Genomic DNA, 144,179 nt, shown 5'->3' on the forward strand with positions numbered 1-144,179 from the left:
CATACTGAAGAGCATTTGGGGATACAAATTAATCCTGAGGGGGTGGAGATATGACTCAGCAGTTAAGAGACTGGCTGTTCTTGCAGAGGACCTGAGTTTGAGTCCTAGCACCTACATAGTGGCTAACAACCATCTGTCACTCCAGTTACAGGGGATCCGACAGCCTCTTCTGTCCTCCACGGGCATTGCACAAAACCGTGCACTTACATGTAGGCATTGTAAAATTGAAACCACAAAAGACAAGTCGAGCCCTCGAGTTGCAAAAGCAAGAGGTTTTTATTTCACACAGGTACCTGGGGGCACAAGTCCTGACAAAGGGAGAAGGGCGCCCCAGGTCTGGGGTTTGGGGTCTTTATAGGGCAGAAGCAGTTTACAGAAGCAGAAGCGTGGTTATTGGTTAGTTTAAACTATTACAAAATGCTATAGGGAGAGCGGGGGGGCTTGTTTATCATTAAGCCAGATGTTTCAACCATAAAACTTACTTATCAGTGAGTTGGAGATGTCTCAGCCATGAAACTCACTAATTAGAGAGTTGGCCATGAAGCTTACTTATCGGCAAGTTGGAATTCTTGACCGGCACATGACCTGCCTGAGACGTGACTTGTCTGAGAGGCTTCATGGCTCCTGACTTTTATATTTTTCAAAGTCAGTTGCTTTTGGTCATAGTGTTTTATCACAGCAAGAAAAAGTAATTAATACATTATCCATCCATCATTTTTGAAGACTCAGCCAAAGGTATTTCACTAAAAATGTGTGAACATGTGACTATTTCTTCTGAGTTTCACTGAACAGAAATACCTCAGTTCACTACTCACCTCTCAGAAGCATCTAACACCACCCATTACTAATAATAGTCCAATTAGCGAAAGGATTGTAAGAATGATTTGCCCTTTAACCTCACAGTAACAGTTTCATTCTATCCTCAGATACTGCTTTAATTTAAAAATACAATTAAAGCCAGGCATGGTGGTGCACACCTTTAATCCCAGCACTAGGGAGGCAGAGGCAGGAGGATCTCTGTGAGTTCAAGGCCAGCCTGGTCTACATAATGAGCTCCAGGACAGCTGGGGCTACAGGGAGACCCTGTCTCAAAAAGACAAAAAAAAAAAAATACAATTAAGTAACAGTTATGTTTTTTTCTTGGGAAAATAATGAAGATATATGGTGGTAACTTTTCATCTAAATTATACTCATGTATTGCTTGATGATAGTCATTGTATGTGTAAAAAGTCATAAACAGTGCTATGTCATCCAAGTAGCTAGAGCAATCATCAAAAAGAAAAGCATGTTGATGAGATGTAGGCTGAGGGAGACCACCACGAGTTACTCAGACAACTGTTTTTAGTCATAACAAATCCATCTACTTTAAGTACTAATTTCTATGTATTCATGCACATGTTCCAAATATTCATTATGATTTCTTTATACAATTGTATTCAGTCTTGTATTCTTGCTTTGGCACTCTTAGACGTGCTTAGGAGTACATGGTAAAATTGGTTCCATGCCCAGTAAGTTTGGCAAATACACTGGATCTCTTTACCAGAGTCACACTATAGATTAGTATGTTGACAGTCGAAGAAGCCCCACCTCAGTCTGCTCAGACTGATATAAGCGAATTCCAGATTGGGAGGCCCACAAAAAGAAAAAATTTCAGTCTTGTTGACTGGGAAATCTAAGAAGGCATCATCAGGCTCTTTTCCTGGTTCAGAGACAGCTGTCTTCTTGTGTTAATCAGACGTTGTCACTATAGCCAAATACCTAACAATACAAGCATAAGGGGAAAAAAAATTTCTTTTAGCAGAGAATTTATTTTGGTTCAGTCTGAGTCTTGGTCTATGTTTGCTTGGCTCCACTAATTCTGGGCTTATGTTGAGGTAGGACATCGTAATGGAGAGTGTGTGGTGGAGCAGAGCTGCTCACCTCATGGCAGACAAGGAAGCAGAGACAAAGGGGCTGGGGGACCAGGTATGTCTTTCTAGAGCATGTCTACAGTGAGATAATAATCCAGTTGGACCCAGCTCCCAAATGCCATGTTAAGTGCCCATCAAGTGAATAATCCATTAATTAGATCACAGTTTGCATGAGCTAATCACTTCTCAATAGCACCAGCTGAGGACAAGCCTTCAACACATGAGCCTTTTGGGCTCTTCATATATACATTACTCTAACCCCACCTAAGAAGGTCCAGTGAAAGCTCTCTCTGGCTTCTTTTATAAGGGTGCCAATTACACTCAAGAGGGCTCTCCTCTGTAACTACCTCCAAAAGGCCATTCCTAATGTCATTATCTAGGAGATGAGGATCTCATCACATGAATTTTAGAAGGACATAAATATCCACATCACAGTATCACCTGTAAAGTACCATATTTAACAAGGTTTGAACATAGCAGATTTGTTTGAACAATCTCTTAAGCATCACTGTTTGCACAGCATGCTTAGTAACATCCTGTAGCACATCACTCTGAAGAGCAAGTGGCTCCTACAATGGTGGAATCACACAAAATGTTACTAAAATGCCCATGCTAAAATTGTTATCCAGAAATGGTCTCATTATAAACTTTCCCAAATAATTCTATTAAGAGCACTTAATTGTGCTATGTCATTGTTTTAAATCAGTTCCAATCAGGCACACCCCAACTTTGTGAGATCTTTGTGAACAGAAGCTACGGTTCTGGGTAAGCTGGGAAGACTTGGCCAGCAGGCACCCTTAGGTCTCTGCTTGGTATGCAAACTGTTCTTCCCTACACACACCAAAGGTGGCTGTACTGTGAGAATGAATGCTGTCTCTTCTCAACTCTACTCCTCTATCATGCTGCAGTATCTGCACTGAGATTTTTCTAGGCATAATCCCTTTTTTCCTGCAGTTGATTCCATGGTCTGAAGAAAAAGCTGCTTCTGTCAATTATTTACCCAGGAAAGAGCAAGGGTTTCCAAAGCAGTTCCTCCACAATTTGACATAATTAAACTTGGGCCCATTGCTCCTCCCATTTCCCCCTATCTCAGCTGGAAAATTTCTCCAAGACTCCTGGGCTGTGTTTTTTCCAATTCTCTCCCAACCAAATTTCTTCTGCTTTCTGCCAGTCTGTAATCTCTCAGAACTTCTGGCTTTTATTTCCAACATTTATGGCTTCATTCTTATATTTTCTGACATTTCATGAAGGTCAAGAAGAAAACCTTGACTATATTCACCTGACAACACAGAACTAAAGTACCTGCAGTAACACAATGAATATACAAATATGAGGGCTAGGAAGACAGCTCAGCGGGTAAAGGCATTTGCCACTAAGTCTGCTGACCCAAGCCTAACTCCCAGCACCCACATGGTGATAATAGAGCACCAACTCATACAAGTTGACTTCTGACCTACGCACATAAGCACATGCACACACAAAGCTTCTTACATAACCCCTTACATGTGTTTTGCCTGCATGTATATCAGTGTACCATAAGCATGCAAAGCCTGCAAAGAGGGCACTGGCTCCCCTGGAACAAGCTTCAAATGGCTGTTAGCTGTCATGTAGGTGCTGGGAACTGAACCTGGGTCCTCTGCAAGAATAGCCAGTGCTCTTAACTGCACTCTCCAGCTCCAGTGGTCCTCATTTTTTAGGAAAATATGAACATTTTAGGGGGGGAGCTTTTTGAGATGGTCTCCCTGTAGCCTTAGGTGGCCTGGCACTCGCTATGTAGACCAGGCTGGCCTGGATCTCACAGAGATCTGCCTGCCCCTGCCTCTGCCTCCCCAGGGCTGGGACTAAAGGCGTGCATCACCATGCTGGGCAGAAAATACAAATTCTTAATTAGCTGATTTGAATTCTGATAGAACTAATCTTATTATAGGTATATGCCTAGAGAATTAAATTCAAGAAATACTTAACCCAGTGCATAAGTTACTTTACCCAGAAGGAAAAAAAATTACTTTGCTAAGACTTTGTGTACAAAGTACAGATTAAGCTATTTTAGTGCTCATTTCTCTAAACACAGAATTTTCCCATTTTCTATCTTTATACATTCAATCTACACAAGCCATAAAATAATTTATTAGGGAAACAATGAGTCATCTAATTCCCAACTGCTTATATACCAAATGACTCTATACATAGTATATCTTAACTTCTCTATTCTGCCTGTCACAACCCCAATACTTTCTCTTCAACATGAATACACATAGAGGCCAATGAAATGGCTCAAGCAGATAGAGGTCTGCATGAAGGCTTGATAACCTGATTTTGATCCCTGTATCCCACAAGGTAGCAAGAGAGAACTCCTAAGAGTTGTCCTCTGATCTCCACACTTGCACAGTGGGAAATCATGTCCTGCACACACACACACACACACACACACACACACACACACACACTGGAAGTTGAGGCCAGGCTAAAAAGAAATTCACTTACATACCTTGAAATATTATCTAAGCATCCTTGATAATGTATACCAATTTTATATGATTCAATGTTCATTTCTCCTTGAAGAAGGTCTATCAAATAGTGAAGATTTTTTTAAAGAGGACCAAAATAAATACTCAGAATTCAGGATGGAGTCAAATGAACATAACCATGCCTTGGAAAAGGGAGGGAATGCATGCTAACAATAAAAAGTAATGCAACCGCCAGGTGTGGTGGCATATGCCTTTAGTCCCACCACTTGGGAGGCAGAGGCAGGCAAATCACTGTGAGCTCACGGCCAGCCTGGTCTACATAGTGAGTTCAGGTCTGCTGGGACTACAGGGAGACCCTGTCTCAAAAAGACAAAACAAAATAATACAACCTTTGTTAATGCTTATTTGAAAAATGAGGTACTGACTCATTTAAAAGGCTATGTATAGACCCGGGTGTGGTGGCACACGCCTTTAATACCAGTATTCAGGAGGCAGAGGCAGGCAGATCTCTGAGTTCAAGGCCAGCCTGGTCTACATGGTAAGATCCAGGCCAGCTGGAGCTACTGGGAGACTCTGTCTCAAAAAAAACCAAAAACAAAACAAACACAAAAAGGTTAAGTATGATTCTTGGCCCAACAATCAAGATGTGGCTATAAAGTACATGAATTCCATTTTAGCAAATATTCTTGAAATGGGACTGGGGAGATGGCACAGCAGGTAAAGCACTGGAACTTGAGTTCAGGTCCCCAGCACCTACTTTATAAAAAATCAGGCCGTGGCACTCACCTGGAAACTCAGCACTGGGGAGTGGGGGGTGGGGGCTGAGACAGGAGGATCCTGGGGGATTGCTGAACAGCCAGTCTAGGCGAAATAGCGAAACACCAGGTTCAGCTCAAATAAGGTGGAAGACATCCAGACATCCTCTGGCTTCCACATACACAGTCACAAACAAATGTACCTGTACACCCATGTGCATGTACGTAACACGATATTCTCAAAGGGTGGTCTAGGGATGTAGTTTAATGGTAGAATGCTGGCCTGACATACATGAGAAAGCAGATTCATCCCTAGCAGTGCAATAAAAAAAAGGGGGGCGGGGTGGAATAATGTGATTACAGCTTTATGCAAAAATCTTTTTTTCAACCAAGACCTAATTAGGAAAGACCTAGTGGCAGGACAATTGCTCTAAAGCAAGGTCCTGTCAGAGCTTTCAGGCTACACAACAAAACTTCAAGGAGAATATGGCCCATGATCACCATATGCCCCACTGCTTATACATCCTCTATCCCACAGAATTGCATAATAAAATGACAACAAAAACAATCAGGTTGTAAATATTTATATTTTTCTCACTCACACACAATATTGCATGAGACATTACTAGTTTTAATATGCATCCATAGGATTAATACTCATATGGAGTATGTGGAAAAGTGCAGAACTAAAGAAATAACTCTAACAACAAAAAAGCACACATTTCTCAGGATTTAAAAATATTGCACATAACAAGGTTGCACAGAAATTACTGGCTGCTTTTACAAAAAGAATGAGGTATTAGTCAATCTCTAGTTAAAGACAAGTGCAAACAGGAACTCCACACACAAACCACATAAATTCATAATAAGACTTAGAGAGTCAACAAGCTAAGAAAGAAATGTAAAAAGATGTTTAAATAGCTATGATTTTGGTCCTACAAAATCATTAGCCAGGGACTAAACACACAATCTCTTGGCAATATTTAAGTTTTCAACTTTTTTCAGCATAACTATGAGCAATACAATCATTTCTTTATACCAATTCTATCATAGAAAAGGCATCATTTGGTGGTAAATATCAAATATCAAACCACCACTTTCTAAAATTTTCAGTGGCAATTAACCAGGCACTGGTCTCCCTCACTGAATGACTCAACTAGTTTCATATACATTTAGCAACCCAAATCACAGATGCTACAGAGCATGCAATTTTAAATTAGCAAAGGTTTCACTGCAAAAATTATTCAAGATCACACAATTTACGTCTACAGTAACGTTCAAAGTTTAATCTTTAAATATTTAATCAGGCAAACTGACTCTTTTGCCTTTGGAGGTTTTGCTTGTTTTGTTGGCCAAATTAATGAGCCCAAGGACAAGTAAAGGGGGAGAAAAAGATTTTTTTTTTTTTTAAAGAAACTTTTCTAATCAGGAAAATTAATCGTTAGACTTGTGTACAAACTGAATGTGGTTGAATTTGTCAAAACAATTTAAATATATGTAATAGCACTATCAAACTGCTTAAAGTAAATGAAATCATGCATTTGTCAAAACAGTTAACAGAAAACTGTTTCTGTATCAAACATGTGGGCTTAGAGAAAAGAAAAAGAACCACTATTGTCCTGAACAGTCAGTGTATGTAGTAACCATATTTCCTCTTCGTTGAGTGACAGTCCTACAGTGCTTGCTAGATCCATGAAATCTATTTTCAGTCTGTACTGTGTGTTGATTAGTGCTATCAAAGCCACTAAAAGAAAACATTTTCTCCATATCTTCAAACATGTCATCAAACAATCCACCTCCAAAGGAAAACTCCTGGAAATGATGCCTTTGCCTACTGGAACCATCCTGGCGTGTCTGGAAGTGATTTTCAAAATGCTTCTTAGAACGAGTGTTTTGTTGGTTCTGGCCAAAAAAATTAAAGTCTTTAAATAAGTCATCAAAGTTGAAGTTAAATGACTGCTCAAAAGGACTTCCACCTCTCTGTCCTTTGCCATTAGTAAAAGCACTGTGTCCAACTGCATCATATTCTTTCCGCCTATTAGCATCTGAGAGCGTTTCATATGCTGAAAGAGAGGAAAACCTCTTAGTCACTGAAGGTAATATATTCAGCATTACATAGATTCAAACTTCTTCAAATATGATTTCAACTATTTCAGAGAATTTCACAGCACAAGAATTAAGCTAAAATGTCAGTTCTTAAACAACTCAGGGACTTAGTCTTATTCACTGCCATATTATCACTAGTTAGAACACTATCTCTACAAAACAACAGGTAATTATTTGGTAAATGAATATGCCGTATCTGATATCACCAGATGTAATACTTAGTAGTAAAGTAGTTTCCTAAGTCAGTTGTCAAGAATTTGGGCTAAAATTCCTTCTTATACATAGAAAGTGATTTCATAAATAAAAATAATACTGGGCTGGAGAGATGGCTCAGTGGTTAAGAACATTGACTGCTCTTGCAGAGGACCCGGGTTCAATTCCCAGCACCCACATGGCAGCTACAAACTGTCCTTAACTCCAGCTCCAGGGGAATCTGAAGCCCTCTTCTGACCCCCATGGCATTGCACAACACGGGTGCATTCACATACATGCAGGCAACACACTCATATGCAAAATAAATAAATATTTTTAAAAATTAAATAAGATATTTTCAATATTTTAAGACCTGTTCATCTATTCATCTAGGAACCAAGTATTCTAACAAACAATTACAGAATCTAAATCACACTTACCTTCCCATCTCCATACAATATTCAAAAGCATACAGAATTCTGAGTTGTCATTCTCACTATACCCAAAAGACCTCAGAAAGTCTTTACCTACCTTCTGCAATCTCTCTGAATTTTGCTTCAGCATCAGGACTCTTATTTTTGTCAGGGTGGTACTTCATGGCTAATTTATGAAAGGCCTTCTTGATTTGGCGCTCTGATGCAGATTTTGGCACACCTAAGATATCATAGTAGCTTTTTGAGGCTAGGATTAATTCTGTTATCATTAAAATGCAGATTGCAAAGACGAAAACTGACTGGGGTGTAGCCATCTCTAATATCCTAAAAAAGAAAGGAAAAAAAAATTTTTACCCAAGAACAAATCTTAAGACTTTCCTTTAAAAAAAAAAAAAATTGACATAACAGACAAACTTAAGGTAGTATCAAAATGTTCTTCATACAGTGTTTTATACTTGTTCTATTATGCTGCCAGCATTTGGAATATTAAAGTCTATTTGCAGTCTCTTGCTTATCTGCTACTTTCTTAGGAAGGGAAGAGCTCTACTGGTAATGAACTTTTTGCTTGCCTATAATATTAAAGATATTATTAACCCTTCAGATTTTTTTTTATAAGACAGCATCTCCATAAGAACCTGGCCTAGAGCTCTAGATCTTCCTCAGCTCTGTCTCTACTACATGTAACTTCAAAATATGAATTCTTTAAAGGAAAATTGTAAAATACTGGTATTTCTACTTTTCTTTCTTTTCCATGTTTGCATAAGTCTTCAATATTGGATAAAATCAATTATTGAAAAATTCTGTCCTGTGTTTGATCAGAATATTAGCAGAAAGGCAAAGGTGAAAATATTTCTCAATATGGCTGAATTCTATCTGCTCTTGAAAAGGTTAAAATATTTGAAAATTTCTTTTTTTAAAATAAATGTGGATTTCCAAATACTTAACAAATAGAGAGAAGCTGAGCATGGTGCTACACACCTTTTATCCCAGCACTTAGGAGGCAATGTTGAGTTCAAGGCCAGCCTGGTCTACAGTGAGTTCCAGGTCAGCTGGGGCTACAGGGAGACCCTGTCTCAAAAATAAAAAAATAAAAAATAAACCAAAGAGATAAATGATTTCTGCTTAAAGCTCACAATTAGTAGTTCAGATTTCTACTAAGGCTACCAGAGAAAGGAAGTAGTCTGACAGTTTATACTTAAGATTATCTAAAGTTAGTGTCTTAGATATTCCAAACCTCTCAGCAGTTAAACTGCTTCTCTTTAAAACACTAAAAAGTTTTAAATTAGCTTTTTTTCCCCCGTCTTATTGAGACAGAGTCTCCCTGCGGCCCCAGCTAGATCTGCCTGTCTCTGCCACCCTAAAGCTGGGTAAGGCTGCGCTACCACGCCCAGCCTAAATTTGAATTCTGGATTTGGAATTCGGCATGAAGTATTTACACCTTTATTTATTGGCTTTTCTGACTACTGTACCCCCAGGAGTCCTTAATAGCCCATGATGACATAACAAGGCTGACGAAAGGCACTAAGGTTTGTGGAAACTGCCTGCCTTCCTCTCCTGTGGCCTTTCTGGGTGTAATTAGCAGGTACATTACTTTTTTTCCTGGGCATTACTCATAGTCATGGTACCAACGATCAAGTACAACCTCTTGCTATAATACACAACGATCCGGTCGGTGGCCGCCACACCGGCTGCAAGTCACTCGCCAAAGGGCAGGTCTAGAACTGACTAGAAAGGCACCTTGCGAGCCGGACGGCCCCAGGATCGCGCTTCAAGGGGTACCTCTGACGTCCGAGGAGCTCGCTTCTCCCCGAGAGTGAGGAACGCCCTCCCGGCCCCCGCCGCGAGTTCAGCCTCCACCTAGAGCCCGGCCCGCGTGTCCCGGCCTGCCCTCGGGCCCAACCCACCCAGCGCGGTGGACGCTTCGGCCACCTCCTGACACCTTCCTTTCGCGGGCCAAAGCCGCCGCGTTGCCGGCGCAGACACAAAGCGGGACCCGACTCCGGGGACCGCCGAGCCCCACGCCGCGCGGCTCAGTCCTCACCCCGCGCCGGGGCTGCAGCTCCTCCTCACCCTCAGCGGCGCGGCTGACCACGGCTCCCTCACCCCGGCCTCGGCGGCTGCCGCTCGCTCTCCGGCCTCTCCTCCCGCGTCCACAAGGCCACCAACCTGCTCAGCCCGCTCCTGACTGGCGGGCGTCCGTTGCAGGCACCACCACCTGACGAGAAGACCTACACGAAACGCTTCCCCATTGGCTCCCGCCTGCCCACCTGACCTTGGCGCCCTAAGCGCACGTGGAAAACTGTTGTTGCCGTTCTGTCTGAGCGTCACTTCCGGCGCCAACCCTCCAGGAGGCGGTGCTGAGGCGGAAGTGAGTGGAAGAATCTGGCATCCGGCTGGCAGCAGGCTGTCGCGCAGGCGCAATAGCGCGCAGGGCTTAGGCTTGCGGCCCCGGCCTAAGGCGTACCCGCCTGCACCTCCTGCTGGCCTAGCTAAGACCTGGGTCTCGCACTGGCGATCCCTCGCTACTGCGCTGCAGTTTGCTGCAAGAACCGCAGGGGTTGTAACAATAAAAACCGAAAGTTGAGCTTTTATCCGTAAGTTACCCCTGAGCAGAAGCCTCAGTCTGTCCTTCAGGCCGTGCGTCTGCGCCCTGTGGAACCCGGGCCTGGATCTGTCACCTGTTGAATAAATATATTCAAAAAGTCCTCATAAGAACGAGTATGCCCTTAGTTACCGGGACGCGGCTGGTCACTGCGCAGAGGACTTGAGGAGGCTCAAAAGCACTGTAGTTTTGACCCCAGCTCACTGACACTGGCCTGTTTGATTTAAGATAAGGTTAAGTTTGCCGTGGTGCTCAGGCCCATGCAGAGCCCTTTCCTCATTTCCCCAGCCAGCATTAAGCACGTTTTAAGGTACACCAGTTTCCCCTAGTGGGAGGGTGAGGTTCCTGGGAGGTTGGTCGCACAAGTAAACTATACTCCCATTTTTCTTCTGAGAAAACTGAGGCAATGAAAAAAAAGATAGCAACCTTGAAGATTCTGCCAGAACTGGAATTGGAACCTGTGACCTCTTAGGGGTGTATATACTCTTCTACTAGTATAGATAAATTTATTCTGTATGACAGTACGGAATATTTCAGTGAAAATATGTCAGTACTTTTTTTATTCAGAAGACCAAGCAGTGTTGTGTCAGACTCCAAAGCAGGATTTACCAAGTTCAGCTCCTGGTTCCATAGCTTTGTTAACCTAATGACCTTTTGCAAATTATTTAAGCTTGGTGCCTCAGGTTCTCTTCTGTAAGACAGATTTACTGGGTAAGCAAAGCAGTACTGAGAAGGGGGTACATGCTTAAATATATACAAAAAACGTAAGTAGACTACTCCGTTACCTTTTTGTCCCCTCTTGTGTTTCAAAATGATAGATAGGAATGTTGGATAGGAATGTTGGTGAGAGCAGTTCGAGGAAGGCACCGAGGCACAGATGGAATTCTCAGAGGGATACAGCTTTATTTCGCATGGGGCACCTTTCCCTCGGGGAAGGGAAAGATGTCAGGGAAGGGAAGGGAAGGATGTCAGGGAAGGGCAGGGAAGGGAAAGATGTCAGCCCATGGGCTGTGAGCTGGGACTTTATATATGGGGGCTTTAGGGTGTAGAAGGGGGAATGTTTGAGGGAGAAATCAGGGAGGGGGAAGCAGGAAAAGCAGGTAGGATTAGGGTCTGGAAATGTTTACTTTTTCCCTCTTAAGAAAAGAGAAAAGCTGTTATGATAAACAACTTCTAAAATCTCTGGTTATCAGGTAGAATCTGCTTATCTTATCTTTGGAGATCAGAGGAAAGGCAGGCTTCTTCTCAGCAGAGTTTGTTTCCCTTGACTTCAAAGGTCAAGGTGAGGTCCCTGTTGGGGAGGGGGGAAACTGCTGCTAGTTGGAATCCTAACACAAAATAATTTCAAGTAGCGCTAACGTGATTGCTGTTAGCTGTTAGCTCAATTTTCACTGCTTTGTGGATACTCTAGTCCTGTTGTGATCATTCAAGAAAAAATGTTGATAAATACAAATAACTCACATGACATGGTAATAGTCCTATGATTATTTTCCTTGAGTACCTTCCACAGATACAGGATGATATTTAAGAGGAAAGGGAAAAAAATATAATTCATGGGCAGTTGAAAGACTGTCACCATATGAATGGTCCTAGCTCTGAGAAGATTTCTTGATCTTCTTGATCCAATATTTTCCAGACTTATTTGGCTGATTTGAAGGGCCAAATTCAGACTTAAAAAATTGTGGATATTAAATAAATCATTTTTAAAAATTAAAAAAAAATTGTGGACCACAAAGGTATTAATTTTTTTTTTTTTTTTTTTTTTTTTTTTTTTTTTTGAGACAGGGTCTCCCTGCAGCCCAAACTGGCCTGGAACTCACTATGTAGACCAGGCTGACCTCGAACTCACAGAGATCTGCTGGGATTACAGGTGTGTGCCTCCACACCCAGCCACAAAGGTACTAATTTTAAGGAGAAAAAAATATCAAAGGAGCTAGGCGTGGTGGTGCAAGCCTTTCATACCAGCACTTGGGAGCCAGAGGCAGGCAGATCTCTGATTTCAAGGTCAGCCTGGTCTACATATTGAGACTGCCTCAAAAAAGCAGTGTGAGAATGTGTGGGTGTGGGTATGGGTGTATGTATCAAAGGAATTATTTGCTTTTTTCCAGATCTAAATTTAAACTGATTTTTGTGGGTTTTTAAATTACATGTATAATCTACAGAATAAAAAACTGAATTAGATTTATTCTCTGGTAGCACCAAACTTGAAGGCTTGAATTTGTTCATTCTACCATCATGACAAGCTGCACTCTTCAATTTATTAGAATTTAGTAATTCATTTGTATGCATTCAGTATTCATTGTATGCTCCGGGCCAGGCATGGTGGTGCACATTTTTAATCTCAGCACTCGGGATAGTAAAGCAGAAGAATTGGGAGTTCAAGGCCTGGTTGGACCACATAAGAGAAATCCTGTCTCAAAAACATTTTTGTTTTAATACTGTGACTATCTTATGCATTTGGGGGAGTTATATAAGACAGTGAAACAAAATTACTGAAACAACTGAACCAATGTTAAGATGCTGTTATTCAGGAAACATTCTAGATTTCTTAAGGATCCTGGCTAGGTATGTCACAGGAGCAGTAGAATTAAGTTACCAATAAAGATATTCACAAAGTGCATTGTTGATGGTTTGATAACTTTGCATGTAGGTACAATGGGAAAAATTTACACAGTCTACATGAATTCATATAAAATATTATAAAAGACATTTTCTCATTTTAGATGTACCAAAAGCTTGAACTCTTCCTTTTTGCCTTTAAATGCCATTTCGGGTTATGCCTATCATACTTGAAATGCAAGTTATTTATATGCACAAGACTCTGTCAGTGTTAAAAACTATTTCTTATACAGTACCCAGACTCTTCCTCTAGGGTCTTAAAAATGTACCAAAGTATAACGGAAGAGAGAAAAATGCTGCTTTCTATATAACATAACTAAATTAAGTAGGATTGTAGGGAAAGTATAACAGCTATCTTTTGCATAAAAAACTTGATATTGTAATTATGTACAAGAACACAAAATTAATATATGCCTTAGACTATGTTCTTAGAAAGTCATCAAATGAAATATAAATTACTATGAAGAATTGTTTAATATAATTTAAACCTACTAAACTAATAAAAAAATTTTGTCAGATTCTTCCATCAGTACACTTTTACCCTTTAAAATACATTTCAATATATTAGAGCCAACCATCAACTCAGATTAGTGTCAATACAGGAACAAAACATCAATCCTGTTGCCTCAGCCTGCCAAGTGCTAGGTTTACAGGGTGTGCCACCACACCTGGCTGAGTCTAAGCAATTCAGCATAGTGCTATTCTTGCATTGTGTTATTCTTTCAAAACTTGAATATTAGAGTTCCTAATCAGTTGATATAGAAAAAAACATAAACAGAAGTAGAAATGAGGCAGATGCCAGTGATAAAGAACATGGAATATTAGTAGTTTTATTCAGCTAAAGCATTTGTTTCCATTGACATCTCAAAGAAATAGTCATACAAGCTGGACATAGTAGTACATACTTATAATCCCAGCACTTGGGAGACTGAGGCAGGAGGATCATAAAATTGAGGTCTGCCTGGGCTACAGAGTAAGATTCTCATCTCAAAAAAATTAAAAATAAATAAAATAATATGTTGATACAATTTAAGTTCAACATTGCAGTTGTAGACAACAAACCATTTGACTTGTCATATATAAAATACATTTGAGTAAGAATTTATAATTTATACACAGTTGTTGCTAAGCCTAGGCAAACTGGAAATTTGAATAGATTTTATCCTTTGTAGCAGCATGTTTTACTTGGAAGCATGCTGAAGTATGTTTTACAGAGCTCTCAGACAAAAATTTTGACTACAGAGCTTAGTCCCTTACTGCAGAGATGATAAGATGGCAGTAGTTGTGGGGTTTTTTTATTGGCAGGGATGGTCACCTCACCTCGCTTCTACAACGCTTCACAAGTAGATCACCCTAGGTAAGCATGCCAGGAATTTGGCAGATTTATAAAAAATACAGCATGTTTTTCTTGTCCTTTTTTTTTTTTTTCCAGGTTTCCTCTACATGACAAAGAAAGACTTGAAAAGTGGTTAAAGAATATGAAACGAGATTCTTGGGTTCCCAGTAAATACCAGTTCCTGTGTAGTGACCATTTTACTCCTGACTCTCTTGACATCAGATGGGGTATCCGTTACTTAAAGCAAACTGCAATTCCAACAATATTTTCTGAGCCTGAAGACTCTCAGGTATTGGAGTACTGGAGAGGGGGTAACGCTGAGCAGGGTGGTGCAGTGCAGGGCAATTTGAAAGGTGATCAAGTAGAGAAAGTGAGAAAGATTTCTGTTGGGAAAACAGTCCATGAGAAAAAAACAACACTAATTTGTACTAATACAAATCTAGTAATTTCTTTAAAATATAAACTATTCTTAAAAAGGTTTAAAAAGCAAAAAATAGCCTGTACATACATACATTATTAAAATTAACTAAACTTGTTAGTTAAGCCTTGCTTACTGGTTGTTTGAAAAACCTAAAATGTTTGTCATATATTGAAAGGGCTTAATGGTTTTAAAAACTTTTAATTGATTTTTTGAAAATCCATACAATATATTTTGATCCTATTTTGATCCCCTCCCATATCTGTATCCCCTTACTAATCCCCCACCAAATTTCTGTACTCTAGCTTAATGCATTTTAACACTTAAAGGTATGTTTAAGTAGAACTTTTTTTACTTGAATAAGTTTGTTTGGCTGGTATACTACTCAGAAGTTATAGTTAGATAACACAAACTGATGAGAATAAGTCTATTTTTTTTTTCAGAATTCGAAAATACTATTTTCTAGGGAAAAGACACATCTAAAAAAAAATCTCAGAAGAAAAAATTGGCAGTTGATAAAGAAGTATGCCTAAAAACTAACTCTGAAGAATCATTTGCATCAAATGAAACAAAGAAAAATACAGGTAGCTTAGATGTGCTCCAGGAGCATGGAGAATTGCTTGATTCATCTGCCCTGGAGAAGCCATCAGCTCCTAAAGCAGAAAGTATACAAAATAACATATTAACTCTGAAACAAGATACCTTGGAAACATCAATAAATCAAGATTTAAGTGTAATTGGGTTTTGTACATCTTCTGAGAATCTAAATTCTACAGCTATTACTTTGACAACTTCAAATTCAGAAGATATCATTACCAATCATCTTCCTAATCCAAATTTCATAAATAAGTCCATGGAAACCAGATCAAGACAGGGAAATCAATTTTTCTTCAGCACAGTTGAAGAAGTAAACACAAATATAGAATCTGTTATTGCTATTTTTATACCCACAGAAATTTCTAAACCTGCAGTTAATTCTTTCATATCAACCTCAAGGGAAACTAGAGAAATGGAATTCACAGACATCATCGAGGACTCATTATATAAGGAAGTAGATCACAGTGCAGAAGTTTTACAAATTGAACATTCTTATTGCAGACAAGATGTGAATAAGGAACATCTTTGGTAAAAAGTCTCTAACCTACATTCAGAGATAACTTTTTGAACTACAAGAACAAACTCTAAGAAGATTGAAGTCTTTGGAAGCTCTGATAAGCCAGCTAAAGCAGGAAAACTGGCTATCTGAAGAAAATCTTAAGATTATAGAAAACCATTTCACAACATACCAAGTCACTATGATATGAAGAAGTTTTTAAGACTGATTTTTTTTTTTTTTTTTTTTTTGGTCTTTTTGAGACAGGGTCTCCCTGTAGCCCCAGCTGTCCTGGAACTTACTTTGTAGACCAGACTGGCCTTGAACTCACAGAGATCCGCCTACCTCTGGCTCCCAGTGCTGGGATTAAAGGTGTGCGCTACCACGCCTGGCTAAGACTGATTTTTTTATAAGCTTTTTCCAGCTAAACCAAATCACATATTAAATGGACTTTTTCCTGTAGATAAAGTTCTTAATGAACCTATAGAACACTCTAATGTTGTGAACAGCATCCTATTCTAAGCTTATTATACTAGAAGACTTGCTGGGCTGCAAAAACAGTTTTATTACTTGATAATTTTCCTATTATCGTTAAAACAGTAAGGTTTAGTTATTAAATGATGGAACAAATAGTCTAAACTGCCCAGACTAGATCAGTCCTGGTTCTACCACTGACATATAACCTGAACAGTCTACTTATCTTGAACCCCAGAGAGCTGAGGATGTAGTTCAGTGATAAGCACTTGCCTAGTTTGTGCAAGGCCTTGGATTCAATCCCCAGTACTGGGGGCAGGAGGAGAGCCTCAATCTTTAATCTGTAAAATAAGGGCACTTACAGCCAGTTATGGTGGTGCACACCTTTAATCCCAGCACTTGGGAGGCAGAGACAGGTGGATCTTTGAGAGTTTGAGGCCAGCCTGGTCTACATAGCACGCTCCAGGCTATCTGGGGCTACAGGGAGACCCTGTCTCAAAAAGACAAAAAAATAAAAATAAGAGCACTTACTATAATTAATAATCTGTTTCTTTGTAATTTCTTCCCTTTCTATTAAGATACTTAGAACATATTTTCTATAAGATGATATATACCTACATAATAGAAAAAGTTGACTAGAATTTAATATTAGATTACCTTCAATACCTTTCTTGTGTTGTTTAACCACTTGGCTATAGTTATATATCTATAATATAAAGGAAAATGCCACTAGAATTTATTCAGTGGCATTAATATAAATATTCTAATTTATTCCATTAGAATTTTATTTCAGTAGAACTCAGCTGTTAAGAGAGATTCTTTAAATTTGAAAGAACATGTATTTCTGTAGTTTATATATATATAGCTGGCCATAATAATGCAATTATTAAGTTTCTTAGCATGCTATATTTATAAAATTCTATTTATAAACCAAAAACTTGACCCTAATGAGATTAATCTTAAATATAATATTTTAGAAATTATAGTTTGTATCTATTTCTTAATATGTATGAGTTTTTTTTAATGTGTGCCTGTCACTTTTATATCCAAAAGAATAGTGTATAATACTAAAAATTATACATTCCTTCCTATGTATATTTTAGTGAAGTTTATAGGGAAGAAATTATAGATAAGTAATGATGACTTCAGCCAAAGAGAATTGGTTGTGATATAAATTAAACTGTCATTTGTATCCATATTGAATTTCAGAGAAACAAATGTTAAGCAAAAACTGTGGTAAAGCAGGAATGTGAACAGATGACAGGGTCCCTGAAAATGGCGGTCAGTACAGCTGAATATGTTACTGCCTGTGGTATTGAGCAACTTCCTGTCATGTTCTTAGCTTCCTTCTTTGTTAAATGAAAAACAGTATTATTTCAAAGGATGGTTTACAAATTCTATAATGTAACAAACGTGTGGGGACCCAGTAAATAGGAGGTGCTCAATACATATTAGTTCCTTCTGAATCACAAACAATTGTTTTGTAAATGGATGGTGATTATCTTTAATAATATTTTACTTTGTTTCTTCAAGATAATTAATTTGTATTTTTGGGCTAATGTACAAATGCTAGAGTGTTTGGGAAAACACTTGAAGTTAAGTATCCCCATGTTACATTTTGCTAATACATAATTTAAAATTAGTACTGCAAATGAAAATAACCTTATTTGGAAGTGAAAAGTCATACTAAATTCCTATTCATTTGAACTTACAAAATTTTCAGGAATAACATATTATCTAACTGTGTTTCTTTAAGATTAATAGACTAAAATAACTAAGATATTTTCTTGGTTTTGTTCTAATCAACTGAGGATGTACTTAACTTAACCTAATTAATCTCTAAGTTATATTTGCAGATTCTGGCCTGCTTCTTTTCTTCCTTGGACTACTATAGGAACCTCTTAATTAATCTTGCCCATATTCTTAACCACCCTACAGTTATAAACCATAGACTAAATAACTCTCATTCACCCACCACTTAGTTTTCTAGCTTAAAAATCTCAAATTACTTTATATTGCTTACAAAATGAAGCCAAATGTGTTTTGTCTGTGATCTGTGATTACATTCAACCTGTATTCTACCCACTCTAGATTTCTTGGCACTTCCTAAACATACTAGACAGATGTCCATCTCTGTGTCTACTTTTTTTATTCCCTAACCTCAGTGAGTCTGTTCAAAAAATACTTGGTTTAAACCGGGCGTGGTGGTGCACGCTTTTACACTCGGGAGGCAAAGGCAGGTAGATTTCTGTGAGTTCAAGGCCAGCCTGGTCTACATAGTGAGTTCCAGGACAGCTGGGGCTACAGGGAGACCCTGTCTCAAAAAGACAAAAAACAAAACAAAACAAACAAACAAAAAAAACTTAGTTTGTTGAGATTTTATCACTGTTTTTCAGTCAGAATTGTCTCTTGTCTACTTGTACAGGTCTTTTGGTTTTGGGGCCCCAGATGTTTGTTTTTTTTGTTGAGACAGAGTCTTATTATGTAGCCCAGAATAGCCTCAAACTTGGCAGTCCTTCTGCCTCAACCTCCTCAGTGCTGGCATTAGAGATAGGCATGTACCACATCCTAGCCTAGGCTTTGTTTTGTAACAGTCTCAACAGAAATTTATCTTGTGTTCTTTTTACATCATCATTTCTTGTCGTAGCTCCCTCTTTCACTAGACTGTAGGCTTTTTGAGAATTTTTTTGTTTTGTTTTGTTGTTGTTTTCTCCTGTATGTTCTTCTGTAATGTGATTTTGCTGTACCTCTATCAAGAGATGGAGTTATTTCTTCTTGAATCTCGGTAGGTTCTGTGACTGATCTGACCTGTAGAATATTGACACTGACAGTTTAAAATTTGGCCTTTCATTGGCCTGGTATCTTACATAGGTTTTAGAACACTTCTTCTGAGATGGCCAGGTGCTGTGGAAAGTGATCCCCATGAGATCATGCTGGAAAACCCCATGTCACACAAGCTCTGAAGACTGAGACAACTCATCCATAAGTATCAGCTGCTCTGAATGACATCAGTGCAGCAGAGACAAATCATCTACCTGCGTACTCTCACATTCCTTTACAAAACTGAGCACAGCTTGTTTTAAACTGATAATTTTGAAATGAAGATAACCAAACTATTCCTTGTCTGTCACCTCCTTCCTGACTGTGCTACTGTTGACCGTTTCTCCTGTAAAATAACATTGCTCTTCTTTTGTTCTTATTTCCCTAAACTCCATTCCTACTTGAACTCAAATATCATTTTTGCTTTTCTATTCTTAACATCCAAACAACTAACTGCAGGAAATGATAGAAGTGAGCAGACGATTCTAAACCCCTCAGATGGCAGTGTTAACTTTCTCTCCATTAAATTCATAACTCTACTCCAATTCCTCATACTCTTCTTTCTGCCCCCATCTGCTATCCCAAAATCTTATCACATGCTTCATAGAGAAAACCATAAACATGGACCGAATTGTGGCCTCTCCAAATTCCTGTTTTGAAGCACTAATCTCCAGCTTGCCTGTATTTGAAGATGGGGCCTTTAAAGAAGTAAAGTCAAATGAGGATGTGGGTGGGGTCCTGATACATAGGATTAGTGTATTCATGAGCAGGACCAGATAGATGCTCTCTCTCCCATGTTGGGGACACAGCAAAAAAGCATTCTTATGGAAGCCGTGGAGACCTCCTGAGAACCCCATCATGTGAGCTTGTACTTCTAGCCTCCAAATAATGAGAAAGTAATTTCTGTTGAAGCCACTCAGTCTGGTATTTTGTTGTGGCAGCCCAAGCTTAAGATTTCCATTATTCTAACTAATACACAATAGTCTAAGCTAATTCAGCTATATAATTCAAAACAGCTTTTACACAGTATTTAAAATCTAGTGGCATTAACATGAATACCTAAACAGCATTTCAAAGATCAAAAATTCTTCCCTTGTAAAAAGTTTAACAAGGTACTGCTTAATTTTAAAATGCACAATAATCTGTTGCAGATACTACTATGTCCATAAAATGTGATGTATGTCTCATATATAGTTAAAAACATACTGATTTAGGATAACCCATTACCTATGAGGAGGCAAGAAGAGAGGTTATAGTTGAGTTTATGTTTATCTTTTAAATAATTACATTAATATATTTAATAGATATCTGTCTTACTGCTCTGTTTAAATCTTCAGATTTAAATCTTACATATTTTAATTAAAATGAAAAAGGGTATGTGAGCTTTTTAATTAACTATGATGGTCATCTATGCTTAAACTTCATCCTAATAGCTTTGTAATAACTATTCTCTTATTTAAGGAGAAGGGGGTGGAGAATATTACACTCAAGTGAAGTAAAGTATTGTGGTATTCAGAGTAATGATCTCCTCCCACCAAGAAGTCCACAGCCTGATCTCCAGGATCAATGAATGTCATATGGCTGAAGGTATTCTCCAGATGCAGTTAAGGCCACAGACCTTTAGGTGGGAATTATTATTCCAGATTATCTGGGTGGACCCAATCTGATATTTGAATTGCTATAAGTGGCATGATGACTAATATGGTCAGCTTCAGAGGTGCTAGAATGACCTTAGAGATAAGCCTTGGGGCATATCTATGAGGGAGTTTCTAGATTAGGTTAATTGAGGTGGGAAGTTGCCCCCTAGGTGTGGGGGTGGCACCATTTCACAAGCAAGGTCCAAACTGAATTAAAAGTGAGGGGGCTGAAGAGATGGCTCAGGAGTTAACACTGGCTGCTCTTGCAGAGGACATAGGTTCATGATCCCAGCACCCATATGGCAGCTAACAACCATCTCTAACTCCAGTACCCAGGTGATCCAACATCCTCTTCTGACCTCCATGGGCATTGCACGACATGGGTGCACTTACATACATGCAGGCAATACATTCATACACAAAAAAAATTGTTTTAAAAAAGTGAGCTGAGCACCAGCATGACGACATACTTTGCTTTACACTGTGGGTGCAATGTGGCCACTGTCTCATGCTTCTGCCACCATGCCTTCCCAGTCCTGATGGACTATACCCTCAAACTGTTGACCAAAATAAGACCGCCCTTAAGTTGCTTTTGTCACATCAATGAGAAAAGTAACAATCCAATTGGAGAACCTTTTCTTACTAGAGAAATGCAATATGAAGAGTTAGCTGACCTTGTTAGCTTTGAAGACAGGAAGAAGAAACCAGGGCACCCCCAGCCAAAAGCTGGAAGCAGCTCTCAATTTATGCCAGCAAGGAAGTGATCATCTCAGTCCTAAAACAATCTAAATAGAATGTATAGTCTTCCCCTGGAGCCTCTGGAATGAAGCACAGTCTACCAACACCTTCTAATTTAATGAAACCTATACCTGACTTCTAAAATACTATAAGAAAATATTTATGTTTTATGCCAATATGTTTTGGGCAATTATTAACAGCCATAATAAGAAAGTAGTGCAAGTACTTAATTTGTGAGATTTAACTTTCTTTTATTCAACTTAAGTCTGCCCCTCTATACCTTAAAAGAGTATAGAGCATATACCTTAGCCTATATTGCTTAATTCACTGAGACATCTTATTGAAATACAATTAATGCTTTCTTCAGAGATTGTATTTAGTAAAATAAATGTGAAATTTATTTGTAAACTAAAAGTCTACAGAAATGTCAGATATTAACATTGTTATTTAATTTTTCTTTGTAATAATCTTAGACTAAAACTCAAAAATTGTATTTTTATTGCTGTGTTTATCCACTGAGGCATAATGTTTATAGAATAAAAGATTTGTTGCTGCCCTTCCCTCAGCAGAATAAAGGGAACTGATAGTAATCTAATATTCTGATTGTGTGGAAACCCACAGCAATAATCCATGTAGAGCTGCCGGTAGAATTTAGTTATTGTTATATGAGACAGAATAAGGCACTGATTTGCTCCTAACAACGCATTCTAAAATAAAAATATTTTCTAGGATTTGGAAGTAGTCCTTAGAAATTTGTGAACCTATTTAAAAGTGTGAATATGCCTCAGATTCAGAGTGGAAAGAAACAGGATGAATGAGGTAGATAGATGGATGAAAATGAGAAAGACTGCATTGAAGAAGAGTGTGGATGGTGGATAGAGAGAACGTAAATAAAGGGAATTTAGACAACTGTGCTTTATTAGGAATTCCTGAGGGCTCAAGGTTGTAAAAAAGAAATAATCTTCTACAGTCTTCTGAATCTCTAGACCAGGAACTCCTCCCTGTGAGGTGAGTCTGGGTTTCTTACCCTTTTACCAATAAATAGAACTGTATTACAGAAGATCTTCATCTGTTATTATCAAGAACCAAGTTAGTGTTTTGATGTGCTCCTCATCAAATCCAGATTTGTTTATATACTAAAAAAAATACTGTAAAATGAAAGAGACTCCCTCATGGCTACTGCCTCCTAAATGATAACTGTTCCACTGAGAATGGAGCAGCCAAACCACAAATTCACAAACTGGACTCCTACATTATGAACATGTAGCTTCGTACCGATATTGACTACATTCAATTTTGGAACTCCAAATTCCCAAGAGATTCAATACATCCAGCTTACACTTGTTTAAGCTAATGAAAAAAGAAAACCTATGAATGGCATCCCTGGAGTCTCACAGGCCACAGTTGCACCCAATGATAGGGTAGGAAAGGGGCACATGATACAGAACAGAGACTAGCTACCTCATTAAAGTCTTGAGACTGGGAAATTCCCCTTGAAAAGGAGGCAATGTGGGGGTAGTCAGCAATAAAATGTGAGCCATATTGTAGAGACCAAGTTAGGGGGCTAGGAACACAGGGCTGTGAGGAGACAGGATTAAAGATGATTCAAGGAGCTGCTGGCAATTGAGGCATGCTTTATTTTCCCTGGGCAAGAGCACATAGACTGCAGGGCAGGGGACACTGGGCAAGGGCACATGCCTTTGGTCCCAAAGCCATTTTGTAAGAAATCACACAAAGATGGCTTCTTGCCGAAACTGGTTATTTAACAGATTACATCTTGTTTCCTTTTGGCATCCTGGGATATCTGGTGTCTGTCATTTTGTGCTCATGGTCCTCCAGATGTCTAATATTGGCCATTTTGACCCATTCTGGCAATCATCACCATGTTGTCTAAACATATACAGACCCTGAAGGCCTTGAATCCCTACATTCCACCCCTTTTAGACTTCAGGCACTTTATTGGAACAGGCCCATAGGGACAATATATGACCTGTAAATAGGCTATACCTCCTAAGATTAGAATAGTCCATTTTAGGCTAGAGAAGATGCTATCTCGTCATTGTTTAGGGGGGTCTCTAGTTAACTGCTGCTTGGGGAATGCCTGGGCACACACTGTGCCTCCACACATAGGAGATGACATTTTAATTGCATTCTTCCCCTTTGGAAGCAAGTTCCTCTATGCACATGCTGCTTCCTGAGCTTGTAAGGGCCCACTAGGTCACTTTATTCCCAGAGAAGTAAGACCCAGGCAGTACCGGACAGGATAACATCAAAGTGAAAGTAGACCCAAAGCCAACATAGATTTGTAAACTAAACAGGTTTAATGTAAGCTACTCTCATGCCTAAACAATTCTGAAATATATCTGAAGAAAAGAAACTCTAAAATATTAATCTGGCTTAACAGTTATCTCAGAGAAACCTTATAGACAAGGAACCATCATTAATCCTAGGTGGCACATAAGTGGTTCTGTTCAAGCTCCCCAAACTTGGGTTTTTGCATATGTCCTCAGCCCAAAGTCCAGGAAATGATAAACTTAGGTTTTTAATAGTGTCGCTGTATGTACACAACAAGTGTATAATGCCTACTTAAAGATGGTGACCTTGTTTTTATCCTACATTACTAGTGTGCTGATTAGTTTTTGTCAATTTGACGCAAAGCTCTGTGAGAATATGTGAGAAGAGGGGATCTCAGTTGAGAGATTTCCTCCATCAGATTGGCCTATGGACTAGTCTGTGGGGCATTTTCATGGTTGCTAATCGATGTAGGAGGACCCAACTACTGTAGGCAGTGCCATCCCTGGGCAGGTGGGCCTGGGCTATGTAAAAAAGGTAGCAAGCTACGGGAAGCAAGCTAGCAAGCAGCTTTCCTTCTGGTCTCTGCTTGAGATCCTGCCTCCAGGATCCTACTTGAGTTCCTGCCCTGGCTTCCTTCGATGATGAAATGTAACTTGTAAGCCAAATAAACCCTCCCCAAGGTGGTTTTGATCAGTGTTTTATTATAGCAACAGAGAGCAAACTAGAACAATTAGTGAATTTATTTACTCATTCTCCCCATAAATCCAGCATCTTCTGTCAATATGAAATAAGCATTTTCTTCTATTTTAATGTTAGAATTCATTCTCTAACACAGACATCATTTTGCAAGCTTCCATTCTCTGCGTTAGCTTCCCTTTGCTTCCCATACACTAAGTCCACAGCCTCCAGGCTGCCCTGGATCCCAGAGCTTTGGGCCATGGTGTTGAACTCTGCTATTAAGTGTGTTAAAGTTGGGCTGGAGTGATGGCTAAGCTGTTAAGAACACTGGCTCTTCTTGCAGAAGACCCGGGTTTGAATCTCAGCACCCACATGGCAGCTAACAACTATCCATAACTCCAGTTCCAGGGGCTCCAACAGCCTCTTCTGTCTTCCATGGGCATTGCACGACATGGGTGCACTTATGTATGTGCAGGCAATACACGCATACACATTAAAAAAAATTTTTTTTTAAAAAATTTGTTAGAGAAGTGATAGCTTTCCTGTGTTTGAGTGTGTGTGTGTGTGTGTGTGTGTGTGTGTGTGTGTGTGTGCCCATGGAGGTCAGAAGAGGGTGTTAGGTCCCCTGGATCTAGTTACAGGCACTTGTTAGCTGCCTGTCCTGGGTGCTGGGAATTGAACTCTGGTCTTTTGCAAGAGCAGCGTCCTCTTAACCACTAAGCTGAGCTGTGCCTCCAACCCATTTTTTGTTTTGTTTTGTCTGAAATAGAGTCTCATGTAGCCAAGGCCAGTCACAAACTAGCAATATAGCCAAGGAAGACCTTAAACTCTTGATCGTCTTGCTTCTGCCTCCAGAGTGCTACAATTACAAGCACACATCACCAAACCCTGATCAGAATGGTTCTATTAAGAAAAAAATCATTTACTCTTATTGCCAGTATAGAAGTTCTGAGTCAAATATCAAGTGATACATCTCTTGTCCTTATTTACAAATAGCTTCAGTAAGGTCAGACAAGAATCTAAGCCTAAGACTATGACCATTATGTATGTATGAGTCAGTGTGACCTCAAGAAAAAGGATCCCATGTTCAGCAAAATTTTGCAGGTACTTTCTTTTCACCTGCTTAGAATCTATTTCTCTTTTCTCTAGTAGCAGTTTGCCAAACCTCATCTTTTCAGGCATTATGATAAACGATTTTGGTCACTGATGTATACATTTCAAAAGGACTTGGTTGCATATACACAAGAAAAGGAAACAAAATACATGCTTTGTAAAATAGAACTGACAGATTCTAAAATGTATGAAATACATTTAAAGGCATATTTTGTTTTTTATTTATTTACTTTTTATTGTTAAGACAGGCTCTCATTATGTAGCCCCGGCTGGCCTGGAACTCTCTGTGTTCACCAGGTTGGCCTCAAACTCACTGAAATCCACCTGCTTCTCTAGGGCTGATATTAAAGGCATGTATTTTAAACACCTATATTTTAACTTAAATAATTTAATTGAAATGTGCATATAGACTATGGCAATGACCTAAATAAACAAATGGAAATTAGCAACTTTGAGGAAGCAGAGATTATATAGGCAGAAGAAAACTTAGAGAAAAGGAGCCAGCTATATTAATTAACTTAGCAGAGACTATGTTGCATTCCTAAGAACAAAAACAATATAGCTTTAGTGAAGAAATATAAAACAAGAGTCACAGTAATTTAAAATGTGGCATTAGAAACTAAAAGTTAATAGGAAAGTTAGAGGGTTAAAATTTAATAAATCTCCCAAAAAAAGTAGAGTCAAAATATCAAAAAGGGAAAAAAAGAAAATAAATAATTCAAATTAGACTAACCCGGGATTATGGACTGAATTACACCCTCCTGAAATTTATATATTGAACCTCTAATCCAAGCACCTTGGATTATTGCTGTATTTGAAGACAGGTATTTTTAAAAAGTGACTAAGTTAAAGTGATGCCATTAGGGTGGGACCTGTGCAGTCCAGTCCAGCTGGTTCAAAAATAAAGAGACCTGGAAGGGGGAAGCACAGAGGATATGTGCCGACACAAAGAGCAACCATCTGCAAGACAGAAGCCTCGAGGGAAACCAAACCTGCCAGCACCTTAATCTTAGATGTCTAGCCTTTAGAACTGTGAGAAAATAAATTCCTATTGTTTAAGCCACCGAGTCTGCAATATTTTCTTATGGAAACTAGAACACTAATATAGCCATACATTGATTAATGGCATACATATTAGTTACTCCTCTGTTGCTGTGATAAAATACCCTGACCAAAGCAACTTATAGAAGGAAGAGTTTATTTAGGCTTTTATTTCCAGATGAATGAGTCCATCATGGCAGAGAGGCATGGCAGCATGGCACAAGCATACCTGTAGAAGCCAAAAGTTGAGAGCTCACGTCTTGAATTGCAGACATGAGGCAGAGAGAACAAACTGGAAGTCAACCAATGCTATAAACTCCTAAAGCCCTCACCCAGTGAGGTGCTTTCTCCAGCAAGGCCACACGTCCCAAATCTCCCCAAACAGTACCACCACCTGGGGACCAAGTGTTCAAATATATGAGCCTATGGGAGATATATTTCTTTTTATATGTTTATGTGTTTGAGTGTTGTGCCTACATGTATGTAAGTGCACCCTTGTTGTGCAAAGCCTACAGAGGTAAAAAGAGGGTGTCAGATCCTGTGGAACTAGAGTTGCATATGGTTGTTAGCTGCCATATGGATGCTGGGAATTGAACTGGGGTCATCCACAAGAGCAGCCAGTGTTCTTAACCACTGAGCCATTGCTCTAGCCCCAGGAGATAGTTCTTAATCAAACCATCACAACATATATTCTGAAGACTACATCATTAGACAATTTCATCATTATGGAAACACCATATAGTATATTTAATGCAAACCTACATGGAGTTCAATTATTCAGTGAGGCCTCTGGAAGTTTGAAGAATCTCATGTGATACAGTAGACATGAATGCATTTAGCTACTACCAGTATAACACAGCAAACTGCTTTACAATGAAATACTTTTAGTAAATAAAGGCATACACTCTAAAATCACAAAAATATAGTATAAGCACGTAAACCAGGAACATACGCATTATCATTTTCAGGTATTATATACTATATACATATGTAGTAATTGTATGTGCTGTACTTTTCTAGGACTCGCAATGTAGTCAGTTTCCTCATACCAGTATCACCATTATTGAGCAATCATTGTGTAATAGTGTAGTCATGGCTTCATCACTAGTCAATAAGACTTTTTCAGCTCCATTATAGTTTTATGGGGCTACCATAATATGCAGTCTGTCATTATGCAGGACATAGCAGTATAATCAGGAGGCTCAATATCAAAATAATAGGCGTTTTTAGAAAAGTAGACCATGAAAAATAAGTTAAAATATTGAAAGAAATAATACAAGAAAAATTTTATAGACCAGACAAATGGAATGACCCACCATGTGCCTAGAACAATAAACAGAAATAGCTACTCACCAAAGCACATTATTTTAAAACAAAAAAATTTTAAACACAAAAGGAAGATTTTCCAACGAGAAGGGAAAGTCAGACAAGGTCAAAGACAGAATGTTTTGCACTGGGCATGGTGCTGTACACCTGTAGTTCTAGCTACTTGGGAGGCAAAAGCAGGAGAATCTCTTGCCTGGTCAAAAAATCGAGAGCCCCGCTTTAAAAAATGACTTTAAACATCTTAATGGCTACAATGTGAAAAAGAAGCAAAAATGATACAAAATTCTAAGTGGGGAGGATTTGTAAGGTAGAACATTTTTTTGGAATCAAGTTCTGAAAAAAGTACCTCCTCTATCCTTTCCAAGGAAGCTGTTATAAAATGGATTATAGAAAAGTAGGGCCATCAAAGGAAGTCAAGAATTTTTTTCTGGATGAAAATTTATCATTTACTTGACATATGAAAGAATTAGTAAGTAAAATTCAAGACAGAAAGTAAGCAAAAAGAATCTTCAGTAGTTGATAAGGAGTATCCAGCACAACACCTGCTCTACAGACTCGAGGGCCACCCGTCCCAAAACAGGACAGAATGTTCAGAAATAGAGTTCTTCAGGAAAGTAATAATTGATAGAATAGCAAATCTGTCCAACATCTTAAAAGAAAACTCACATCTACTGGGTAGAATTTAGGTATTACCACTGAATTAATGATATGCATAGAGAAAATTATGCAAGGAAATCAGTGAGTGTTTGTACAAAACTATAGGGCAGGCCAAATAATATTGGGGTAACTAAGTCCATTTACCCAGTCAAAGTAATATAAATACAATATAACCATTCATATAATACAATCTTGTTAAGAAGGTGGGGTTTAGCATGAGAGTAATTTGTGCATGCATGTGGGGGGGTTAGAGACAGTAAAAAGTTGTTATATAAGAGCAGAATCTATATCTACTATAGTGGGATGTCAAAGGTGGTACCTAAATGCAAAATTTAGGAATAGTTAATTAAACGTGATATATAATCTACATACATGTTTAAATGGGATTGAGTTTGTAGACTAAGTAGTGAAGGAGGATTGGTTTTTTTCATAAGAGGTTACAGTTTAGAATTGGAGTGTCCCCTAAGTTCTGTCTGCTAAGACTTGGCCTTGCTATTCATGCTGTTTGTGGGGGGTGGAAACTTGAGCAGGTAAGATGCTTTGGTACCTCAAACTCTCTCCCTCCTCCTCTTCCCCCTCCCTCCTCTTCCTCTTCCCCCTCCTGAACTCCTCCTCTTTCCCCCCTTCCCCCTCCTGAACTCCTCCCCTCCTTCCCCCTCCTTCTCCTCCTCTTCCCCCTCCTGAACTACTCCTCCTCTCCTTCTCCCTTTCCCCCTCCTGAACTCCTCCTCCTTCTCTCCATTGCCACAATATGAGCCACTTTGCTGCATAGTGTGGTATACTCTCTGCCATGACTATGGGCTCAAAGTGATGAGGACAAGCAACCATAGACTAGACCCTTGGAAATCATTAGTCAAAATAAATCTTTCCTCCTTTGAAATTGTGTGTCTCATGTATTTTGTGAGAGTGATGCAAAACTAACATACAAGACTTCAGAACACTGACTTCTAAGAGTTATGTAAGTGGTATCAGTTGAGCTCACTTTTATTCTTCTGTTGGGACTAATATGCACTATTTATCTGGAAGATCTTCATTTCTTTTTCAAAGTATCCTCTGTATGTGTGTGTGTGTGTGTGTGGTGTGTATATCCTTGTATGCACATTTGTATGTATGCAAGAGGTCGATGTTGGGTGTCTTCCTCTACTGCTCTCCACCTTATTTTTTGAGATAGGGTCTTATACAGAACCTGGCACTCACTGATTTGGCAACACTATCATGTCAGTGAGCTCCAGGGATCCTCTTGTCTCCATTCTCCAGTTTTAGGATTACAGGCATGTGCCACCATGTTTAGCTTTTTACATGGGTTCTGGGAATCCAAATGTTGGACTAAATTTCCCCCTCCCCACCTGAAAGACCCTCGTTCACTCAGGGTCTCACGGTTCTAATGCAGATTGACAAAACCAACATAATACCTTCTATTTGGATTTTGCTTAGTTTATGACATCTGGGAAAGGATGACTTACAAAGGCATGAATTCTCATAGGCTTTTTCTTCCCCATATTTGAAACACAAGCACCATTAGCTCAATCCCACTCCTGGTCTCTGCCAGCTTTTTGCTCATGGTTCACCCACGGTAAAGGTTCCATTTCCCAAAAAATGGCAATGGCACCTCCTCTTCATGCAGCTAAGGTCAACTGATTGGGTGGGAGAGGTGATGGGCTTCCACCTGCTTGACTCCTTCCTCAGAGCGTGGGAAGGAGGTGGGACTATAGCTTGCATCATAGTGTTCAGATGGAGGACCTTCAGGTTACACCAAACATAGGCTCTCATGTTTGCTGCACAGCAAACACTTTACCAACTAAACCACCTCCCAGATCCCAGTCTATTTAGTTTTTCACCTCCTTAATTCTATTACCCATTATTATTCTTACCCTTCTTTACCTGCTTCCATAAACCAAAGTATAAGCTTTTGTAAATTTTTTAGCTTCATTGCCTAGAACAATTCCTATTACAAACTCAGAATTCCATAAATATCTGTGAATGAACAATGATATCTACTACACCATATTTCAGAGCTCTTTTGCTGTGAGTAGCTCCACATTGATACAACAAACATATATAGTAGCCAATTTTCAGCTTCATGCACATATTATTACCCTATTATTCAGGAAGACTCTATTAACATATTGAATATAGTATAACTAATGCTACTTAAATCTCTCTTGGCACATTACTACTAATATCTAGTTAAAGTAGAATTATTTCTAGCCTAATTGAGTAACTTGAGGTCTGGACCACAGGAGACTTCCAGAAGGGTCATTAAAGGTCATTAAATCCCCTAAAATTTAAGTTGTACATAAAGCCATTTTCTGAAAAGAGCTTTTTTTTTTGTTTGTTTGTTTTTGAGACAGGGTGTCCTGTTGCCCAGGCTGGCTTCAGACTCACTATATAGCTAAGGATGACCTTGAACTCTTCCTGCCTCCTGCATATATACACATAAACTTCATTTAACAGCAGAGGGAGAAGAAACTATAGAATTAGATCAAATAAGGTGAGAACTTTAAAAAAAGGATTTAAATAGGGTGGGTCACCAACTTCAATAAAATTTGGAATTATCTTTCCTGAGTCATGTCTCCAGTTTCATCTTCCTAAATTTGTTTCACAGCATTTCAAAAGTAGGCTTCAAAGAGAATCTACTGAGAGTTTGTTTTGCCCACTTTTTATATGCCTCTTCTTTTTGTTTTTAAACATATTTTGTGACTCTGACTTCAGGAGATTCCTTATAGTGAGTCAGCACACAGAAGTCGATGCAGCTATGGCCCAAGGGGGCAGACTATACCAGTTTAGCTGGCAGCAAAACTTGGCAGCATTATCCATGTGTTTCTGGTTTTAAGCATGAAACATACAAGAATGAAAGGGTAATGGAGGTTTTCTCTATAGCTCCAGAGAGCCACTGGGGTCAGGGCAATGTGTTTCAGGGGTCAGAGTCCCTGCAAGGAGCCACTGAGAGATCATTGTGTGGAGCTGTGGAGGCAAAGCCTAAGTTGAAATGGGGACCCTAGGATTTTTGAGGTGACAGGACCATGAACAACCATCAAGGAAAGCTTCATGTATAGAGTGGATCTGGCCCAAGAGAGAGACTACCTGTGCTTCAGGTGGCAGAGATGCAGGGATGGTGTTACCCAAGCCCTTTGGAGCCCAGATGATTCTATCATGAGCCTGAAATGTAGGCATGAAGCTGCAGGATTTGGTGTTTTCCCTGCTATATTTTAGTCATGCTTTAGGCTGATAATTCTTTGCTATGACCCCACTCTTTCTTCTGGAATAGAAATGTTTATTCTGTGGCATTACACATTGGAAGTATGTAACTTGGTTTTTTAGAAAGATTTTTTACACATTTATTTGTATGTGTGTGCATGTACACATGAGTTTATGTGTACTATATGCATGCAGGAGCCCATGGAGGCCAGAAGAGGGTACAGGATTCCCTGGAACTCAAGTTAGAGGTGGTTTTGAGCTGCCATGTATGTGCTAGAAATGCAACCCCAGTCCTCTGCAAAATCTTAAACATGGAGCGATCTCTCCAGACCCTATAACCTTTTATTTTATTTATATTTATTTTATTTATTTATTTTTATGGGTATGAGTGTATTGCCTGCACTGCATGTATGTAAATGCACCCCTGTTGTACAGTGCCCAAGGAGATCAGAAGAGGGCTTCAGATTCCCCTGGAACTGGAGTTAAGGACAGTTTGGAGCAGCCATGTAGGGAGGACAGAAGAGGGCATTAGATTCCCTGGAACTGGAGTTACAGATGGTTGTTAGCAACCATGTCGGTGCTGGGATTCGAACCCAGGTCTTCTGCAAGAGCAGCCAGTACTCTTAACTACTGAGCCATCTCTCCAGTCCCTAACTTTTTATTTCATAGGAACTCACAATTAGAGAGTGCCTTGAGTCTCAGATGAGACTTAAACTTTGGGCTTTTAAACAGTTGGAATTGTTAAAGATTACGGGGAATTTTAAAGTTTAACTAAATGTAATTTTGCATTTTAAGATGTCCATGAGATCATAGGAATAAAAGATGGAAGATTATGTCTTAAATGTGATGGGTTTGGGTATGAGGTCAATAAGGGGTGAGACTGTGCTGGCTAGTGCTGACTATCAATTTGACAAAATCTAGAATCACCTGGAGACAAGCCTCTAGGCAAACCTGTAAGGGATTTAGATTAGGTTAGTTTCCTGTTGTATCTATGAGAGATAGTTGATTGGGTCAACTGAGGTGGGTAATATCCTTCTTTAGAAGGGCAGCACTAGTCCCTCAACTTGGGCTTGTGTGTGAATACACACACGCAAATAAATAAATAACAAATAATTTTAAAATAGCAAAATAAAAATCAAAAGGGCATGGACTAATGTATTTCAAATTCTGAAAGTCGACAGCTACCTACCCAAACTATTATATCCAGTAAAATTACCTGTCATAATTGAAAGATAAACCCAGGATTAAGCAATTCATAACCACTAAGCCAACACTACAGAGGATATTCCAAGGACTACTTCAGACCAAAGAGAGGTGTGAACACATTCAAAGGGCTACAGAAGAAAAAAAAAAAAGATGCTAGTATGGTTGTTAAGCAAATAAAGACTAAGACATTACCTTATACTGAAAGGAGAGGCAAAGGTATTCCAAACAAATAGAATAAGGAAATAAGCAGGTGCCACTATCTAGTATCTGACAAACAGAATTCAGAACCTGTCAGAAGAGATAAGGAAAGCTACTTCACACTGATTAAGGTAACAGTCCACAAAGAGATCATTACATTCTAAACAGCTACATGTCAAATCCAGGTGAAACCAATATCATAGAACAACACTGGATATAAAAACAGCAATAGGACATGACTTCAATATCCCACTCTCAACAACAGACAGGTCATGAAGACAGAAAGTAAATAAGAAACACTATGGTTAAATGACATGATAGACCAAATGGACTTAATAGATATCTATAGCACATTCCACCTAAACACTACAGAATGCACATTCTTCTCAGTATTCCATGAGAATTACTCTAAATCAGGCCACATATTAGAACACAAATTGTGTCTCAAAAAATATAGGAAAATTGAAATAACATATTTTATTCAATCCAATCATAATGAAATAAATCTAGAAATCAACAGCAAGAGAAACTACAGAAAATACACAAACTGATGGAGATTAAACAACACACTATTGAATAATGAATGGATTACTAGAGAAATCAAGAAGGAAATTAAGATGTTCCTAAAATTGAATGAAAACAAAAACAGAACCTGCCAAAACCTATGGGATACACTTACAGTTCTAAGTGCCCACATCAAAAAGAAAAAAAAAATCCAAGAAATCCCAAATACTGATGCATCTTAAAGGCTTGGAAAAACAATAACAAACCAAACCCAAAACTAGTAGTTGGTAAGGAATAATTAAAATCAGGGAAAAAAAAAAACAATGAAATAGAAACAAAAACCACTACAACCAACAAGAAAAATCCTAATGAAACAAGAGTTGAATCTGTGAAGAAATAAAAAGATTGAAATCCGTAAGCCAAATTAATCAAAGAATAAAAGACTCAATAAGATTAGAGGTTAAAAGGGAAACACTAAAAAGATAACAAAACCCAGAAAATCATAAGGACACACCTTAAAAACCTATAATCTACCAAATTGAAAACTGTTGAAGAAATTGATAAATTTAAGGTGCGAATGACCTACAATTATTAAACCAAATGAGACAAATAAATATATTAATAAGAAATCACAAGATTGATGCAGGCCTGGAACTCGCTATATAGACCAGGCTGGCCTCAAACTCACAGAGATCCGCTTGCCTCTGCCTCCTGAGTACTGGGATTAAAGGCATATACCACCACACTCAGCACTACCGGGGCTTTTAAGAACCAAAAATAATGCTCCTTAATTTGTCCATAAATAGAAGAGAAGGGAAGGCTTCCAAAATATTTTTATAAAGTAGGGATTACAATGATAGCAACACTAAACAGAGACAGAGGGGGAACAACATTATAGGCCAGTCTCTCTGATGAACATAGATACAAAAATTCTCAATAACATACTTACAAATAGAATTCAAGAAAACTTCAAAAAGATCGTTCATCATGATCCAATTGGCTTCATTCCAGAGAGGTAGGGATGGTTCAACATATGTAAATAAATGTAATTCATCACATAAATAGACAAAAACACATGATTAGGGGCTGGAGACATAGCTCAGTAGTTAAGCACACTGGCTATTCTTGCAAAGGACTCAGGTTTGGCGCCCTCTTCTGTCCTCTGTGGGCCTTGCACAACATGGGTACACTTACATACATGCAGGCATAACAGTTCATATCGATATTAGTAACTATGATGAAAAATGGTGTTCTTGCTGAATTTTTCAGTGGCAAAAAATCAAACATAGCAAGAATTATTATGAAGAAAATGGAAACGTTCTCGTTCTCAAGTATATACTAGTAAATAGGATGAGGGCAGAATGCATAAACAGTACATTTTCACTTATGAAAGACTTAGGGCTAGAGAGCTGGCTCAGCCATTAAGAGCATTGTCTGCTCTTGCAGAGGACCCAGGTTTGGTTCCTTGAACCCACATGGTGGCTAACAACTATCTGTAACTACAGTTCCAGGGGCTCTGATGCCCTCTTCAGGCCTCTGTGGACACTGCATGCACGTGGTACATTTATATGCTTGCAAGCAAAATATGTGTTTACATATAATAAAAAATTAATTGAAAAAGAAAAGATTTCTCATGGCACATTTTTTCCTTTATTTAAAGTAGTTTTGTTACATATGATGAGCATTAAGTTACATGTCTTCTGAGACTGAATATTGATGGCTTTGTTTAACATTTATTTCAGAACAATAAAGATTCAGATTTGTGGAAAAGGTTATTTATGAGAAACCTATAGTCAATATATTAACTGATGAAAAACATAAATCATTCCCTAAAATCAGGAACCAGAAAATGTGTTTATTCTCTCTATTCTTATTTAATACAGTGATAGCTAGAGCAATAAGAACAGTGAAGGAAATAAGCCAGTACAAAATAGAAAGAGAAGAAGTTAAGTACTCTTGAATGCAGGTAATATGATTCTATATATAAGATGCCACCAAAAAACTACAGATGATATGACTTCCAGCAAAATGTCAGGATGTCATATGAACATACAAAACTCAGTAGCTGTCTTGGTTACTTTCCCTGTTGCTGTGATAAAAAAAAAAACTGACCAAAGCAACTTAAGGAAGGATTTACTTTGGTTTACAGCTCAAGGGTGCAGTCTGACATGGCACTGAAGACCTGGTCACAGGTGCTTGAGTCAGCTGGTCACATTGCATCTGTGTTTGGGAAGCAGAGAATGATAGAAAGTTGTGCCCAGATCACTTTCTCCTTTTCATACAGCCCAGGATCCCATCCCAGGGCATGGTTCAACCCATAGTGGGTGGGTCTTCCCACATCTATTAACCTAATGAAGATAATCTTCCATGAGTATGCCCAGAGACCCATCTCCTATGTGATTCTAGATTTTATCAAATTGACAATTGATATTAGCCACCAAAGTATCCTTTCTATATACTGACAACCATACTGAGAAAGAATCTATATCAATAATCCCATTCACAGCAGCAGCAAAAAAGTTAAATAGGTTCTGGGGAGATGGTTCAGTGGGGAAAAGCACTCTTTGTATAAGCATAAAGATCTGAGTTCAAATCCCCAGCATCCCCAAAAAAGCCAGGCATGGCTGCACAGGCCCATAACCCTACCTTTGATGAAGACAATCAGGTCCCAGGAACTCACTGACTAGCCAGCATAACCAAAAGAAGTTTCTTGTTCAGTGAGAGACCCAGTCTCAAGGGAGTAAGGCAGTTAGTGGTAGAAGAAGACATCTGACATCTTCTTCTGGCCTCCATGTCTATGCACCCACACACTGGTGTGCATTAACCACACACACATACACAACACACACACAGAGTAAAAAGATAAAAATAAAGATAAAACACTTTGGGATAAACCTAATCAAGGAGTCAAAAAAAAAAAACCTGTACAATGAAAACTTTGAAACACTGAAGAAAGAAATTGAGAATTGAAGAAAGAAATTGAGAATTGAGGTACATATTAGATGGAAAGACCTCTCATACTCATAGATTGGAAGAATTAAGATTACAAAAATGGCCATCCTACCAAAAGCAATCTACAGATTCAATGCAATCCCCAGAAAATCCCAATGCTATTCTTCACAGATACATAAAAACAGTTTTAAAGTTCATGTGAAATCACCCAAGACCCCAGATAACCAAAGCAATCCTGAGCATAAAGAATACTGCTAGAAGTATCATGGTACCTCATTACAACTTATACTACATAACTTATACTATACAGCCACAGCAGAAACAGCATGGTACTGACATAAAAACAGATATGCACATCAATGAATGGAACAGAACACCCAGATAGCCCACATAACTATAGTCACCTGCCTTTTGACAAAGAGGCCAAAACTACAGACTGGAGAAAAGACAGCATCTTCAACAAATAGTTCTGGGAAAAGTGGATATGTTGAATATTAAAAAATAAAACTAGATTCTTATCTCTCACCTTACACAAAATCAAGTCCAAATGAACTAAAGATCTCAACTTTTAACCCCAAACTCTGGGACTACTAGACAAGTACACTACAAAATACAGGATGAGTCTGAGGGGATTTGTGCATGTGTCTGCTTTTTTAACTTATGCTTCTGTGTGAATGGTGGTGGCAAAACTCCCTTGAAGAACATTTGATGAGTGAAGATTTTGAGGCATTTACTCAATTTTGGATACTAGAACTTCAATCAGTTCCAGATCATTTGCAAAATGGTTTTGCCTAATAGTGGGTCAAAATATCTATGAGATACACAGTAGACTAAAGGGAGGGGAGTGAACAAAGAATCAGAAAATCTGAAAGCCTACTTCTGGTTACATCACCAAAATACAACCAGGTAAACCTTGTCATCTTTTAGGGCCTTAATTTCCCTTGTAAAACAAAGAACTATCTCTGTCTGGATAATCCAACTGAAGCATAACTGAGAACAAAACATTTTTTTCTTATAACACCTGTCCTCTTATAATATGGAAATAAAATTTAGCTGTGATTTGTCTAGTGCAGTGGAAAGGTCAAAGATGTCCAAGTAAGGCACCTCCTTCTCCCCAAAAAGGTTTGCACTGTTGGTAAGAAAAATGTATTCATGTACTTATGAAACTTAATAACTTAGAATAACACAAAAGAAGGTAAAGCAAGTAGTAAATGCTGGATGATAGCACAACCAATTAATTCTACAGAAAGACAAGAGAGGGACTATGAAGGACACTTCTGAAGTCTGAGTATTGAGAACACCTCAAAAGACTCATAGATGAGACAAATCGAAAAGAAAGCATGTATCCACTGGAGTGAACATTTGCTTATACATTGCTTTGTGAAGTTGTGGAAGTCAAGTGTAAGGCTCTTTAGTCTGACCTGATATGATAGTAACAGATAGGAGTCAGGGACCCAGAACACAATGCTGTAACCATAGTAACCCTAACAGGAAAAAAAGGGAATTTCCACACAGCCATCTTAAACATTATTTGGAAATTGGTGCTGGACTCACCCCAACATAATCTGTCTTCTGCAAAGCCACTTACTGAATTCTAATGTTCTTTCAATTGATGAAGGTAATGGAAATTTGTTCCAGAATACCAGTTTCTCTAAATCCATATTATAGATTGTTTCCAGCAACCTTTCTACATTTCTTAAGAGGAACATTAAAATGAGACTGAATATTAAGACTCATCCCTGAGGACACTGGTCCACCTGGCTTTAGAGAACATGATTCAGGACTGAAGGTTTGTTCTACTGTTTATGGCTACAGATATTCTGAATTTTTATTATGATTTCTGTTGGTCCTCCAACCCCCTATTCAAACTATCACATACCCCCATTTCAATTTCTTTCAACCCTGGAGATGCTAAAATGTTCTGTTAAAGTAGACTAGGATTTACTGTGGCTATTTCTGATAGATAAGGAGAGCTATTTCAAACAGCTCCTTCAAGAGCCTAAACTCATGCCTTTTATAAGATTATTTTCGAACCCTGGTTTTCTTCCTAAATTTAAAGTTCTGATAAGGTCAGGTGACAAGTGGAAATGTATAGATAAACTATTATCCTTGTGATTTGGGGATTTAACTTGATAATGTAACATTTGATAAGGAATAGGATTTTTCAAAGTTTCAAGAGAAATCCCTGGGGTTGTAGAGATGGCTTGATGGTTGAGAACACTTGCCTGTTCTTCCAGAGGACCCGGGTTTGAGTCCCAGCACCCAAATGGCAGCTAATAGCTGTCTATAACTCTAGTTCCAGGGGATCTTAACCCTCTTCTGGCTTCTGTGGGATAGTGTACGCATGTGGTGCACATGTAGGCAAAAATACTAATACACATGAAATAAAAATAATAAATAAAATATTAAAAATAACCACCTGAAAAATATGTATTAATTACAAAGAGAAAAGGAGGATCTTCAGGGGTGGAATATAAATTAGTAAATAATAACCTTAGTTACCAGAGTGACCATCAGCCACAGGTTAAGTCAAAAATCATGTATCATCTGATGGTCGTAAGATATGAGAAGACAGTATTGCTTCTGCAATGTTACTACCAAAGATATATCATCTGAATCAAATCATAAGTAGAAAATTGAACTTAAAGACAAACTACAGAATCACCAGTTTGCGCCAAATTCATCAAAAATAAAGACTGAAGAACTGCTCAAAAATGAAGAAGACTAAAGACCCATGACAATCAAAGGAGGTCTTAGGATTCCAACGATAGTCATGAAACACTGTAATTTACTCGGTTTTGATGGTTATATTATGATTATAATGGTTTGTAAGAAATTCACACTAAACTAGTAGAAGGTAATAGAGCACTACATCAGCACTTACCCTAAGTGGTTCAGGAAAAATAACTTGTTTATGTTCCACTTGCATTTTTTTTCTGTAACCTGAGATTACTTCAAAGTAAACAGCAACCGACTTTCTCAATTAATTCCAATTCATTATCCTTATGAATACATCTCTCTTCTTACCTAAGGGTTAGTAAGGTACTTTCCTGTATCCTTCTGAACAGAAGATAAAAACTTTGTATGTGATGCATCAGAGTCCCTGGAACTGGAGTTATAGGATGTGAACAGCCCAGCCAGGGAACTGAGAGCCAAACTCAGATCTTCTGCAAGAGCAGTATGTGCTCTTAACCACTGAGCCACCTCTGCAGCCCCTTGCTAACCTCTTATAAGCAATCCAAAATGAAGTGACAATGTCACAATTGTCAAATCACGATTAAAGGTTGAGAATAAAAGTGTAGAAGAAATCATCATTTTAGTTGTTCATTTTTACTTTTTAAACACATATGCAACTGGGTTTTCTTAGAGCTTTAATACTGGGAGAATTTAGGGCAGTGCTTTATGACAGAGAGTACGTGAAATCAAGGGGTGGGGGAGAATGCAACACAGGCTAGGCTGACCGCCTTCCTCCATAATATCTTCATACATTTTTTTGATCAGTAAATGGGCTCTATTAAAACAATCCTGTAAAGTCTTTCTGTACCATATGCCCAGGATATACAGGTCCTGATGCTCTAGATTTCTTGCCTAACTGCATAACCCATGGTGACAGCCCTCCTCTTTCCACCCCTGCTGTTTGGTCTCAGCAGTGTTACACCACCTCTGACCTCACAGTCATTTTATTTAACTTGATTGCTACCTTATTTTGGAATAAACTATACTAGATCAAGTAGGTGCTCATGCAAAAACACAGATCATGTCTCAAAAAAAAAATTGGTTATTCTGAAACCAAGCATCAGTGACCATGACCCAGAAACAAAGATTCAGGTTGCCTCAAATAATGGTTTCAATGTAGTCACAGTTTTGTAAAGCTTTTATAATTACAGAACAAAGAAAGTCATAAATCAAAGCCCTCTTCATAAATACTTTGGTGAAAACACTAAGTAAGCATGTTACAACAAAGTAGGAAACTCTTTGCTATAGATGTCATCTGCTAACATTCTCGGCTCTTTGGGTTGATGGAACCTAGTGGTCTGTTAATATATTCACAAGCATTTCACCTGATAGTCACAAGGATGTTAGGTCAGAAACAGATGGACAGTGAATGAAAGATAAAAGCAGCCTGAGATAATTTGGCTCTGGATCTATAGCATTTCAACTCTCCATAACCATGAAGCTCTCATCAATCAGCCTTGTAGAATCATTAACATAAATGTAGGCCTTTTTTCTTGAGACTTCATTTCAGATATGTTTGCAGTTGACATTCTTTTAAAATTTTTTAGAGCTCTGGCAATTTCCTGGATAAAGGTTCTAGAAGTGGTGAGTTAGTTTTATCATATAAGGACTAGCATAACCTAATTTGTCCAAATTTAACCTCTATCTATAAAGTCATACCTTCTTTCATTCACTTAAATTTATTTAATGAATATTAAGTGAGTGGGGCTGGAGAGATGGCTCAGCATTTAAGAGCACTGGTTGTTTTTGCAGAAGACCCAGGCTCGTATCCTAGTACCCACATGGAGGCTAACAGCCATCTGTAACTTCAGTTCCAGGAGATCTGACAACCTCTTCTGTCCTTCATGGGCACTATATGACACAGGCACACTTATACATGCAGGCAATACATTCATACACATAAAATAAAAATGAATAAATTTAAAAAATATTCATTGAGTACCTAGTAAGCAAAGGTCATAATGGCAAGCTTTATATACATATCAGTGAGCAAAACAATCACAGAACCATGACTCCATTTACTGATGAGGGCTCTCTACAACTCTGAAAACCTCTTCAACAACCCCTTGAAGCATTTTTGGGAATCCCAGAACTGGCTTCTAATATGTAGTATACTTCCATGGTTTATGTGTTATAGGAAACAAAAGGTCATAAAGGGTCAGTTTATACTTAGTATGGTATGAAAAGGCCACCCTATGGGGGGTCCTGCTCTGAGATAGTGGGGAATCTGAGATGCAGAGTGAAGAGATTCTGGGGACTTGTGGGTCTGGTTACAATCCCACTTTATTAAAAGTTCAACATGTTTTTATACAGAAAAAAAAACTGGCAGTTACATGTAGCTTTTGAAGTTGTATACAAAGCATTAGAATATTTTTAAACAAAGAAACAGGAACACTAACTTTTTGCTGGTGTAAACTAAGGCAATCACATAGCAGGATATTTATACCTTGCTCAGGGCTATTGTCTGATGATGTATTGATCAAAATGTTCACTCTCTCAGACAGGGAAGTTAAGATGACTTTCTTAGAATGAGGAACACAGTCAGCCTATCTGATCTGGCCAACTTCCTCTACTAAACATGCAGCTGTTCTGCATGTCAGGGTCCTGAGACTCCGGTGTTCAGGGTCTCATCCATAAGCAGAGGTCATGGTTTGATCTCCAGGACTCAGGTGCACTCATTCAAAGGCAGGTCATCCTAGTTTCCAACACCAGTGTTGATATGGCCATCTGGCATGGTCATTACAAAATAGCTGACACCAAATGTCTGGGACCCCAAAATTAAACAGTGATTTAATCTGCTTGCTATGTAACTATTTGGGACAGAGTATCGCTTTTGTGTGTTTCTGTGTAATATGGCCTGTGGTCAGAGGCCAGAGCTCTTTTCTTTTGCCAGCATGCCTACATACATTTGTTTGTAGGCCTGCATGCTAGTCTCTGTGTCTGCCCATGACTGCCTGTGTGCCAACGTGCACCTGGGTGCCTGCCTAGCGGCCTTTATGAGGATAAATAACGTATGTCTCATCTGCCTGTGGTTCCTCTCATTCTCTTCAACCTTCTGAATTCCAATGGCCTTCCTCCTTTCCTGGCACTGAAGCTTGAACCCCATGTGTGGCTGGTGGCCATGAAATGGTGTGTGGGCCCTCATGGAGAATGGGTACCTGCCTTACATATCACATACAGTAGTGCAACATGTGCTCCAGGAAATTACATGGTTTAATGGAACCATTCTTATTCATTTTAATGGTCTTTTCTCTCAAAGCATAGGATGGTGATAGACCTGACAACTATGGATATTTACAAGGCAGAGGGGCAGGTTGGAGTTCTTGGTAGGCTTTAGGCTTTATTGCAGTCTTGTGTTCACAGAACTTTGTTCTATCTTCACTAGGGTGGATTGTCTCCCAAGACATACTCAGCAGAAATGTAAATGGATGTCTCTCAGACTTCTCATTTTACCACCTTACCAGACACACTTCAGGCATAGAGTGACTTCTACTCAGGAGCTCCTGAGCCCCAAGCACATATAGTTTCAAGGGAGCTGCCACTCTCCTTCACCATGTATGCCAAAATGAACCTGAATCCCTAACAATAGACTCCAAGTCAAACTAAGCTATTCTAAGGAAGAATCCATTAGTTTTGCCAGATTACCAAAAAAGTCAACAGACTAAAAAGGCTATTAGTCATTTGTTTGATCACATGGTAATATTAAAATATGATTCCAAATCGCCACCACCTTTTGAATTACAATTTCAAGAGGCAGAGCCTGAAAATTCATATTTTTGGAAGGTACATGTGATTGTCCGCATCTGACAAACATTAAACCAACTCAAAGTCTACTACATTACACTGACTCTCTTGCTTGCTGCCTCTATTCTTAAGTTGAAGTAATTATATTGTTATTTTTGTTTTCTAACCTAATGTTGTTAACAGCTCAAAAAATTAATTTAAAGGGAGCCAGTAAGATAGCTCAGCAGGTGGGATTCCTTCCCAAACACTATTGCTCATTTACAGTGTACCAAGGACAGAGATGTAAATATAAGAATAATGTTATGAGCATGCCTGCCAATCCCATTTTCATCTTGCAGCCAATGAGTCAAAGAGAGAAATGGGAAAAGTGAGGGCACTTTAAATGGGGAAACCATGGTGGAACTGTTAGATACTGAGAGAGATAAATAATGCCTAGCTAGTTTTAAAAAACCAGAGGGAACCATATTAGTCCAACAACCTACTGACAAATTATACAAAAAACTAGTTCAAGGAACAAAATATATGTCTAATCAAGGTTTATCTGAGCATGTTTCATTTTTGCTCAAGCTTTATCTACATAGCATATGGCAATTAAAAGTACCAGACTGGTGTAACTAACCTTCTTGGATGCTTAACAGTCATACTTTGAGGCCTATACTAATCCAGTCAGAGGGACTTAAAGAACAGTTTTTTGATCCTTGCTCTCCAAGGTCAACTAAGTTCCAGGAGAGTATGGAACATCTCTCAAAATAGTCTGTAACTGTGGTAAGTCATCTGTCCTCTTATTCAGGGAGGTTATGGAGACCCAACCAGATGGATTTGAACCAGCATCCAGTCTACAAAGAGGAAGGTCAAAACAGAGAAAACATTTCCTCCATGCTTCGAAGTGAAGCCAGGCATAGTCAAGTAGGACCTTTGACTTATCTTCACATAGATGGGACTGGTAAAAGAAAGGAGCCGGGCTCTCCTCCCAAGCCCATGTGACCCCTAAGAACAGATCCTCAAATGACCTTAGTAGTAAAAATAAGTTGGTTTATTTGGGCCAACTGTATAATATTAAACACCCAAAAGGAAAGTGTAAGCAAAGATTAAAGTGATCAGTATATTTCTTTAAGAGTCCATGTGTATAGCTAAAGGCTACATAACAAGAAACAATGCCAGACAGGAGATATCTTCCTTTGAGTTGTTGGCCAGGGTGGCCCAAGAGACTCCCAGACAGTAACCCAGCATAGCACTGGGAAAATGAACAGCAGACCCCAATCTTATCTAAAGAAATGTTGGCAACTGATTGCTGCTAGATGAGGAAGAGCTGATCTTCCCTAAAATAAAGGACTCTAGATAGGCTGACTAGACTCAGCAGATGGACTTGCCTTGGGGAGTAACTGGGGGCACTGACAGCACAGTGGACAGTAACAGGGATGACAGAATATATGGGCTTCAAGTGAGGGGGTACTATGAGAGGGTGCCATTTGGGATGCAGGTATAAAGATGAATAAAATTGTTTGGGATGTTCTGTATTAAATACACACACACACGCACAAATCAATAAAAAAACACAAAAAACAAAATGCAATTTCAACTTTCAAGTCTTATTATGTAAGAAATACATTGTGCAAGGCTATGATCATCATAGTGATCCCGCCAATATAGACAAAGTAAACTGAAAACCTCTGGAAAGAATTTTCCATTCTAGATGCCATTAAGAAATTTGTGATCCACCTGAAGGACAACTGGGGGACACAAATTTGATTTGATAGGCCTTAATACATATGACAGAGTCCATGAAATCCAGTGGGGGGGACTACTAGGGGGATGCAGATAGGGAAGGGGATCTAAATATGATCAAAATATATTGAATGAAATTCACAAAAATCCAATAAATTTTTATTAATTTTATTATTTTATGTGTATGAGTGTATTGCCTGTATGCATGTAGGTGCACCTGTGTCTTGAAATGCCCACGGAGGTCAGAAGAGGGCATTGGGCCGCCTGGAAATGGAGTTTCAGACAGTTGTTAGTTGCCATGTGAGTGCTGGGAATTAGACCTGGGTCCTCTGCAAGAGCAGTCAGTGTTCTTAACTGCTGAGCCATCTCTCCAGCTCCCCAATAAATTTTTTTGTAATTGAAAAAAGAATATTTGTGACCCAGGCGAGAAGATTAAAATATCAACATTAACAGGAATTTTGAAGAAGCTGATTCCAGTGTTCATGAGTGACTTTGAAAGGCTCAAGGCTTCAGTAGAGGATTAACTGCAGATCTGATGTAAATGTCAAGAGAACTAAAATTATCCAAAATTATCTCAAGATAAGAATAACAGAGGAGGGATTTCTATTATAGATGAGAAAAAAGTGCTTGAAATGGGATCTTCTTTTGGTGAGGACATTTTAAAAAAATGAAAATGAAGGACTTCGAATATTGTATAAACTTAGTTGATCAGAGAGTGGCAAGATTTGAGAGGAATAATTCCAATCTTGAAAGAAGTTCTATTATCAAGGTGCTATAAATAGTATTGCATGCTACCTAGAAATTTTTCATGAAAGGAGGAATCAATTGATACAGAAAACTTGATTATTGTCTTAAGATACGTGTCATGGAGCAGGAGAATTGGCTCCAAGTTGTTAAGAGCATTTGCTGCTCTTTCAGAGGACTCAGGGTTCAGTTCCCAGCACCCACATAGCAGCTTACAAATATCTGCAACTCCAGTTCTAGGGAAATCTGACTCCATTATTCTGGCCTCCATGGGCATTGCATGCATGTGGTACACATACATAAATGAAGGTAAAAACATACACATAAAAGAAACTGACATTTCAACCTTTAGCAAGCACCACCCTGATCAGTCAGTAGTCATTAATATCTAGCAGGAACCTCCAGCAAAAAGATCATGACTTCCTGAAGGCTTAATGATTGCTAGCACTCTTTAGCAAAGTTGCATTGTTAGGTTAAAGTATACAGATTAATTTTATGTGCATACAATAAATATTTTGATAAATACTAGGCATTGTACATGTACTATGTCATTTAAGCTTCCATAAAACCTTGTAAGATGAGTATCACTATATTCACCTCCTTTTTCACCAAGAAAAGTTAGACACAGAGAAGTTATTCACTATCATTTTGGTAGTGAAAGAAAATCTACTTCATAGGGCACTGAAGACCATACTGTAATTATTTCATGGTAAAATATGAGCAAGTGTTAATATCATTTAAAAAAAGACATTCTATCTCAAACTAGATCCAAATGTCTTTGAAAACAGAATATATTTTTCAACTAGTCTAACCAACACTTAAAAGTTGGGTAATTTTCTCAAGTGGAAATGTTAGAATTCCAACCTAAGATTGCCCCACTTCAAAAACAAGCTCTTCATAAGCGTTATTGCACTCCCCAAATACTGCTATTTCCTGAAAAATCTGTAACATCTCAGAACTACCAAAAGCACTCAAGAATGGAATATGAAGGGTTAAATGGGGTGGGGAAATGGGAAGGCAGGGCAGAGGAAGGAGTATGGGGGGAATAACCAACACTGAAGGTATTTTGAAAATATCATATGGAAACCTACTACTAAATAAGTATATGAAAATATATACATACACAATATAAAAAGAGTTTAACTGTAATTACTCTACACTAGGGAGACAATGCCCCTACCAGACACCATAAGCTACTAATAAAAAGCCCAATGCCAGGAATGGACTTCCTCTTTTGGAGCTATTGATCAGAGGGTTCCCAGAGACCCTCAAACAATGCTGTCTATTGCCATTGTTCTTGGTTACTCACAAGAACTTGATGATTAGACCCTATTACTAAAGACACTACATACATGAATCATAGAACTAATAAGAAGAAATCAAGCTGGTACTGACTTCAAAGCTTCCTCTCTACTGGCTAGCTTTCATAGTGCTGGAAGGTACTATGCATAAACTAGAATAGTAATCAACATCTTGCCCAGCTGTGAACACAGCAAGCAAAATACCAACTGGCCTGGCAAGATAGGCCCACTGGTGCAATAGTGGCATGAATGTTATTGAAGTAACCAACCACTTTCTGCTTGGATTTAATGTCCACTCCACAAGATGGAGTCCATACCTGACACTGTTATCAGGCCTAGGAACCTGTTGCTAGACAGGTCAGAGACCAGACCATAAAGAAGAACATACTACTATTATTTTGCTAAATGGTCATACTATTAAACCAGAATATTAAACCTCGTGAGTTATCATTATACCCATAGATTGGTGACATTGGAACATGGAGAAGGTGAGGTAGGCAAGAAGCTCTAACCCTCCTGAGGAACTATTGACAACTGATTGCTTCTGGGTGAGAGAAAATCAGTTTTCTTTAAGGGTGTCATCCTGGGAAGGTTGACCAGGTCAGGGTATGGACCTATACTGAGGAACATCTGGAGACACAAATTAGACTCAGTAGGCCTTAAAAAATATTAATAATGCTGGATGTAGTGCATGCCTTTAATCCCAGCACTTGGGAGGGCCAGAAGCAGGCAGATCTCTGTGAGTTCAGGGCCAGCCTGGTCTACATAGTGAATTAAAGGACAGCTGGGGCTACAGGGAGACCCTGTCTCAAAAACCAAAAAATTATTAATAATAAAGGCCATGAAATTGGGCAAGTAGTCAGGTAGGGGTGGAGATGGAAAAGGAATCCAAATATATCAAAATACATTATATGACATTTCTCTTTTTTTTTGGTATTTATTGTTTGGTAAAAACTTTTGTTTCAAGATGGAGTCTGTGATCAGTATAAATTGCCAATTTCTTCAAAGACCTAACAAGTTATGAAGCTATTGAGGGGGTTGGTGTGCCCTAGTTATGTGGTCCAATCTTTGAACCTCATTCCCTGCCCACAGGTTATAATGCCTTTGAATGATTAAACTGAGTTTTTGAGAACTTTCACTCCTGAGAAAAGAGAGATTTGCAGAAATAATTATATACATAGTATTTTAACCAGTAAGGAGGGACCTACTTACTTAATCTCTGAAGTTAAGTAATACACATACTGATATTTATTTATAAGAAATTTAAAATAAAATTGAATATTGGGAGTGCTTTTAGAATGCTCTTCCTGAATTTTTAACTGGATGAAATATTTTATGAATAAAGCAAAGAATATTATTTAAAAAATAATATGCAACTCAATTTCAAAAGCAAGTTAAAGAAAATATAATTATGTGTGGCATTAAGAAATTTTATGGTAACTCCTATGCCAAAATCTGGTATATAATTAATCTTTCAATAAAGCTATTTTTTTCATTCAGAAAATTACTTTATATAACCCATTTATTTTCCACTGGTTAAGCTCCTCTGGGTAATGTCCCATCAGGAAATTAGATAATAACTGGTCTCAAGCCAGATTGAAAAATCTAGAGTGCCAATCTGTGGTCCAGTTGTAGCTCAGTAGCTCAATCCTCTAACATATAGAGTGCCAGTCTAGAGTACAGATGGGAGGCTCTTTAAAGTAAAGTTGGGGCCAGAGAATGATTTTATTGAGGTTAAATAGGAAGACAACATAACACCAGTGCTCATCAACTCCCAGTTCTGCCCTGTCATGGTACCAAAAGGAATCTACTTAACTTTAATTTTATTTTCTTTCCCTTTTGACTTTAAATCAGACAGTGACTCAGTTCACCTAGAATATAGTTCAGCCTTAGTTTTCACTCAACCCTTTAGTCACATTTCTAGTACTAGCAACATGGAACAAGCAGTCACTTTCACATATACTCATGACTCATGTCAGTAACTGGGTCCTTCCCTCACTGCCTTTGATCACGGTGCCCCTCTTGTAAACCTCTTCTTTTACCCTTTGCCTTTGCTACCTCCACTGTTGTCATCTGCCTTCCTTCTAACATCTTCATTTAAGACTTGGCTTAAAAGTTCTATCTCCCAGCCCTGTAAGTTCATACCTTGAGTTCCACAAAATCTCAGTTCTTGGGCTGGAGAGATGGCTTCAGTGGTTAAGAGCACTGGCTGCTCTTGCAGAGAACCCTGGTTAGGATCCCAGCACCTACATAATGGCTAGCAACCATCTGTAACTCCAGTTCCAGGGGATCTACCGCCTTCCTCTGACCACTGTGGGCATTGCACACACAAGTGTACTTGAATAGAGCCAAAACACTAATACACAAAGTGAATATATATATATACACACACACACACACATATATATGTATGTATATATTAACCATCACAAGTCTACCCTTGCCAACTTGACACCTGAACATTACTTTTTAAACTATAACCTTCCTCCTTTGTCTTTGTAGGCTCAAGGCCATCTCATAATTTAAAATGTATTCAGTTTGTCTCTAAAAGTTCCCATAGTCTTAGCCAGGGGTGGGGTGCCCGCCTTTAATCTCATAAAAATAGTTTTTTTTCTTTTATATCTTCAAATTATATACAGCTTAATTAGATTAGTTTTTCATTGCTACTGAACAAAATACTACACATTATGTGGCTTAAAACATGTTAAACTTATGTCACAGTTCTATAGATCAAAAGTCCAGGGAGAATTAGCTTGTTTTTTTGCCAAAGGTCTCAGAAGAAGGAAATCAAGGTATCAGCTGGCCAACGCTTATACTTGAAGGTTCTAAAAAAGAATGTGCTTTCAAATTTACTAGACTATGCTTATAAAATGACATACTTAAATTTTTACAGTAGGATGAAGGCAAATTCAGCTCCTGCTGCCTAAAGGCTAAGGCCTCCATCTCCTAACTGATTGTTAGCCAAGAGCCTCTCATGACAGAGTCAGGTAAATATGGGAACTGAAGTTTCCAGGTAAAAACTGCACTTGTGTTAAAGATTCCACAAAGTTGAATGACTAATCAGGACCTCCATGATTGTAGAGTGCTGGAATGTTGTAGGTCTGGAGCCAAATTTACTGGAGCTATCTTCTCATTTGACCTAGTATCTTTGTGACAATCAGGAAAATCCTTTTAGAGTATATTAACATAACACTAGCTTCCATCAATCCAAAAAGTAAGAATGTCATCAAATAACATCTGAAACCTATAAAAGAGATTGTCTTGCTTTGCTGTAAACTTCCTATGTGACTTTCCCAACAATATATTTGAAAAGTGCCTTGATTTTTTACTTTTTTATTCTGTAACTGTTAAAAACATGATGCAATACATTGGAACATGGTATTTGAGCTATACATTGGAACGTGGTATTTGAGGCATGATCCAAGTTCTCAGGCACTAATCACTACTCATATTTGACTCTAGAACAAATTATTTATTTCCACCCTTGTCCTTAGTACTTCTGGTTTGGAGCTCTGGGTCAGGAACTCAGTCCTGCTTACTCTTTAATAATTATTTAACAGTGCAACTTTTAGACCTGTGTGGCATCTACAAAGTCTAATAAAGAAAGAGGAAACCACACAAAAAAAAATCAGTGGCCTTAATCACATATGTAAAATTCCCTTGCCATGTAACAAAATTATTCACAGGTTCCAAGCACTGGTCATCCACATATTTTAGGAAGCAATTCCTTTGCCTACCATTCTTTTCAATTCTTCACCTCCAGTGAACCCCTTGGTGCTAAACATGTAGAAGGCACTCAGTAAAGGTTGAATCAATGATACTTAATTCATTCATATGCACTCACAAAATATTTACTGAGTGCTAACTAAATATAATGCCTCAGTGCTGAGTAAAAATAGTTTTTTTTCTTTTATATCTTCAAATTATATACAGCTTAATTAGATTAGTTTTTCATTGCTACTGAACAAAATACTACACATTATGTGGCTTAAAACATGTTAAACTTATGTCACAGTTCTATAGATCAAAAGTCCAGGGAGAATTAGCTTGTTTTTTTGCCAAAGGTCTCAGAAGAAGGAAATCAAGGTATCAGCTGGCCAACGCTTATACTTGAAGGTTCTAAAAAAGAATGTGCTTTCAAATTTACTAGACTATGCTTATAAAATGACATACTTAAATTTTTACAGTAGGATGAAGGCAAATTCAGCTCCTGCTGCCTAAAGGCTAAGGCCTCCATCTCCTAACTGATTGTTAGCCAAGAGCCTCTCATGACAGAGTCAGGTAAATATGGGAACTGAAGTTTCCAGGTAAAAACTGCACTTGTGTTAAAGATTCCACAAAGTTGAATGACTAATCAGGACCTCCATGATTGTAGAGTGCTGGAATGTTGTAGGTCTGGAGCCAAATTTACTGGAGCTATCTTCTCATTTGACCTAGTATCTTTGTGACAATCAGGAAAATCCTTTTAGAGTATATTAACATAACACTAGCTTCCATCAATCCAAAAAGTAAGAATGTCATCAAATAACATCTGAAACCTATAAAAGAGATTGTCTTGCTTTGCTGTAAACTTCCTATGTGACTTTCCCAACAATATATTTGAAAAGTGCCTTGATTTTTTACTTTTTTATTCTGTAACTGTTAAAAACATGATGCAATACATTGGAACATGGTATTTGAGCTATACATTGGAACGTGGTATTTGAGACATGATCCAAGTTCTCAGGCACTAATCACTACTCATATTTGACTCTAGAACAAATTATTTATTTCCACCCTTGTCCTTAGTACTTCTGGTTTGGAGCAACTTTTAGACCTGTGTGGCATCTACAAAGTCTAATAAAGAAAGAGGAAACCACACAAAAAAAATCAGTGGCCTTAATCACATATGTAAAATTCCCTTGCCATGTAACAAAATTATTCACAGGTTCCAAGCACTGGTCATCCACATATTTTAGGAAGCAATTCCTTTGCCTACCACAGTGACTATCCTAGAATTATTTCCTGAAATATCTCTTAAGTAATTTAGGAAAATATCTTACATCATATGTCTACATTATTAAGTTCTGTTTGAATAATGAAGAGACTAGAAGTTCTCTGAAGAGGCTAATATGAACCAGACCTTAACAGTTAATAGAAAAAGGGTCTGACTATGGATATAGAGGAAGGAAATAGCCAAACTAGATAAAGTAACCAATAAGCCTTTTAAATGGAGTGAACATAGCAAGCACACAACATGGCAGCCATGTGGATGTCTGTTTGACCTAGCTTCAGAAGACCATCAAGTTAAACAAGTACCATATTTATCTTTATTCCAAGTATGAACTATTTCCTAAAGGCATTAGTCTGTTGTTAATACACAAGATAATCTACTTTATTTACTACTGAATTTATTTTGGGTGGAATTAAATAAAATTTTCTTCTTTTCTCAAAACTTTCTCCAGTGGCCAAAAATCATAAGTTGATTTTATTTCCAAACTAGTGATCTGAATAAGAATTAAAAGTCAAGGCAAAGATGGCATCAAAAGCTCCTGCCCCTCCAAAAGCTGAAGCCAAAGCAAAGGGACTGAAAGCTCAAGAAAGCAGTGTTGAAAGATGCCCACAGCAACAAAAAGAAGATCCATGTCCCTCACCTTCAGCAGCCCAAGACCCTATGGCTCCAGAGGCAGCCTAAATGCTCTCAGAAGAGCACCCCCAGGAGAAACAAGCTTGACCATTATGCCATCATCGAGTTCCCCCTGACCACAGAGCCAGACATGAAGAAGACAGAGGACAACAGCACACTTGTGTTCACTGTGGATATCAAGGCCAATAAGCACCAGATCAAACAGGCTTTGAAGAAGCTCTATGACATTGATGTGGCCAAGATCAATACCCTGATCAGGCCTGATAAACAGAAGAAGGCCAATGTTTGACTGGATCCTGATTACGATGCTTTGGATGCTGCCAGCAAAATTGAGATCACCTAAATATCCCAGCTGGCTAATTCTAAATACACATTTTTTTTTCACCAAAGAAAAATTAAAAGCCAATGCTACACTACAGGATGAGTCTATTGTTTGTTGGGTAATATGTCCAATTGACACGACATCAGTAAAGGATCATTAAGGGAAAACTAGTTCCTTATGGTCAAGAAGATGAAATCTCTGGCATAGGTGGAGACCTAACATTCTAGTTAGGCTAGCCAATGACCTGCCAAGAGAACACCCCTCTGGAAGGTGATACTATCTCTAGGAAAGGGGGCTTACCTCCAGCCATGCTAAAGAGATAGAAATAATAATGATTCCTTTAATTAGAGACTGTCCTTTTCCTTCCCAGGATTCCCACCCCCTAGCACAGTCCCTATCATGAGGTTCTGTTGGGTCTGTCTACCTTTCTGGCTCAGAAAGTTGCAATTTTTCCTTTATCTTTTTCCTGTCTCTTTCTTTCAGATGCTGGAACCTAAGTATGCTTTTTCTGGTACTCTGGGCTTCTTTACTCTTTCTCTAAAGCCTCTCTCCACAGCATGTGGCTGACCTCCATGCTGGATTAACTCAAACATATAAGCGTCCTCCCCACTCCTCTGCTAGACAGGAGGAGACTTACAGCTTGCCTATCCTGGAGTATTTTTCTTTTGAACTCTAATAAAAATGGTCCTCAAACTTCCATTTGAAATCATTCTTAAATTCTTTATTAATGAGACTAAGAAACCCCAAGAGGGAACACCGACTTCCCTGCCATCATCTGGAAACCCATATGGAACTCCCTAAAATTTCCAGTATACAGAATCAGAAGATACAAATATAATTGCTTCATACTACTTGCCTATGGAGAAACTGGTCAGCACACAAATGAACAAATTACAGTGCTGTGAAGTGAGGGCAATAGGTGAAGCATGCACAACTATGGAGCAAGAAAAGATTTTCCTAGTTGAAGGACAAATCTGTATGAGGACAGGGCAGGAGGGAATCTGAGCCAAGATCATGAACAGAGACACTAATTATGAAAAGGCTTAGGGCTTGGGGAAGTACATGTGTAGCTGGAGGGTAAAGAGTGATAGGCAAGGGGTGGGAAAGTATGGGGTCAGAGCTTATCATGCCTATACGGTTTGTTGGAGATTCAGTGTTGGCAAAAGCTTTCTAATCTGGATTTGCAGTTTTGACTTTAGCTGCACAAGAGACAGGGTTAGAGGTTAGTTAAAACTGTAGAACCTGTTTAGGTGAGATTAACAAACAAGGAGAATCTAAACTAAGGCAGTGAAAATGAGAATGCAGAGCTGAAGAAAGTTGCAAGAGATTCTACAGTAATATGCATCAGGGTTTGTGACTGATTAAAGGTATGGTAATGGGCAAGGGAGGGGGAAAGGAGGAGCAGGGGGATTGGGAGTCACTTGGAAATGTCTGACATGGGAAGAAATATTATCTAACTTGAGAAATGAACACAAAAGGAAAGTGTATGGTGTCAGACTCACTCCTTGACCAAAGTTGAGTTAGATTCCTCCTTTGCTGTTTCTCAAATAGCCTCTGTCATGGCCTACCTAAGTACAGTTTTACCAAGGATCCTCTAAGTTGATACCAAAGGAATCCCAGACCCTTGAAAACTGGCCACCTTCACAAGCCCACAGTAAGGATCTTGTTAAATCGTTTATCAAGAATGTTTTTTTACCCTTGATGTGATATCGCCTCTTTGTAATTGCCAGCCATTGACCACTACTTTTGTCCACTGGTTCTAAACCCCACCTCTCTTTGTTGTATTAGAACTTGAACCTGATCTCTCACTATGGAAATAGTTGTGAACAATCCTTTCATCGTTTCAAATGTCAGGATACTTTATTTAACAATAGAACATCAAGACCCAAAGTTAGTTCCAAGCCTTTCTTTCAGTTTGTGGTGTTCACCTTTAACTATGTGAAGCTAAATAACAGCTGTGGCTAATACACTGCTGGGGCCAACCAAATAGGATGTACAAACCAACCACTCCCCCACCCCCTAAAACTAACTTAGCATGCTCCTATTATATTTTTAAGAGGAGGGAGATGTCAAGGTCTCCCTATGTAACCCAGGTTGACCTCGAACTTACAATCCTACTGCTACTGCCATAACCTCTCTAATAATGCTGGTCCTCCTTAACTGAAAATTTCTTTCAGTGAGTTTGACAGCTCCTCTAAGTCCTTTTCTAAAGGACTACAATATTCTTCATCTTACCAGCCTACAGCACTGACACCTTCGAAGGTGAAGCCTGAGAACGTAATCCGACATTCTTGGTAACTAGTTAGCATTAGACTTGTGGTGGGTTCTAGTTCACCTCCCCGGTATGCATAAAATACCAGAATTCCGACGTGTTGACCAGGGGACCATTGGTGAGACAGTATATGCTAACAGTACAATATATGCAAAAGCGTTTCCAGTGACACTTAGACCTGGTGGTTATGCCTAGGAACAGATAAAGGGGATGTGCCACTACGGTTGCATGGCAGGGGCCCAGCCTGGCAACCCACACCCAGGCTGCTGTCACGGCAGCCCTCAGGAACAGGGACGACACAGAGCATGCGCAGGGCTTTCAGGGACCTGGAGGCTCAGCCCTGCTGAAAGGGGATGGTGGTGACGAGCAAGCAAGCAAGTGGGGACTCTGCTCCGAGGTCCAGCCCTGAGGTGAAAAGCAACACCTCTCGGTGCCAGCGCTCTAACAGACCGTAAAAGGATAGCCCGTCACCTCTCCAGCCGCGCCTCTCCACACGCACGCGCACATTCGTCCTCCACGGCCTCCCGTTCCCACCTCCCAGGTCAAACTTTACTGCGCAAGCGTAGAAGGGCCCAGAGGCCTGACTGAGTGGGAGGCCCCCGGCTGGAGACTGGTGGAAAAGCGCTCCCCGGCGGCCTGGTAGAGAGAGGCGCCGAGCGTCACTTCCTCTGGGGGCGGGGCAGGGCGCGGCGGAGGGGCGATGCCGCGCCAGTGTCTGTTTGGGTTGGGGCTTGGCAGGTGCGGGGAGGCCTGCCAGCTGATGCGGACGTCAGAGCCTGCGGGAGGCAACTGGGGGCGGCTGCTCGACTGCGGTTTGCATCCCGGTGAGTGGCGAGGGCCGGGTGGGCGAGGCCGGTGCCGCTCTCTCGCAGAGGCCGGCCTGGGGGACGGGGCGTGCAGGCCGCGGTGCTGGCAGGTGCTGCGGGTCCAGTCGTCCCGGTACTGAAGGCTGAGTCGTCCCCGTGCCGCCGGCCCGGCCCAGCCGCAAGCTGTCCTGGTTTCTCTAGTCCCGCCTGCCCGGCCGTCCCACCCCCACCACTCTGCCCAGTTGCGCTCAGACTCTGGACTGGGTGTTCTCCAGCGGTTCGCGGGTGACTTGACGGTTTCTCCGTTTTACATCGTCCTTGACTGGCCAGCGTGCACCTTTTGCTTTAGTTGCTGGATATTTTTACTTAGTGATTACTTTTCTCCCTATTCGCCTATGATCCCATCCGGGACCGCTGTTGCTTAAGCAGATTTATATGAAGAAACTGAATCATCGTGTTGCGGGGCCTCCTGTCCCTGTCATTTCTGTGACGATGCTGGTGGTGGGGAACCCTCTTTTCCACGCCCAGTAAAATGATAACTTTAAAGAAAAGTGTGACTCTCCAAGAACGTCTTAGAAATGTGACATAAGCGACTATCACACAGTGCGTTTAAAAATATCGTTTTCATTTCCAAGAACAGTTGTATTCTGAAGCTGAGGTCCCAATTGCTGGGAGTTCGAAAATGTCAAAAGTATATTTCAGGATGTCAAGAAAATGCCATTGCAACAATGAAATACGAAAAATGTTCAAATCCGAGGGTTTGTATGAGTACATTAGACTGAAAGTTCGTGCTTCATTCAGTCAAATCCCTTGTTGCTGTTTTGTGAAATTGTGTGTGAAAATTAGTTGTGCCTTCAATATAGTTTTGCTAGTCAAACTTTTATTTTTGATCTTGTTCTTTTTTTTACATCAAATCTAAGTTTGGAATCTTGTGAGTAATGGTCCTTCTCCTTAATAGATCAGTTTTGCTAGTTTATATTAGTATATTCACTTGTTTCACATGCAAAATTGATACAAGAACAGCTTGTACTAGGAGTTGTTTTTCTCACCTAGTTAAGGCAGGGACTTTGCTCAACCATGGCCTGTGTTGCTTCACTTGGGGAATGTACATCTGCAAAAAGGTCAGAGTTAGAACTCTTGGCCCATCTCAGCTTTAATCTTATACTCCATCTCCTATTCCTTACTCTGTGTATTTTCAATCACTTTTACAAACTCGTTGATGAATTCTATAGACATCTTTCCTTCTGTGCTTTCTTGTTTGCCTGGAGTGCTTTTCTTCCTCTAACTCACTCTGGATGCCACTCAGGGCTCTGCCCACATTGTTCTCTTCAAATCAAGAGTTTTAACTTTTGAAACCAAAGGAACACTACACTAATGGGCTTGTAGATACCTTGAAATGCCAGTGAAAATTTAGCATGTATTTGCAGCTCCAGCATTTTAAAGCTCCAGCTTTTTTAGGTTCTGTGATCTGCAAGCTAGCCCCTGGTAAGTGCATCAGGCCTTAAGCCTGTCTGTCACTTTGCTGTGCATTTCTGTTTCACTTCCTAATCATTATTTCATTCTGTAAATCCATAAGAAAATCCTGTTTTCTTTTATATTAAATTGCCCTTTTTCCAGGTTTCTCATACAAATGGCATTCTTTCTATGTCTCTGATTTAAAAATCTTACCTCTTGACACCTCCTCCTCCTCATCCCATTCTTGATGGTCCCCATGGCGGGTTTTTGTTTTCTTTCTCTCTGCTTCTCAATATAATCCACTTCTGCATTCTGATACTTCTTTCAGACCCTTGTTGCTTTTTGGTTGCATTACTACAACCATTAAGTGACATCCTCTGTACATTCATTCATTTCATCCACAATTGGGTCTGTACCTGGCATTTCCCTTAGTCCCGCATGTCTTTAGTTAAAATTCCCCTTCCTCTCCCTTGTGGTAGGTCCACATCTCCATTGTGCATTCACAATCAGAGGATTGTATCTTAAAATTTAAAAAAACAAAAGTTTTTCAGTATGTGGTGACATACTGAAGGGCAAAGGTGTTGAATATGGGTGTATAAATGCCTTGGGAATGGGTTATCTCCTTCCACTGTAGGCTAAAGGGATTGAGCTCAGGTCTTCAGGATTTCACAGCAAGTGCTTTTACCTGCTAAGTCATATCCCTGGCCCCAGGTACCTGTATCTTTTTTGAAAGAATGCCTATCTGTAACTGTAGTCTGGGTCTGCATTGTACTGTCTGTGCCTCAGTCTTGGACTGATCTTAGTGTGTCTTCTTTCTCTTCAAACACCTATCCTTGCTATCCCTCAATAGAAAAAAGCTCGTTTCTGTCACTAAAACATTTTTCTTTTGCTTAGGTTTTTTGAGATTCTCAACAATTTTTTTCCTCACTTCATTCAGATCTCCACCAAAATGTCAGCATATCAGTTCATCTGCGTCTTCTTAAATAGTATGTTTGTGTCCTTCTTCCCCTTCCTTCTGCTTTAAATCATGGCATTTCTAATTCTGATAGTACACTCTAGTGAATAGATATTTGTTCATTCTTTTTCATTCTATTCTTGTTACTCTTTTTGTTTCTAATGTTATGTCTGAGTAATAGACTGACTTTATTTTTTCCTATTTCTAAAGGTCATTTGCGCATTTTCCTGTTGACTGGTGTGCTGATCCACTCTATAGGCGATGGTTCATTCCTTGGCATGTTTCATAATCCTCTGAGTTAATGTTCAGTGGTGCTCGCCCAGCATTTTGGCAATCACTTTATATGGTAGTTTTAGTTGTCGCTGCTGAAATTCCATGTAGTTAACCAGCTCTGATGAGTTTTCATTAGCATAGGCTCTCAGCACCATGACTCTGTAAGACCATAGGTCCAGGCCTATAACTCTAAATCAATCTGTAGATTACCTTGTACTGTTTTTTGTTTTGTTTTGGTTTGGTTTGGTTTGGTTTTTTTTGTTGTTGTTGTTATTGTTGTTGTTTTTGTCTTTTTCAGACAGGGTCTCCCTGTTGCCCCAGCTGGCCTGGAACTCACAAAGATCCTCCTGCCTCTGCCTCCTGAGTGCTGGGATTAAAGGTGTGTGCCACACGCCCAGCAGTTTGTTTTGTTTTTCAAAGACAGGTCTCAAGTATTCCAGACTGATCTCTAACTCACTCACTATGTAGCTGAGGATGACTTTGAACTTCTGATCCTCCTGCCCCCACTTCCTCAGTGCCAAGAGACCAAGCATATACCATCATGCCAAGTTTATGAAGTGTTGTAGATGGAACCAGGGTTTCTTGCATGTTAGGCAAGCCCTCTACCACCTGAGCTACATCCCCATCTCCTGAACATGACTTCTTATCCACAAGTACTTTATCAGGTGGAAGTTGCAGGTTTTTAATGTTAATTGAGCTTATCATATTCATTCCAAGTCCCTGGAAGCTCGAAAGACAGACTCTGGAAGGCAAGAAAGGCTTGTAAGGTTTCTCTCCTCCCCCAAAAGTTGAATGCTTTAAAGTAACAGGTGCTCCTGCAATGTAGAAGGGGGTTTTCACATTTTTCTCATGGATCATTGCAGTCCATTCTTGATTTTGACTTTCTCAGTATAACACTCTGCTCTCCCTCATATATGTCCAAAAGGAAGACAGCACCATTGAACTTCTGGAATGTATTCTTTGTGCTTTTGTTTTAAATGCTTTTTTTCTGTTTTCTTGTTTGCTTTTTTTTAAAACATTAAGAATGATCTTCCCTTCTGATCTTTTTGAAATGAATTTCTTTTTAATTTGCAGCTTTTAATCTACTTTTATTTATTTTACTGATTTATATAATTATTTGCTTTGGATATATGGGGTCTTGCTCTGTAGCCCAGGCTGGTCTCAAATTTGTGATCTTCTTGCCTCAGCTTCCTGAGTGTTGGGTAACAGGCATGTATTACTATGCCCAGCACTTTTATGTTTTTGACTGAGCATTTTATATGATTCCATTTTTCTTCTTTCCTAGCATATCAATCATTCCTTTAAAAAATGCATACATTTATTTTGTGGGTGATTGGGGGCCTGCATGTATGGCAGCATGCATGTGGAGGCCAGAGGACAACTTTTGGGAATCAGTTCTTGTCTTCTACCATGTGAGTCCTAGGTATTGAACTAGGTCATCAGGCTTGGTGAAAAGTGCTTTTATGTCTGAGCCATGTCACCAGCCCTCAGTCATATCTTTAAAAACATTTAATTATTCTAAAATTTGAAATATATCATTATAATCTAAATGTAGTCTTAGATAACATTCCCAAATAGTATGAGTAATTTCTGATAGCAAGTAACCCTGATTCTTTCCTCCTATCCCTTATGTCATACAGGAATAGGACATTTTATCACAGGTCGTCTCCTGTGACTTTGACAGCAACACCCACTCTTCTACCTTTGATACTGGGGCTTATATTGTCCTCAGTGACCACTTTATCAAGCTCATTTCCTGGCATTACAGTGAATTTGCTATAGCAACAAGGTGGTGGACCTCATGGTCCAGATGGCCTCCAAAGAATATGAAGCCCTGGACCACCCACTCCAGCAAGAGCACAGGAGGAAAAGAGAGGTCCTCAGGGGGATGCCACTGACTCAACTCAACGCCCCCCCCAACACACTGAGCATTTCCCTCACAGTTTCCATCCCAGACCCCCAGAAGAAGGGGAAGGGCTTAGGGAGCCATACTTTCTTGAGTAACAGCAGTAAAGTTCACTGTACCCCAAAACACATTTTTATCATCCCCCCATACACATTGCTCTTCTCTTTACCTTCTTCCCTACTTGGTCTGAGTCCCCCTTCCTTTTCCCCTAATAGTTTCCCTTTTACTTTCATGCCGTGCCCCACTCCCCATAATATGTGAAAACTCATAATCAGCTTATCTTTGAGACTGGTTTATTTTGCTTAACATAATGATCACCAATTCCATCTGCTTCCCAGCAAATAACATTGACTTCGTTTTTCTTTATGGTTGAGTAATATGCCATTGTGCATTTATATTATGTTGTATCTGAACTGATTCAGTAACTTGGATATTGTGAATAAATACAGAGGGAAGAGAAGAAGACATAGGAAGAAAAAGGAGCTCTTCACTCTGGAGACTGGTTGAAACCTCTTTCCAGCCGAGAAGCAAGAATTCCAGTGCAATTGATGTTTGCTGTGAAGGTTGCCAACACAGAGATAACTATATATATATATATATATGGAGAGAGAGACTTTGTAAAATGTTCAAGTAGCAATGAATCAGGCTTAAGGCCTGGTTTTATGTGATCTTGGGCAGGGCTTCATTCTTTTTTCTAGGACATCTCCTAGGAATCACAAACAAGACTGGTAACTTTGTTTACAATAATGATATCCTACCTTCCTGCATCCCTCTGAACCAGACTTTTACCTTATCCATTGTAATCCTGTTAGGTACCCCTCAAGAACCACCCAATGATCTCATTTAGGTTCCTTAGCAACCTTTTGAAGATAATAGCTTCAAAACCCTCTAAGATCCTATGTATGACTGTTATAAAGACAGTGAAGTATGACTCCCTTGAGAAGCCCACACCCACACTTGGTATGTCTTATTCCTTCTCTGAGCATCTTTCTTGCTCTTAACCCCCGTGCTTAAAATCTGTTACAGATGTCTTTTAATAAACCTACTCTTTTCTGAGAAGTCTGCACTGTGCTCTGGGATGTATCTTTCTTTCTGAATATCTCTCTGTCTCTTAACCCTCATGCTAAAATAGCTCTAATAAAACCACAACTCTGCTTCACACTGGCTACTTCTGAAAATCTTTTCTGTGTCAAACCAACAAATCTTGATTTGGTCCCAGTTGAGGTCTCTAAAAGATTAGAGGAACTCCTCAGTCTGCTGTTTGTAACAGAGTGGATCTGTGCTCTCTTCCCTGTCCCTCATGACAAATAGTACTATGTGGGTCTGGAAATACCTGCATTGCATACTGACTTCGTTCCCTCAGGTATGTACTCAGTAGTGTTGTAGCTAGCTAATGGGAGTTATATTTTTAGTTCTTAAGGAACCTACATACTGATTTCTACAGTGACTGTTTTAATTTATATTTTAAATATTTTGTTTTTATTTTATGTGTATGTGTGTATTGCCTGCATGTAGGTAAGTGCACTAGTGTCATGCAATGCCCACGGAGGACAGAAGAGTCTGTTGGATCCCCTGGAACTGGAGTTACGGACAATTGTTAGCTGCCATGTGGGTGCTGGGATTCCAACCCTGGTCTTCTGCAAGAACAACCAGCATTCTTAACCACTGAGCCATCTCTCCAGCCCCTTAATTTACATTTTAACCAACCCTGAATCCTTGCCAACTTTTAAATTTTTTGGTTTTCTTGGGTGAGATAGTATCTCAGTAGCCTCTGGATTTGCATTTCCCATATTCTCCCATCTTGTAGGATGTCTCTTCTCTCTCTAGCTTTCTTTGTGGTGCAGGAGTTTTTTAAGTGGATAAAATCACACTTCTCAATTCTTGTTATTATTTCCTGAGCTGTTGGAGTTCTGTTCAGGAAGTTGTTGCTTGTGTCTGTATTTTGAATGGATTTTTTTTTTTAATGTTTTCTTCAAGTAGATTTACATTTTCAGTTCTTATGTTAAGGTCTTTGATCCCATATTGAGTTGATTTCTTTTGGTATAAGAATCCAATTTGAAGTTTCTCCATATGCATATCCAGTTTTATAAATTACATTTATTTGTGTGGTGTTCGTGCATGTGTGCATGTGTGGCATGTGTGGAAGTCAGAGGACAATTTGCTGGAGTTGGTTCTCCCCTTCTATCATTTGGGTTCAGAGGATTAAACTCAGGTCATCAGGCTTGTCAGCAAGCATCTTTATCCACTGAGCCAGCTCACCAACCCACATACCCAGTTTTCTTAGCACCATTTGTTCAAGAGGTTTTTTTTCCCTCCAATATGTGTTTTTGGTCCCTTAATCAAGAATCAGATTACTGTAGATGTTTGGGTTTATCAACCATGTTTATCTTTTCAGTGAACCAACTCTTTGTTTTGTTGATCCTTTGTGTACTTTTTATTGCCATTTTATTATTTTCAGCTTTAACCTTTATTATAATTTTTAAAGTATTTAGTATTCTTATTTTATGCGTATGAGTATTTGCACATGTGTGTATGTATGTGCACCATGTGTGTAGTGACCAGAGAGGCCAGAAGAGGTCATCAGATCCCTTGAAACTAGAGTTAACAGATAGTTGTTAGCTACCATGTGGGTGCTGGGAAGCAAACTTAGATCCTCTACAAGAGCAGCAAGTGCTCTTAACCACTGAGCCATCTCTCCAACCCCTTTATTCTAATTTATCCTATTAATTTTGAGTTTTATTTCTTGTTTTTCTAAGCTCTTGAGGTATATTATTAAGTTATCTAATTAATATTGTCTATATTTCTTAAATATAGACATTTATGGCTATAACCTTCCCTCTTGAAAACTGTGCTATGTCCTATATGTTCTGGTAAGTTAAGTTTTCATTTTCATTTCATTCTAGGAATTTAAAAACTTTTCCTCTTCATTTCTACAATAAGCCATTAATAATTGAAAAGCATATTTTCCAATATCTATGTATTTTCTATTGTTCTGCTGTTTATTTCTAATTTTATTCCATTATGATCTGATAAATTATAAGAAATTATTTCTTTTTTCAAATATATTTGTTACGACTTGTTTTGTGGCCTAAAATATGATTTGTTTTAGAGAATGTTCCTTGAGTCACCGAGAAGAATGTATATTCTGCAGTTGTACATGGACTATTCTCCAAGTGTCTGTTAAGCCCATTTGATCTATGGTACAATTTAACTGTGAAGCTCTTTGTAGTTTTTTGTTTGTTTGTTTGTTTGTTTGGTCTTGATGATGTATCTGTTGATGAAGGTAGGGTACTGAAGTCATCTGGTGTTATTGAATCAGGATCTGTCTTTCATGTTCATTAATGTCTTTTCATAAAGTTGGGTACACCAAGATTTGGTCCATAAATATTTATAATCATATGCTCTTGATGGATTGTTCCCTTCATATGGAGTAACTTCTTTATAGCTTCTGACTAATTTTGGCATGAAGCCACCTTTTTCAGTTATGTACATACTACTCCTGTGTGTTTCAGATACCAATTGCTTGAATATCATTTTCCATCATCTTTCCCTCTGTGTTTGTTCTCATGAAGAGAGCAAACAGTTGGGGCTTGTTTTGTTTAAATTTGATCAGCTGATCTTGTTTTGTTTTTGTTTTGTTTCTATTTTTGAGACAAGTCCTCATGTAGCAGAAGCAATCCTGGAACTCCTTACATAGCCTAGGCTTATCTAGAACTTCTGATCCTCATGCCTCCACCTCCTGAGAGCTGGGATTATAGGCATGCACCATGATGTCTGGTTTATGTAGTGCTTGGGATTGAACTCAGGACTTTGGCAAGCTAGGCAAGTGTTTTACCATCTGAGCTACTTTCCCAGCTCCATAATATGTGCGTTTAAATTTTTTTATTATTATTTTTTTGTTTTACATGTATGAGTGTTTTGCCTGTATGTATGTAAATACACATGCTTGTAGTGCCCATGCTGGCCAGAGGGCATAAGTTCCCCTGGAACTAGAGTTATACTTGGTTAGCCACCATATGGGTGCTGGGAGTCAAACCTGGGTCCTCTGCAGGAGCAACCAGTGCTCTTTACTGCTGAGTCATCTCCAGCCCCAGGTGTATTTTTAATGAGAGAGTTAAGATCATTAACATTTAGGTTTTTGTTTTTTTTTTTTTTAGTGACTTTTACTGAATTTGTTCCTTGTCAGTTTATCCATGTTAACCAGGATCATCTGTGTGTTCATGAGTTCCAAACTATTCAGTGGACTCCTCAGTGGGTACACAATTAAAGACAACGACTACTCCTCCCCCAGAATGCATCAATAGTCAATAGGTCTGCAGGTTTGTATGGCCTCTTGAGTCCCTCCCTGATCTATAATTGACTGTTAATAGACTTAGTCTTGTGCAGGCCCATTGCAGGCAGCCACAGCTGCTGTGAGGTCATGACTGCATTGGCTGGGCCAGGCCCAGAAGATAGTATTTTACAACTCTTCTCCCTGTCTTTTAGCATTTACATTCTTTCTGTCCCCTCTTCTGTAATGATTGCTGAGCCTAAGAGGGGATAAATGTCCTGTTTACACCTTAGCACTTGACTGCCACTTATTCTTAGCATCTTAAACAGCCATGCACCTCTACATTCACAGGTGTTCATTGCAAAGAAAAGCCTATCTGATTAGACTGAAAATAGCATTTGTCTATGGGTATAAACATGAATACTTTATTTTTTTTCTAATGAATATACAAATGATCTGGGTTCAGCCTGCCATCACTGGTTCCAACAGTAAGTCTCCTGTCCAGCTTATACCACTTGACACTCATTCTCTTCTTCAGGAAAAAGTAACCATTTCCTAGTTCTCTCCGTTATTCAAGGGAACAAATACGTTTTGCATGCAAAACCACAAATACAGGATTAACATTGGAAAATGTTTGTTTCCCTTTGTGTTCTTTTTATCTTGCTTGAACATAACATTCTGTAACTCTTGGATTATTGTGAGACAAAGCAAAGAAAGGGTGTAAAACAGCTTAAAAAATAATCTGAGCAGGGCTGGAGAGCTGGTGCAGCCATTAAAGGCTCAGGCTCACAACCAAAAGACAAAAAATAATCTGAGCAGCAGTAAAGTTTATCTGAGACCTGCACATCAAAACTTTATAGTTTAACAGTATGTAGACAGGTGATCTTAGGTTGTTAAGTTGTGAGTGTAAATTGGAATCAACTATCTTTTATAAACTGGTAAATTTGATTATTATGTTGTTTGGATTCATAAGGGAGGATTTTTTTGTGGTGAAATAAGATTTTCATCCTAAAGTAAAGGATTTTTTCAAAACAGGAAAAATGATGAAGATAAAACTAAAGACTAAAATATGTCACAAAAGGGTTTGTAAAATCAAAAATTTAAAGATTTTATGTATTCATTAAAATTAAAAGTAATTAAAAATTCTTTAGATAAAAATTAAATATAGTAGTATAAAAATTGAAACAGTTTTTGAGCTGACAAGTGACTTGATAAAGGCATTTGCCACCAAGCCTACTGACCTGAGTTTGATCCCTTGGAACCTACATATTGGAAGGACAGAACCATTTCCTGCAAGTTGAGTTCCACACATAAATCATAAATTTAAAAATTAATTAATTAAAAATTTAACTCTAACTTTCTAATTACAAAAGCAAAGGAAAGCCTCTCATTTCCAAAAACTGGAAAAAGTTTTACGTTTCCAAGAACTGGCTTAGAAAACAAGGATTTCATGTTTTATTCCTTTAGCAAATAGGGCATTTAAAATTGAACATTTAGGGGTTGGGGATTTAGCTCAGTGGTAGAGTGCTTGCCTAGCAAGTGCAAGGCCCTGGGTTCAGTCCTCAGCTCCAGAAAAAAAAAAATTGAACATTTAGATTTTCAAAAAAAATTTTTTATTATTTTTATTTTATGTGTACAAGCATATTGCCTGCATGTATAGAAGTGCATATGTATTGTGCATTGCCCATGGAGGTCAGAAGAGGGTGTTGGAGCCCCTGGAACTGGAGTTCTGGGAACTGAACTCAGGTCCTCTGCAAGAACAGCCAGTGCTCTTAACCACTGATCCCTGAACAGTTAAATTTAATCCAAGTGCCTCTGACACAAAGGATATAAATATGTCTTGGTGCTAGTTTGTGTTTTCCCATTAGATTAAATCTTTCCCTTGCTGGAAAACCATATCCTTAGCCCACAGGTCAGTCTGATGGAGGAAATACCTCAGTTGAGGTTCCTTTTCCCAGGTGATTCTAGTTTGTGTCAATTTGACAAAAACTACCCAGCACAGATACTATATTGTTTTCTGATTCATTCTGTAATGTGACTATCCATTTATGTTCCCAAATTGAAGTATATTACAATGCTAAAATAATAGGGCAAATGAAATTATTAGTTACAAAGAAAAGTTAATAGTAAATTAGATATTGAATATCAGTTTTTCCTAAAATTAGAGCTAGTCACTCCATAGAAGGTATAGTTATGGAATTTGATTGCCCCCCCCACTCCAAAAAATAAACTAAAATTGAATGTTAATAACATGTCAAATACTCCAAACACCAAATAAAATATTTCATAGCGTACAGACAGCTGTAGACCCAGGGAAAACATGGAATCAGTCTAGTTAATGTGTATGCTTTTGGTTGGAAACAGGTTAAAATACGTTATCAGCTACCTTTACTTCTTTAGGCCATATTATGTTCTTCATTATTTTAACTTTAGATATAATCCCCTATTATGTTACATATAACATGCATATACATATGTGTGTATATAATTTTATGTCAGATTCAAAGAATGAAAAAAAAATCAGATCCTAATCATTATGGCTGATAAGTTTGGTATGATGGAAGGATTCATTCCTTCATGGATTTACCAACCCTTTCTCCTGAAGACTGCCTTTCTTCCTACCCAGTCTCCTCTCTATCAGATGCTAGGTATGAGCCTTCCTGATACCCACAGGGGACATAAATAACATTTTGCCTCTGCATGCATGAAAATGTGATTATGGGCCAAATGGAGGAACTATGAACTGAAGATTCCAGAAATAAACCTCTTCCTTAAAGATTCTACAAGGCTGAATGACTGAATAGAACTTTCTGAAGGTAAAAAGTTAGAATGTTGCAGATCCAGGACCAAATTATCTTGGGCTATTTTTACTCCTTTTAAAAAGGATTTAGCTCAATGGTAGAGCGATTGCCTACCAAGCACAAGGCCCTGGGTTCGGTCCTCAGCTCCAGGGGTAAAAAAAAAAGACAAAAATAAAAGCCATTTATTTCCCACCCCTGAGTCTGATCTAACATCTCTTTAACTGTCAGAATATTTTAAAATGCACTTTTAACAGATCACTAGCCTCCACCAGTCCAAAAGCTAAGAATGCTACCAGATAGGACATCTGAAACCTTTTAACAGTTTAATCTACTTTGCTTTAATGCTCCCTCCCCCCGTTGTATGATGAAATCTTATATAGCAATATCCATAGTGGAACTTGTCTTTCAAGTCACCTATGTCCATGTTCTCAGAGCACAGTCATTCATATTTGGCTCAAGAACTATCTCTTATTCCTTTAAGGTAAAAGTTGTGTTTTGCATTGGCACACCATTTTATCACTTCCCCGAATTCTCACCTTCACTTCACAGGAAATAGTTTCTCCTTTTTTGGTCTGACTTTTCTCTGTATTAGTTGAATAAAGGCTACTTTTTATGTAGGGGAAGGTGTGTGCATATATGTGTCTGTGCATGTGTGAGTAGAGGCCAGAGGTCACCCTTGGCATTGCTTAAGAGCTGTCCACTTTCTTTTTTGAGATAGGGTCTCTCAGTCCTAGGGCTAAGCTAGGTTGGCTGACTAAGGAGCCCCAGGGATCCTGCTGACCTTGTCTCCAGCACTGATATTACATGCACACACCACCATGCCCAGCTTTTTATATGGGTGCTGGGGATTGAACTTGGATATGAACAGCAAACACTACACCCACTGAGCTGTCTCTGCAAACTCCAAAGCCACTTACTTTACAGTCTTAGCTCCCCTTCTCAGTCCCTTTTCTGACTGAGGTATTTTAGTATAATAACCCAAAGTGGACCATTAACATGTTCATATGGCTTCTGGGAAGTTGGATGCAATTCTTATCTTGATCTTTTATAAGGAAGGTGTTTTATGATTTTTTTAAGCTTCTCTCAGAAGATTATCTCTATCTTTGTAGTCTGAAAGGGACATGCATATGTCTTTTTGGCATTTATGTTGCTTGGCGTTTTTAGCTTCTGGATCTATGGTTTGGTGTCTGATGGTAATTGGCAAAGACTTCACTTTTCATTGGTTTAAATACTTATGCCTCATTCTCTCTTCAGTATGTTACAGTTTTTGTGGATGTCCTTTAATTTTTTTGGATATTATGGGGTTTTTTTCCAGTTTCTGTTCTATGTGCTTTTAAATTTAGAGATTTCTGTTGATACAGCCTTAAGTTCAAAAATTGTCATGTCTCGTAGGCTCATCAGACCTTGTTCACTTCTATTATAGTGCTTCTTATAACCTAACATTTCTGCTTTTTTCTTAGGATTTCCACCCTATGCATGCAGTCTACTTCATCTATTGGCCCCTTTAGCATGTTAGTCACCTCTATGCATGTCTGGTTCTTACCTCTTTTCTCTTTGCTTGTGTTTTTCACCTTTTAGCATGCCTTGTAACTATTTCTTGATAGTTAGATATAATGTCCTGGGTAAAAGGAGCATCTGTAAGTAGATCCATAATAATGTAGTGATATCCAGAAACCCCAGCTTGCCCTTTCACCGAAATGTGTATGAAGAATACATCAATATACAAAAGCTAGTGTTGAGTAGCTACTTTTAAAAATATTTTATTTATTATTATTTTTATTTTGTGTGTATGCATGTATCGCCTGCATGTAGGTAAGTGCACCTGTGTTGTGCAGTGCCCACAGAGGACAGGGGAGGCAGGCTGGCGGATCCCTAGGAACTGGAGTTACGGACAGTTGTTAGCTGCCATGTGGGTGCTGGGATTCAAACCCGGGTCTTCTTCAAGAACAGCCAGTGTTCTTAACTGCTGAGCCATCTCTCCAGCCCCAGAATAGCTACATTTTATACAGTAACTCATTCTTGGACTTATGGATCACTGTCTGCCTAACCTTCTCTTGCTTAAAGACTTTCAATTGTTTTTCATTGCTCTCTCGCATTCACAGACTGTACTGCCTTTGTACTCATACACTACTACTTCTATAGAACAGGTCCTCAATAGTGGGAATATTGATTTAATGATATGTGTTTTTAAAATTCAAGCATCATTTAAAAATTCATCAGAAGCTGTTAAGTAGCTTCTGTATCCCATTTTTCTACCATTATCAGTAATAGACACCACTTACCTACATTTTTCCCAATTGTTTCCTCCTTCCTTCGCTCAATATTGGAGACTGAACCCAGGGCTTTGTACATCCCAGGTGAGGGCTATGCCACTGAGGTATATTTGCAGCCCACATTTTTACTAATGAAAAGATCTATGTGGGGTTTCTGCTGTTGTTTGTTTTCTTTTTATTCAGGGTCTTACTGTGTAGCCTAGGCTGCCCTGGAACCCACTGTGAAGACTTGACTGCCCTTAAACTCATAACCATGACTCAGCCTTCAGAGTACTGCGATTATAGATATATGCCACCACACCTGGCCAAAATACATGTTTTAATCAGTATTTTTTGTTATGAAATATTTGTCTAATTTTACAGTTTAATTTTACTTTTCTGTGGATGATCTATTTACGTAAAGTCTTTATACTGTGAACCTCTTGTTAAGTTAGCTGCCTCGTGTATTATCTAGTCCGTGTGTGTGTGTGTGTGTGTGTGTGTGTGTGTGTGTGTGTGTGGGCCAGAGGTCAACATAGGTGTCTTCTTTTGTTCTCCACCTTATTCTTTGAGATGAGGCCTTTCACTGAACCTGGAGCTCACCAACTTGCTAGACTAGCTGACAGTGAGATCCCAGCATCCTTGTCTGTGCTCTCCTTCCTTGGCATTACAGGCAAGCACTGCCACACCCCAATTTTTTTTGTTGTTAGTGCTAAGGATCTAAACTCTCACATGACCATTTCCTACTCTAGGCTAGAAGTTCCTCAGTAACCAGTTTGTGACCTCAGCATTTAGATTAAACATTCTATGAATGGTTCACAATAAATGAGATAAAGACCTGATCATTATCTTCTGAGTATATAAAGTCTGGTGTCTTATAAGCTAGTTCAGGAATTTAGCAATAATAAAGAGAAAGCAGTATAATTAGAAAAACCTAGGAAACTTCTGAGTCAGCTGTTTTATACATCCTACTCCCCAACTTTTCTTTGACATCTGTACTGAAAGATGAATTGTTTGCTCTTAGCTTAAAAATTAAATCTAACCAGCCATACTGGGAATTGATCATTCCATCTTTTTTGAGATAGTTTGTTAATATAGTACAAACTCATGTGTTACACTCAATTTTGATTTTTAACTTGAGTCCTAATTTTTTTTTTTTTTTTTTTTTACTATTTCAGGTAAGACCATGAATTATGGAATTTCTTAAATGAAGCATTCAGGAATGAAATGAAAGAATGTCATATAGAAAATAAATGATTTTTAAGTTATGTCTATTAATTTGACTCTAGATATATATATTTACCTCCTTAGTAATGCAAGAAGTCTTTGTGGGAAGCAAAGAAGCAAGCAGCTGCATTTTGTGTGCTCGCCTAAACATTACTGGAGGATAAGCCATACCAGTGTACACAGAGATTTTCATACAAGCAAGATAAGATGTAAATGGACCCAAAGTGAAGCACATGGCAGTAAGCACTGGCACTCTCCAGGCAACCATGGTTTACATATTGGAATTTTGAAACTTAGCACTTCTGCTCCCAAGGGACTTACGAAAGTGAGCATTCATATGTCCCGTATTAAAAGTACTTTGAATTCTGTTTCAAAGGCTATTTTTGGTAGTCAAAATGAAATGATTTCACGGTTAGCTCAATTTAAGTCAAATTCTCGAATATTAAGAAAAGTATCAGATAGTGGCTGGTTAAAACAAAAGTATGTTAAACAAGCCATCAAATCTCTGAAAAACTATAGTGATAAATCAGCGGAAAAGAATCCTTTTGCAGAAGAGAAAAACCACATTGTAGATAAAGAAAATACAGGTAAACAGAGCCTTTTTCATTACACATCCAGTATAACCACAAAATTTGGAGAATCATTCCACTTTTTAGCAAATCATATTAATTTATACTTCAAGTGTAAGGAAAAAATGTCACAAATAAAGGAAAATAAACATCTTCAGGACAAACCAGAACTTGAAGAAGGGAAATCCCGTTCTCTTGGCACTAGCATCCAGACTGAAAGGCCAGACTCAGAGCCTTCCATGGATACCAGGGACAAACCTTCCAGTCCAAGCGGGGCGCCTGAGGTTCTTCCAATTTCTGCAAAGCACAGTATTGCCAGCTTTCTGTCTCGCCCCACTGAAGGTGTGCAAGCTTTAGTAGGTGGTTATATTGGTGGACTTGTGCCCAAATTAAAGTATGACTCAAAAAGTCAGCCAGAACAGGAAGAGCCTGCCAAAACTGAACAGACTGTCAGCAAAGACAAAAAGGCAGAGGAGAAAAAGCGTGTGTCTCTTCAGCGAGAAAAGGCAAGTTGTCTCTCAGTGTACTTTTAAGTCCTAGTGAAACTTAAGAAACATAACCATTTGGAGCTTAGTTTCACATTCTAATCATTTGTATTTTATGCATACTTGTAGATTATTGCAAGAGTAAGTATTGATAACAGAACTCGAGCCTTGGTCCAGGCATTAAGAAGAACAACCGACCCAAAGCTCTGTATTACTAGAGTTGAAGAGCTGACTTTCCATCTTCTAGAATTTCCTGAAGGAAAAGGAGTGGCTATCAAGGTAATTTTTCACTTAATTTATATGGAAATGCTAATAAACGTATTTAGATGGAGAGAGCAAACCCTTTTATTGAAAATTTCTATTTTTTAATCATACATACGTATTCGGTAATTGCCCCATTTGTTTTATGTTACACACTATGCTAATGAATTCCTTTTATTTTTATTTTTATTTTTTTTTTTGGTCTTTTTGAGACAAGGTCTCCCTGTAGCCCTAGCTGGCCTGGATTCCCTGTGGAGACCAGGCTGGCCTCGAACTCACAGAGATCTGCCTTCCCTCTTGCCTCCTGAGTGCTGGGATTAAAGGCATGCGCCACCATGACCGGCATGAATTCCTTTTATTCTGTGATATAGATTATGATGTTATAGTATCTATACTTTGAGATTGAGCATGTGTAAAATTGGGCATAAATATCAGTATATTATTGCATTACCTAATAGTTGTCAAATGTTTCTTAGTGCAATGTAGACTTTCTTTTTTTACTATGCAGTTATTCTTTTTCGGTTTTTGGTTTTTTTGAGATAGGGTTTCCCTGTAATCCCGGTTGACCTGGAACTTGCTGTGTAGACCAAGCTGGCCTTAATCTCACAGATCTGTCTGCTTCCACCTCCCAAGTGTCGGGTTAAAGGCCTACACCACCACACCTGACACTATGCAATTACTCTTTCAAGCTAGGAGACAGCCAGGTGTGATGGCACATGTCTGTTAATCCCAGCTTTAAGGACACTGAAGCAAGAGGATCACAAGTTTGAGACTAGCCTGAACTACATAGCAAAAATTTTGTCTCAAATAAATAAATGAATGAATAAATAGATAACTAGTAAACATAATATATAAAGCCATTGCTAATTTTTATTTCATTGTTACATTTGAAATCCCAAAATTTTAACCAATTTATTTCAACTGGTAAACCAATTAGTATTTCTTGCCTCAGTATTTACATATAAAATAGTGAACAAAGTTTAAACATCTTTAAATAGACTATGTTTAAGACAAGTGCTAAGTGACTAAGGTGGTTGAGGCTCTGGATCTGTACTGTTTCCTTATAATACTTAATTTGGAAATATCATAATGATATTGTTATATTTTCGTTATGGTGCTATCAGTACTTATTTTTAACCTACTATGCAGAAAATTCTTAATTCAGTTTACACTTATTCTACCTTTTGATAATTGTCTTGCTGAAAAAGTATTTAATTATTTGAATAATGTACCCTTCAATAGTTTTATATTGCATAATACATACAAGCATACCTTTAATATTTCATGTTCCTAAAATTTGAGATTTATCTTCCACATCTTCTGTGTATGTGTGTGTATCTTTTAAGAGACAAATTTTCCAAATACATATACTTTTTAGTTCACATGTCACTGATAGCCAGAAAGTAGAAATCTAAAGTAGAATTACTGCTGTAGTCCACTCAACTGCTGTAACAAAATACCTTATACTGGGTATTTTATATATAATGGAGGTTTATTTCTCACAATCTGGATGCTAAGAACCCAGGATAAAGTATCGGCAGATCTGGTGTCTGATGAGGGTTTGTTCCTCATATGCTTCATATTAAGGCAAATTCACATGGCAGACAGAACAAGGCAACATCTCTTTTCGGCTCCTTTTACAAGGTCACTAATCCTGTACATGAAGCAAGAAGCCTCATGTCTTAAGCATGTCCCAAAAGGCCCTACCTCTTAATATTAATGCACTGGGAACTAAGTTCCAACATACAAATTTCATGAAGGACCTAACATTCAGAATACAGCATATGCTTTAAGTAATCATTTAAAAGCATTTTATTCAAGAATAGCATATATACCTTTGTAAGTATAAAGTGAAGTTCACACACTCAACACATCTACATCACAGTGCCCAAAGGAGGAACAGGACAAGTCTTTCTTCTAACCCCTTTCAGTCAGTCTCAATCACAGATTAGCTTTGCTTCCATTGCACGATTGTTTTTTTTATACTCAACATGTTGATTGGCTTCTGATGTGGTGGATAGTTGTGAATTATTCTCATTGCTTTAATATCATGGTGTTCACAGTTTATTCTTTGTACTCTTGATGAATTTCTGGGTTTTTTGGCTTTAGTCTATTAGGAAGTTGTCTTGGTTGGTAGTTGAACTGATCTCAAATCTAAGGACCCTTGAATACCAAGAAGAAATGTGATAGAGGAATGTATATTCATATTAGTCATGAATGAAAATCTAGATAGTTGGAAGAAAGTTGTCACCTTTCCTCTAAATAATTAGTCTAAAAACAGTGAACTGAAAAAAATGCTTACGCCGTGTATGCTCTACTGCAAACTTTCATGACTAAACTTTTTTCCTTTTGTCAATTTTTTCCATTGGGTTAAGCAGCTCTTCTTCTTTTTATTCTTGAGATAGGTTTGCTTTGTAGCTCACACAGACCTTAAGCACACTGTGTAGCCCATGCTTGCCTAATATTCTCCATCCTCCTGACTCTTGACTACCAAGTACTACTGTGATTATAGGTGTGCACCATTGTTGCTCGGATGGTTAACCAGCTCTCACAGGCCTTCAGTTTTGTCTCTCCAACCTCCATGAGACTAAATGCTCAGCTGGTTTCTCTGTCCCTTAGTGGACCTCTTTAGGTCCAGCTTTTTCATCCTTTGTATCATCCCAGAATCAGCAAAAGCTTAAAAGGAAGAAAAGCTAGTTTATCAGCTCCCTTGCCAGCATTTATCCCTCTCTAGTTGGTAAGCCTCTCCCGTCCCTGTTGCTTTAGCAGCTCTTGTGATCCCTTTAAACAGTGATCTTCTTGTGTTTCAGCAAGTTTTCTGGTTGTTCTTGGCCTAAGCTCTGACCTCTAACAGATTGTTCCATCATAACCAGAAATAGAAATTTGCCTGTGTAGCCTCCACAATTGTTCAGATTCTTCCAGTACTTTGAAGCTCAACACTAGCTAGGGCAAAAAGCAGAACAACAAAAATAGTATTTCAGATTTGATTGATTATAAAAAGAAGCAAAATGAGTGATGCACTAGAAAATCACTTGATTTATTGAATATTAGACAACAGAAGTATAGCTACCACTCAGCCTTAAATTTATGTTAACTTTTTGTTGTCACAGTTAATGCTTTGTAAATTTGTGTTATGCAGGCTATATTTTCTCTATTAAGTATTGTACATTTTTTAAAAGACAGGATCTTGCTATGTAGACCAAGCTGGCCTCAGGCTCACAAACCTCCTGCCTTAGACTTCTGAGGACCGGGATTACAAGTATATATTACACCAGTTAATAATCATTTCATATTTAAAGAAAATATTTGGCCAGAGGTTTTTTTGGCCTTCAGTATTAGGATAATTATATGCTAAATGCTTATTAATATGTCAGAAACTAATCCTTTTTTGAAATTGCTGAGAAAAATAGTAAATATTAACACTGATTTTTATGATCTACTCATGTTAGTTAAAAATACTCATTCTCACCGGGCGTGGTGGCACACGCCTTTAATCCTAGTACTTGGGAGGCAGAGGCAGGCGGATCTTTGTGAATTCAAGGCCAGCCTGGTCTACATAGTGAGTTCCAGGACAACTGGGGCTACAGGGAGACCCTGTCTCAAAAAGATAAAAAAAAAACCTCATTCTCTTCTCTCTTTCCTTTCCTTCCCATCCCTTCCTTTTTCTTTTGTTTTCTTTACAGGGTCTTACAATGTAGCCCAGACTGTTCTTTAACTCCATAGTCTCCTGCCTCAACCTGTTGAGTGCTGGGATTATATACATGTTCTGCGGTGCCAGCTACCTTTTCCTTCTTGGTTTGTCATAAGTAATAAAATATCTTTTTTTCTCAATATAGGAAAAAATTATTCCATATTTATTGCGACTGAGACAAATTAAGGATGAAACTCTTCAGGCTGCAGTTAGAGAAATTTTGGCCTTAATTGGTTATGTGGATCCAGTGAAAGGGAGAGGAATCCGAATTCTCACAATTGATGGTGGAGGAACAAGGTAAAGCTAGAAAAATGGCTCTTAAAACTACAGGTTCAGAGGGCTGGAGAGATGGTTCAGTGGTTAAGAGCACTGACTGCTCTTGCAGAGGACCCGGGTTTGATTCCCAGCACCCACATGGCGGCTACGAACCATCTTTAACTCCAGTTCCAGGAGAATCCGAAGCCCTCGTCTGACCTCCGTGGCATTGCACAACATGGGTGCACTCACATACATGCAATACATTCATACACATAAAATAAAAATAATAAATAAAATACTTAAAACAACAACAACAACAAAACCCTACAGGTTCAGGTGCTGGAGAGGTGGTTCAGTGGGTGAGAGCACTGGCTGGGTTCTATCCCCAGCATCCACGTGTAACTCCAGTTCCAGGGGATCTGATGCCCTCTTCTGGCTTCCATAGGCACTGTACAACACTGTGCTGGGACTAAAGGCGTGAACCACCACCACCCGGCCCTATTCCCTCAAAATTTTGACAGTGTTTTTTAACTTTACTTTCTTTTATTCCGTTTACCTTATCCATAATATATGCGTAAGTCAGCTAGTCACATAATAAAGTGATGGTTAGAAAGTAACTTTCTGGGCGCTGGAGAGATGGCTCAGTGGTTAAGAAAACTAGCTGCTCTTTCAGAGGACCTGTGTTCACATCCCAATACCCCCACATGGTGGCGAACACTTGTCCTTAACTCTAGTTCCAGGAGATCTGCTACCCTCTTCTGGCCTCCGTGGGTATTGCATGACATGGTGCACTTAAATACATATAGGCAAAACACTCATACACATAAAATAAAATAAATAAATAAATTGTTTTAAGATTTTATGATAGCATATAAGCTATAAAAGCAGTTTAAAAATTTTTTTAGGGGCTAGAGAGAAGGCTCAGCGGTTAAGAACACTGTTCTTGCAGAAGACCCGGGTTTGAATCCCAGCACCCACATGTCAGCTAACAACTGTCCATAACTCCAGTTCCAGGGGATCCAACAACCTCTTCTGTCCTCTGCAGGCATTGCATGACATGGGTGCACTTACCTACATGCAGGCAATACATGCATACACATAAAATAAAAATAATAAATAAAATATTTTTTTAAAGATTTTTATTCCAGTTGTTTCTCAGCCTTTTGGCTAAGATCAAGTATAAAAATTTTTATTACATAACTTGAATTTCCCTTGAAAGAGAAATTCCCATTTTTGCACTTTTATTTTTTTCTACAGAGGTGTGGTTGCTCTTCAGACACTGCGGAAATTGGTTGAACTTACTCAGAAACCAGTTCATCAGCTCTTTGATTACATTTGTGGTGTAAGCACAGGTAATTATCATGTAGACATGGTATGTTCCATCAGCCATTATGGGGAAAGAACATGAAACAGCCTTGACAGCATAGGCCTTCTCTGAGATGATGGATGTTATTTCATGATGATGATGATGATGATGATGATGATGATGATGATGTTGAATAATCAGTCCTTTGATTTGTTTCATAAACTTTTTAAAATGTTTATTGTAAATAAGTTTACATTTAAGAGTGATTTTTTAATGTGGGTTTTTATTGCATTTTCAACAAGTCATATTAACCAGAACTCATTATTAATTATTGATCTGCGGCATATTCACTGTGAAGAAAGTGATGAAGTAGAAGGGTGAACGGCAGGTCTTCATTTGGATGTTACTAGTAGGAAATTGAAGATGGTTAAGATTGTACTTTTCTGTAAAGCATCTCTCTCAATGAGTAATTTGTTTCCTGCATCATTTTATATGATTGTTTGAGGCTAGAACATAAAGTCATAAATGTGTGTTTTTAAAAAGCTACTTTTTAAAATATTGATAGTTGGTATATGTATGAAATTATAGGTTTACATTGAAGAAATTGGCAATTTAAGATGATTTATTTCACTGTTTGACTCAATTTCTCATTTACATTAGTGTATATTCTTCACCAACTTTCTATCTGTGCTTCAGTCATCATAATTATAATAGTAATTTTAAATATCAGCACAAACATAACCAGAGATTTCTCTACATTATTAGTGTTGGGTATGACATATTCCCAAAGGGCATGTTAATTGATGCCAGATTGCCAAGACTAAATGATGAGAACTGTTGCAAAGATGATTCAAAGCATAAGAAATACATTGAACCTCTGGGGGTTAGCAAGTTTGGAAAATGGTGGATTGGAGGAAGAAAAGCACATTTTTTAGTATGTTGAAGGTGTTTATAAATTTCTTTTAGAATGTTAAAAATGTATTTTGACTCCAAAAATAGGAAAATAACTCATATATCCCAAGTTCATTTGACTCTAGAAAGAAACTTCTTAAAGAGATGTTTCCCATGACTAGTGTTGTTTGTGGTTTTGTTTCTTTTGAAATAATACCCCAACCATTTCTGTTAAATTTGTAATGGTCCTTGCAACTGAAACATTTAAACATTAAGAAGCTTACTTCTTGCTTTGGCTCGTTGTTGTCAGGTGACCACTACAGTAAAGAGACTGTCAAATAAGTGGTCTAGTCCTGGAGTGGCGTATGTTACATGTATGTCTCAGTGCTTAAGACATTCATCTCCCACTGCACCTTCTAACTTGCATTTGTTTTTGTGTTCTTAAGTTTGTCTGTACCTGTGATTTTTTTTTTTTTTTGTCTTTTTTGAGACAGGGTCTCCCTGTAGCCCCAGCTGTCCTGGAACTCGCTATGTAGACCAGGCTGGCCTTGAAATCACAGAGATCTGCCTGCCTCTGCCTCCCGAGTGCTGTGTACCTGTGATTTTTATGAAGTTAGTAAGTACGTATTTAGTTTAAGGGTAATGTTTTAACTAGCTTAGTGTTTAAATATCTAGCTCAGTTTTTAAACATCTGATCATTATTATAGTAATTCTGTTTAAAAAGAAAGGCACATTGCCAGGCGTGGTGGCACACGCCTTTAATCTCAGCACTTGGGAGGCAGAAGCAGGTGGATGTTTGTGAGTTTGAGGCCAGCCTGGTCTACATAGTGAGTCCCAGGACAGCTGGGGCTACAAGGAGACCCTGTCACAAAAAGACCAAAAAAAAAGAAAGGCACTTAATTTTTTTTTTTACAAAGTATTTATTGTATTTATTAGGAATATTCTGCAAAGTAAAAAGTACTTTTATAATACAGGTTGGCTGTAACAATATTAAGTCATAAAAGTCGTAAGTTCTCTGATCTACTAGAATGGTATTTAGACTAAATATTTACTAAATTTAAACTACATTATAATAGGACTTTTTGTTCTGCCTTTGCATTTTAATGCCATCTCAGGTCAAATGATTAAGCAGGTCTTTACCTGTTCTGCCCACTCGCCACACTCCAGTACTCTCTTTTTTCTTTAGTTGAAAGTTAGGCAACTTAGGCACACTAGGTGGCAGTGTATCTTAACAACTACAACCAGTACACGAGCTCATCTACTTAAAAGGACCTCCTAGAATAACAGATATCTTCAGTCACATTGGTTCTCAGACCAACCTGAAGGAATAATTGCTTAATAAATTGGTGAGTCTTCAAATATATAGTGTTCTTTTAATAAAACTAATCTTTTGACATTAGGCTTCTATTTGCCACAATATCTTATATATAATATAGTATACGGGGAATAAAACAACAGATTTTATGTATTTTTAAATTACTTTCATTGTTATCTTGAGGTGACATTTGTTTAATTCTTTTGGGGACCTGGAAAGGTTTTTTACATGTGTTAAATCCAGTATAAGTGACTTATAAATTGTAGTCATTATTTATACCCATTCCACAGTTGGAAAAATTGGGTCTCTGAGAAGTAATTTGTCCCAGGCAACATGGTTAGAAAATATCAGAGCTGGAATTTAAGGAGGTCTGTAGCTCATGACAGTTGGTAATCATAAGTGCAGTTATGTCACTGCTGACAGAGACTAAGAGTTCTTCTTTCCAGGTGCCATATTGGCCTTTATGCTGGGACTGTTTCATATGCCACTGGATGAGTGTGAGGAACTTTATCGAAAGTTAGGATCAGACATATTTTCACAAAATGTCATTGTTGGGACCGTCAAAATGAGTTGGAGCCATGCATTTTATGACAGCCAAACCTGGGAAAAGATCCTTAAGTAAGTTATAATCATTTTTTTAATTCTATGATTATATAGTTTCTAAGTTTTAAAAGTTGAAAAGTACAGGAAATAAAAGAAGAAAAATTATTAATCCCACTAGCTGGAGATAACTGCTGTTACTGTTTTTGGTGAATCATGTTCTAGTCATAGATGTTTGGATTCATGTATGTAAGATTTGCATGTAGAAATTATAATTGCCTTTGGGGAGTGAGAGTCTGTGTATACATATGTTTTTCTGTCTGAATGTTTGTAGGTCCAAGTGCATGTGTGTTCACATGCAGGTGTTTGTGTGTACGCTTCAAATGGAAGCCAGCGATTGATGTTAGATGTCCTCCTTGATCACTCTCCACTTTATTTTATTTATTTATTTGTTTATTACTGTATGCATGGTGTGTAGGCATGTATGTGCTACAGCCTACATGTGGAGATCAGAGGACAACTTTTGCAGTCATTTCTCTCCTTCCACATTTACATGGGTTCTTAGGATTGAACTCAGGTTGCCAGGCTTACAAGGATTGGGCACTTAAGAGTACTTTAACTGCTGAGTTATCTTGCCAGCCCCACTTTATTTTTGGAGACAGGGTTTCTCACTGAACCTCAAATTGGCTAGATCAGCAAACCCCAGGAATCTTCCTGTCCTCACCTCCCCAGTGCTGGGATTACAGTTGCATACTACCTAACACCTGCCTTTTACATGGGTCCTGGGGACCTGAACTCAAATCCTCTTGCTTGTGTGGCAGGCATTTTACTGATGGAGCCATCTCCCCAGCCCCAGTCATTGCCTTTTACAAAAATATGAGACCATATTGTATGTGGACCGTGTTTATATACTGCTATTTTTACTTGACCTCTTTTTTCAAGTATTATTGTAAAACAGCAAGTAATTTATAAATTTCTTTCCAAATGCCACAGTCAAAAGTATAAGTGGAAGCTGGATGTGGTGGTTCACACCTTTGATTTCAGTAATCAGGAGGCAGAGGCAGGCAGATCTCTGTGAGATCAAGGCCCACCTAGTCTACATAGTGAATTCCAGGCCAGCTGGGGCTACAGGGAGACCCTTTCCAAAACAAACAAAATGTAAGTGCAAAGAAGAAATTTAAAATCACCCCAAACTTATTATAGAAAGCTGTAGAACTTATAACGTACTTCTTTTTATTATTTCTGGGTTAGATTTTGTATGTGTGTATGTGTTCACATATGCACATATGTGTGTGCATATATGCAGATGGAGGACAAAGAATAACCTCAGGTGTCATTCTTCAGGACACTTTCCACCATTTACTTGAGACAAGTCTCTCATCATTTGGTTGAAACTTCAAGTAGGTTGAGCTTGCTGGCCAGTGTGCTCTAGGGAGCCATCTGTATCCACGTCCCATTTCCCATTGCTAGGATTGCAAGCATGTGCACCACCCCACTGTGCTCTGCATTTTACGTGCGTTCTGAGGGTCCAAACTCAGGTCCTCATGCTTTACAAACTGAGCTTTCTCAGCTCAATGTTTGTTTGGGTTTGTTTGTTTTTCATGTATTTTGTATTGCTGAAGTTATTTTATAGTTGTATATTTGTATCCTTTCCCTTTCTTCCAATTTTATTAAAACTAATACCACCTTTCAAAAGACTACACTGTATTCCAGACTGATGATATATTTTCTTAACCATTTCCACTTAGGATATTTATGAACATTTAGAACATTTATATTTTTCTTAATTTTGTGATTGGGAACAGTGCTGTGGTAAGAAACTTTAGATTTCTGCCCATATTTCAGATTATATCCATCCTATCAGTTTATAAGAAGCATACTCATTTGCTCAAATGTTGATTTTTTTTTAATAATGGAACTTTATATAAAGAAAAAAGTTTTTAAAAACCTACAATCCCACTAAAAACAAAAACACTTAACATTTCTTTTTAGAACTTCTTACAGCCAAACAAGTGTGTGTGTGTGTGTGTGTGTGTGTGTGTGTGTGTGTGTATGTGCACACACGCATGCTCGTTCTACACCACAATTGGGACCAAACTGCACATGTCCTGCACTTCCATTTGGCATATGTTACAAGTCATCTCTTATGTCAGTAATATATTTTGAAACATCTTTTAATGGTTGTTCACTGTCCCATTTTATGAATGTGCTATTTTTCATTTAACATATTTACTATTGGAAAAGAAGGATACTTACAATATCTTATTTTTTGTAGTTTAAATTTTAGATGGACATCTTATATCTCAACTTAAATCTGATTATATCTTTAAAGGAAAAACCTAGAAATAAAATTGTGTCAGAGATGTTACATATGTCTTAAAAGTCTTGAGATGTATGTGTGTATGTAGCTGAATTCTTCTTAAAAATAGGATCCTAGTCTGCTCATCTACCCACATCAGTTCTTCACTTCTAATATTAGACAATTTAATGTTTAAAAATATATGAGTTTGAGAGTTTTTGAAGCTAGTGTTTCAGTTTACATCACTTTATTAGCAATCATGAACCTTCTTCATGCTTTGTTATTGTATTCTTTTTGAAAACTTTGGATATAATCTTTGCTCATTTTCCTATCAGGTAGTGCCCATTATTTTCTTAATATATAAACTATATATTGAAAAAATACATTCTTTTTTTAAATATTTTATTTATTATTTTTAATTTATGTGTATGAGTGTTTTCTTCCATGGAGGTAGGTACAGTTGTGTCATGCAGTGTCCGTGAAGGTCAGAAGAGGGCGTTGAAACCCTTGGTACTGTAGTCACAGACCATTGTTAGCTGCCAGGTGGGTGCTGGGAACTGAACCTGGGTCTTCCGCAAGAGCAGCCAGTGCTCTTAACTACTGATTCATCTCTCCAGTTCCTCAAAATACATTTTTTTTTTTTGGTCTTTTTGAGACAGGGTCTCCCTGTAGTGGCCTGGAACTTGCTATGTAGACCAGGCTGACCTTGATCTCACAGAGCTCAGCCTGCCTCTGAGTGCTGGGATTAAAGGTGTGCACCACCACGCCTAGCTATTCTTTAAGAGAATTCTTACCTTCATTTATTTGTGGGGAGGGATGGCACACACACCAGGGCACACTTGTAGAGGTCAGAGAACAATTTGTGGGAGTTAGTTCTCTTCTACCACGTGAGTTTCTTGCCTTGAACTCAAGTCATCGGCCTTGGCTGCTTAAGCACCAAGCACCCTTATCTCCTGAGCCATCTCAATAGCTCAAAATACTTTTTCTAAAAAGAACATGTTTCATTTATTCCTATTTTCTTTTTTAATTTGATTTTATTTGTTTGGGAGATATGTGTGCACATATGTGTATACAGGTGTGTGTATCCTTGTGTGTACATGCAGAAGCCAGAGGAGGACATCAGGTTGCTTCCTCTATTACTCTCTACCATATTTTTTAACACAGTCTCTCACTGAACCTAAAGTTTAGCATTTTGTCTAGACTGGGATCTGCCTCTCTCTATCCCCCAATCTGAGGTGATAGGCAAGCAGCCGTGTCTGGCTTTTATATTGGTGTTGAGAATTTGAACTCAGGTCCTTTTGCTTTCACAGTAAGCACCCTGCTCTTACCCACTGAGATATCTTCTCAACCCCCCAAAATACTTAGAGTGAATGATATTTTTAATGTAGTGGATTTGTTAATGTTCATTTAACTACATTTATCTTTTTTAAAAATAAATTTTTATGTATATGAGTGTTTTGCCTGCACATATGTATTGCCTGCATATTCATGTGTGCCTGGTGCCTGTAGAGTCCAAAAGGCATTGGATACCCTGGAACAAGAATTAAGGATGGTTTTTAACTGCCATGTGGGTGCAAGGAACAGAACCTGGGTCCTCTAGAAGAACAGTAAATGCTCTTAACTGCTGAGCCATCTCTCCAGCCCCCACGTTTTTCTTTAATGATTTTTAACTTTACTTCCTTATTTATAGTTAATAGTAAATATTATTTTTCAGTTTGGTATTAAGCTTTTAGTTAATTCTTAAGTCATCTGAAAATTATATTGATGTATAAAGGGTTGTCAAGCTTTGTTTTTCTCTCAATTCAAATGTCTCAGTTTACCGATTATTTTGTCTTTTTTCACTGAGTGAAACATCTTATTTGTTGTGTCTGTCTACATGACAGTCTCTGTTCCAGGGTTTGGGTTTGGTTTTTTTTTTCTTATTTTTTGTTCAAGATCGTGAGTTTGTTTGGCCTTTGTATATTATGGTTTTTAATGGAATAAAAAATCATTTCCCAACCAGTCCTGGTGGTGCATGCCTTTAGTCCCAGCACTCGGGAGGCAGAGGCAGGCAGATCTTTGTGAGTTCAAGGCCAGCCTGGTCTACATAGTGAGTTCCAGACCAGCTGGGGCTACAGGGAGACCATCTCAGAAAGACAAAAAAAAAGAAAAAAGTCATTTCCCTTTCCCCTTCTTTCTCCAAATTCTGTTAGCTCTTTTCACTTAATCTCCAGAACCAATCTTTAGTTACTTCTGTCACATTAGAAGTTCCCGTGGGCCAGGCATGGTGGTACACACCTTTAATCTCAGCACTCAGGAGGCAGAGGCAGATGGATCTCTGAGATCAAGGCCAGCCTGGTCTACATAGTGAGTTCCAGGCCAGCTGGGGCTACAGGGAGACTCTGTCTCAAAAAAACCAAAACAAAACAAAAAAACCCAATAAATAAATAATAAATAAATAAATAAATTCCCCTGGAAGTTATGTAGAAAGTACCTGGAATATTGATGTTTTTCACATTGTCAAATCACCTCCATCCATTATTACAAATTTAAAACATTATTTCCTGGTTTTTGAGTTCACTTGGAAAAAGTAATTCATATCAGTTCTCTTGAAATCATAATACTGGCTTAAGATTTTAAATAAGAGTTTGAAATTTATTGTAAGACCAATGTATGTGAAAGTTCTATTTTGTAACTCCTGAGAGTGTCTTCACTCTATTTCTTAATTGTTAAGAGATAAAATTATTTTGACATAATTCATTTATTCTTGTTTAATAAAGGGATAGAATGGGATCTGCACTAATGATTGAAACAGCAAGAAACCCTATGTGTCCTAAGGTAAGCCTAGAGTCTCTTAAATAGAACATCACAGGGTCTACTGAAAGCAGTTATTGTGAGTAAATTATTAGAAATTTCTTCTAATAGATTTCATTAATTTCTTATCTATTGGGTCATTCTATTAATATATAGGATGTGATCATTAGATCATTTCTATATACAGGAAAAGTATAATAAAATTTAAAAACATGAGATTGGGACTGAAAACATGGAAGAATTATTTTATTATAATTATATGACTTTAATAAAACCTAGTATTTTGGGGCTAGGGAAATGGTTCATTGTTTAAGAGCACTTGCCACTCTTGCAGAGGACCTGAGTTTGGTTCCCAGCACCCACATAGAGGCTAACAGTTATCCCCAACTCCAGTTCTAGGGGATCTGACACCCCCTTCTGGCCTCTGTGGGCGTTGCATGACACGGGTGCATTTATATACATTCAGGCAAAACAATCAAACACATAAAAAAAAATTTTAAATGATTTAAGGAAAATACAGCATTTTTATACCCAAGATTTTTTAAGAGAAATTTGTATGCCATATATACATAATGATAGGATATTAACATACAAATGAATACCAGTTTAAAAAAATGTAGTGTCATTTAGATAGGTCTCTGTATAGCTTCTCGTTTATTTATTTATTTATTTATTTATTTATTTATTTGAAACCCAATAATCTGAGGCTGCTCTAGCTGATTTTCTTTAATAATAATTACTTGGTAAAGAAATATAAGTACCTAAAAACCCCATGTGGCTTGCATTTATTCTTAGATGGCAAGTAAGGATGAACAATCGCATATACCTACCTCTGTTGCTCTTAATTTCATTCATTCTGCAAATACTGTATGCCTTTGTGCTAGACACTTTGGATACATTAGTGAGCAAATGAAGACATGGAGTTTACAGCTCTATAGGGCAGTGTGGCTGTTAAATAAGTAATCACACAAATGAAATGGTTTCCTGAAGTAAGTGCTGTGAAACCCACTAGCAGTTCTCTGAAAGCATATATTTCAAGGGTTGTAAGGAAGGCTATTCTATGAGATCTCATTGTGTAGGCTAGTAAGTAGGAGCATTCCTGGCAAAAGGACAAAGAGTGTGGTCTGTACAGGACTCAGAGAATTCCAGGAACTGCGTTTCTGGAGGCCAGAGCCCAAGATCCCAGGGCAGTATGTAGGATGAGGCTGGAACAGTAGGCGAATTAGATCAAGCACGGGCTTTGGAGGCCATGGTAAAGAGATGACTTCATTCTTTTGGAGAGGGCCCTAGTATGTGCTCTGCCCCCCTTGCTTGTTCTTCTGTATTGATAGGACACTGTTTTTATTATAATACTTGCTTCCAAATTGTAGAAGTCAAATTAAGTAAAAAAATAGATGTGAGCATGGGGAAATGTAAGCCAAATCAAAAGGCACTTCATCATGATAAAAAGCAGCCACCCACAGCTTTCTTCATCCAGTTTTTTCAGCATAGCACTTGTAGAAAGACTTTATGGACTTTAGAGGATGACCAACTCTCATCCATAGTGGCCCAGAGTCACAAATTACTTATAAATATTTAGGATAGAACCTTTGTTTATTAAACAACAAAGCATTCAGGGCCCTGGCAAGGTTTAACATAGGACAACATAAACTTTGGCTTAGGATCTGAAAGCTTTGAGAATTTGTGCAGGACTGTGCTGTGGTTTTGCTAAAGTCATAACGCTTTCAAAGTGATAGAAAAAAAAAAACAATTTGTAAATGAAACTGCGAAATGATGTATTAATCTTTAAGAAAGTTTTATTGTTGATACTGTTACATCAGCTGTTACTTGAGAATCCAGAAATGTGTACCTTTTTGAGTGACTTTTAAAATCAAATCATGTAGTCAAATGCATCTTTATTATTGTTCTCGTCTAATAAATTTTTCACAATTGTCTGAGTGCTTATCTCTGTTATCCCATTAAAACACAACGTTTCCTTTGCTCAGTATTTTGTGTTATACATTGATCTTGTTGGGCTTGCAGATTTATACAACTAAATAGTATTCAGCTGGGTGTGGTGGCTCATACCTGTAATCCTGGCACTGGAGAGGTTCTGGCAGGAAAATCACTACAATTTGAGGCCAATCTAGCCTTTATAGTGAGTTTTAGGGCAAGCAGGGCTACAGAATGAGGCTCTGTCTTAAAAAACCAAAATAATTAATAAATCATATTAATTATATTAATGTTTGTTGACTAATTATAAATAGTATTCCAGCTTTACAGATCTTAGACACTGATGTTAATAGTCATCTTGTTTCCCTTTTAATTCTCTAGGTAGCTGCTGTAAGTACCATAGTAAACAGAGGGATAACACCCAAAGCTTTTGTCTTCAGAAACTATGGTCATTTTCCTGGAACCAACTCTCATTATTTAGGAGGCTGTCAGTACAAAATGTGGCAAGCCATTAGAGCCTCATCGGCTGCTCCAGGTTACTTTGCAGAATATGCACTGGGAAATGACCTTCATCAGGTAAGTACTTTTACAGGATTTAAAGGGTCAGCATATACTAATTGTCACTAAATTTCACAAGGATCAAAAAAAAAGAAATGCCTTCACGTTTTCAAATATGTCAAAAGATATATAACGCAAGGAAATTTATTGTTTGTTTTCTTAAATTACTTGAGAGTATGGCCCAGGGAGTTTTTGTTATATTTTTCATAGTGTCATTCATAAGCACAGTAATTTTACTGATGATACATGAGATGATATGGATTAGCCTCATATACATGATGAAAATTAAGAACATAGTGCATTCCCTAAACGTGTAGGTGCAGTCTGTATGACAGTTGGAGGGGGAGTACTCTGGAGGCGAGGGTGTAGTAAGAGCATAGTAAACACTCATGGTCAGCTATATGCCAAACACCCACTGCTTCCCATGTATTGGCTTGTTCAGTCTTTGCTACTGGGAGACAGAGCCATTTCCATTCTACGGATATCTTCAGAAAGGTTAAGTAATTAGGACATCTACAGCTGCAGGTTACAGGATGCTATCTGTAATTATACTGTTTCAAATTTAGGCTAAATTATCTGTAAAGTTAATATAATTTCTGGCAATTTATTCATTTTCTTTATGTAGAGTCATTTACTTACATTTTTCTCTGTCAGCTTTTCCCCACTATTTATGCATTCTTTATTTGATATCTACTGTTGACAAGATCTTCTGCATAAATTTTGTCAGCTATATAAACTTCAAATTTTCCTCATTAATAATTTTAATGTAAATGAGTCCTGGTTACAACAGTTAACACATTTTTATCAATTTTAAATTTTGACAGAATAACATATTCTAAGATGATGGTCCACTATCCCACTTTCTCTTAGTTTTCTAGAAGTAGTGTAATCTTTAAAGTGAATTTAACAGGGCTCTTTTAATCTTTAGGGTCGTTTTCAGTCAAGTTGGTTGGTTTTGTAAAGCACTTCCCCTCTTGCCTTTCTTTTTGCCTTCTCACCCCTCAAGGCAGAATGTGCTCACTGTTGAGTTTCTTTCTGAAATTGATTTCAAGATTAATCAGATGCAATTTTTATTTTACTATTTAGCCTTCTGTTCTTATCAATGACTTCCCCCATTCTACTTTTTTTTTGTAAAATTTTTATTGAATTTTTTCATATACAACATCTTAATCATCTTTATATCCCTTTCCCCATTGGCACCCTCTCATAGCCCCCCCCAATGGAATTCATGCAGTCTATCATTTGTGTTAAGGCCTATTGTGTCAAGTTAGTGCCCCTAGACATCCCTCAGTGCAAGTTTATTCACTGAGGTCTAGTCAGCCTGTCTAGAATCCTCCCTTTAAGAAGATCAGCTCTTCCTCACTGTGGTGGTTTGAATGAGAATGTCCTCCATAGGCTCCAAGTATTTGGACATTTTGTCCCCAGTTGGTGGAGCTGTTTTGGAAGTTCTTAGAAGGTTAGCCACGCTGGGAAGAAGACCACTGGGGGCGGGCTTTGAGAGTTAAGCCTTGGGGGATCTCCAGTCGCTCTCTTGCTTTCTGTGTCCACTTGATGATATAGAGCTTAGCTTTCACTCCTCCTCCACTCCACCTCTGCCGCTATGCCTCCCCACCAAGACAGACTATAATTCCCCTGGAATCATAAGCTCAAATAAATTCTTCCTTTCATAAGTTGCTTTGGTCAGTGTTCCTATCGCACCAACAGAAAAGTGACTCATACACTCACCCAGCACTAATCAGCTGCCAGTAATTCTTTGAGTAAGATTGGGGCCTCTTGTCGATTTCCACAGTCCTGTGCTGGCTTTTTGTCTGCTTGAATTTGCATAGGTCTTGTGTTTGTTGACAGCATTGCTATAGGTTCATATGAGCAAGGTCCCAGGAGCTTGTAGGATTCTATTTCCATATAATCAGGCACCTCCTCCCTGGCTCTTACAGTATTTCTACCCCCTTTTCCATCATGGTCCCTGAGCCCTGGGTGGGTATAATATAGCCCTGGGTGAGTTTAATATAGGCATACTGTCCAAGGACCCACACTCTGCAGACTCTTATTCTCTACGCTTTGGCCATTTGTGACCCTTTGTGACAGCCTTGAGGTTTTCTCTTAAGATCTATGACCTCTCCAGTCATGTGTATTTGGCTAGGTTTACAATACCACACATGAGTTTTCTCCCACTGAGTGGGCTTTAAATCTAATTAAATAGTTGTTGATTACCCCCAAGATAAAAGTGTCACTACTGCACCCAATGTCATTTGCTGTGCCAGTCATTGATGTGGTTATTAGGCCTTAAAGCTGGAGTTGGACCATCAATTGATGTTCTCTCTTAGCAGCTTGTGTAGTGCTCTCCAAAGCAATGAGAGCTAGCTTTCAGGGGAGGAGGCTTCCAGGTCAGTTCCAGCTCCATTGCTCCAAATCCTGTGTTCGAAGTATGTCCTGTCCAGCAATAGGGTCTTTCCTTCAAGTTCTAGGAGGCAATCAAGGACTGTGGCAATAGCCTGTGTAATTTTGGGAGTCTCTTGGATTACCCTGGCCAGCAACTCAAAGGGAGGTTTCTCCTGTCTGGCACTCTTTCTTGTTATGTAGCCTTCAGCTATACACATGGACTCATGTAGTGATATTATATGTATAGTTTTTTAGTAGATCTTTGGAATAATATGATTCCCTCTGGGTTTTTACACTAGCTAGGCATTATTTACCTCTCTCTCTCTCTCTCTCTCTCTCTCTCTCTCTCTCTCTCTCTCTCTGTCTCTCTCTCTCTCTCTGACCCTCACTCTACACCCTCCTCATTTAAAGTGTCCCCATTTTCCCCATTTCTCTCTTGATAATACCTGTCTCCTATAGTTCCCCCTCTCTTGAGCTCCTTCTTTCCCTTTATCCCAATAGTTCCTTGTATAACCCTTCCTCTCCCCCTCCCGTTTAAATACCCCCATTTTACTCATTTCTCACTTAGTAACACCTGTCTCTGTCTCCTACTGTTCTTCCCTCTCAGGTTCCTTCTTTCCCTTTACCTCCCTGGTTCCTTTCCATTCTCCAGGTTACTACAGTTACACCAGGAGAGAGAGGGCGGGGGAGGGAGAGAGAGAGAAAGACAAAGATGGAGAGAGAGAGAGAGAGAGAGAGAGAGAGTCAGAAGAGAAAAAAATAATGTATTTAGAATATAATAATTGAAGTTTATAAATGAGAACATTCCATGTGATTGTCATGCTGAAGCCTACCAGGGGCAGTCTCATTAAGTACCTGTGTTTTAGGATCTTGTGTTTGAGACTTCAGCAGAAGAGTTTCATTATTACTCTCTCCCCTCCTTCCCTCCTTCCCTCCCTCCCTCCCGTGATCTTCCTAGGTAGCCAGGGCAAGCTTAGAACTCACTATGTAGTCCAGGCTGGCCTTGAACTCATAATCCTCTTGCCTCAGTTCATTATTTTTATCTAAGAGGTAGTAAGTCTTAAGTTTAATTCAATCCCTCTGGTGTGTGTCGGGGGGGTAATTCATTAATTCCTTTTGTATTTTAGATAGACTAGTAGTATTTCATTCTTGGCCATTTTTATTCTGATGACCCTTATAATCTCAATGTATTTTGAACTACACATTTCAAGAACTTCTTGTATAAATGTTATGTGAAGCATATAACCAATGCCCTCCAGAAAAAAGTGTCACATGTGGTTTAAAAAGAATATTTACTATCTGCTCTTCTAAAGGACCCAGGTTTGATTCCCAGCACCCACATGGCAACTAGCAGTTGTCCATAACTCCAGTTCCAGGGAATCCAACGCCCTCTTCTGACCTCTGAGGGCATTGTATAACATGACATGAGTACACTTACATATATGCAGGTGAAACAGTCACATGGATAAAATAAATAAATTTTAATATTTATTTTTATTTTATGTGTATGAGTGTATGGCCTGCATGTATGTGAATGCACTCATGTTGTGCAATGCCATAGAGTTCAGAAGAGGGCTTCAGATTTTTCTGGAACTAGAGTTAAGGATGGTTCGTAGTTGCCAAGTGGGTGCTGGGAATTGAACCCTGGTCCTCTGCAAGAGCAGTCAGTGCTTTTCACCACCAAGCCATCTCTCCGGCCCCTAAAATTAATAAATTTTAAAAGAGAATAAAAAAGAATATTTTATTCTAAAACGTGAATGATCTTGATTTCTTAAACAAAAGAAAACTTGAAAGTTCCTACCTTATTCTTACTCTTTAGAAGTTACCATGGTTACCATTAAAATACAGTACTACAGTCTTCTCTTACTAAATTCATTAATTTCTATTCAGTTATTTCCAGTCTCTCTTAACTGTCATGTCTGACATATATCTCATTTTAGCTTACTTCATATCCTTTTTAGAGGCAAGTAGAGCATAAATTATAGGTTAATATTCTATTGCAGCTGTGGAAAGTGCTGCTGTACTTGAGGTGTTACTAGATGGATGACATTTCATTTGCCTTTGACTATAAAAAGAACTACAGTACTTACAAGGTGTGCTACTGCTTCTAGAAAAGTGTAAAGCAGGAGGAATTCTTTCTGAGTAGCTTTAGTCACTTCATTGCCAAGTAGCGTAGTGTCTCTCTTGACAAAAGTAGTACTTGATAAAAGTAGTACTTTTCACACGAAATTTTGCTGTGCTGTCCCTTACCTTTTTCTATCTTCACCTCCAAAATCAAATTGTTAATTTTCTACCTTTGGCAGAAGAATCTGATCCATTAGCTTAGACTAAGGTTTTTTGGTTTTTGTTTTGTTTTTGTGTGTGTGTGTGTTGGGGCGGGTGTGGCTGGTGATTGAAATTAGAGCCTTATGCTTACTAAGCCTATGCTGTAGCTCCCCAGCTCCTGCACTAGACATGTTGATGACAGGTTGTAATATGTTACTCTTTCAGGCTTTATCTACTTTTTAAAAGATTATGTTCCGAACTCCTAAGACTGAACATCAATCTAAGAAAATGATGGAAAGTTTATATAACTCTTACAGGTAAAAAGTATTTTATCAGGAAGAACCTCCCTAGTTCCTACCATCTGATGTCTGTGTCTGACCACAGCCTGTTGTCATATTTAGACAAAAATGTAGTGTGTGCTGATTCAGCTTTAGGCACTGTGCTGGCCAGGAAGAATATGCACATTTCTAGTGAGAGCTAGCATGCTGCTGGTGATTCCTGGATCCTGCTGAGAGGCATGGCTGAATGCAGTCCGGTAGCTCAGACTAGAATGCACATATTACAGAATGAGGTGACAAATTCACTAGTAAGGTTAACTGGCATAAAGAAGGTTTCATCTGAGTTGATGTATATAGTGTCAGTACTTGATTAGGGACAGAAAAGAGATAGAGAAATGGGGAATGATTTCACAGATTTGAATGATAAAAATGTTTTTTTTAAACACTGCAAATAAAAATTCCAAAATACTTTAAATGTAACTAGTGCCGCACAGTTATATCCTTAAAAATGAATTATAACCTTTAAAATTTTTGTTATATTTAAATTACTACAATAAAAAATAAGTTTAAAAAAAAAAACTACAGTGCTGGAGAGATGGCTCAGCAGTTCAGAACACATAGGAAATACCATAGACATTGTCCTAATGAACTGTCTGTTCGCAAAAGAGATAAGCTGACCAGAGTGAACTGTCTATAAACCAAGGGGAAAGGGTAGTATGCCTCACACTAGAATAAGAACATTTTATAGGACACTAGAATGAGAACTCTTCACTGCTGTACCTTTTTGATAAAGATAGGTAAAGTTTAAGAAACAAATTTACTTTGAAAAAAATGGCTACTGAAACTACTAGAAGCCTCCCTTCCTCCCTCCTTCCTTCCCTCTCTCCCTCCTTCTTTTCCTCCCTCCCTGCCTTCCTTCCCTTCTTCTTTTTTGTTTTTTTGTTTTTTTTGTGTTTTGTTTTTGAGAAAAGGTCTCCCTGTAACCCTAGCTGGCCTAGAACTCACTACACCAGACTGGCCTCAATCTCAGGGTTCCTCTTGCCTTTGCCTCCTGAGAGCTGGGATTAAAGGCGTGCTCCAGCACACCTGGGCAAAACCTGATGTTTTTCAGTTTGGGTTTGATTTTGCTATTGTCAGTTCTTGGCGAACCTCATTTGTTCCTTCCATCTTTTCTGCCCTTTTTGTATTTATTGATCCATCTTTATAGATTTTATAATGAAAAATTGTCTCATCTTAAGTACCCAGTTGTTTAGAAGTTATATAAAGTATAACTATAAAGTTTAAGATAAAAATAGCTTGACAAGAAAGATAATATTTAAAATTTATTTTTATTTTATGTGTATTTGTGTATTTCCTGCATGTATGTAAGTGCACCCATGTTGTGCAATGCCCATGGAGGACAGAAGAGGCTGTTGGATCCCCTGGAATTGGAGTTATTGACAGCTGTTAGCTGCCATGTGGGTGCTGGGATTCAAACCCATGTCCTCTGCAAGACTAGCCAGTGTTCTTAACCACTGAGCCATCTCTCCAGTCCAAGAAAGATAATTAAAAAAATATTTTATTGGGGCTAGAGAGATGGCTCAGCAGTTAAGAGCACTAACTGCTCTTGCAGAGGACCTGGGTTCAATTCCCAGCACTCACATGGTAGCTACGAAAGAGACTGGTAGACAGGACTCACTGAGGAGTGACTAGAGACAGGAATGTAACCATGGGAATGAGAAGACAATGGCATAGCAGAAGAGCAGAATCTTTAGAAAGCAAATTTCCAAGTGAAACAGTAAGAACAAATCAGAGCTATCACCTAACCCAAGCCCTAAGGCCTGTGAGACAAGAGAAAATCAGTGCTTGGAAAAGGATGTCAAGGAAAAGTCACACTAATGTGAGAAAGATTGCATTTTTAGAAGAATGTGAGATTAAACTGAGAATTCAAACTGTGGAAAAGCTCAGAGCACATTGGAAGCGTCTTAGGGTATGTGGAAGAGTAGAAGGCTTTATCAGTGACAGGGAAGTACAGAGAATCCAGTGTTTATGGAAAGGGAGGCACAGCGAGGTGACAAGGACATAAGAACCTACTTGTTCTTTGAGGAAAATGGGCCTGGTAACCAAAACACTTATTCCACTTATAGGTACAGCAGGTGCATGCCAGCTTCAGACTGTGCATACCTAAGTATAGCAGTCCCTAAAAGTATCATCATTATAAGCTTTTGGATCTGCCACAAGAGTATTTAGATGTTGTTTAGGCTTCTATGAATGAACTGAAATTTGGTGGTAGAGAATCAATCTCTCCCTTTCTACCCCGAACCCCCTCTCTAGTCTCTCACATCTTTAACTTGTACTTGTGTAGTTTAGTATTTTACTGTGTGCTGTATATTCTGTGCCATGCTATTTTGAGTTTAGGAATGATAAGCATTTAACTGCATCACTAAGCTATACACTGAACATTCAATCTGTTGACTCAGTAACCAAAATAAGTATAATACCTCTGTGAGTGCTGGCTAGGTTCACAATTCAAATTGCCCTCTTCCTGGACTCGGCCATCAGTCAGGTAGCAAACAAGGGGAAGTGTTTTTCCCTTTATCCCAGATTTAAGCCTTTTGTAAACCAGTTTTCTGTAGTTTAGTCTCAGAGACTGTCACTACTCAGGCACACCTCAGCCACAAAGAGATATTCTTCAGCCACCAAGAGATACTAATGGAAAGGCTGTGCCTTGGGATGTTAAGAGTTTATGAACAAATGTTTACCTATTGTTTTAGTTTGCTTCTCTGTTGCTGTGATAACACACTGACCAAAAAGCAACTTGGAGAGAATAGGGTTTATTTCAGCTCACAGTACAGTCTTCCATCTCTGGAAGCCAAAACAGGAGCTCAAGCAGGAACCTGGAGGTAGGAAGCACAGACTATTGAGAATGCTGCTTGCTGGTTTGCTCTCTGAACTACGTGCAACCTGCTTTCTTATATAACCCCAGCCCACCTGCTGGTGGTAGCACCTCCCACAATGGGCTGGGCCCCCACATCAATTAGCAATTAAGAAAATCCTCAGAGATGTGGTCACAGGCCAGTGTAATGGAGGAAATGCCTCAGTTTATCTCCCCCCTTCTCAGGTGTATCAGGTTGTCCAGTACATCTATTGATATGAAAGCTTCTTTTGCAACAGATGAAGACTATTACAGAGTTCCACAACTGGTCACACACAGAGATTAAGTATCTGTGAAATGCCCAGCCTTGAGTAACACATCTACAATGGAACCTCTACACCTAAGGCTCACGGAACATAGTAGAACAAGGGGTAGAGAGAATACTGATGAGTCTCTGAACTGTCATCAACGAAGCTTCCTGATGCAACAGAGGGCAATGAACAGAGGGCCACAAATGGCCAAAGTATAGAGAATAAGAGTCTTCAGAGTATGGGTCCTTAGACAGGACTCCTATATTAAACTTCACACACCCAGGGCTCAGAGACCATTGTAGAAGAGGGGTCAGAAGAGGGGAGGAGGTGCAGGACCATATGGAAATACTTACAGGCTTCTAGGAACTTGCTCATATGGACCTATAGCAATGGTGTCAGCATGCACAAGACCCATGCAAACTTAAGCAGACAAGAACCCAGCACAGGACTGTGTGGAAATGGGCAGCAGGCCCCAGTCTTGACTGAAGAACCACATTGGGCAGCTGATTACTCCTGGGTAAGGAAGAGCTGATCTTTAAGGGAGGGACTCTAGATAGGCTGACTAGACCCCAGTAGATGAACTTGCATTGAGGGGTATCAGGGGCACTAACTTGACTCAATAGGCCTTAACACAAATGACAGAATGTATGAAATCCAGTTGTGGGGGGCTATGGGGGGGTATGGATGGAGAAGGGCATATAAAGATAATTAAGATGTTGTGTATGAAGTACACAAAAATTCAGTTAAAAACACACAAAAAGAAATGTCTTGTTTTTAAATATTTTTATTGATTCTTTGAAAATTTTATACAGTATAATTTGATCATACTCAGGCCCCATCCCCTATTTCCGCCCCACCTTACTATCTCATTGTTTATTTTTTTTAATAGAGGGTCTTACTATGTAGCCCAGGCTGGCCTTGAACTCATAGTCCTCCTTCCTCAGCCTCCAGAATGCTGGAATAACAGATGTATACCTCCATGCCCAACAGGAGATGCCCTTTAAAAGAATATCCTTTTGTTATGAATCTCACATCATGGAAACATGAACATGTTCTTTTGAAGACATGTAGTAAAGAGTAGTGATTGGCAATTCAGAGAGATGGAAATTGGAAGTGACAGCTAACAACTCACCCTAGAAGGTAGAATGGAGTTAGGAATGGAAAGATGAACCAAACTGCTGTTCTCAGAATCCAGTGGCCCTGTCTTTCTCTATAATCTCAAAAATATTACAAGGTTCTCCATAAATGACAACTGAAGTGTGCCATAATAAACCCTACAGCCTAAAGAACCAGTTATCTTTCTCTGGGAAATGTGGATAGTATTTGCATATTTTACTATGGCTGCCTTCTAGTGTGATCTCATGCTAGAGTATTAAGATATGCATTTGAAAACATTAGGTTAGAATGCACAAAACAGACTTTATCATTATCTGTGATTTACAAAACTACCACTCCTCCTAAAATAACTGAGGCATAGTGATTCATGATGAGGTAAGGGAGGTAAGGGGTGTTTCTTTTCAAACTCTACAAGAAATTTTGTTAACAATAGCATACTTGTTTTTAATGGGGCCTTCAAGCTGAACACTAATACTGATAGTAGAAGGGGTAGGGGGAGATGCTTTTCTACCAAGTAAGGAAACTGCTAGGAGAATGACCTCTGTTCCTGTGTGTAAGTGATGAATAGCTGGAAGCAAAAATTTTTATCATAAAGCAATATTATATAATAGTTTCACAACTAAATATTAGATGCACATATAAGAAGCATGTATGAAATCTATATGTTGAAAACAACAGAAGACTGACAAAAATTATAGAAAATTCATATAATGGAAAATGTGTAGAGAATGAAAGACCAGCAGAGTAAAAATGTCAGTTGTCCCAAGTCATCTGTAGATACTATGTGAGATCAGTAAAAACACCAGTAGGATGCTTGTTTATTTAGTTACCAGGTTTAAAATTTTATATAGAAAGAAAAGAGAATTAAAATAGCTAAAATGATCATGTTCAAAAAAAAAAGAATAAAGTTAAAAGAATCCCAGTACACATTTAAAAATTTTGCTATACAAGTTCAGTAATCATGAATATGTCATATGTGTATATTACATGTATATATGTGTCTGTATGTGTACGTGTGTGTGTAAGCCCATAGAACAGAGTCTAGAAACAGACCTAAATACATATGGCCATTTTATCTCTGACACAGATACAAAAGCAATTCAAAAAAGAGACACTGTATGTGTGCATGTGTGTGAAAACCAGAGGTTAACAGCAGGTATCTTTGTTCTTCTTCTTGTTTTTTGAGATAAGGTCTCTCACTGAACCCAGAGCTTACCAATTGACTGACTGGCTGGCCAGTGAGCTCCAGGAGGCTGCCTTGTTTACTTTCCCCTCTCCCCCAGGAGTTACAGACACCACATCTGCTGCCTTGCCTGGCTTTCACCTGGGTGTTTGGGATCTGAACTCAGGTCCTCGTGTTTGCACAGCAGGCACTGTCTGCCCAGCACCAAGTATAATCTTTTCAACAAATTGTATTAAGAATAGCCACTGCTCTGTTACTCCCTCACCTTCTCTTTTTCTCTCCCACATAGACACACACCAAAAACTCTGTCTTAAACTTCACAACTTATATCAAGATTATTCAATGGAATGTAGTTCTAAATGCAAAACAAAACTATGAAACTTTTAGAAGAGACAGGAGCAAAACTTTACCTGGTGTTAAGACTTCTACCAATTAGGGGCTGGAGAGATGGTTCAGTGGTTAAGGACACTGGTTGTTCTTGCAGAAGACCCAGGTTCAAATCCCAGCACCCACATGGCAGCTAACAACTGTCCATAATTCCAGTTCCAAGGGATCTCACAGCCTCTTTCCTCCGTGGGCATTGCACAACACGGGTGCACTTACATACATGCAGGCAATACATGCATACACATAAAATAAAAATATTGAAAAAAAAAGACTTCTACCAAAAATACACTGTAAAAGAAAATAACTTGATAAATTAGACTTCATCAAAATTAGAAACTTTGCAGAAGTAGTCTCGGAAAAATCAAACTATAATGGCATACGGGAAGAAAGTACAATCATAAAGTTATAAAACATATATCCTCAAGAGACTATATCCCATATATATATGGAAGCTATGCATGAAAAGGCCTAAGTAGTCACTTAAACTGTCTTCAGTTGGATGTATTTCCCTAGATTTTAAATGCAGTATATATGCCAGTAATGAAATACATTTAAATATATTTCTCTGATTCATTCTGCTACAGTTTGACCGTAGATTTAAATACTTTTATTTTGGCACATTTTATAGAACTTTATCAGCATACTTTTTGCTTTTGAATTCTTCAGAATCATATTAATATTGATAAATACATAGAAGTGCAAAATGTCAGCACTTCATTTAGGTCATATCTGCACTGTGAATATGGTACCTTAAAATTACATTGTTAAAATTTTAATCAATTTAAAGTTAATTTGGTTATGCTGAATTTGTGAGAGAAAAACAAGTTTTATTTGGTAGGAACACCATTCTTGTCTGCTAGATTTTTATGTTACTAGACCATACGCTGTATTGACCACCAATTATCCTAGTGTGTCTTACAAGGTTGTTTGGCTTAGGGACCAACAAGATAAAATAAAATAAATAAATGTAAAAATATTTTTAAAGTATTTTGGTTCATTTCAGGATTTGTTTTTGTTGTTGTTGTTTTGGTTTTTTGAAACAGGGTCTCCAAGTAGCCCCAAGCTGGCCTGGAACTTGTTATGTAGATCAGGCTGGCCTGAATTTCACGGAGGTCCTCCTCCTCTGCCTCCTGAATGCTGGAACTAAAGGTGTGGGCCACCACACCTGGCCTGTTCAGTATTTTTGAGCAGCATATACAAAGCAATCCAAACAATTGTTCAAAATAGGAAAGGAAAGCTTAATATAAAATATCCTTTCAGCTAGTGTGTTATGTAGTTGTAGTACATACAGTGAATTCATTTTAGGGAACACTGTTTTAATCACTTGTTTGGTTTACTACATTGTTAGATTTTTCCCTATAGTAAATATTGAATTGTGTTCTCTTTTTGTATTTTTCAGGATGGAGGTTTGCTTCTGAATAACCCTTCAGCACTGGCCATGCATGAGTGTAAATGTCTCTGGCCAGATGCCCCATTAGAGTGCATAGTATCCCTGGGCACTGGACGTTATGATAGTGACGTCAGAAACTCGGCAACATACACAAGCTTGAAGACCAAACTTTCTAATGTGATCAATAGTGCTACAGATACAGAAGGTTGGTCCATTTCTGTGCTGCCTTAAGATACTTCAACTCACAGTATTTCATTTTTGGTAAAATATGATCTTAACTATGAAAAGGTATGTTGTACCTGTATTGTGGCCTTGGGAAGCACATGGGGGCTCCTCACCTTTTGCTCGTTCAGTGACCCTAAGAGAGTACTCTCCTGGAAGGTAGTCCACCTTTGCCTTAGCATTGGAGATGTATCTGAAGCAGATATGGCACAAAAACTTAGGTGGAGATTTGCCAGTTAAGAAAGGGAAAAACAACAAAAGGATTCCTATTGGTTCAAATGGTCATACTTGACTTAGTGGTGCACGCTTTTAATACCAGCACTTGAGAGGCAGAGGTAGGTGGATCTCTGTGAGATTGAAGCTAGCCTAGTCTACATACTGAGTTCCAGGCCAGCTGGGGCTACAGGGAGACCCTGTTTCAAAAACAAACAATGACAACAAAAAACACAGATGTTCAAATAATAACAGTGAGAGGGTTAAAGGACTTAAAGAATGGGATTATGTACTGATGTGGAAGTAAACTGGCATTAGAATACATTCTTGTTTCTACTCTTGCTGCCACTCTGGTATAGTCTTCTTAGAAAGGCCAAAGTGGGCTACTTAAAATATAAATAATCTTTCCCTTTCCCAAAACCCTGTAGACCTTCATTCAGTCCTTGTAAAACAAAGTCCAGAACCCGTCTTCCACTATGACCTACCAGACCTTACAAAACCCAGCCCCTGAATCCATCTCTTTCTCTCAAAGTGTATCTTACCACATTAATTCTTACTGTTCTCCATACTTGCTAAGAACTCACCTGCCTCAGGGCTTCTGCAGTTGCTGTACTGTCTCTTTAAGGCTCTCTGCCCCATACTTGTTTGGTCTTTCCTTCATTCAGGTCTCTGCTCCAATGCCTGTTCCTCAGGAGACCTTTCCTGACTGTTTCTCCATCTTTCTCACCATCTCACTGCAGCCACTTCTACTTACCCAGCCTGTTCTCTCTTCCCCTCTGCCTTTCAAAGCATTTGTCTCCTTATGAGTATAGATGTATGATTTGTTTATTGCTCATCTCTCTGTGCCATAGAATGCAAGGGAAAGGGCTAGAGGTTTAGTTCAGTGTTAGAGTGGTGGCCTACCATGTGTGAGGCCCTGAGATTGACCCTCAGCACCTTAAAAAAAATGCAAACTAGAGCATAGCCTGTTTATCTTGCCTTGTCCAGTTTACTATTTGATTCCAGTTCTTAGCACATAGTGAGCCTTTGGTGAATGTGTGTTGAATTTCTAGCTTTGGGATTTAGTTTTAGACCTCCTTTATTACTGTTTTATTTTTAAGTCCTGAAATGTATAATTAATTTTTTTCAATTAGAATTTAAAAGTTTTATTTTTCTTTTTTATAATTTTAGTTATTTTTATTTTATGTGTATGTGTGTATTGCCTGCATGAAGGTAAGTGCATCCATGTCATGCAATGCCCATGGAGGTCAGAAGAGGCTGTTGGATCCCCTGGGACTGGAGTTACAGACAGTTGTTAGCTGCCGTGTGGGTGCTGGGATTCAAACCTGGGTCTTCTGCAAGAACAGCCAGTGTTCTTAACCACTTAGCCATCTCTCCAGCCCCCAAAGTTTTTTCTACGTCATTCTCTATATATATCAGCATGCTATTGGTTAAATCATTAACCTAAGTGAAGTTCTTCAACTCTCTATTAAGGACTTTTATCCTTTAAAGAGTAACCTACAAAAACCTGATAAATGAATTTTTTTTTGCTATCTGGAATTTTGCCAAATTAGTAAGATATTCTTTTTCCTTCACTTTATTGAGTTATGACTGACAAAAATGTTTATAGTTAATGTGTACAATTTGGTTCACTATTATTTTTATTTTATGTTTGCGAGTGTCTTGCCTGTATGTAAGTGCACCTGTGTTGTACAGTGCTTGAAGAGATCAGAAGAGGGCATCAGATCCCCTGGAACTGGAGTTCCAAACAGTTGTTAGCTGCCATGTGGGTGCTGACAACTGAACCTGGGTCCTCTGCAAGAGCAGCCAGTGCTCTTAACTGCTGAGCCATCTCTCCAGTCCCCAATTTGGTGTTTTAATATAAGAACATTTTGTGTGGTGATTGCCACACTCAAGCTAATTAATATTACTATTTCTTGACATGGTTACCATTGTGTGTATATATATTGAAAACATTTAACAAATTTCAAATATATTTTATGCTATTATTTAACTATAGTTACTAAGCTTATATTTGAACTTTACTATTTATTCAGCTGTAATAATTGAAAATTTATACACTTTGACCAATGCCTTGCCCATCCCCAAACTCCAGGGCAACCACCATTCTACCCTCTGTTTCTGTAAACTTGATTATTTTAGATTCTACATACAAATAGCATGCAGTATTTGCCTGTTGGTATCTGGCTCGTTTCAATTAGTATAATGTCCTTCAGATTGATCTGTGTTGTTGCAGGTGACAGGATTATGTCTTAAAGCTGAATAATATCCCACTCTATGTGAGATACACACTGGAATACATATCTCAGTATTGGGAATAATGCTGCAGTGAGCATGAGAGGACAAATATCTCAAGATTCTAACTTCATTTCTTCAAAATATGTGCTCAGAGTGGGTTCTGGCTCTGGTGATGGTTCTATTTCTAGTTCTTCAAGGTGCCTTCGTAGTGTTTTGCGTAATGGTTGTGCCAGCCTGCATTCCTACCAGTGATGCACTATGGTCTCTTCTCCACATCCTCACCTCACTTCTTATCTCTTGTTTTTTTTTTTTTTAATACTAGTCAGTCTTACAGTGTGATTTGGTTTCTCCTTTTGGTTTTAATTGTATTTCTGTAATGATTCACTGCACTTTTCTTACTTGCTCAGACACAGCAGGCTTTAATCAACCAGTCTCCACTGCTTAAATCTGTACTTCAAGTAGACATGATGGACTCTAGGAGTTTTCAAAAGGCATAAAATGCAGCCTCATTGAACTTAATCTCTAGTTTAGATGCAAACAGTTAACTATGAAAAGAAATGTGAGAATTACATTGAAGCATATGTAATTGCCAATCATGAACTGTTTATGGAATACAAAAATCGCAATTCCATATGATCCAGTCTAATATATAAACATTTACTGATTAAATGATAAATATACATAAGGCTGAATCAAGAGGGGAAGTAAGACAGCTAACATGATTCTGTTGTATGGAATTCTCAAAATGACAAAGGGTGAGAAGGAGAGAGCTCGCTGTGAAAAGATGCAGGAACCTTTTAGGGTGATGGGAATGCTCATGATTTGCTTATCTGTTATCAAAGTGTGTCAAGTGGCTGGAGAGATGTCTCAGTAATTAAAAACACTGGCTACTCTTGCAGAGGACCCAGGTTCAGTTCTCAGCACCCACATGGCAGCTAACAACTGTCTGTAACTCCAGTTCCAGGGGATCTCTTGCCCTCTTCTGGCCTCCGTGAGCATTGCATGAACGTGGTGCATTTATATCACATGCAGGCCAAACACTGTACACATAAAATAAAAATAACAAAATAATTTTAATTGCTAAATAACACAATTGAAAATGGTGAATATTGTTGTGTATAAATTATAGCTCACTAAAGATGATCCCCCAAACTGAAAAACAAAAGTTAAGTTGGAAAGCACTTCATCGGGGAAAATAATGTAGTTAAGCAAGTTTTGGAATTTGGTAGACTGTGAAGTGTTTGGGAGGAGAATCTCAGTTTTCAGTTTGAATCTTACTGTGGATTTCTTGCTCGTACTGTTAGTTTGATGGTAAAACAAACAAATCTTTGTAATGTGCCTAAAATGATTTTAAGTGAAGAGAAACTTAATGAATCATTCCAGAACACTTGACCTTGTATCCTCTTTTCTTACCTACTTTTTCTCCATTTTTGTTTTAACAGAAGTTCATATAATGCTTGATGGTCTGTTGCCTCCTGACACATATTTCAGATTCAATCCTGTCATGTGTGAAAACATACCTCTAGATGAAAGTCGAAATGAAAAGCTGGACCAGCTGCAACTGGAAGGATTGAAGTACATAGAAAGAAACGAACAAAAGATGAAAAAGGTTGCAAAAATATTAAGTCAAGAAAAAACAACTCTGCAGAAAATCAATGATTGGATAAAGTTAAAAACAGACATGTATGAAGGCCTTCCATTCTTTTCAAAGTTGTGATGAGTGTATGTCTGTGTTCTCATAAATGGAGGCCTGCTCAGAAGAACCACCAAACTCAGTAGGGAACTGTGGCATTCAAAATGAGTGAATTTTGGAATACTTAACGAATTCTGGGGAATCCTGAAAGATGGTGCTTAGACCAGCTCTCACAGCATAGATGATGTGTTTGGTTATGGAATTCATATGGGAATTGGGCTTTTAAGATGGTCATAAGCTTTAGGCATTTTATTATTGTGATAGTTTTAGTATATATTGATCTTAAATCGTTTGATGTTTGAAAGTTTGTTAATATATGTGCCAAACAAGAAGTGGAAAATAAACTTTGTGCTTTTGCCTCTAGTCATCACAATCATGTTGAATTTATGTGCTCATTGGTTTTCTTTCATGTGGAAAAGCTAGTTTCTTTTTACATTTACACTAAGCGTTTTTTTCTAGCTGCATCCTACACTCCACGTGCGACCTTTTACTGTAAAAAATATCTAGATGCAGAAAATGAAATTTTCTTTATTAAAATACATTTACATTTCAAATATATGAAAGAACCTGTTACAGTTTTCTATTCAGAAAGATGGGTGAACATCCAATGAACTATCTTTTCCTCTTGAAATTTCAAGATAATGCTGTGTTAACTTTTCTAGCTCTAACTAGCTTATCATTCACTGTTACAAAATCAGTTGTTTGAATTACTGAGAAAACATTCTTAACAAAAATAAACTATTAAGATCAGTTGTTCAAGGCTAATGTCATTTTTGTTTTTAATTGCTTACAATGGAACTCCCCATTCCTTGAAGCATTTGAACCCACCCATCAACAGTAACATTTTAAGAAGAAATGCTAATCTTCTTTATTAACCCTTTAACCATATGGATTTCATAGAAGTTAGAACCTGCTGCTATATGCCAAAAAATATTCATTTTTGTTGTGTTATTTCTCCATTTGCCATGTAAATCCTTACATCCAGCTGAGATTTCCCAAGAAGGTGAAACAAAGGCGAGTGCTCTCTGCTAAAGCTGACCCTGCTGCCTAGGTTGTCATGTTACTTTGCAGGTTGGTTCACTGAGGGATGAGATATACTTCAGACACCTAGGGAGACTTGAGACCATGCATAGTGGTCTGCTGTCTGCTGCACACTCTGTCTGTTCACGACCTTGGGGATGGTGGGCAATCTGTGAAGAATTCAGCTTTTTCACTTGTAAAACATCAAAAGCTAATTGTAAAATTTTGTAACATCTTTCTTAGTTTTTAGGAACAAGATAAATAAGTTTCCAGTGATTCAGAAGATAATGCAAAATAATCCTTTTAGATTATGCAACTAGACTGACTTTTAAGTATAAGAAAAATAGAAATGACTAGAAAACTACAGTCTGAGAATTATTTCTAATATAGCAAATTGCAAGCACAATAACCCAGAAATGGTGCAGTTTACACAGTTGCTCCCTATAAGGTCACTCTCTCCTTGACCCGGTACAGTTCATATTCTGTAGCTGAAGTTCAGTCCCTTGCTTGTACTTGGCCAGTCGTTGCCTTCTGGAGCAGAACCATCTGCAAGGTGCTCTAGCCTCAACGACATTCTTCAGTTTCATAGCATAGTAATTACATAAGATTTTTCACCCCAACAGAAACTATATCCGTGTGGTAGGTGTTTTCATTTGTTCTTGACTCAATCTGTACTTGATACTGTACGAGTAATTCCCATGAGATAACCCTTATTTTTATAATGAAGCCAGAACTTTCTGTGTCCAAAGGCCACCCTAGAAGTAAAGCCTGCCACCCACAGAAGAAAGAGATGGAGAAATGAATTGCCAGCCCTACACAGGTAAAATGCCTTCCTTTCTCAAAGAATCAGCAAGAAAGAACAATATAAAATTTAAATTCTTGGATTGCATTAACAAGAGAATAAGAATTATTTGGATGGTCAGGCCTTTTTGGCTATCTCAGAAATAATATTGTTTTAACAAATGGTATACTGGCAATATTTCAGTTCTGTTCTTCCTGTGGATACTATTGTTTATTATAAATGGTACCAGGGCTGGAGAGATGGCTCAGCGGTTAAGAGCACCAGCTGTTCTTGCAGAACACCCAGACTCCAATCCCAGCACCCACATGATGGCTAACAACCATCTGTAACTCCAGTTCCAGGGAATCCAATGCCCTTTTCTATCCTCCATGGGCACTGTATGACACAGATGCACTTGCATACATGCACACAATACATGCATACACATAAAAAAAAACTTTTAAAAATAGTACCTCAGCCAGGGTTGGTGCATGATCATAAGGAAACTTCAGTCTTCCATGCCTCTGTGAACTTGCTCATATGAACTTGCAACAACAGTGACAGCATGCACAAGACTCATGCAGGTCAATCAGAAAAAACACAGCGTTGGACTGAGGAAATGGGCAACAGACCCCAACCTTAGCCAAAGAACTATTGGCAGCTGATTACTTCTGGTGAGGGAGAGTTGATCTTCTTTAAAGGAGAGACACTAGATGGGCTGACTAGACTCCAGTGGATGAATTTGCAATGAGGGACATCTGGGAGGAAAACTTGACTCAATAGGCCCTAACATATATGACAGAATGCATTAAATCTGGTATGGGGTATTATGGGGAAATGTGGATGGGGGTGGGGGTAAAAGATGATTAAGATGTTTTGTATGAAATGCACAAAAAATCAACAGAAATACACACTGAAAAAATAAAGATAAAAATAGTACCTCAGGTATATGTTACATATCATTCATTGGCTGGAAAAAAAAGAACGTATTCTTGTCTCTAAATTTAACGACAACTAAATCTGAGTAGTTCTACAAATTGATATAAAATAAAGAAAAGTGAAAGTTGAAAAAAAAAATAGTACCTCAGACAGAATTGGCTTTAGAGGACTGGGGGCTGGATGGGATTTCCTCAAAGGGGCAGAGAGTACATTGCTTGGATTATAATTATAGTGTAGCCCCTCATACATTTTTATCCAGGAGAAGGTAGACATCATAAACATCATAGAAACTTCTTGAGAGGAAAAGAAGTCATGGAAAGCCTACATGCAGTCTGATGGGATAGATGACTCTTCAGCGTTGTACTGGGAGGGAGCAGCTGGAAATACTGCTTACCTTTGCAACTTAACAATAAAGCTTCTAACTGCTGAAGTAGTTAGGACTCCTTAAATTCGAAACCCAGAATTTTACCTAACTTCCTCTGCCCTGAAATAGTTCTAGTCAGCAGGGCATGGTGGTGCACTCCTGTGATCAAAGAGTCTGAGAGGCTGTAGCGGGCGAATCAAGAATTCAAGGCTAGCCTAGGCTCCATAGCTACTCTGAGATCAACCTGGGCTACATAGAGAGCTCTAGGCCAACCTGGGCTACTGAGTAAAACCCTGTCTTGAAAGATGGGGGCCAGTGAGGTGGCTCAGCAGGTAAAAGTACTTGCTACTGTTGAGCTTAACAACCTGAGTTCAATCCCTGGGACCCACCTGGTGGAAGCAGGAGGAGAGGGGGATAGAGGAAGAGTTCTAATCATTTGAAAGTATTTAACAAGCACCAATGCTAATAGTTGGCAAATATGGCCAACATGTGAGTGCACAGTACCACAAATGGTTTATAGGTTAAAAAGTGTGAGCTAAACATTGTTGCTTTCTTAGGAAAAGCTGCCCAGGTGTCATGGCTAGGAAACAGAGAGCCAAGACCGATGCACACTCTTAACAAAACTCTATCCTCTTACCTAGAATGACCTTTTCTGGAATGTTGTGAAGTGACTTCAACTCCAACTTACTGAACTGAGTTTGTGAGAGTTTGGGGCTTAGTCTGTGAAGAAATATACATATATTAGTAAAGATCGCCTCAGTCTTCATGACCTCTGAGCTTTTTTTAAAAAAAAAAATACTCCAATGGTGGATTATGTGACTATATTTCATGTCTTTGTTTAGCCATGCTGGGCTCCATTGTTCCACACAGTGTGCTCTACTAGCAATAGTTTGTACCTCTAGATGACTTTGCAAATCATGGGATGGGGACAGAGGAGAGGATGTCTAGGGGAGCTACTGGCACTTACACTTCAGCCAGAGATGGCAAATATTTTGCGATGCCCTGGATGTGGGGCAGCCCTTCCTAATGAAGAACTTGCTTACCCAGTGTACCAACATCTCTGCCTTTGAGAAACTGGGAGCTTCTTCACAGACTGCCCCAGAATGCCTATATGCCGGAAACTGAAGATGTCCTCTTCGGTTTGGATGAATAGACCACTTGTAACTTTCCATTCTGACTCCACCCCAGCAAATTCTCTTCACATTCATTGCTCCATGTTCTTTTTTTAGCTTCTTGCCAAGTTTAAATACAACAGAACTGTTCACTTAATTTTACTTTTAAAGCAAATCTATGGCAATTTCTCTTTCATGACTAAGGAAATAGGAAGAAGGGAGAGCACATTAAAAAACAGTTTGTTCTGTTCCTGGCTGGAGCTACCAAACTTCCAATAAGGACTCATAGAATACAGATGTCCCTGAGCTAAACTGTTTGCATGTGTTTGTCCACGGATTTGATAAATGTGTCTCTCAGAAAGCACACTGTTTTGTTCATTATAACCTTTATTTAACTGATGTAAGTGGTTTCAGATTCATCACACTCCACAGATATACATTATTAATTTAGACAATTAGTTTTTGCTAAAAAATAAAATACTGGACCTGTGAAATGGCTCAGTGGGCAAAGATGTCTGCCACCAAGCCTGATAACCTGAATCCATTCCTGGAACTCACACAGTGGAGGAGAGAACCAAGTCTGACAAGTTATCCTCTGATTCATTCTCTCTCTCTCTCTCTCTCTCTCTCTCTCTCTCTCTCTCGCTCACCACAGATACACACACCACCATCTCTCCATCACATATACACACACAAAGTAAAAAGTAAAATATTAAGCTAGGTATGGTGGTGCATACCTGTAATCTTAGCACTCAGAAGGGAGAGACAAAAGAATCAGAAATTCAAGGCCAGCTTGGGCTACTTAGTGAGTTCAGTGCCAGTCTGGGCTACAAATTCTGCTTCAGAAAAGAGATAGATAGATTAGATTAGATAGATAGATAGATAGATAGATAGATAGATAGATAGATAGATAGATGATAGATAGATGATAGATGATAAAAAGATGACATAGATAGATAGATGATAGATAGATAGATGATAGATAGATGATAGATAATTGATAGATAATTGATGATAGATGATAAAAAGATGACATAGATAGATAGATGATAGATGATAGATAATTGATAGATAATTGATGATAGATGATAGATGATAAAAAGATGACATAGATCATAGATAGATGATAGATAGATGATAGATGATAGATAATTGATGATAGATGATAGATAGATAGATAGATAGATAGATAGATAGATAAAATATCTACTGTAACGTTGATTTGACTTCATTATTTAAAAAAAAAACTTTAGCAGATGGAGACTCTTACAGAGTTCTACAACTGGTCAAACACAGAGAATGTCTGTGAGATGTCTAGCCCTAAGTGACACATCTATAATAGTACCTCTACACTCAAGGCTCATGGAACCTAATGGAACAGGAGGTAGAGAAAATACTAATGCATCTCTCAATTCTTACCAGTGAAGCTTCTTCATGCCAACAGAGTATGATGCACACAGAAGGCCACAACTGTCCCAAGTGTAGAGAATAAGAGACTGCAGAGTACATGTCCCTGGATAGGACTCCTATATTAAACCTCTGCCACCCAGGGCTCAGGGGCCACTGTAGAAGAGGGGGAAGATAGACTGTAAAAACCAGGGGTGGTGCAGGACCACAAGGAAATAGTTGTGTAGACTTCTGAGAACTTCCTCATATGAATTTATAGCAATGGTGACAGCATACACAAGACCCATGCAAACTCAAACCAGACAAAATCCCAGCACAGAACTGGAGAAATGGGCAGGAGACCCCAACCTCAGCTGAGGAGCTGTTGGCAACTGATCACTGCTAGGTGAGGGAGAGTTGATTTTCCTTAAGGGAGTGATGCTGGATAAGCTGATCATGTTCCAGTGGATGAAATTACATCGAGGGACAGCTGGGAACACAAACTTGACTCAATAGGCCTTAATATGACAGAATGCATGAAATTCAGTGGGTATTCTATAGGGGGTGAAGATAGGGGAGAGGTTCTAAATATGACTAAGATTATGAAATGCACAAAAAATCAATAAAACCATTTTGATGAAAAAATCTAAAAGTTTTAGCTTTATTACAGCTCATTTCTTGCCTTTAGGCTATATATTGTGAGACATGATGGTTAATATTGTCAACTTGACATGATCTGGAATCACCTAGGAGACAAGCCTTAGAACATGCCTATGAGGAAGTTTCTAGATTTGGTTAATTTAGGTGAGAAAACCTGCCTTATCTGTGGATGGCACCATTTCATGGGCTGAGATCCCAGACTGACTATAAAGGAGAAAATGAGCTGAGATCTAGTCTCTCTCTCTTCTCTCTCTCTCTCTCTCTCTCTCTCTCTCTCTCTCTCTCTATCTATCTCTATGTCCCCCCCACCCCAACTGTGGGTGAAATGTACCTATGTCTCTAGCTCCACCCTGCGTGCCTTCCCTCCACCATGATAGACCCCAGCCCAGAAATGTAAACCAAAATAAACTCTTCCTTAGGTTGCCTTTGTCAGGTGATTTTCTTACAGCAACAAAACAAGTAACTAATATAAATTATCTTAAAGGTTTCAGTCTAATTTAATATGAAAAGATTAGATGGTCCACAGTGGTCTAGAGCTCTAATAACTGGCATTTTTGCTATCTGGTTTCATAAGAACCTCATGAGATGGAAGTGTCATCATCATTTCCATTTTATGTAGTATCAATGAGATGACAGGCAAGAACAGTATTTCTTGACTATTCGCTCATTGTCAATGGGAAATTATAGGCAACAGTACCAACATGTCTACAGCAGCCTTTCCAAAATTAAGTCTGTATTTAGAATTACAAATAAGGTCATATCCTTTCAGATCCTGCATTCTAACCATAGCTACGTGTTCAGTGCCTGATTTGTGCTATTAACATGCTTTTCAGTAAAAGTGTCTGTTTCATAGAAGAATAAAACAATCAACAAGTGGGGCTGGAGAGATGGCTCAGCGGTTAAGAACACTGGCTGTTCTTGCAGAAGACCCAGGTTTGAATCCCATCACCCACATGGTAGCTAACAACTGCCCATAACTCCAGTTCCAAAGGATCCAACAGCCTCTTCTGTCCTCCGTGGACGTTGTACAACATGGGTGCACTTACCTACAGGTAGGCATAACACTCATACACATAAAAAATAAAAATAATATATAAAATATTTTTAAAATGTCAACAAGTACTCCTTTTTAAAGTACACACTTGTACTATGCTTTTGAAAGACAAAGTAATGGACAGCAATCCAAATGTCCACCAGTTATCTGAGAAGAAAGGACAGACATATCACCACATATTAATTATATTGCATTGTGTTCCCAAGATACAAGTTTCAAAAAAGTATAATATTTTAAATTAACCATCAAAATAATTTTTGTAAGAATGTGAATACAAGAGATGGCTCAATGGTTAAGAGCACTAGCTGCTCTTGCAGAGGACCCAGGTTCAAATCCCAGCACCACATGGCAACTGACAACCATCCATAACCCCAGTTCCAGAGGATCTGATGCCCTCTTCTGTCCTCTGAGGGTACTACATAATATGGGTACACTTTCATGCATGTAGCCATGTGTGTGATTCTGGCATTGGGATGGCATTGGGGAGATTATTAGCTTGAGGGCAGCTCTAGCTACATGAGACTTTGTCAGAAGAAGGAGGAGGGGGAGGAGGAGGAGGAGGAGGAGGAGGAGGAAGAGAAGGAGAAGGAGAAAGAGGAGGAGGAGGAAGAAGAGGAGGAGGGGGAAGAGGAGGAAGGGGAGGAGGCAGAGGCAGAAGGATTATTAGTTTGAGGGTAGCTCTAGCTACATGAGACCTTGTCAGAAGAAGGAGGAGGGGGAGGAGGAGGAGGAGAAAGAAGGGGAGGAAGAAGAGGAGGAGGAAGAGGAGGAGGGGGAGGAGGCAGAGGCAGAAGGATTATTAGTTTGAGGGTAGCTCTAGCTACATGAGACCTTGTCAGAAGAAGGAGGAGGAGGCGGGGAGGATTGAAAATTACCCATACCTTGTCCAGACCAGAGAGTATTTTTAAACGGTGAAAGTGATCAAATATTCTATGTCAAAATACATGTCCTTTGTTTTCATCTATAATGCCTGGCTAAGCAAGGATTTTCTCCTTCTGTTTTGTACAATTGAGTCATTTTTGAAAAAGAATATTCTAGTGTAACAAATAATCATTGTGCTTTTGTGTGGATAGTAACCTATGAGCATTCCAAGGAATTCTTAATAGTCTCTCAAAATGAAAACGTTAAAACCAGTGTATTTATACCTCTCGCTGCCTTTCAGATTTAGTCTTAGCATATGCCTTTTTCTATAATACTGGTAGAATTGAGTAACTTAGCACTCTTTTATATTTGTCCATAATTAAAACCACATTCTTGTATATCACAGATTGTTATTTTGCTGGTTTTGAATGAACATGTTTGATATCAGGATACACTTAATCCTCACATATCTAAACATGCCCTATTGTCATGCTTAAGTATGTGAGAAATGCCCAATGCTTAACTTAAACTCGACTGTGGAAGCAATGGAGTTTTAGACTATGTTAGAGTATGATGCAAGTGTCTGGGTTTATATGCAGATAGAATATAACAAAAAACCACGTGCTTCAAATGTTCTGCTGAAGTTTAGATAGTACAGAATAGCATTCTCATTTTTTAAAATATTTTATATATTATGTTTATTTTATGTGTATGAGTACCTTGCCCATATGTAAGAAAGCCAGAAGACATTGGATTCCCCTGGAACTGGAGTTATAGTTGTTATTAGCTGCCATGTGGGTGCTGGGAATTGAACCATGTCCTCTGCAAGAGCAGTCAGTGCTCTTAACTGCCAAGCCATCTCTGTAGCCCCTAAATTTTCAATTTTTGAGCATGAATGATAACATCTGGTCTTCAGACAATGTCCCATGTGTATTCAATAGTGTATGGAAATTGCTGTAGCCAGCTCCCTACAAATGTAATTATCAGCTTAATAAGAATTGGAACTCTACTTCAACCCTTTTATGAATAATATCTTACAATCAGAGAATTATGAGGGGAAAGGGGATCTCTCTGCCCAAAATGATGAACAGATATATTATGAAAATAGCTGCCAAACTGATGACTTTGACTTTTAAACTTAAAGCTAAAACTTATATTGCTTCTTTATGGATCATTACAGCCATGTCCTGCTGTCTCCACACCCCATCTTTAAGAATCTCTTTTTCCCTCTTCTGGACCCCTTTCCATTTCTCTAGGCTATATACACACTCACTCCCACAGAAATACACATATGTAAAATTCAGAAGGTAGGATTGGTTTATGAGGGAGAGCATGTGTGTTTTTCTGAACCTGAGTTACCAAAAGAGGGAAATCCTTACTGGGACGTAAATAACTGAAATCATATAATTTTCTTTATTTTTATTTTTATCTCAGTACATATTCTCAATTCAATTTGCCACAGGCTTCTTAGACATACTTCACACTTGTGATACCACTACATGTGTTATTGAGCTTTCATATTTTTTTTAAATTTGGACTTAACCAAATCATCTGCCTTGCACCATTATCAAAAGCTGGGGTAATGAAATTGCTTTTAAAAGCAGTTTTTGAAAGTGTTTCTGAAAGTGAGGTGTGTGCCTAGTGCAAGAAGGTAGACTCAGGCTGGGAACATTTCCATGAGCCAGGACCCTTTCTAGACAATGTCACAGATCACAGAGGCTGTCATTTCCTTTCACCTGGTGCCTGAGGTAAACATCCTTCCCACATTTGCATATCTTATATCTCAATAGGGACTCAAATAGTGCCCTTCTGGGTACAGAGGCACAGAATGAAAGGTTTCTTTTGTTTGAAGATTGAGCTTTTTTCTATTTCTTTGTAAGAAATATCTGTTCATTCTCAAACCATTTTTTGTTCTTCATTTTTGCCCCTAACTAGGAGTCTTCCTTATTCTGTCATATTGAATCTTTATTGGGCTTCTTTGTTACCTACATCTTCACACACACTTAATAAATTCACAGGCAAGTGGCCTCTTTGCCTTAATGAGCAAAGTGATTATAATACATTTATATGCCACATATTTATAATTGCATTTGCCCCCCCTCCCCACTTTCTAAACATCTTCAGGCACGCTCCCTCATATTATTCTAACAGCTGTTGTATAGCCTTGACAAGGCCAATAGTCACTCACTCCACAGAGAACTTGTGCCTAATCTAGCACAAGAAAGGCCACAGGCTTGCACAGCCCTCCCTGCTTTGCTATAGTCGACAACTTGAGTTGCTGGACTCCCAGCTCAGCATTCTTCACTACTTTCCAAAAAATAAAAATAAAAAATAAAAAACAAAAACTGGGGCTAGGTACGGATGGGGTGAAGAGTGGTTGCAATTAATAGTGTTGATCATGGTGGTGATTTGTATTCCTTCCTGGTGATTTCACACAAAAGGTGTATTTTTTTTAACATTTGTTTATTCATTGTGTGTGTGTGTGTGTGTGTGTGTGTCTGTGTGTGTGTGTGTCTGTGTCTGTGTGTCTGTGTGTGTTTATGCCATGGCACATGCTGTGGACAACTTATAGGAGTTAATTCTCATCTTCTACCATGTGGGTCTATTTCCACAAGACTTGATTTTATTTTTGTAAAATAACTGGTTTTCATTATCTAAAATATATTTGTTAAGTATCATTTCTATCATTATTTTAGTTCTGTGTTGTTTCAGATGTCAAAGAATTTTTCTTTTAAAAAATCTATGAAACTGTAGGGGGAAAAATCTAAATATATAGTGAGAAATATCTTCTTATTTATTTTTCATTTTGTGTGTAGTAGTGTTTTACATCAGGTATAAGTACGCCCATTCATCCAATGCCCACAGAGGCCAGAAGAAGGTCTCAAATCCCCTGAATGGTTGTCAGCCACCATGTGGGTGCTGGAAACAGAACCAGGTCCTTCGAAAGAGCAGCCAGCACTCTTAACTGCTGAGCCATCTCTCCACCCCCGTGGGTAGAAATACACAAATAGAACAAAGTGGGTTATAGTGTTGTCCAGTTTGTGTCTAGTTTCTCTAAAGTATCTGGTAATAGCACATGAGAGGTGATAGGTTGGTTTTACATTAACATAAAGGTCTTTGGCAAATCAATAAATGCAATACAGCACGTAATTGGACCTAAAAACGGAAATCAGATGATCATCTCAATAAATACAAAAAAGCCTTTGATGGGTTGGAGAGATAGCTCAGCGGTTACGAGCACTGACTGGTCTTGCAGAGGACTCAGGTTCAATTCCCAGCACCCACATGGCAGCTATGAACTGTCCTTAACTCCAGTTCCAGGGGAATCTGAAGCCCTCTTCTGACCTCTGCAGCATTGAACGATATGGGTGCACTGACATACATGCAGGCAATATATATACTCATACATATAAAATAAAAATAATAAAATATTTTTTTAAAAAGCCTTTGATAAAGTTTAACATCTCTCCATGATAAAATCCTGAAGAAACTAGGCATAAAAGGAATTTACCTCAATCCTAAATAAAGGATTTAGGACCAACTTATAGCCCTCATTAAACTAAATGGGAAAAATGGAAAGCATTTCCTCTAAAACCAGGAACAATCCAAACATCTACTCTTTCTACTTTTATTCAATATAGTGTTTGAAGTTTTAGATAGAGCAGTCAAACAAGACAAAGAAGGAAAATGGATGCACACAGGAAAGGAAGAAATCAAATTATCCTTATCTGCAAATGACATGATCCTGTCCTTAAAAGACCCTAAGGACTCCACCAGAAAATGCCTAGGTTTGATAAACATTTTCAACAAAGCAGCAGGATAAAAAATCAAAATACAAAAATTAGTAGCTTTCCAATATTCCAATAATGAAGTTGTCAATAAATCAGAAAAATACCTTCACAATAATAAAGTAACTATAATAAAGCTAACCAAAAAGGGAGAAAACCTTTACAATGAAAACTTTAAAGCACAGACGAAATAAATTGAAGAAGGCCCTAGAAGATATAAAGACCTCCCATGCTCATGTATTGGCAGTCGTAATATTATGGAATTGGCTATTTTACCTAAAGTCCCAATTACATTCTTCACAGAACTAGAAGAAATAATCCTACAATTCACATGGAATCACAATAGTCCTGAATACCCAAAGCAACCTTAAACAGAAAGAATAATGCTGGAGGTATCACAATACTAGATCCAAATTATACTACAAAGCCACACAATAAAAACAGCATAGTAATTAATGGCATGAAAACAGACATGACCAATGACAGAAGAGAGGACTCGGAAATAAATCCACAAGGCTATAACCACCTAATTTTTTTTGAGTCAGGGTCTCCCTGTAGCCCCAAGTGGCCTGAAACTTGCTAAGTAGGCCAGGCTGGCCTGGATATCAGAGATCTGCCTGTCTCTGTCTTCTGAGTGCTGGGATTAAAAGTTTGTGTCACCATGCCTGACCCCAGCAACCTTATTTTTTTTTTTTTTGACAAAAGTTCATAAACATACACTGGGGAAAAAAACCAGCTTCTTCAACAAGAGTTGCTGGGAAAACTGGATCTATATATGTTGAAGAATAAAACAAAATTCATATCTTTCACCCTGTACAGAACTCAACCTAAAAAATCAGTCATCAATGGCATTAACACATCAATAAAACTGCTAGAGGAAAACACTTTAAGGTAGAGGCACGGAAAAGAATTTTCCAAGAAGGACTCTAATATCTCAGAAACTAATTCCAACAACTAACATGCAGGATTTTGTGAAAGTATAAATCTTCTCCACAGCAAGGGAAAACATTACTAGAATAAGAAAGCAGCCTATAGAAAGGGAAAAAATCAGGGCTGGAGAGTGGTTAAGAACACTGGTTGTTCTTGCAGAAGACCCGGGTTCAAATCCCAGCACCCACATGGCAGCTAACAACTGTCTATAACTCCAGTTCCAGAGGATCCTACAGCCTCTTCTGTTCTCCATGGGCATTGCATGACACGGGTGCACTTACCTACATGCAGGCAATACACAAATACACATAAAATAAAAATAATAAATAAAATACCTTTAAAAAAAGACAAAGTAGCAGGGAGTAGTAGCAGTAGAGTAGTAGCTCTAGTGGGGGGAGGGAGGCTATGGGAGGTGCTATCTGGGAAGTGGGTGTATAGTCAAATGAGATGGTTTGGGATGTGATATACACACAGACACACAAAAACAAATTTTAAAAAAATGAGGAAGAAGCTTGGAAATTTACGTCATACTAATTAGTAGAGGTGATAAACAATACCACTGAAATCTGCCTGATGACTTTATAGACATACACAGGCACCAAGGATCCAAGTGCAACCAATTATGACTAGTAATAATCAAATACATACAGATTAGAGACGCATGTGCCAACATCTCAGCGTTAGTAGCAAAAACAATGAGTCTTTCTGTAAAGGGACTCTAGATAAGCTGACTAGACCCTCAGTAGATGAACTTGCACAGAGGAACGTCTGGGGGACACTAACTTGACACACAAGCCTTCACACAAATGACAGAATGCATGAGTTCCAGTGGCTTGGGGGGGGCATGTTGGGAGGGTAACAGTGGGGAAGGGGACATAAAGATGATTAAGATCGATTGAGATGTTCTGTATGAAATACATAAAAATTCAAAAAAAAAAAACAAATTCAAAAAAAGACAAAAAAGGGAGAAAATCTTTGCCAACTGTACATCTGACAGAAGATTAATATTGAGACCCTATAAAGAACTAATAATAATAATAAACCCACAAATCAACCAATCAACAAGTGGGTAAATGAATTAAACAGTTCTCAAAAGAAGAAAGACAAATAAGGAATGAATATTTGAAAAATATTCAAATACTAGACCATTAGAGAAACACAAATTCAAACTACTTTGAATTCCATCTCACCCCAGTCAGAATGGCTATCAAGAAAACAAACCACAAATGCTGGCAAGGATGTATGGAAGGAGGAAACCTTATACATGGATGATGTGCATGTAAACTAGTGTCCCCACTGTAGAAGTCAGTATGGAGGGTCCTCAAAGACTGAAAAGAGGCGAACTATATGATCCAGTGCATACAGCCAAAGGACAATAAGTCAGCGTGTCACAGAGACACTTGCACATCTGTGTTTATTGCTGCACTATTCACAATAGTCAGGAAATGGAACCAGCCTTGATGTCCATCAACAGATGAATGGCTAAAGAACAGGTAACATATCACAAAGAGATTTTATTCACTATTCCATAAAGAAGAACAAAACTATGACACTTTTTCAGAAAGCATCATATTAAGCAAAATAAGCCAGACTCCGAAACACAAATATTTCATATAGATTCTGTGAATCTGTCTGTATGTCTGTCTATCTATGAATGGTATGAAAGTAGGACAGTAACTATGAGGAGGGAGAAAGGGGTCTAAAGGGAGGGGAGAGGGTTAATAAAAGAGGGTAATGGGAATAAATACAAAATATCATATGGTCATCTTTTGAAGATCTCTGGAATGCTAGGAGTAGGTATTCATAAGACACACTGCCCCTAAGCTTTGGAAGAATATTAGCTGTCTAAGCTCAGGCTCAGTGTCAAGATTAAGCAATATCTAAGTACTTAACCATTTTCTGTTGGTCTAGGACATAATATCAGGAAAGGGGGTAGAGGGAAATCACACTTAAACCAGACATTTTAAAAACCACCCCAAATTCTGGGGTGTGCATCTGTTGTTGGTTTTGTTTGTTTGTTACGACAAGATCTCATTCTATAGTCCAGATTATTCTCAAACTCTTGATCTTCCTATCTTAGTGGCCCTAAATGCTGGGACCACAGGTAGGCCCCCATGCCCCACTATCTGTCTGAATAGAAAAGTCATTTGTAAATTACTGTCTTTCTTTTATATGCACTTTAGAGTGGTAATAGTGTGTGTATACCATTCACAAGCCACTGTATTCACTTTAAATATAGTTTATAGGCATATTCCTGGATTCTAGCTTTTTATTTCATACTATTTATTTTATCCTGTGACAAGGTCTCATGTATTTCAGTGCAGCTTGCAATTCATTATGTAGCTGAGGATAACCTTGGACTTCGGATTCTTCTGCCTTTCCCTCCTGAGTGCTGGGATTACAGGCATGTTCTATCATGAATGACTTTAATTACATCTTAAACTACCATAGGATGTCTTAATGCAGAATTACACTGTAGGTTGTTAAACTATTGATATAAAGGTCTTTTATTTTCGCAAGTGGACGTAATCAGGAAATGAAGAATTTTATTTTTGCTATTTTGTCCTGTCTCAGAGCAATCCTTGGCAAATGACAAAGGTCCACATAAAACAAGAGACAACAAGAACAGTGGTCCTGCACAATTAACCATCCAATTACTAAAACAATGTGGGGTAGAATTATATTTATTTTTTGATGAAGTTTGTGGATACAAACTCAATGATTTTTCAAGCTAGGGAAAAGATGCAGAAAGCACTTTTAATGTTGATAAAGGTTCAGAAAGAAGGACCCAAGGTTTAGAAGTGTATTTTTTAAAGATATTTTTATTTTACGTGTATGAGTGTATTGCTTGTATGTATGTGACTGCACCCGTGTTGTGTGCAGTGCCGTGGAGATCAGAAGAGGGCTTCCGATTCCCCTGGAACTGGAGTTAAGGACAGTTCGTAGCCGCCATGTGGGTGCTAGGAATTGAACCAGGGTCCTCTGCAAGAGCAGTCAATGCTCTTAACCGCTGAGCCATCTCTCCAGCCCCTAGAAGTGTATTTTTGAGGGCTGGGGATGTAGTTCCATTGGTAGAATGACTGCCTAGCATGTACAAAGCCCTGAGTTCGATCCCCATCTGTCTTATGTAAATAAGACAGATGTGGTGAAGATTGTTGTATCAAATGTAATCAAACGAGAAGAAACAGCAAATATATATGATACCAACTTGCAAAGGAAATTACAACTGTACTTGTAATCCTAGCACTTAAGAGGTGGAGGCAGGAAGATCAGAAGTTGAAGTTCAAGGTCATCCTCTGCTGCATAACAAATGAGGCCAACCTTAGCTACATGAGACTTTGTCTTCAAAAAAAGACTGTTTTTATTTTTTTTATTTTATGTGTATGCGTGTATTGCCTGCATGTATGTAAGTGCACCCATGAAGTGCACTGTCCTTGGAAGATAGAAGAAGGCATAAGATCCCCTGGAACTGGAGTTATGGACAATTGTTAGCTGCCATGTGGGTGCTGGGATCAAACCTGGTCTTCTGCAAGAACAGTGAGTGTTCTTAACCTTGATCCATCTCTCCAATCCAAAAGACTGTTTTTAAAAATATATCAATGAATTGTAATTATAGTAATTGGTCTTATTGAAAACATGAACAGAGATAATTTCTTATGCCTTTATGTTATTCTGGCATGTCTAATAGTCTGTAATGTCATCAACACATGTCCCAATATTTAATTTGGAAAATATGGACACCATTTCCATATTTATGTCTCTGGTGTTGCTTGTGGACATTTCTCCTTCCCTTCTAGTGTCTTCATCCTCTCATCGTCTACATCCAGGCTTTTGGCATCTAAGTGCACACCTATCTCTCTCATTTACAAATCAACCCCTCCTGAGGTTCCATACTCATCCCTTCTCCTGCCAGATTTTCCTAACAGTTGTCAGGACTCAGATATTTCTGCCTCTTATCACTTTTCACTGCTGCTTAGACTGACTCTTCCTCAGGGCATTTACTGGCCTCTAAGGTTACCAGTGATCACCATTCCTCCAGCTAACAGTGTTTTGCCATTCTCCTCTTCGAGTCAGCAGCTTTCCGCTCTTCTGAGCATCCCTCTTCTTGAAAGGAACTTTTTCATACCCTTTCCCTGGTTTGCCTTCTACCTCGTTAACTTCTGGGTTTGCTGTGCCTGCTGTTTCTCAGCTAGGCTCCACAGGCTTCATCTCTGCTCAGTCCTTGCTCCTTGTCAGGGAAGCCCCTCCTGGTCAGCTTTTCCACCGTCATCTTTGTCTTCACAAATCCCAGCCCTGACCTCTCTGCAGAACTCACCTATTATCCAACTGATAATTTATCTTCATCCCTTAGAAGTCTCAAAACCTGTAGATTCAAGATGTGTAATCAAAACCACCATTCTGCCCTATTACCTTGCTCCCCAGCCTTAGCCTTCCTCCTGTGAGTTCTATTTGACTAGCCAGCAGTATCTAAGGCTAGAAACCCAGCATGCTTTCCTTTGGCAGTGACCAAAGTCTATCATTTTGCCTATTAGGCTCTAGATTCTTATTCCATTCATTTCCACCATTTTTTCTAAACTCTTTAATGAGCCTCTTAATCAATCTCCCCATAGCCAATTTTTTCCCTTCAAATATATCCCCCATCTTTAACCATGAAGGTTAAAATCCATTATTCCAGAGTTCTTTTCATTAGCATATATTGATTATGCAAAATAAGGGTTCAGTTCAGTGTTCCAAACTCTTTGCTATGAGTCAAGGCCGCTCTGGCTTTGTGTCCCTCTAGCCTCGTCACCTCTTCTTGATTTCCTCAGCGCACTGCAGCCCCTTCCCATTTCTCAGTTGCTTAAATAACCTAAGCCCCTTCTTGCCTCCTAGCCTCTGCAGATGCTTGGGGGGTTTGTTATTGTTACTGTTTATAGCAGTCTCTTCCTCCTTGTTCCTCATGAAACCCTCAGTGCAATGTTCCTCAGCAGCAGCCTTAAATTTGACTCCACATCTGTCCAATCTTCTTGAATCTGAACTTTTCTTTCATTGTACTTATGACATTTAAAATGAGATTATCAGAAAAATATTTACTTGTTTAGCACTATTTACTCTTCAAGCTAAAAGATCCCTGAGAGGCAGATTTTTTTGTCCCTCTTACCTCTTGTTGCACCTCCCATATAGAGCCTGATACACAGTAGGTACTCAATGAACTTGTTGGTTAAATGAATACATTGAAAAAAGAACATTTAACCCTGATTCAACTCTCAACTGGAGCTTCTTTCCTACTATGCAACTTTAAGCAAGTTACTTATCCTCTCTGAGCCCATGTCCTGAGTCAACAAATGTTGAACTCTTTTCTGTAGTAATAGGCCAAATACAGAAACTAATAGATGTTAGGCATCGAGCTATGCTCTTTTCACAATTGTTTAATTAGCACAACAGATAATTACCTCTCAAAATTTTAAATTTGATAATTGAAAATTATTGTAACTTCAGTAACTAGATATTATTATATATAATATAATTTCTCATATGTTTAATTTGATATTCACTAAAAGAATTGACTTTTATTAGTTCAAATGCTCAAACTCTAATGTTTTCTGTATGCTATAATGCTGTTTAACGTATTTCTAAGAAAATTCATATCAAAACTGTGGAAAATTTTAAGACATTTGGCTACCAGGGAGAAAATTCTCAGTGTTCTTGGACAAAATTAAGACAGCATTAGTCATTTTCAAGAAAATTTAATTGTTCCAATTAATCTTGCATCCCTCTGGCCTGCCCCATGGAAGAAAAACAATTAGTATTAGGTGCATTTATGTATGGATAATTACTAAGCTAAAATTACTTAAACCCTGAAGTAACCTTATTATACTTATAATAAGTTTTACTGCCTCAGTACACTTGTAAAAAGAGTCATTGGGAATTTTCCCTAATAAACACAGACTCGACAAAAGAAAACAACTGTAGACTCATATACCATATGTCCAAATGTTTAAAACTGAAGACCTGACTCAAGGTCAAGTTTGAGTTTAGAATTCTTACACAGTTAAGAGTTCAGTATTAGAATGTGCCAGTATGTGGGGTGAGAATTAGCTCCTGACTTGGTTCCTGAACATTTAGAGTCCTCAAGTACATGCAGGGAAATGCCTCACCCTCTGCCCAAGTTCAGTCCCTGCTTCTGCAGACATTGTCACACTCGTACCAGCTGCCAGCTGTGCATGCCATATAATAGTCCATTGAAGCAGAAGAAGGAATTTTACAGGTCCAGGTGGAGTTCTTCAATCAGGTGTAGTTTAGAAGAAGGAGGAATGGAATAACTAAGAGGAGCCAGAGCTTTCTAAAGCACTGCACTTGCTTGATCCTGTGCCTACTTAACACATAAAAATGCTGGAAGAATGCAGTCATTAGGATGGCTATTCTCTAAAAATGGAAATGATAAAAAATAATAAACAAAAGTTTGAGTGGCGGTACTCTGCACAATTGGATAGTGCTGCTCCCAGAAGCCAAGATTATTAAACAAAAATCCCCAGAGCCACATGTGAGATACTGCTGTATGAATTGTTGGTTAGAGAGGTACCAAAGGTCTCCCAAACAACAGGCTATTGTTGCTGCTCTTGATTTCCCACCAGAATTAGATGATAAGAGCTTATTGCTGAAGATTCCATGTAGTTTAGCTACAGGACACAGAGTAATTAAACTGGAACTGAGCTGGAAGCTTCCTTCTTGCTGGCTAGCATTCACAGTATTGGAGGGTGCTATGAAAGCTACTGGGGGAAAAAAGTCATCAATGGTCTTATCCAGATATGAACCCTGTATGCTACAATACTGACCTGCCAGCCAAGATATACCCACTGGAACAACAATGGCATGACTGTTTTGCCAACTGCTTTCTCATTAGAATTGGATCTTGCTCCTTAAGAGGGAATTCATGCCTGGTATTGAAATCTGGTAAAGCCCATCACTGTGGAGGTCACAGACCCTAGTAGGAAATCTAGTACAAGTATTCTGTTAAATGGGCATACTCTCAAAATGCCTTCTAGATATCTGTCTTTATACCCATAGACTAGTGTTGATGCTGCTCTCGGCCTTGACCAGAGAAGCTTCTTTTTGCAGCGGGCAGTGGTTAATGAAGAGATTCACAACTGATCAAAGTACTACAAATAAGTGACTATTGACTGCTCAACCCTAAATGGGACATCTGTATCACCCCCTGCAAGGCTTGGGGAACATGATAGGGGAGAAGAAAGGATTTACAGGTTGGAGGATAGGGAGGAACCCTATGAAATACTGTCTTCTGGATAGGACACAGAACTCACAGTAGCTGTTGTTACCTGAGCAAGGTTTGCACAAGGTTTGGCCCATCAACGTTCCACCATGAATGGGGAATGAGCCCAGGAGACCTCACCCCTCCTTGAGGAGCTATAGGCAGTTAATGGGTTGCTAGGAGAAGTGGTAGTCATTTTCCTCAGTGGTGTACCACTGCTAAGTTGCTCAAACTCTGATAAATAACCCCCAACCAAGCTCATGTAAGCATGAGCTAGTTAAACACAAGTAGTGTGAGCTTTCCACACACGCCCCCAACACCCACCGAGACATGAAAGCAGAGGAGACTAGTTGGAAAGAAGGGTTGAACAGGGGTGGGAGGGGACAAGAGAGAGTAATGAGGTATGAATCTGATCAAAATATATCCAAATTGTAAAACAAAACAAAACAAAACAAAAAAACAAACCCACATTGTCTACATGCATAAAGTTGTTGAAACATTTAGAAATATTTTGGTAAGGATATACAGAATGTGTAATTCCTGGGCACAGTTGTAGAAATGTAAAGCAATGCATCCACTATGGAAAGCTATATTTATTATGTATATTATATTATATATATATATTTATATAGTATCGTATGGTCTAGCAAATGTTATTTCTGTGTAGGTAACCAAAGGAATTGAACATTGGATCTCAGAAAGATGTTTCTATTCCCATGTTCACAGAAGCATTATTTATGAGCACCAAGTGGTAGAAGCAACCAAGTGCCTATCAAATGAAGTAAATGAAATGTGATCCTTGTATGCAACAGAATATTATTCAGCCTTAAAAAGGAAGGAAATTCTGACAATGCTACACCGTGGATATATCCTGAGTGCATTTGACTGAGTGAAATAATCAAGTAACAAACAGTCAATATTGTATCGTTTCACATATATGAGGTACTTAGAATAGTCAGAGTCAAAGACATAGCAAGGACACTGGTGGTTCCTAGAGCCTGAAGAGAGAGGACAGTGGTGGGGTGTGTTGTCTAATGGATATAAAGCTGCAGTTTTATGAAATGAAAAAGCTCTAGAAGCAGGTGGTGATGATGGTCACACAATTTAACACTGTTGAACTGTACATTTACAATGGTTAAGATGGCAAGTTTTATGTTGTGTATTTTACAATGGTTTAAAAAACATATTGAGGGGCTGGAGAAATGGTTCAGCAGTTAAGAGCACTGGCTGCTCTTGTAGAGGACCTGCGTTTGGTTCCCAGTGCCCACATGGCAGCTAACAGTGATCCATAACTCCAGTTCCAGGGGATCTGATGCCCTCTTCTGACCTCTATGGGCATTGCACAACATGGGTGCACTTATATACATACAGGCAATACACTCATACACATAAGATAAAATAAAAACAATAAATAAAATATTAAAAAATAAGCACACTGAGGAAAAAGTGTGAAGTGAAAATTAAATCAAGGCTTAAAAGAAAATGTAAGCAAAAGTATGTCAGTGTATATTACCCTACAACCCCTTTCCTTCTTAAAATACAACAAAACAGCCAAAAATAAGAAGGTCACTGCATCAAGCACTCATTTGGACCTCAGAGTAGAGTCTTGTGCATGAAGTGCTTCCTTTCCTCCACAGTGAATTCATTTTCGTTGTACCTGTCATCTGCTCGTCTTAAGCCAGAAATGAAGGGTACAGATCAAGAGTGACTCTTGGCATGTCTGTTTCCCCGAGCTGCATTCTCGATGACCCCATCTGCAATGGCTGATTGCACATTGACCTTGGCTAGGCTTAAATCTATTCAGCAGAACGGTTGTACATTCCTGTAGATAGAGACTGTAGGAACAGATGGAGGAGTTGGCTATAGGAAATGCCTATTACCATTGAAAATGTTTCTCTTCTTTCCAACTCAATTCCCCAGGCCAAAATGAAGATAATGATGACTCACGTGATTCCAGAGAAGAAACCCACAGATGGCAGCCACTAAGGGTCATGTTTTCCTCCACTTGCTTGCATATCACCTCCTTTACACAGGTGTTAGGACACTGTGTTGCTAAGCACCAGAAAGGAATGGGTTTCAAATTCCTGGCTTTGTTTGACATGTACCCAAATAGCACCAGGTTAGCACACAGAATTCTGTGGTTGTGTGGCAGATGGCAAAGAGAAGCAGAAGAGAGAAATTGGTGTTTTGCCTCTGTGGAAACTTTCCATTGCTCACTAGTCAGCTGACTATGGAACTGAAACTCCCTTATTTACATATTATGAATATATAACTGTATCCCATTATTATCCATACTGAGTAATAACCACCCACTAGGAACCTTCAAGAGCTGGGCCAGCTGAGACCATGGCTCGTAGCCAGGAGGAGAAAGACACAGCCTTGGGTGGGCACTGGATGGCCAGTCTTGCCTGTGGGAGCTAAGTGTGGCTGGGTGTGGAGGTGGGCCTTGCTGAGGTGAAATTCAGACAAGCTGCACAGATGTTCCCTCTGTCCCATAATTGCTTCTTTATCCAGCACTACATCTGCATCTTGTACAATGAAAATAGATCTTTTTTGTGTGTGGTGTGATACAGAATTCACAGTACTGAAGTGCTTTTAAACAACGGTATTAGTGATCAAATCAGAGGCTTAACAGTAGAAACATTTCTTTTCAGCTATGATCTGTGGGTCTGGAACTAAGCCTTCCTCCACTGAATCCTCTGGCTTAGGGCCTCCTATGAGGTTGCAACCAAGAAGTCAGCCTGAACTAGTCATCCCAAGGTTTGGCTGGGGATAACTGGCTTAACTCATCTGACTGCATCTGACCGCAGCTTTAAGTTCCAGTCTGGCTATTGAATCAATGGCTTCAGTTCATCATAAGCTGTTGTCCTGTAGCTTCCCTCAGTTCTTTGCCAAGTGAGCTTCTCAATAGAACATCTCACATGTAGCAACTGGTTTCTTCTCTCAAAGATAGTGAACTAAAGAGTAAGATAGAAGTCAGGATACATTTGTAACCTAATACCAGGAATGACAATTCACTGCTTTGGCCAGTTCTGTTCATTAGAAGCACATCACTGGGCAAGGCTGTACTTTCTATATTTTGGATCTGGAATATTCCCAAAAGCCTGTGTTACAGCTTAGCTCCTGGCTTGGTGCTGTTTGGAGGTAGGAACCTGTCAAAGTTGCTAGTGTGAGGCATGCCTTTGAAGGGGATTTTGATACCCAAATTCTTTCTCTGTGTGTTGCTCCCTAGCGATAAGATGAGCAGTTCTGTTGCATCACACATGCCTGCCATGATGTGCTGCCACATCTAAAGCACTGGGACCAACTGATCATGGACTGAAACCCAAGAAACTGAGAGCCAACACAAACATAAGTTTATTACCTTGAGTATTTGTTATAGTGACAGAAATTTGGCTAACACAATGCTCAATGGGGAGGGGACTGCACACAGGTGTGAAGAGGGGAGGCAGGCCAGTCTTAGAAGCTGAGCTGCCCATCATAACGACGGTGATTTTTGACAACACTGGATTATAATGTGCATTCAAATAGATGGTCTTTTGAAATTACTACTTTTAATATATTTGCTCTGCCACAGAAATCTTCAGACAATACTAAAGCCATTCTTGTAGCAAACCATATGATGCTAGTATCAGAACATTTTTTTAAGTGCTCTGATTTTTCTGACTTAGAGTTCAGTAAACTTCTGCTTGAATTTTTCCAGGGGAATGAAAGAAATGCTCCTGATTACCAAGAGAATCAGAGAAAAAAAAGGCACAGCTAAAAACAAATGTCTATGTTTACATGGGTTAAATCTTTCTCTTGGCAGGGCTGGAACAGGTGGAGAGGGGAGGTAACTTGCTGGTAGGCCTACTGCTCATTATTGGGGTAGCTGGATACATGTTTGGTTTCAGAAAACTTGAGGTCAGGTTTTAGGGCAGAGCCCAGTGCACTGCCTCCTCAGAGAGGGCTGCAGCATGGATGTGGTTTAAGAAAACGTGGATGAAAAGTAAGGCAAAGGAAACAAAAAAGGAAAAGAGGAGAGGAAGAATTCTAGAAAGGCAAGAGAGGACAAGGGGACATGGAGGACAAGGAGGGAAGGCGAAAGCTGAAGCTTATTCACTCTGGGTACCACTGGGGGGCTCCATGGCATTCTATGGAGATGCTTTAATGCAGTGATGCTTTAATGCTGATACTCTGTTCACAACGAACAGTTAAACTTTTAGTGCACTATCATTGATGGGCAACATGGCACAGTGGCTAAGAGTATGGGTTTGGTAATAAGACTTGAATCCCATCCTTCCTCCTAGCTCTGCAAAAGATACCTGACCTCACTTGCCTCATTTTCTGAAAGAAGAATGAAAATAATATACACTGTATGGAATTTCCATCAGATTAAATGATCTAATAAATGCAAAGTACTCACAACAGCAGGGGGCTCCTGCAAAGTTCTATGTGATTAGATCAATAGACTTATCTTATCTCCAGTCCTCATCTGCATTTGAAGACGGAAGGAAGCTTGTACAGGGGATGGGGCTTAGGGAGAGGAAGGGTAATGGGTAGGGAAGTGACTGTGTGTATCCCTGGCAATACACAGACACAATCACGTCACATGGTGTGCCGCCATGTAAGTCAAAGAGACTGCTTTAGAAAGTCCTTTCCCCCACTTAGGACCTTCTAATCCTTTTCAAATTATTTTTCTATCCTCTCCTCCCACTCTCCCTTCATCAGCTTCCCAGGCTGCAGCTGTGTGATTCTCCCTGTTGTTGGTTCATCCTCTCAAGAGACTAATCCCCAGCAGTGTAGGGTTGCAACATAGCTGAAACAAACTGGAAATTGAAACTACATAATTTCATATTACTACAATTATTATATAAAAATTATTTAGTCTCCCCTCACCCATACCCCAACCTGTCCCCTGCTTGGACCCAGGCAGGCTCCAGTTCCTTCACCTCAGATCTCTGGACGAGCTTCCTAACCCAGACTATCTAAACACCCTAGCATAGATTGCTAAATCCCTCCTCAGGTGATCCCCGAACCCCATCTTCCCTGGTTCCCTATCCACTGACAGACTCTGACAGGTATACTGTACACCACCCATCAAAGAAGTTTCTTTTTACAACAGATGGAGGTGACTGCAGAATTCCATGACTGGTCAGACACAGAGAATATGTCTGAGAGATGCCCAGTCCTCAGTGACACATCTACAGTTGAACCTCTACACCTAAGGCTCATGGAATGCAACAGGATGAAGGGCGGAGAGAAAACTGATGCATCCCTCAACTCTCACCAGTGAAACTTCCTTATACAACAGAGTGTGACATACACAGAAGGCCACAATTGGCCAAGTTTTAAAGAGACTGCAGAGTGTGTGTCTGTGGATAGGACTCCTATATTAAACCTCGCCCACCTATGGCTCAGGGACCATTGTGGAAGAGCGGGGTGGAAAGATTGTAAGAGCCAGGCCTGGTTTATGAACACAGGGAAACAGAGGCTTTCGGGCCACTGGAAGCTTGCACGTGTGAACTTGTGGCAACAGCGGCATTGAGCACGGGACCCATGCCAACTCAATCAGACAAGGGCCCAGAGTGGAGTGGGAGAAATGGGTGATGGGTCAGTCCTAGAATGAGAACCATTGGAGACTGGTTAATACTGGGTGAGGGAGAATATACCTTACTTAATATCTCTAGATAGACTGACTAGACTTGAGTGAATGAATTTGCACTGAAAGACGCCTGGGTACAAATGCTTTACTGGATAGAACTTAACATGTATGGTGGAATACATGAGGTCTGGTGGGGGAATGGGGGAGGTATGGATGGGGGAGGGGGCCTAAATTTGATTAAGAACTATCGGGTGAAATGTACAAAAGCTCGATAAATTAAAAAAATTATTTAGTTTTAATTTTATGCTGCCAATGTAGCTCCCATTCCTGCCAAATAATTCTCCTTTGTTGCCTTTTAAATTGAAACATATTTATTTGACAAATATCAAATAACTGCTGTTCAAACTAGAATCTGCTGAGCACTCAGTAAATCCTTGTTGTGAGAATTCCTTCTCTGGGGAAATTTAAACATCTACCTACTCGTCATAAGATCTGAGTGGCAAACCAAAGTATAATTCCACCTAAGGTCACCCTAGGGAGCCAATGAGCTTATTGGGCTTACTTACAGAACATGGGTGAGGGGTTGCTCACAGGAGTGTGGGTGACCCCAAAGGAGCAGTGGAACGTCTTGTCTTTACTCAGCATGGATAGTAGTTTCCCCATAGTCACATAGATTGAGCTCTCCTTCAATTAGCCTCCCTGGCTCATATTCTCTAGCATCCCCCGAAGCCCCAAGGTTATGCAAGTTTGGGAAGAATTGCATACAAATGGCTAGGAAAGATGGCTAGAATCTCAGGTGAGGATCCAATGACCCTTTCCAACCCCCTCCTTTGGTGAGGGAATGTCAGCAGTCAACAAGCCCAGTCCTGATGGTCTCTTCCAAGTAGGCACATCCGAGTTAATGAAGATGGCTACAATTTTGCTCAGAGGACCATGTTCTGTAACAGTTCTAGATACTCTCCCATGCTTAAGTTGACCCTTACAGTAACCCCATGTATTAGTGTTGTTCTTCTATGTGTAGATGAGGAAAACTGCACCTAAAGAACTGTCGCTTGCCTGAGATTCATTTACAATACCTGAGTAGCTCTGTATCCTAACTGGTCTCAGAGGCACCAGGACTGGCCTGGACTTCACTAGAACCCCATTCTGTCTGTTGCATCCTGGCTTCATAGACTAGAACTGAGGCCTACAGAGAGAGCAGTTCTAAACAGAAGTTGAAGGAGTTAAGGAGAGTCTTTATGGGATGTAACACACAGGGGCACAAGAAATGCTGCTTCAGTACCCAGGGGAAAAACTGCTGTGCAGAACCAGGCCAAGAACTGAAGAAAGGAGGCTGTCATGTTTCCACCTCACAGGTTTGTCCTATAGTGATTCAAGGAAGAGAACATGGTCAGGAAATCACTGGAGTGACTGAATAGCCTTGAGAATCCAGTCTCAGTGGCTGAAGTAAAGGGACTGCACCAGTGCATAGAGCTGAACATGAGAAAGATGTGAGGGAATATTCTGGATTCTCAGCAGTCATTCATGAGGAAGAGAACTGAGAGGCCCAAATACCATTCCAAAGGTGGGAATGATGTGAAGCGGTACCAGTTATCATGGTTAATTTGTGGCTTCATTTCTATTGATGAGAAATTAGGCCAAAAAAAAAAACAATTAGATGAAGCGAATTATTTTTGGAACCGGATATGCAAAGAGACCATTAACATGTGACCAAGCACTATTACAATAATATGTACAGGGACTCAGAAAAGAATTCACAAAAGAGGAAACAACTGAGTCAAGGCTCTGAAGGATGAACAGGAGTTTGCCAAATGAAAACTGAGGAAATGGCATGAGTAAAGACAGGGGAGCCAGAGATCATCATACTGTTTTAGGATGTGAACGGGTGCTGTGTGCCCGGCAGCAGGAGAAAGAGAAGACTGCCCACTTGCAGGCATGTAGGCTGGAGCTTAGGTTCAAATAGAAGTTACAGCAGGGCAGAGAAGCTGTCAGGCCCCAGATCCTTTTTTATTCCTAAATCCCTTCTAGCACCTGTTCTGGAGCCTGGAGGTGGGGGCTGACAGAGGCTCTGAAAGGAAATTGTCAAGCCCAGTAATACCCAGCAGACTGTAACTGGGCCTGCAGAGGAGAGTGGGTTACCTAGGTCTTAGGGATCTAAGAATCTCGGACATCATCGGGCTATGTGGTGTGGAGAGTGGGTTCTAGAGCCTGAAATACAGCAGGCAATGTATTCACTCAAATTCTACATGTTTAAAAAAATCGCAGGTATAATTTGCATTGAGAAAAAGCCTCTATAATACTGTGAATCTAAATTTCAACTACTCCAAAAACCCAATTCCTACAGCAAATAACTTCTGCTTAAACGGTGACGGCATCCTTTCTCGGGTGTATTTGGATAAAATGATTGTAAAAAATATATATATAAAACAATACACACCCCATCGTAATTAGAGGGTTGCAAAGGCATTAAAGCCAGAGAGAGAGAGAGAGAGAGAGACAGAGAGAGAGAGAGAGAGAGAGAGAGAGAGAGCGCTCCCACGGAAACCTAAACCTAGGCGAGTGGCATTTAAAAACCACCCATTTTCTGGAACATCTTGTGGCGACACATCCCGTCACCCGGGGAACACTCCGCTCTGTGTTCCTCACACCCCTGCAGCCACCACTTGACACACTGCAGGGTGACGGAGGTCAGTGGTGGGGTGGCCGCCCAGGTGAGAGTCCACCCGAGGCTGCAGCCCATTCGTTGTTACGGCCGGAGCCGGGCGGGAGGGGTTGGCCCGGAGGGGAAGGGGTGGGCGACGCCGAGGGAGTGCGGAGGAGGGGGACGCGGGGACGCGAAGGAGAGCCGGGAGGGGCCGGAGCGCGACGCTGGGAAAGGGGAGTGGAGGGCGCGAGCGGCGGGGACGCGCGCTTCGCCTGGGTCGCCAGCGCGCGCCGCAGCCGAAGCCTCAGACGCGCGGGCGCGAGGGACCGCGCAGTGGCCGCCAGACTGGGGCAGCAGGAGGCGAAGCTTCGGGAAACACGCAAGACAGCTGCGCATCGGGGTCCCGGGCAGCAGCGGAGCGGCAGGCGCTGCGCGAGAACGTGAGTAGCTGTGTGCGTCCGGAGGTGGCAGCGGTGGCGCTCGTCCGGCCCGCTGGAGCTGAGGAGGACGCTGGAGGCTGCTGCGTGGTCCCTGGGACGCTCGCCCCGGGTCCGGCCGCGTCTGCAACGGGAGCCAGACAAGTCGCCGACTCCTAGGTTCCCCACAGCCCTATGACACACCGCGGACGCCCAACGGGAGCACGGGGACCGGCGCGCCAGGAGGATGCGGCTCAAAGCCCGGCGCTCCTGCTGGCGCGAGCCGCCCCCTCCTCGGTCCGCCGCCAACTTCTGTGTGGGTGCCCGCACCCCACGCGCTCCCGGAAGCCCTGCCTAGTGGTCTGCCTGCGGACAGACTGGCCCCGAGAGGCTGCGGGGACTCGGAGGCTGTCACGACCCAGGGCGGGCTAGTAGCGCCGGGTCCGGCCGGGCGCGCAGCACCGTGCGCGCGTTCAGGTCCCCGCGGACACATCTGGGCGTGGGCTTTGTTCCGATGTGCTCACACCTGCGCGAATCGCCCTGCGCAGAGGCGGGGACCCACTGCCACCCGCAGCTCTCGCAGCCCTGGCGAGGACTCGGGGCATCCACAGAGAACAGGAGCCACACTGGGCTCGGCAGGCTGGGAACTCTGGCCCGGGCTTTGTTGGCCTCCAGGTGCCTGCCCCGGCAGTCTCGGTACCACACCCTGCCTTGGTGAGCTGGGGCTTGTCAGGGCTGGCGCTCCGGGCTTGGACCGACTGGAAAGACGCCCTTTTCTGCCCAGGCTCTCAGTGGTGGGATTTGGCAACAGCTTCGCCTGGCGATGCTGTGCTGAGCCAGGAGTGACTGCCCGCCCTGGAGCATCATCTAGCCATGAGCGCCATCTGCGCGCGGCACCGCCAGGGCCCCTCCAGGCAGTGCGGGTGGGCGCCTCCGGACGCTGGTTCCCGTGGTGCGAGGCCGGAGACTCTCCGAGCCGGCACCTGCCATAGAGCAGAGGGGGGACAGCATGTCGCTATAAGCTGAGCCTGGAGTCATTCTGTGAGAAGTGTAGCAGGTGTAGCAGGAGAGTTCCCGGTGTCCATGGGGTTGATAGGCAGGTCGTTTCTTTTCCTTTGCTTGCGGCTTGCCGCTGCATCTTCATCCCTCGTTCTGGGTGGCGGTGCCGGTGATGTGCCAGCACGGAGGGATGTCGCCATGCAGAGGCGTCTTCTAGCCTACTTCCCCTCTCTCTTTTCTTTTCGCATTGACAGCTCCAGCCTGGGACTACACCGGGAAGGGAGAACTCCAGAAAGGGAAATATTCTTTTCCTTTCCGGGTCCAGGATGGTTAACACTCAGAAGTGTGAGTCTAAGGAGCTGGGCCCATCCTGGCTAGAGGCTCTTGCAGGAAGCAATGGAGCCAAGTGTAATGGGGCAGAAGGGATTGGTCCCTCATCAGGAGCCCCCCTCTGGGGTTGTTCGGAAAAGGAACACAGTGGCTACTGAATTCAAATCTGCTTGAGTTGGGCTGCATGGGATGCTACTGCCTTATGCTGACCATGCGGTGCTGTGAGACCTTCCGGAGGTGCTGAAACGGTTTAGACAAGTGAATTCTTTCAACTTTAATAACAGTAGCCAATATGCTTTGAAAGTTTCAGGCGTGTTATGCACTGTGCATATTATATATCTTATTTCAATTCCCATAACAACTCATTTTTAAATTAGGAGACATGTCAAGTAACTTTCACAAGACCACATATCTAGGGAGTAGTAGAGTGAGGTTGGCCTTTTGTCCTGATGTTTTCCTATCCGTGACTGTGAATGTGTGACCTTCTGGTGACTTTTCATTAATTCAAAGGAAGTCTAAAGCTCCAGTGTTCAACACCAAGAAGGTACATGACAAAGCCATTTGATTTTGACTCCTGCAGACTTTTTGGTAGAGGGAATACTGTAACTCATGGGACTGGGTTGCGAAATAACCTTGTGTTCCTATAATTCCTTTACATGTTCTTTTTATCCCTATTATCTTTCAAGTGTGTGGGTATTAACTCATAACCATTTCAGTCACTGAAGTATCCTTAGTAACCAGAGCCCCCTGCAATTACAGAGAAATATTCCTGGCAGATCATAATTTTGCTGTTTGTTTTTGAGACAGGGTCTCCTTATAGCCTCAGCTGGCCTGGAACTTGCTATATAGACCAGGCTGGCCTTGATCTCACAGAGATCTTTCTGCCTCTGCCTCCCTAGTGCCGGTAATTGGATTAAAGATGTGCCACCGTGCCCTGCAGTATATCATAATTTTTAATAAAATGTTTCTTTAAAAAGAAAAAGCAGTCCTGGCATGGTGGTACTTGCTTTCAATCCCAGCACTTGGGTGGCAGAGGCAGAGGCAGGTGGGTAGATCTCTGTGAGATCAAGGCCAGCCTGGAACCTGGTCTTCATGGTGAGTTCCAGGCTAGCTGGGACTACAGGGAGACCCTGTCTCAAAAATACCACCACCCCAAGAGAAGACAAATCCCCCCCCCCATGTGTGTGCACTCATGCTGTGGTGGTTTGAATGAGAATATCTCCCATAGACTTGAAGTATTTGAGCATTTTGTCCCCAGTTGGTGGTGCCGTTTTTGGAGGTCTTAGAAGGAAGGTGTGGCTATGCTGGAGGAAGCTCATCACTGGGGGTGGGTTTAGAGAATTCTTAAGCCTTGCCAGATCCCGAGTTGCTTCTGCTTCCTGTGACTTCTTGAAGATGTGAGAGCGTAGGTTCTGCTCCTACTCTAGCTACCTCTGCCCCCATGCCCATCTGCCATGATGGACTGACTCTTTGCCCCTTTGGCAACTGTAAGCTAAATTAACTCTTCCTTTTATAAGTTCCCTTGGTCATGCTGTTTCTATCACAGTAACAGAAAAGTAACTAAGACACATGCACAAGTCAGAGGATAACTTTTTGGAAATTGGTCCTCTCCTTCCACATGTTTTGAGGCAGGGTCTTCCTTGTTTCTGCTGCTGTGCTGCGTACTGACAGATTCTTGGGCTTCCATCTTACCCTAGGAGTGCTGCGATTCCAGACACCACTACAGGTCTTTTGTGTGGGTTCTGGGGATTAAATTTAAGTTGTCAGACTTGCACTGAAAGTGCTTTTACCTAATGAGCCATCTCTCTAGCCCCAAGGCAAATGTTTTTATTTAATGTTTCTATCTCAGGGCCCCAATCCTGAATGTACTTTGTAGACTGTTTGGACTACGGAGAAGTTATTCCTCAAATTCCATAGTGAGTTTAAACAGAATCCTAGCGCAGAAACTTAAGGAGGCATTCAATATCCTAAATCTATGGGAATGTGTGGTGTTTTTACCAAGTTGCTCCATGTTAACTTGTAGAAAAGAAGCATTTGAATGCAAGCGATATCAGCTATTCCTGGAATAGCTGTTAGAATTATTATAATTAACCAGTCAATAGGAAAAATGGATTAATTTTGTATTTATAATCCTGACTCAGAAAAGTTGCTGAATGTTTCTCATATTCCTAGGCTTTTAGTGTTCTAAGAGAGCACTTTGTACCTGACCATTTGAATTTCAAAAATTGCATATTGGGCTCAGAGGGGTGGCTTGGTCTTGAAATGTAGTGCAGTGATGTGGCCTTGGACTAAGTGCCAAGCACCTTTACACCACAGTGCTGTTACTGTAGCAGTGAAGGCCAATGAAAAGCAAGTCATCTTTGGAAATGCTGCTTTTCCATGTGATGATAATGGGTCTGAGTGCTTCAGAAGTGTGAGTCAGAGGGCTCTGAGAGCATACAGACCTGGGCTGCAGCAAATTTCCTTAAGAAATCCTTTAATCCCAGCACTCAGAAGGCAGAGGCAGGCAAATCTCTGAGACTGAGGCCAGCCTGGTCTACATAGGGAGTTCCAGGCCAACTGGGGCTGCGACCCCATCTTAATGCTCTTATGTATTATTCTCCTATGTGGATGGAATCTGTAGATATTATATTGTGTAGGCACAAAGGTGTTCATTAGTGTTTACTGAATGCATGGTTCCTGTTCTGGGCACTGGGGAGACAGTGATGAGTGATACATTTCCTTACCTCAGGGAAGTCAATTCCAATTTTGTCATCTATGACCACAGATTTATATTTTATATAGTAAATGTACAGTTTGGTGAACTTGCACAAACTAAACACACTGGTAGATAGCACTCAAATTCTGAAACACAATGTAATGGCCATTTGAGAAAACCCTTGTGGCCCCTGCCAGCCATCACTCTCCTGAAAGGAAACCACTAAATATCACTGTGGTTAACACTCACACCATGGCAGCCTAAGTCTCAGTTTGCAGCCTACAGCAGCTGCCATTGGAGCCTCATCCCATTCTAAAGAGCAGTTTTCATCTAATGGGGAAGACAACCCTGAGCAAACTGAACCAGAGCACAGTGCCCCCTGTGTGTTTGGATCTGAAGGGTGCTTAGGTTAGCTTTCAACTGTTGAGATGGTTAGTGAGGAGGAAGTGATTTGCAAAAGATTGAAAATTACCAAATACACTTAGGTGTTCTTTTTATCTTTTATTTTATGCTTTTCCATCTGAAAAAGCCCTGAATCTTCTTGACAGGTTCACACGGAGGAGAGACAGGGGTGCTAAGGGCAAGACCCAGCAGCATATTTTATTTAACTCATTGCCTACTCATGCAAATGAATGTTCATTTGGGTTAAAAAAAAAAAGCTTCTGTTGGCATCAGAGTATTAAGATATATTAAGCTCTAGGTACAATAAAAATTACATATATTTAAAGGCATGTAATTCGATGTGTTGATGTAGGGATATATTGTGAAATGATTACCATAAACTAATTGTCATTCATCAACACTTGTGTTATATTTTTCTACAATGAGAGTATTTAAGGTCTATTGTCACAACAAACTCTTAAGAGGGCAATACAGTACATTAACTTTAGAGTCACTACCCAATTCACTAGCTCTCCAGAATCTATTGCTCCGCCCTAACTAAAACTTTGTACCCTTTGACCAACATAGCTCCATTCCCAACCCACATCCCTGTCTCTAATTCATGGGAACCATGGTTCTACTGTTTGTTTCTGAGTTTGAAGTTTTTCTTTTTCTTTTCTCCTCTTCTTTTCCTCTTCTTCATTTTTTAAAAACACTCTCTTCCTGTGTAGCTCCAGCTGACCTTAAATTCACAATCTTCCTTCATCTATGTCCCAAGTGCTGGAATTACAGGTGTGGAGTACCACACCTACCTACTGAAGTTTCTAAGAATGAAAAAATGTACTAAATCAACAGGTCATTGCTGATTTATTTCTCAAAATGAGCACACCCCTTTAATCCCAACACTCAGGAGGCAGAGGCAGACAGATCTCTGTGAGATCAAGGCCAGGCTGTTCTCAGTAGTGAGTTCCAGGCCAGCTGGAACTACCTGTCTCAAAAAAAAAAAAAAAAAAAAAAAAAAAAAAGAGGGATAAGTACAATGCAATTTTTTCAAACAAAGTCTGACATTTTAACCTCCTTAAATTTATAGTTTAGTGGCATTAAGTGCGTTCACTCTGTGGGGGATCATTATACTATCCATCTCCAGAACATTCTTTGTCTTCCCAAACTGAAACTCTACCTCTGACCAGTCTACTTTGTCTCTATGAATTTGACTAAGTGCCTCATATGAGTGGAACCATATAGTATCTACTTTTATGATTGGCTTACTTCACTTTGCATAATGTGTCAGACTTTTTTTCATTCTATAAATTATTCCACATTTTGTTTTGTCCATCAATTAGCTGTCAATGGGTTATTTCCACCCTTTGGCTACTTGTATGATGCCATTACGAATACAGATTTAGAAATATCAGTATGAATCACTACTTTCAGTTGTTTTGGGTATATGCCCAGAAATTGGGCTGCCAGATCATATGATAATTGTGTTTTTACTTTTTTTTGAGGAACCACCACACCTTCTTCTGTAATAGCTGTGTCTTTTATGTTCCCACCAGCTGTGCATGGTAGTTCTAGTACCTCCACATCCCAACCAACACTTGTTACTTTCTGTTTTCTTCATAAGAATCAGTAGCCATAACGAGTATAAAATGCTATCACTTCTATTTTTTTAATAAGTTATTTTTATTTTATGTGTATGAATGTATTGTCTGCATGTATGTAGTAGGTGCACCTGTGTCATACAGTGCCTCAGAAGAGAGTGTCAAATTCCCTGGAACTGGAGTTATGGACTGTTGTTAGCCAACATGTGGGTACTGGGAATTGAACCCGGGTCCTTTGCAAGAGCAGTCAGTGCTTCTAACTACTGAGCTATCTCTTCAGTCCCTGTCACTTCTATTTTTAAGGCTGCAAATTGGGAACTAGGGAGATAGTTCTGTAAACAAAGCACTTGCTATGGAGGCATGAGGACCTGAATTTGAATCCCCAGAACCCATGTACAGCCCAGTGTGGCAGAAAGCATCTGAAATCATTTGCTGTGCTGGTCATTGATACAGTTTTCAGGTCTTGAAGCTAGTGTTGGACCATCAATTGATGTTCTCCCTTGCCAGCTTTCATAGTGCTCTCCAAAGCGATGAGAGCTAGCCTTCAAGGGAGGTGGCTTCCAGGTCAGTTCCAGCTCCATTGCTCCAGATCCTATGTCCAAAGTATGTCCTGTTTTCAGTAATAGAGTCTTACCATCAAGTTCTGGGAGGCGATCAAGGACTGTGGCAATAGCCTGTGTAATTTTGGGAGTCTCTTGGACCACCCTGGCCAACAACTCAAAGGAAGATTTCTGTCTGGCACTATTTATTGTTATGTAGTCTTCAGCTATACACATGGACTCATGTAGGGCTATTGTATGTATAATTCTTCAGTAGGTTTCTGGACTGATACAATTTCCTCTGGTTTTTTTTTTTATACTAGCTAGGCACTATTTATCTCTCTCTCTCCTCTCTCTCTCTCTCTCTCTCTCTCTCTCTCTCCCTCTCTCTCTCTCTTTCTCTCTCTGTCTAATCCTCCTTCCCCACTCTCCTTATTTAAAGTGTTCCCATTTCTCCTTCGATATTTTCTATATGCTATGGTCCTATCTCTATTGAGCTCCTTTTAAGATAGGGTCTCCTTGTAGCTCCAGCTGGCCTGAAACTTGCTATGGAGACCAGGCTGTCCTTCATCTCACAGAGATCTGCCTGTCTCTGTCTCCCAAATGCTGGCATAAAGGCATGCACCACCACACTCGGCCCTGTTGATTTTTTTTTTTTTGATATTTTATTATTTTTCTATATGTGTATGAGTATATTGCCTGCATGTATGTAAGTGCACCCATCTTGTACAATACCCCTGGAGGTCAGAAGAGGGTATCAGATTCCCCCAGAACTGGAGTTAAGGATGTTTGGTAGCCACCATTTGGGTGCTGGGAATCGAATCCTGGTCTTCTGCAAGAGCAGCCAGTACTCTTAACCACTGAGCCATCTCTCCAGCGCCCCCCCGTTTATTTATTTATTTATTTATTATTTATTTATTTAGGTGTTTTTGAGAAAGGGTCTCCCTGTAGCCCCAGCTGTCCTGGAACTCACTATGTAGACCAGGCTGGCCTTGAACTCACAGAGATCTGCCTGCCTCTGCCTCCCGAGTGCTGGGATTAAAGGTGTGTGCCACCATACCTGGTGATTTTTTAATGTATTGAATTGGAGCACATATGCCTTTATTGCACTGGTGCCAAATGATTTTGTTAGAGGAGAAGATTAAATTAGTATGCTTTTATTTTATTGCCCCAAAGTGGTATTATTATCTTGATCCAGATCAAGAGCACATGCACCCAAGATCTGAAAACAGATAGGAATATCCTCATGCTGAATGCTTAGAGATGGGCCGAAGTTGTGAATTACAGCTTTGCACTGGGCGGAATCCTCAAAGATGACAACATTAACCCTCACCACCCAATTATAATTGCTTAGCTGAGCTAATAAAAAAAATGTAGTGTCAACTTAATTGACCTATTTTACTGGCCTACATGATTGGAATTCCAAATTAGAAAAAAAACATTTTAATAGCCTGATGGAGGATTTCTAGTGACTAAAATGCTAATAAAATAAGAAATGCTGATGGCAAGGGGATCAGATTTACAACTAACACTCCTCTGCTGCAAATACTGTCAAATGTCTTATTCAGTTAAAATCAGGGCTGGCAATTACTATCTTGTGTTATGTGTTCCCCAGTTTTCTTCCATATTGCTTTGTACAAAAGCATCATTTAATCTACATGACAGTGAGGTTGATAGTTACTATTGGGCAAAAATGAGCCAAAGATTCTTATTAAGTGGTAATAGCATGCAGTATGTACAGTATTTTAAACATATATGTTCAATGATATATATTTACATTTTATGATATGCATGATATTGGTTCAAAACCCACTCTAACCAGAAAACTCTATTCCCAGGGCAATCTGAGGGAATCCTGTAGGAGGTCTTCCACTGGGTACTATGCCATGAATTTGATTTATCTTTCTCAAGTGGGCTGAGAGCATTCAAAAAATTCAGTATATGTATTCAGCATGTCATGATCTTTTCTCTAAATTTCAACTTTAAAGCTAATTCCATGCCACTTTTAGATGCTCTTGGCATTTGAACGGTATGATTTAAGCATGCATTTTTGATAAACATTACCAATGCATGTTAAACACTATGAGCACATTTGCTCAAGGGAAGGGGTAAGAGAGAGGAAGAGTACTAATTTTCCACTAATTATGCCTTAAGGTAAGAATAGACTGTGAAAGAGTTTCATCCCAGAGTTTTTTTGGTTCTTTGAGGGAGGATGGCTTGCAAGCAAGCAGCCTTCCAAAGCCTGGTGCGCCTTTTCAGTTCCTTACCTCAATAGAGAGCTGAAAGGACAAAAGTGAACAAAGGAGGCCTGTTTTGCCTGCCCCACTTGCTGGGCTGTTGTCTTGGCCCTTTTCAGTAAAGGAGGGGGGGGAGTTGGGTCAAAGTTGAAGAACACTGAAAAGGAATTCAAGCTTCATGTCGAAATTTGAATTATAGCTTCAGTTTGAGTGCAGTGTAGATTAGTCTGAATTGAAAATTTTGAATCTGTGGAAGCTTAAGTGACAGATGGTGTTGGAACAACGTACATAGTACTGGATGGCATGCCCGTAATGTTGAGTGTCCAAGCCAGGCACTCGGTAAACATCTAGTTAACTGACAAAAGTTTGAACACTGTAGGAAGTGCAGTTTGATGCTGTACACTGCATTAAGACATTGAATTGTGTGAATTGAGAGGAGGCCCCTGCGTCTGGCATACACTCAGATGCACTCGTCCCTTCTAATTGCATTGCAGATATCCTTTTGCCTATTCTGTGGCGTTCCTTTCTCTTATCTGGTTGAGTGAAAACAGAACAGCTTCCCATTTAAAACTGAATTAGGGTATTTTGTTACTGTCTGCAGAATATTTTGATATACAACCAGGTAAATTTTGTTGTAAATATTGACTAACCAGTGGTTCTTATCTCCTTACATAGTGTATTTATGAAGCATGATTTTGGCTTTCTGGCTCCAGGGGTGGGGGAGGGGGAGGACCATCATTCATATTTGTCCCTGACATTTTTTTTTAGTTAAACATGAATTATTTTTTATTATTACTAAACTTTAAAAAATTATTTATTTAAAAGCCACATGATTAAAAGAAGCATTTCATTACAGCATTAACATATTCAATAACAACTTCCAGAGCAAAGATGCATCTCTTTCAAAATTGTTTTTAAAATTTTAGGTTCACAGTTGAATTAATACAGTTGTACAATATTGAACTCAGAATGAACCCTGTAAGACATAAAATTGAATGAGTTTTTAACCTTTAAAAAAAATCTCCATTTCATTTTAAAATGTACTGTTTCTTACAGAAAGACTCATTGTTTCTGCTACTAGCACTGAGATGTTGGCACATTCATCTCTAATCTGTGTGTATCAGAATGATACCAGTCATAATCAGTTTCACTCAGATCCTTGGCACCTGTGCATGTCTATAAAGTCATTGAGTAGATTTCAATGGTAATGTTTATCTCCTCTACTAATTAACATGACATAAATTTCCATGCTTCCTCCTCAAATATAATACATTTAAAAAAATTTAGTTATTTTCGTGTTGTGTGCGTTTCATACAGAACATCCCAAACAATCTTATTCATCTATATACCCACTTCCCAAGTGGCGCCCTCCCATAGCCTACCCTCCCCCAACTGGAGCCCATATACTCTGTCATCCCTGTTACTGTCCACTGTGTTGTCGGCGCCCCCAGACAGTTCCCAGTGCTTGTCCATTCGCTGAATCTAGTCAGCCTGTCTAGAGTTCCTTATTTTAGGAAGATCAGCCCTTCCTCATCTAGCATCTATCAGTTGCCAATATTCCTTTAGATAACATTGGAGTCTACTGTTCGTTTCCCCAGGTCTATGCTGGGTTATTGTCTGGGAGTCTCTTGGGCCACCCTAGACAACAACTCAAAGGAAGGTGTCTCCTGTCTGGCATTGTTTCCTGTTATGTAGCCTTTAGCTATTCACATGGACTCTTTAAAAAAGATCTCCATTTCATAATATACTGTTTCATACAGAAAAACTCATTTTTAATGCTACTAACGCTTAGATGTTTGCACATGTGCCTCTAATCTCTGTGTATCTGATTATTATTAGGCATAGTCCGTTACTTCCTGAGATCCACCTGAGCATGGATATAAAGTCATCAGGTAGATTTCAATGGTAATGTTTTTCACCTCTACTAATTAACAGGAAGCAAATTGTATGCTTCTTCCTCAAATATAACTCATTTTTTATTTGTTGATTTGTAT

At 39.3% G+C, this 144,179-nt stretch overlaps 4 protein-coding genes across 34 annotated transcripts in view; 3 read left to right on the forward strand and 1 right to left on the reverse strand.

The window, feature by feature from the left end:
• Positions 1-5,701: 5,701 nt before the first annotated feature.
• Positions 5,702-55,767, reverse strand: Dnajb9 (DnaJ heat shock protein family (Hsp40) member B9). 6 transcript variants are annotated; one of them, XM_008830687.3, is made up of 3 exons: positions 55,712-55,767; positions 7,963-8,189; positions 5,702-7,196 (listed from the first exon to the last, which is right to left on the reverse strand). In XM_008830687.3, the coding sequence occupies exons 2-3, from the start codon at positions 8,177-8,179 to the stop codon at positions 6,745-6,747; spliced, it is 669 nt and encodes a 222-aa protein (XP_008828909.1). In that variant the 5' UTR covers positions 8,180-8,189; positions 55,712-55,767; the 3' UTR covers positions 5,702-6,744. The 6 variants fall into 6 exon arrangements, with proteins under 6 accessions (XP_008828909.1, XP_008828908.1, XP_008828906.1 ...); XM_008830686.3 differs by lacking the exon at positions 55,712-55,767 and adding an exon at positions 10,032-10,165; XM_008830684.3 differs by lacking the exon at positions 55,712-55,767 and adding an exon at positions 9,969-10,101.
• Thap5 (THAP domain containing 5) lies at positions 10,319-21,191 on the forward strand. 3 transcript variants are annotated; one of them, XR_003849182.1, is made up of 3 exons: positions 10,319-10,459; positions 14,519-14,711; positions 15,794-21,191. XR_003849182.1 is itself a non-coding variant. In XM_029562323.1 (3 exons), exons 1-3 carry the CDS (start codon positions 10,728-10,730, stop codon positions 15,967-15,969), a joined length of 906 nt encoding a protein of 301 aa, XP_029418183.1. In that variant the 5' UTR covers positions 10,594-10,727; the 3' UTR covers positions 15,970-21,190. The 3 variants fall into 3 exon arrangements, 1 of the variants encoding a protein (XP_029418183.1); XR_003849181.1 differs by having other exon boundaries at positions 15,284-21,189; XM_029562323.1 differs by lacking the exon at positions 10,319-10,459 and adding an exon at positions 10,594-10,777 and having other exon boundaries at positions 15,307-21,190.
• A 136-nt stretch (positions 55,768-55,903) lies between the features above and the next one.
• On the forward strand, positions 55,904-105,371 carry Pnpla8 (patatin like phospholipase domain containing 8). Of its 2 annotated transcripts, none has more exons than XM_008830690.3 (10): positions 55,904-56,064; positions 71,137-72,260; positions 72,369-72,518; positions 76,337-76,488; positions 77,707-77,801; positions 80,408-80,579; positions 85,560-85,617; positions 87,907-88,101; positions 100,256-100,451; positions 104,362-105,371. In XM_008830690.3, exons 2-10 carry the CDS (start codon positions 71,226-71,228, stop codon positions 104,634-104,636), a joined length of 2,328 nt encoding a protein of 775 aa, XP_008828912.1. In that variant the 5' UTR covers positions 55,904-56,064; positions 71,137-71,225; the 3' UTR covers positions 104,637-105,371. The 2 variants fall into 2 exon arrangements, with proteins under 2 accessions (XP_008828912.1, XP_008828913.1); XM_008830691.3 differs by having other exon boundaries at positions 55,905-56,064; positions 71,270-72,260.
• A 27,542-nt stretch (positions 105,372-132,913) lies between these two features.
• Positions 132,914-144,179, forward strand: part of Nrcam (neuronal cell adhesion molecule) — a 320,521-nt gene continuing 309,255 nt past the window's right edge. For 16 of the 23 annotated variants that reach the window (XR_607185.2, XM_008830692.2, XM_017797540.1 and 13 more), the window contains exon 1: positions 133,271-133,424. The gene's annotated coding sequence lies outside the window, so the exon portion shown is untranslated. Of the gene's footprint in view, positions 133,052-133,269; positions 133,425-144,179 lie in introns of those variants that run through there. The other 7 variants (XM_017797533.1, XM_017797531.1, XM_017797535.1 and 4 more) reach the window with 2 other exon arrangements.

Source organism: Nannospalax galili, unplaced genomic scaffold (genome assembly GCF_000622305.1).
Source record: "Nannospalax galili isolate Female #2095 unplaced genomic scaffold, S.galili_v1.0 scaffold312, whole genome shotgun sequence".
NCBI classification, from domain to species: domain Eukaryota; kingdom Metazoa; phylum Chordata; class Mammalia; order Rodentia; family Spalacidae; genus Nannospalax; species Nannospalax galili.

Bases quoted from the DNA above. Each gene is read 5' to 3' on its own strand.
- Pnpla8 (XM_008830690.3), top strand. From the start codon at position 71,226: ATGTCTATTAATTTGACTCTAGATATATATATTTACCTCCTTAGTAAT. The intron at 88,102-100,255 runs GTAAGTACTTTT...TGTATTTTTCAG, and splicing joins TGGGAAATGACCTTCATCAG to GATGGAGGTTTGCTTCTGAA. The intron at 100,452-104,361 runs GTTGGTCCATTT...TTGTTTTAACAG, and splicing joins TAGTGCTACAGATACAGAAG to AAGTTCATATAATGCTTGAT.
- Dnajb9 (XM_008830687.3), bottom strand. From the start codon at position 8,179: ATGGCTACACCCCAGTCAGTTTTCGTCTTTGCAATCTGCATTTTAATG. The intron at 7,197-7,962 runs GTAGGTAAAGAC...CCTCTCTTTCAG, and splicing joins ATTCAGAGAGATTGCAGAAG to CATATGAAACGCTCTCAGAT.
- Thap5 (XM_029562323.1), top strand. From the start codon at position 10,728: ATGCAGAGCCCTTTCCTCATTTCCCCAGCCAGCATTAAGCACGTTTTA. The intron at 10,778-14,518 runs GTACACCAGTTT...TTTTTTTTCCAG, and splicing joins AGCATTAAGCACGTTTTAAG to GTTTCCTCTACATGACAAAG. The intron at 14,712-15,306 runs GTATTGGAGTAC...ACTATTTTCTAG, and splicing joins CTGAGCCTGAAGACTCTCAG to GGAAAAGACACATCTAAAAA.